This window comes from Arvicola amphibius, chromosome 6 (genome assembly GCF_903992535.2).
Source record: "Arvicola amphibius chromosome 6, mArvAmp1.2, whole genome shotgun sequence".
NCBI classification, from domain to species: domain Eukaryota; kingdom Metazoa; phylum Chordata; class Mammalia; order Rodentia; family Cricetidae; genus Arvicola; species Arvicola amphibius.
The window spans coordinates 48,320,763-48,464,941 of record NC_052052.2 but is presented as its reverse complement, the minus strand read 5'-3'; the positions used below and the strand labels follow the sequence as shown (position 1 = coordinate 48,464,941).

Here is a 144,179-nt window from a genome sequence, read left to right as displayed (position 1 = left end):
CTTATGCACAGGAGAGGTCTATTGACACTAGGCAGAAAATGACAGGGATGTAAGACCGTAAATTAGCAATGTGCTACTTACGACGGGGTAGTAAGTGAAACTCTCTCGGGCTGTGACATTTAAGCTGTCATCCAAAGGAGGAGTAAGAGCCAGTAATGTTGCAGAATAATCTTTTTGTACACTGTGAAGATGTGTCACTCGGATTGGTCTAATAAAAAGCTGAACAGTCAATAGCTAGCCAGGATTTCCAGGCACAGAGGACTCTGGGAGGAAAAAGGGAGGAGATGCTGAGAGACTGAGAACAAGCAAGACATACAGGAGGATTGGTAACAGCCATGAGCCACGTGACAGCACATAGATGAAAGGGTATGAGTTAATTTAAGTTATAAGAGCAAGTTAGAAACAAGCCTAAGTGATCAGCCAAGCCTTCTTCATTAATAATCATTTGGTTATTTGAGAGCCGGTGGGACAGAAAAAGACTCATTACACAGTAATGACTAGAGAATTTCACAAACGGGAAATGCTGGATGCACAGATGAGGGGCCGGAAGAAGTTTATTAGAAGAATATTGGGGAGGGGGTTGTATTAATTATTTGCTGCCCCATTAACTGATCACAGCAAACAAAACAGCACTCATCTCGTGACCTGGCAGATTGGTGTCTAGGTGGGCTTGGCTGAGCTCCCTTCTAGGATCACACAAGACTGGAATCAAGGACGGGGCTTTTATGTGGAGGCTAAGGGAGAACCCAGTTCCGTGTCACTGGGATCTTGGTAGAACTCAATTCCTTGTTGGTATAAGACGGGTGTTTTCACGACTTCACTATTTATCAGCTGGGGCATTTTCCTTGAAAACGGCCTCTCCTTTGGCTCATAGCCTTTCTTAAGGCAGGAAAAGAGGGCCAAATCTTTCTTGCCTTTTGAATCCTTCTGACTTCCCCTTCTTGCCTCTACTTTTAAGGGCTCAGATAATATCCCCTTTGCCATATAACATAACACAATCATGGGGAACTACAAACGTTAGAGCTGATGGGACCCAAAATTCTGCCTACCACATGGAGGAAATGTATTTGACGTGAACTTAAACCAAACACATAAGACATTATAGAATCAATAGGAAAATGTTGTTGGTACTCTGGGCAGCCAACAAACAAGCAAAATTTTAGTTGATGTCATGATCTGATTTATATTTCCAAAAGAAAACAGAAAACATGGTTCCATATTTTTTTCTGTTGGCATGAATGCATGAATCTACTGATTTTAATTATTGTCTGATGCCACATAACCCCTCGGCCAACTCCCCACCTGCCACTAAGGCCACAGCCTGATATGGCTTTCAGTTCCTTGACCATGGGCTATGACACAGCTGCGATATGTAGGTTTAAATTAAGTCTCTATTGTTCTATTTATCAATAAGATTCAGAAATCAAAGACTGGGGTGAAAACCTGCTAGCTGAGAGAGGCAACTTGCTGACCTTGGTTTTTTGGCTGGAAACACTGCAAGAGACACTGTCTCTTCCCTTATTCCAGAATGAAAAAAGCTCTGATTCTAGTCCTTTCCTTCCTGTGTGTCTTCTCTATCCAAATTGCTGGCTTCTCTATGGCCAGTTTGGTCAGCTAGTCACCAGCTTTGCCTTCTGACTCAAAGTATTGTTATGCCCAAATTGGCAACATCCCTCAAAAGCCAACAAGGAGACTGAGTCCCATATGTAAAAGCAAAGAGCCTTGATTTTATGCATCTTTGCAAACTCGGTCTCACCGCACGTCCAATGTATTGGAATAAACAGAGAGCCCTGAGCTCAGTTAGAGTTGGGCTTTTATAGTAGTAAAGGTGGGGGTGAGGGGTTTCTGAGGTTCTGGACCCCTGATTGGCTGACACTTGTCTAGGGATGTCCTGGTGAGTGTGTGCTGGCAGGTGATCCTATCTACAGTGGTTGGAACTTTAGGCATTTCCTTTGGATGGTCTAATCTTGGGTGGTGCTCGGGTAATCTCAGTTTGTGGTTCTTCCTGCAACCAGGTATTGCTTCAGGGTAAACTACTGAGACTCAGGCCTCCGTTAAACTTATCGATGCCAGAGTCCTACTCTGGCTGGTGATAATGGTTGGAAGTAAAGAACTTCCTTTGAGTGTTCTGTTCATATTTAGCTCATGGCTGGCTCCTACAGGTATAACTTTTTTTGGGCAGTCCTGGGAGTGTCAGAGTGTGATGAAAATATCCCACAACAGTTCCATGTTGAATAATGAATCAGGAGGTGGGAGGCAGCAGCAGAGAGGGGATGGCTATTCAGATGTGAGGCGGAAGTGCCTTGGAGGAGGATGACAGCAGCAGTAGGGGTGGAGAGAGAGCGTGGATTTGGACTTTCTTCCCATTAAACCAAGGGTATAGGAACTGGGGGGGGGAGAGAAGCTTAGAGAATAGCAGTGCCAGTAACTGGGATGGGGAAGAAAGGGCCGGTGTTCTAGGGTCAGGAGGGGGCTTGGAAATCCTAAGTTCTGGTTTAGTTTTGTTTTGTTTTCATTTTACATAACACAGTTCCCCCTCCCTCCCTCCTCCCACTGCCCCCCACCTCCGCCCTTAAGTTGTTTGATCACTGAGTATCCGTGTGAGAACATAGCTCTCATCTCAAAAGGAACAGGAGGTACTTTATTCTGGAGCCAATGTGGGTGACCATGACCCAGAAACAGATTCAGGTTACCCCAAATTCCATCTTCCAGTATGGTGCTCATCAGCTTCATGAAGTTTTTATAGTAACAGAACAAAGAAAGTCACAGATCAAGGCTGTTATGGTTTTGGTCCTTGGACCCTTTAAGAGACAAGCCACGCCCACTCCCTCCCCCATCTGCTGAGGCAGGCTGATCTTCAGCTTCCGCTCGCTCTCTTTTCCATCTTCCTCTTGGAGAGGCAGCTTCGCTTCTGCCTCTCTCCCTACTTCTCTGCCCCCTCTCCTCCTCCTCCTCCCTCTCTCTCTCCTCTCTTTCTCTCTCCTCTCTCTCTCTCCTCCCTCTCTCTCTCTCCTCTCTCTCTCTCTCTCTCTCTCTTTCTCTCTCTCTCTCTCTCCTCTCTCTCTCTCCTTCTCACTTCCCCCTTCATAACCCCCTGAATAAATATTCAACATCACTCTACATGTCATGTCTATCCATGTCTCTGTCTCCTGCCCGCCCACCATGTGTCTCCCTGCCTGGGACCAGCCACTGCTCTGGGACCGGCAGCCATCTCTGCCTGTGACTGGCTGTTCCCAGGGCCCCGCTGTCTGCCGCCACATCGCCCGCTACTACCATTTGGGACCTACAGCATTTCTGCTGCCTACTGCAGCCGGGGATCTTGTAGCATTTTTTAAAGAACAACAAAGGCACTTTTTCAAAAGACATCAGTGGCAACATTAAGTAGGTGGTTAGAACAAAGCAGAAAAACCTCAGCCTCAGCTTCCCTGTGACTCTTAGACAGTGGGTGGGTAGAAACTGGTTCTTCTCAATACATTTCAAGAGCTTTTCAATCCATTAGTCACAGGATGGTAGGTCTGACCCAGAGGTGGGCAAGCGATGTCTGTTTAGGGGTCTAAAAGATGTCCAATGCAAACTACAACCTCTCCAAGATCCAGTCAGCCAACCAGCCTTCCCGGAAAGCTTCTTCTGCAGGGATTCTCCTTCACAGTAGGCGTTCAGACTACTTCCTCTTTGTACCGTGCCCACCCCTCCCCCACAGCACAGCTGCCACAGAATTTGTTTTCAGACAAACCCTTCTTGTATCTCTTCCCCCAGTCTCACTCACAGATGACTTTGATACATAGATACACAGGATAGACTTTTCTCGGGGGAGATATTTGTGCAGAAACCTTTAAGAAGTGAAAGTAGGCCTTCAAATATCCAAAGTAAAGATTTTGCAGGAAAAAAAAAGCGCAAAAGCTCAGATAAGGGAATAGGTTTTCAAAGTGGGCATTAGGAGGCCGGTACACATTAGAAGGCTTACATACAGAAGACAAGGAGGGAAATGAAGGGAAATGAAGGTAGAGAGGTGGCCAGGGGCCCGGTGGCATAGGATCTGGTAGATTGTTTTACACAAAACAAAACAATTTCATTCTATGTCAGCCTGGTCTACAAAGCAGTTCCAGGACTCACTAGGTTAGGGCTGTTACCCAGAAAATCTTGTCTCAATAACAAAACAAAACAAAACAAAGTAGGGTACAAGCTTTCTGAGTGGGTACAGATGCCACCAAAGTTAATGACCTGAATTAGATTTCTGGAACCTATACATTGAAAGGAGTAGAAACTACTACTAGTTGTCCTCTAACTTCCAAACACACCGTGGCATGTGTATACATATCTCTCTGCAAATTAATTAATTAATTAAACATAATTTTAAGTAGATGGCACATGAGGAATGATGCTTGAGGCTGTCACTGATCTTCCCATGCAAGTGCACACAGTACACACAGTGCACCAGTGCTGGGCTTGCAAAGCAGTCACCTTAACTCTTTTTGTTTTGTTTTGTTTTTTTTTGAGACAGAGTTTCTGTGCGTAGCCCTGGTTGTCCTGGAATTCCCTCTGTAGACCAGGCTGGCCTCAGTCTCACAGAGAGAGTTCCACCTGCCTCTGCCTACATAGTGCTGGGATCAAAGGTGTGTAGCGACACCACCTGGCTGTCACTTCAGTTCTTCATCCTATTTTATTTATTTATTTATAATAGTTTTTATTGAGCTATATATTTTCCTCTGCTGCTCTCCCTTCCTCTCCCCTCCTCCATAACCCTCCTGCCAGGTCCCCATGCTCCCAATTTACTCAGGAGATCTTGTCTTTTTCTACTTCCCATGTAGATTAGATCCATGTATGTCTCTCTTAGGATCCTCTTTGTTGTCTAGGTTCTCTGGGATTGTGATTTGTAGGCTAGTTTTTCTTTGCTTTATGTCTAAAAGCCACTTATAAGTGAGTATATAAGATATTTGTCTTTCTGGGTCTGGGTTACCTCACTCAATATGATGTTTTCTAGATCTATCCAATTGCCTACAAATGTCAAGATGTCATTATTTTCTTTATCCCAATTTAGTTTTCTTCATAGCAGCTATCCATATCTCTCATATCATTATATTTATTAGTTTCCCCTGTTTTTTTTTTCACAAGCTTCACTAACAGAACTTTCAAATCTCTGTCACTATGACATGATATGTGCACATCAGGGTTTTAATTCACATTTTAATGAGCATATTAGTTACTTTTCTATCGCTGTGATAAAACCCCTTGACCAAAAGTGACTTAAGGAAGATGGGGTTTATTCGGCTTCCTGTTCCAAAGGGATAAGAGTCCATGATGGCGGAACAGAAGTACGGCAACACGTGTCAGGCTTGGCATCTGGAGCAGGATGCTGAGCGCTCCCATCCTTTACTAGAAGCACAAAACAGAGAAAGCAAGCAGGAAGCAAGCAGAGCTTCTTACGTTCAAAGCCCGCCTTCAGTTATGTACTTCCTCCTGCTAGGCCACACCTTCTATACTTCCTTCAATAGCACCTTCCACTGGGGACCATGTGTTCAAACACATGAGCCTGTGGGGGCCACCTCATTCAAACCGCCACACCGAGTAAAGTGAAATTCACATGCCAGTTTCCTATAGATGATTAGTAGAAATGTCTGTTTTCCTCATTTTAGTAAGGATAACATACATGTTTTAGATCCAATCTCCCCTTCAATAAAGTGATTACTTTTACAGTAAGTCTATCATTTATTCTATTTATTTATGTCTATTCCCTTACATGAAAAGCTCAAAAAAATTTGAAAAGCACGTATAATCAAGAGGCAAATTATAAGTAAATGTATGAATATTGAGTAAAAGAATGCTAATATGGGGGTTAGGTCCAATTCCCAGCATGTACCTGGTGACCCACAACTATCTGTAACTCCAGTTCCATGGGATCAGACACCCTCTTCTAGCCTCTGAGACCATCAGGTACACACGTGATGCACATACATACATACAGGCAAAACACCCACTAACGTCATAAAATAAAGTTTTAAAAAAGTAAGTAATATGACCATTGCTGCAAATGCTCTATTTGATTTTTTTCCCATGAACTTCTCAGTATTGTTAGAAAATTATTCTATAACAAATACCCTCTGTTTCTGGTATTCATGCCTTGGGTAAGCCCCTCTCCTTGAATGTAGGTGGGACCTGTGGCTTGCTTTAACCAGGAGCATAGATAGGCCAAAGACGATGAGATGCCACACATGAGCATAGAGCATGAAGCTGTAACTTTGAACCTGCCGGCTGGATTCCATTAACTTACTGGTTCTGATGAAGCAAGTTATTGCATGGAAAGACGTATATGACAAGAAGTTAAAGACGGTTTCCACTCAACAGGGTTCACAGTCTACCAGTCTGCAAGTCTGTGAATGCTATTAACAGCCATGTGAGTTTGGAAGAAGAGCCCAAACCACTGGAACCTTCCATAACACCTGATTGAAGCTGCTGAGACCACAGAACATGGAGGAGTGGCTGCAGCTACAGTTAATTCACAACTCAGGGAGACTAGAAGAGATAAATGAATGCTTTAAGTTTTAGCCAATGAGTGATGTTTGAAGCCGCTTGGTTTGTGGTAATATTGCTGTACTGTGAACAAAGATTTCTGGAAGGAAGCTGTGTCTGCAGAGGCTGACTGATAGGGGCTGATACTGTGGGAGATTGAAAGGTTGCAGATCCAGAGTTAGCTACCTTATCTTAGGCTAGTTCTAGCCCTCCAGAACAGCTGTTTCCTGAGCCCTCTGTATCAGAACCAGCATCTTCTGACTAATAGATGGAAACCTTTTTAGAATCTATTAGCTTAGCAGGCTACTAGGTTCCACCAACCCAGAAGTATCTTGGGCCTATAGGAAAGCTTCCTCCGTCTCATTGCACCTGCCTTTCTGATGTCCCCTCCCCTCCACTCTATTTTAAATGTGCCTTGATTCATGACTTTTGTCATAATTTACAGAACTAGAAAATCTGTAAAACTCCATGGAACTACTTTCATAATGGAACATGAGATTTGAGGCAACTTAAATTTTTGTTCCCAGGCTATGGTCACTGAAAATGTCTCCAGAATAAACTATCTCTTATTCCCCTTAGGATGAGAGCTCTATTTTTTTTTTTTTTGCGTTGACATTACTAATGCTACATCTTATTGTTTTCCAGGGTTAAATCAACCAAGTCTGTTAAGGTTGATAATTTAATCAACTTTTTTTTAGAAGGCCTCGCTTCATCTTTCATGAAAGAACATTAAGGCTTATATAATTAATTGAGAAGACCCATGGGGAAAAGGACCATGAGGAGAGCCTTCAATCCATTACTTCATTGATGGGGGGGGTATCCATCACCCAAATCACATGGTCTATCGAAAGGAGGCTACTCCAGTGAAGATACATTTACTCCTGCCAGATGTGGCAGCTGGAACCTTCACTCCACAGGGATACCTCTGCTTAGCTTCCCTACAAACTGTCCATCATGTCTGTCAAGATTCCTGTTCACTGTCAGAAGCGTAGCTCCATAGCTAGTGGACTTCCTATAGGTCTTCATACTCAAATCATCTCGACTCCAAGTCCTTCTCTCTTGCCCACGGATGTTCTTGTCTTGTAGGTCAATCTGTCAAATCCCTAACACCCTAGATTTCAAACACTGAACTTTTTTTTAAAAGAAGGTGAAGGTAGTGTACCAGCTAAAGTTCCCCTGTAAGTCTCATCTACCCAATGACAGATAACTTTCTGGAATCCTGGGGACTTTTGTTTATGTAAGATAATATGTCACGTGTTTTCACCTCAAGAAACAAGGTTGGTTGTTCCAACTGTGCAGGATGTGTTTGATCACGTGTAGGTGGGAGACATGCCGGGAGGAAGTTAGTCAGCATGTATGCCTGCCCCTGATTGATCAAAGGTGGAAAAAACATACATAGCCTTGTGAGTTTGGCTTTTATAGGCATCTGACTGACCTTATTCAGTGCCATTCTCTGGGAATCTTGGGTGTGAACCTAGTGTTGTAAAATGGCACAGGAGAGACCTTGGTGGGCCAAGGGACCATGTGGCGGGTGAGGGTGAGAGGATGGGAAACAAATACTCCATGCAGGCAGAGCTTAAGTGAGGAGTTTATTGAAAGAAGGGTAAAGGGGAGGGAAGAGGGAAAGAGAAATACAGAGGAAGAAGAATAAGTGGCAAGGACCAGCCTGCCTCTTCAGAAGAGGGGGGAGGATCGGGAGCCGGCAGAGTTTGTCTCTTAAAGGGACCTTTCACACCTGCCTACACACCTGCCTTTCACACCTGCCTACACACCTGCCTTAGCAGCTGTAAGATCCTGGGTTGGCTAGGGTACTGCCTGAGTTTATCTTGCCAGGTGACAGGGGCCAGCATAATGCCTGAATCCTAACACCTAGCTGTATCCATCGTTCTGGCCAGTATTAAATAAAGATTGTTTTATTTAGGCACTCGTAGATTTGGTTTCTCTCCTTGAAATCTGTAAGTTTAATAATAGCCTCAACCCACTAAATAGAGTGCAGTCTTAGTTATCTTACCCCAAGAAAGGGAGGGAGAATCAACTTCCATTCTTTTGTGATGACTTCACAGCAAGCAGAAGTCATTTAATCTGTTGCCTAGGTTACGAGCCACATACCCAGCCACAGCAAGATGAAAATAAGGACAGCCCCAAATTTCTGGCTAGTGTGAGAGATGCCACTTAGACGCTGTCTCCTCGAGATAAACAAGGCTTCGAGCTCAAAATCCTGCAGGGAACTTTTATTTGTGGAAATGAAAGGACAAGAGCATTACGGCTTGCTCATTCTAAGCCTAATTTAATTCTAACTTTAAGTCTAGATGGTGGCGAGATCTACATGCCAGTAAACCTGAGCCTGTACCAGTTACTACCCGAGTAGTAAGAGGAAGAGAGTATCAGCCGTGAAGACAAGATACAGAGATGTTAAAATGCAACCAAATATAGATATTAACATTTTTCTTTCCAGTGTTGGGGAATGGACTCAGGCCTTTGAGCATGCTGGGAAAGTGTTCTGCCGCTGTGCTACTCTTCTCAGCCCTATGTAGAAACTCATTTTTCACAGCTTATAGAAATTGTTAGTATTGTTTACCATTATGACCCTTGTCTTTATGGCTTCCTAATGCTTTCATTTTTTTTTTCCTTTTAAATGCACTGGGCCATATCCAAATTCCTAAACCAAATACAAGTTGTTTTTATTTTTCACAAAGATATGAATTTATTTTTACAGTGGTTACACCCTCCTCCTTTGCCCCCTTTCCATTTTCTGTAATAACCCCCCATTATTCCTCCCACTCAAAAGCAGAGAAAGACAGCCCAACGACTTCCTCCCCCAACATACTTACAGGAAAGAATAGAAACAATTCAACTCCAGCTGGGCCAGCACAAAAGCCAGGAAGCTTTTCTTGGACTCAGGAGTCCTGTGCAAGTGGTGTAGGTGCTTTCCAGCAATTTGGTTTTATTATTTTGGGTTCTGCTCTTGCTGCAGAAACCCTCGGATGTCTGACATTGGTGGTATTCCGTAATCGGTGCCAAGTTTAATGCCAGTTCAGTTGTTTGGAAGGTTTAAGTGACCATGGGAGAATGTTTTTATAAAACTCCTTATTTGGTGCATTGGCAATTTGCTCAGGAAATGTGAGTCAGGCTCCCTCCCTCCCTCTCAGGAAAATAGCTTGATTTATCTCCTCTAAACTGAAGGCAAGCCCACAAATACGACAGTCACACTTGGCCCTGTCTTGGTACAAGCTCCCCAGGCAGCACTGCAGGAAGAAGCAGTGTTTGCCTTGGAAGTACAAATGGGAGGACGGTAAGGGAATTTTTAAGTCTCAGACCCTGGGACAACTGGCTGAAGTGCCTGCTTAACACATTAAAGTGGACCTGGCTGCCAGGTACTGGGTTCTTCAGGCTGCTACAGCCAGGCTACCCTAAACCTCTCCACCCCAGGCCCTGGGCTGCTCTTCCCTATATAATCCAACCATTTTGGTTTGTGTTTTGTTGTTGTTTTGCTTTGCTTTTATCTACTCCTTTTTGTGCCAACTGGCTGTTGCACCTGGTTCTCCTGCTCTCCCCTTTCTGTTCCCTTCCCCCACGCTCCTCAATGGCTCAGGGTTGTGCCCACTCTGAACTCTCCCAGATGTCCCCTTCCCCTCCACCATACCTAGGAGCAGTTGTGTCCTTTCTATTTCTTTCTGTCATTCTATGTTAGGCAGTAAGCAGACACATTTTTAATATTAACCGTTATGCATCCATTTAAAACAAGCCCACGTATTCAGACAATGTAATATGTCAACCCATAATTTCATGGATGCTATTACTTAAGATTGGGTTAAATAAAAAGTTTAAAAGTCCAAGGAAAGCAGGAAGTCAGTGATAGTTTGATTGGCAGGCAGGCATGGCAGCTGGACAATGGTATGTTTCAGAAACAGTGTCCAACTATAACACCCTAGGGCTTGTCTCCCGCAGAACTCCTAATTTCAGTCTTGCTACTGAGCAGTTCAGTGCTTTAAGCAACTTCACAAGCCTCTGAATCGGCACCTTTATCTGTAGTAAAATTCCCATCGTAAAGCTCTTCACAGGAACTAAGATTCCAGATTTCAGTCCAGGATATTGTGAGTAGAGCATGTGCTCATTAAAAGGCACACCCTAAAAAACCAACCAACCAAACAAACAAACAAAAATACAAAAAAACAAAAAAACAGAAAGCCGAGCAGTGGTGGCTAATCCCAGCACTCAGGGAGTCAGAGGCAGGCGGAGCTCTGTGAGTTTGAGGCCAGTCTGATCTATAGAGCGAGTTCCAGGACAGCTAGAGATACAGAGAAACCCTGTCTCGAAAAACCAAAATGAAAAACAAAAAATGGCACACTTACCTGGATTCTTCCTTATCTGCGGATCCTGACTCTTATTGCCATTTATCTTACATAAAAATTTTGAAGCCAGAAAGCCAGCCATCAGTTCTCCTACCTAACACTAGATCAGAAAATGCTGGTACCTCAAAGATACAGGATGGGACTCTGTCATGGGGCGCACTGATTGAACTGTCTCCTTCGTCTGACTGCAACAGAGTCTTGATTTAAAAAGCAACCACAAAAACAAGTATGTGATTATTATCTGTTTTGGGTCGTGTCCATCCATCCCCATATCCCTCCACCCCCGTACTCCCACCTCCCTATTCCTCTACCCCCCAACCCTGTGCGACGCCAAATAAACCATGTCTCCTTTTTCTTGACACATGTTTGATTGTTGTGGGATTGTTTTCGGAATCAAGAGACTGTGATTCAAGTTCAACAGAGTTCAGCTTACTTTTTTTTTTTTTTCCCTTTTAGGACTTGATTTGTATGTGTTGGTTCTCAGGAATAAATATGAATGAAAAGTTTCTGCACCCCGATAAGTGTTAAGCCCAAATCCGCAATCTCCGCAAGCCAACAAGGAAACCAAGAGTCCCGTATGTAAAAGCAAGGAGCCTTTATTTTAATCAAGTTTGCAAACTCGGTCTCTCCACATGTCTAACATACTGGAATAACCGCAGAACCCCGAGCTCAATTAGAATAGGGTTTTATAGCAGTAAAGGTGGGGCGAGGGGGTTTCTGAGGTTTTAAGACCCCTGATTGGCTGACATTCGTCTAGTGTTTCCTGGTCGCTGGCAGGTGTTTCTATCTACAGAGCTTGGAATGCCAGGACTTTGCTTTGAATGGTCTGTTCTTGGGTGGGGGTCGGGTGATCTCAGCTTGTGGTTCCTCCTGCAGCCTGGCATCCTCTCAGGGTAAACAACTTAGACCCCAGCCTCCATTGAAATTCATCCATGGCCAGAGTTCCAGGTGATAATGGTTGGAAGAAGTAAAGAACTTCCTTTGGGTGACCTCCCAGACTTAGATTATCATAGCTGGCCCTCACAATAAGATAAACCTCTCTGTCAACACAGCAGTCAAAATCAGACCAAATCAAACCAAATTAGAAAAAGCCCAGGTTTAATGGGTAAAACACTTCCGGATGGTTTTCTGGCCCCCAAGAGAGGAGAAAGACCAAAAAACCACATGTCTGTTTTCTGGGGGACAGTTTAAATACCCTGTGGGAGTGGTCTTGAGCATCTCCCAGGGAGGAACCATGTTTGGCAGACTTTCTGAGAGATGAGGCAAGGTTTGGGGAGAGAAAGATGGGGAAGGGGGATTGAGGCAGAGCTTCCCCCAGAACATCCCAAACTCTTTAGATATATGGATGCCAGGGGCTAGGGTGGAGCTTCCGCCAGAACATCCCAAACTCTTTGAATATATGGACTCCCATTTACGTCTGGCTGCTTCCTGAGGGCACGGGACAATGCGGGGAGGGGATGTCAGGAGTTGGTGGGCTCGCACTCAGCAGGAGGTATGGGTAGAGAAGCATCCAGTTAACTGCCATCCTGGAGACCTCAGCATTCATTTCTTGAGGGAGCTGGGAAGGCGTTGCTAGGAGAAAAATAGACTGCTATCATCAGCCCTATGCATGGGGCTAGCCATGGGAAGGGTGCTAACTTCCAGAAAGAATGGAGAAGTGCTGTGGTTGTACGGAGCAGCAAGGGTGAATGAGTGAGACCGGGATATCATGGAAAACCAGGTTCCAGTTGCTGGGTAGGTGCCTGCTTGAGTCTGGAGGGGTGGTACCAGTGGTGAAGACCCAGGAGCTGGTGCAGTATCTGGAGTACCTTCTGTGGGCTGGCCTTGTCCCAGACAGAAGGAGTGAACCTGCAAAACATGCTCGGAAAGGAATGGGGTCAAAGATGGCCTCTGGAGACTTAGTTTTCAGCAAACCAGATTTCATTATACAGTAGCAGACCTTTTCCCAGGAAGTGAAACAGCTTTCCAGCTTCTGAGGCAGTCCTAGGTTTCTCTTAAACGGGGAGGTGGGGGTCCCATCCACCCTGTTACAGGAAATGGGAATTGTGGGACCCGAGTGAGATATTAAAACAAAATAGGTACCTCCCGAGTCCGATAGAAAGTCAAGGAACTTACCCGCTACCTGAAGAGTCACCCCAGGCTCAGAGCAGACAGTGGGAGCCACCAAGTCTAGGTGACTCTGCCGGGCTGAGGAATTCGAAGGCTGAAAGAGTCTCAGCTGCCTGTGTTGGTGAAGCTGGACCTCCGTGGAGTGGCATAGAGGATGAGCCCACAAGGAGATATTTCCATTTCCACTGTTCAGGCTAAGGGCAGATGGGACATGGTCTCACTGGGTCAGAGCTGTAAGGTTAATTTGGGAGCGTCACCCCAGGCCCTGGCATCCATTCCAGCCACCTGGGATGTTACGTTGGTCTAGACTTCAAATCCCAGCATGCCAGGTCTTGACCCCTCCCCGGGGAGGGTCAGGACCCATCCCACAGGATATTTAAGTGGGCGCCCAGAGGAGGAGCATGTGGTCCCGGGTTTTGCATGTGCTCCACAGTTTTCTGTTTCCCCTGCTATGCTCTTGGCCACCCGACATTGCTGTATTTAATAAAACATGGGCATTTTAATTTGGTTTAATTTAACGTGATTGGATTTCTTTGCCCCGGCAGAACGGCTAGTCTTAGGATTTTTCCTAACAAGAGCAATACCTTGACTAGCAGTCTCAGGCTGCATTTGAAGCCAGCTCCTGCCTGAACTGACTTGGGCAGGATGGAGCTTCATGATCGACCTCCTTCGTCCCCCTTGTGGGGGCCCTTGGTGGCCTCAGGGCAGCTGCTGAGGCTTGGCCTTGGAGCACAGCCTTTTGTTGCAGCCTTGTCTGTTGGGAGGACTCAGCTGCCTCTTCTCAGGAATTAAAAACTTTAAAAGCCATTTTCACCAATTCTTGTATGGGAGTTTGGGGACCCTCCTCGGCCCTTTTTTCAGTTTACCAATGTAAGTAAAAGCAAAAGGATTAGAAGGAATATTTCAGTCTCCTGTGTTTAGCTGTGGTCCTAAGACATAATGCAAAACCAGGTTTTAACAATGAACAAGGCAAAGTCTCTGAACTTTTATTTATTCATTCAAACTATTTAGTACTTAAATAGAAACTACGGAGAATCTTGGGAAATCAAACCGAAACTGTTACCGTCCACATTAAATGTACAGTATGAAGAGGATTGTGGCAGGCTTATACAGATAATTTTTTCGCTTTAAATAAAAGTGAGGTTTATTCAGTTCTCTTACGTGATAGGGGCTGGGTAAATCAACCATAGTTGCCTCTCACTAGAGAAGCAGCAAATTCGATTGTTGCCCAGTCAAGGAAGCTCAGCAGTCCCTGAAGGTCTGGAAAGTCTCCAAGAGAACTGAGTCCATGCTGGAATGCTGAAGAAGCTGGAATCTGGTGCCAGCAGAAGACCTTAGCAGCATGGTGAGTCGTGGCTGCTCAGAGGGCAGGTGTGTTCATGCAGGTTTTTTCTGTGCATTTCTTCTTCTTCATCTGGGCTAGCCTTTCTAAGCTGCCACCCATATTGAAGCAAGGGACAGAGATAAATGTTAAAGAGTTTAAAAAAAAAATCTGGGACTAGAGATGGCTTAGCAGTTAAGTGTAGCATGAATTCTAATTGTTCTTAATAATAAAAACCTGGAGTCAGATATTAGGGGGTGAAAGATGAGAGATCAGAGAAGCAGTGTAGTCAATCCCTAGAGAGACTTTTAACCTCTACCAAATCCTCAGACCAAAGGGGCAATACTGTTCTCAGGCGGCCGCCTCAAACTGCATCCTCTGACTGACTGCTTCAGACTGCATTTCAGACTGCACTGAGCTCCTGTCTCCTTCTGCCTTATATTCCCCTCTCTGCCCAGACATATCACTCTTGTCTCCACCTCCTAGTGTTGGGGTTAAAGGTGTGGGATCCCAAATGCTAGGATCACCTTTGTGTGAGTTATAGACTGGATCAATTTGTGTAGTCCAGGGTGGCCTTGAACTAACAGATCCGTCAGTCTCTGTCTCCTGAGTCCTGGAATTGAAGGTGTGCACCACCACTGCCTGACCTCTAGTGGCTTAGCTTTGTACTCTGATCTTTTTTTTAATTAAATATTTATTTATTATGTATACAGTTAGCCAGAAGAGGGCACCAGACCTCTTTACAGATGGTTGTGAGCCACCATGTGGTTTCTGGGAATTGAACTCAGGACCTTTGGAAGAGCAGGCAATGCTCTTAACCACTGAGCCAGCTCTCCAGCCCTGTACTCTGATCTTTAGGCAAGCTTTATTTGTTAGATCACAAACAAAATATCACTATAGTTAAGAGCCCTGGCTGCAATTCCAGAGAACCTGGGTTTGATTGATCCAGCTCACAGCTATCTGTAACTGCAGTTCCAAAGGATCCATCACACTTTCTGGTCTCTGAGGTCATCAGACATGCATGTGGTACACAGACAAACATGCAAACAAAACACTTATACATATAAAATAAAATAATTTAAAAAATCTAAAAGCTAATGCTTATGGCATGTGTACCATATTTTACTAATTTAAAGTAGGAGTAACCTACAAATTTACAAATAATTATGCAAATTACAAAATCATTATGGTTAATTGCTTTTACACAGTGATTTTATTTATTCTGGTTGAACTTTAGTATCCATGCACAAAAGCATGTGGTTTTTACCAGAATGCTGGCTGACATTTTTATTTAAGTTAAAGAGTAGAATGAAAGCAAAATAGAGAAAGAGGAAAGGGAGGCCTTCACAACTGTCCACGTGGCAATGATTCTTCACTGAATGCTGCAATTGGTTCATTTCCTTAATTCTGAAAGAATGTCTTCATTTGTCTTTGTTCTGTACACAATTTGATTGTCACACACACACACACACACACACACACACACACACGCACGCACGCACTTTTTAGATTATTGAAGAAGAAACTAAAGAAGGATGGAAGACAGAAAGATTGAGACTTGGTCTGACCTTAGGCAGGGCCATGCATCCCCTCACCATGAATAAACATGCCCGTTGTAAGGATGGAAACTGCTTCTGTAGTCTGCAAGTGAAGCTGGGAAGTGTAGTTTTTCAGCAGGAAGTTATGACTTTTAATTTACATTTTTAGCATTTTTTCTTTTTTTTAGATTTATGTATTTATTTTTTAAATTTTATGTGTATACAAGTTTTTCCTGAATGTTTGTCTGTGCACCATGTATGTGCATGTGTACGATTCCCTGGAACTGGAATTATAGGAGGTTGTTACCTGACATGTTGGTGCTGGGAACTGAACCTGGGTCCTCTGGAAGAGCAGTGCCTTAGTCAGGGTTTTCTTGCTGTGAAGACAGAACTGGCAACTCCTTTTTCCTCTGTTTGTTTGTTTATTTATTTATTTATTTACTTACTTACTTACTTATTTTGTTTTTACATCTCTCTTCTCTCTCTTCTCTTCCCCACCCCCATACACTCATACTCCTCTGCTTCTTTTCAAAAAAAGGGGCAGGCCTCCCATGGATATCAGCCAGTCATGGTATATCAAGTTGCATGAGACTAGGCACCTCCTCTTTTATTAAGGTTGGACAAGGCAATCTGGTAGGAGGAATAGGGTCCAAAAATTAGGCAACAAAGTCAAAGACAGACCCTGCTCCCTCTGTTAGGATCCTCAGTAGAAGACCAAGTTACACAGCTGTAACATATATGAGGAGCCTAGGTCAGTCTCATGCAGGCTCTCTGGTTGTCAGTTCAGTCTGTGTGCTGTTGCAGGATATTTGATCACAGTGTGAACCCTAAATTACTTACTGGAAAAACCTGTTTCAAGCTGTGGTGTGGCTCAGCCCTAGCACACACCTTTAATCCAAGAGCCTGCTTGAATATAGTAAACAGGATTAAATAAAATCAACCATAGGTCAAGATGCAGAGCAAGCAACCAGTTGATAGGACAGAGACAGACAGACAGACAGGAGGAACATCTAGTTGGAGGGGTTTCTGGTTGAGAAAGCTTTCTTTCTGGGATGACGGTGGAGGAGGAAGCAGCCCGGTGCTTTCTCTGCCTCTCTGACTTAGCAGGTTTTCACCCCGGCATCTGGCTCCTGGGTCTTTATTGATAAAATGGACCAATAGACAGTTAAAAAACAACGTTGAGCTGACCATGGCATCTCTTATAAAGGAAAGTATTCAGCTTAATCCAAGTTTCAGAGGTTGAGTCCATTACTGTCATTGCAAGAAGCATGGCAGTGTGCAGGCAGAAATAGTACTGGAGAAGGACCTGAGAGTTCTACATCTTGACCCTAAGGCAGAAGAAGGAGAAGCTGTGTACCGCACTGGGAGTATCTTGAGCAAAGAAGACAAAGCCCACCTCCAGGATGTCACACTTCCTCCAAAAGGCCACGCCTACTCCATCAAGGTCACACATCTCCCATTAGTGCCACACTCCCTATGGGTCAAACATTCAAACACATGAGTCTATGGAGACTATATGTATTCAAACTACCACAAGGGTAAGTGTCACAGCTCAGATGGAAAGGGATCCTGGCAGTCACGAGTCAAGGGATACTGAGTGTTACAGCTTGGGTGGAAGAGTGTTCTGCAGTTGGGAGCCAGGGAATAGCACAGGGCACAGTAAGCATAGCAACTCACAGCCCTGCTCTAGGAAAAGGCTTCCCCAATATAAAGGGCTTCCCCAGCAAAGTTGTTGCACTTGGGCTCTGGTGCTCAGAGTGTAATAACTCAGCTCTGCTAGGGGAAGGTTTCCCCAGGGAAAGTGTTACAGCTCTGTTCCCCTCCCCTCTGTCTCTGGCTTCCCCAGCGAAGCTGTAACAACTGAGCACTGCTAGGGGAAGACCTCCCCAGTGAAAGTGGTGTTTTTGTCCTGCTCTGCTCCATCTCTGCTCCAGCGAAAGAAGGTCATTCAAAAGCTTTATTGGGAGGGAAGAATCCAGGAGAGTGGCTGCCTCTACCAGGGTGAAAGAAGAGCAGCCCCAAACTGAACAGGCACAGGGCTTATATAGGGCATCTTTGGGGCACAGTTTTTCCAAGGAGATTTTCAGGGTGGGAATTAGTCGGATTTCAGTCCCTTGAGCCCAGATTGGCTAGATCTCTGCTCAGGGATTGGTTGGTTTTCTGCTCAGGAATTGGTTCATTTTTACCTGCAGAGGGATGGGTGGATTTTCAGTTTAGTTGATCAGGGGCAGATTTGGCTCTGGTTTCAGGGCCAAACTGCTGTGTTTCTTTCACTGATCTTTCTTTCCTTCCTTCTTTCTTTCTTTCTTTTCTTCTTTCACTGATATTTCTTCCTTTTCTTTTTCCTCTGATCTCTTCTTCTTCTTCTTCTTCTTCTTCTTCTTCTTCTTCTTCTTCTTCTTCTTCTTCTTCTTCTTCTTCTTCTTCTTCTTCTTCCTCTCCTCCTCCTCCTCCTCCTCCTCCTCCTCCTCCTCCTCCTCCTCCTCCTCCTCCTCCTCCTCCTCCTCCTCCTCCTCCTTCGGTCGCTGAGCCAGATTGTGTTTCTTTTACTGATATTGATTTCAGGGCCAGGGTGGGTTTCTTTGGCTGGCTCTTTTACCCTACAACAAGCAGCTAGTGCTCTTAGCTACTGAATCAATCTCTGTAGCCCATTTTAACATTTTCTTACTCAATTTAAGTCTAGATAATGAAAAATAGGATCAATCTATTTTTAGAGATTTGTTTCAGTTTCCATGGAATAAATCTTCCCACTCTGCTACTCTCTTTCTTTTTATTCTTTTTCTTCTTCCCTTCACTGTCCCTTCCTTCCTCCACTCCTGGGGAATGAACCCTCTGAGATATATGCCCAGCTTTTTTTTGAAAGTTTGTTTTGAGACAAAGTCTTACTAAGATACCCAGGCTAGCTTCAACAGTGACTCTCCTGCTGCATCCTCCCAAATTGCTGGGATTACAGGTGTGCACAGCTGTTCCAGGCACTACAATCACTTTCCTGCTGTTTATACAGCCTTGCTAAATGAGACCGTAAGGAAGTAGAAGGCAAAAGCTTACTGAAATGATTAGAAGTAATGAAGTTTAAATATTTACCTTTGTTTTAATATACTTACTTTCTAGGTTATAATGAATATTGTAAGTTTATTTACTTTTTAATTGTCCATTTAAAAAATCCTGAAAATAAAATAATCTATTTTTGTGAGTCAATATGAGCTGCCTGTAGCACTGCTGGAAACATCTGGACATACTAACATTTGTGCTCTTTCTTTTCTCTTCTTCCTTGTAACTGGTCTTTTTGTTAGGATTTATGCAGCAGAGTACCTGGTTAGGTACCAGGGTATGTCACAAAGATCACAGCATGCAATAGCCCTCACACAAGAAATTCATTAGGGTGGGGGAGCTAGGATGGGGAAGAAAGAAGACACAGAGTCAGAGCAGAGAGCAGGTATAATGGAGGGAACTTTTAAAGGGTACACGTGTTGCATTTGGTGGCTGATGATGGATGACACAGTCATTGGTGTTGAGTTGCTAAAGGCAGGCTGGGGCTAACACTCAGAGGTATTCATGCTGTCTTGAGAACTATGATAGTTACAAAGAGCCAACAGTAACAACTACACAAAAGAATCCTCATTATAAACAGCAGATTAAATGAATACAATCACCCAATCAGCACACATTTGTCCTAAAATTATAGAGTGACCCTCAGAAGTTCCAAGAAAAAAGCAAGAGACTAGGAGCTGAGTCTGCATAGTATGGTTTGGAATATAAGGCTGATGAATGAGAACAAATATGCCTATTTTGGGAAAAGTTAAAGCCAAGCTTGCTGAGAGGGCAGAGAACCACAAAGTGATTCACATTGTGAAATACCCCAATAATCCAGAACTGGAGAGGCAGAGGCAGCAGGAGAGCAAGGTCATCCTCACCTGTACAATACATTCTGGGCTAGGCTGAACTACAAAAGACCCTGTTACAAACAACCAAGCAGCCCCAAAGCATCAGAACTAGAAACATGTACAGCTAAAACTGGAAGAGAGCTCTAAAAGTAAATTAAAAAAAAAAAAAAAAACAAAGAAAACGGAAGACATGAAAAAAACCAGTTCGCTTCAGTTTGGGGTGGTCCTTTGACTGAAATGGCCTGCACTGCAGAATCCCCCTCTTCTAAAATGGAGAAGATTGGGGCAATGAGTCACGAGAAATCTTGTTACTATTGTTTCACTTAACCAGAGATTCAAGGTACCAGGCACCTCCATGAATTACAAGATTCCCCACAACCTTGGAGTTCTCAGACTTCATGCCCTTCAGGGATGCGGGAGAAGCAATTAACTCCAGTGGTCAATGTAACCTGGTACAGTAAGGCCAGTCTTTTAAAACAATGACCAGCCAGTCAAGCCTCAGAGTTGCATGAGCAAATGTCTGGTGGTGGTATGGAGGAACCCTATTTGAAGTGTTAAGAGGACAGTTCATAGAACTAAACCCCTACATAAGGAAGCTGGAAAAATCCCACACTAGTGAGTTAACAGAACATCTGAAAACTCTAGAATAAAAAGCAGCAAACTCACCAAGGAGGACTAGATGGCAGGAAATAATCAAATTGAGAGCTGAAATCAACAATATAGAAACAAAGAAAATGATACAAGGAATCAATGAGACAAAGAGTTGGTTCTTCAAGAAAATCAACAATATAAACAAATCTTTATCCAAACTAACCAAAAGACAGAGAGAGATTATCCAAATTAACAAAATCAGATATGAAAAGGGGTACATAACAATAGATATGGAGGAAATTCGGAGAATCATTAGGTCATATTTTGAAAACCTGTACTCCACAAAATTGGAAAACTTAAAGGAAATGGACAATTTTCTGGATAAATATCACTTACCAAAATTAAATAAAAACCAGATAAGCAAATTAAATAGACCTATAACTGCTAAAGAAAATAGAAACAGTCATCAAAAATCTCCCAACCGAAAAAATAAAAAGCCCAGGACCAGAAGGTTTAACCACAGAATTCTACAAGATTTTCAAAGAAGAACTAATATCAATACTCCTCAAATTGTTCCATACAATAGAAAGAGAAGGAACATTGCCAAACTCTTTATGACGCTACAATTTACCCTGATACCCAAGCCACACAAAGACATTGCTAAGAAAGAGAATTACAGACCAGTCTCACTCATGGACATTGGTATAAAAGTACTCAATAAAATACTTGCAAGCTGAATCCAAGAACACATCAGAACCATCATCCACCACGATCAAGTTGGCTTCATCTGAGAGATGCAGGGCTGGTTCAAGATACGAAAATCTGTCAATGTAATCCACCATGTAAACAAACTGAAAAAAAAAACCAACCACATGACCATCTTATTAGATGCTGAAAAAGCCTTCAACAAAATACAACATCCCTTCATGATAAAGGTCTTGGAGAGAGCAAGGGTACAAAGAACATACTCAAACATAATAAAGGCAATATACAGCAAGCCAACAGCCAACATTGAACTAAATGGAGAGAAACTCAAAGCAATCCCACTGAAATCAGGAACAAGACAAGGCTGTACACATCTCTGTCCATATATATTCAATATAGTTCTTGAGGTTCTAGATAGAGCAATAAGACAACAGAAGGAAATCAAGGGGATACAAATTGGAAAAAAGAAGTCAAACTCTTATTATTTGCTGATGATATGATAGTTTACATAAGTGACCTCAAAAATTCTACCAAAGAACTTCTACAACTCATAAACACTTTCAGTAATGTAGCAGGATACAAGATTAAGTAAAAAAAAAATTAGTAGCCCTCCTTTACACAGATGATAAATGGTCTGAGAAAGAAATCAGAGAAACATCACCCTTCACAATAGCCACAGATGCCTCAAAATATTTTGGAGTAACTCTAACCAAACAAGTGGAAGACCTGTATGACAAGAACTTTAAATCTTTAAGGAGAGAAATTAAAGAAGACACCAGAAAATGGAAAGCTCTCCCATGCTCTTGGGTAGGTAGAATTAACATAGTAAAAATGGCAATCTTACCAAAAGCAGCCTACAGATTCAATGTGATGTCCAGCAAAATTCTTCGCAGACCTCGAAAGAACAATACTCAACTTCATATGGAAGAGCAAAAAAAACCCAGAATAGCTGAAACGATCCTGTACAATAAAGGAACTTCTGGAGACATCACGATCCCTGACTTCAAACTACTACAAAGCTACAATATTGAAAACAGCCTGGTATTGGCATAAAAACAGACAGAAGGCCCAATGGAACTGAATCAAAGACCCAGATATCAATTCACACATGTACAAACACCTAATTTTTGACAAAGAAGCAAAAAATATAAAATGGAAAAAAGAAGGCATATTCAACAAATGGTGCTGGCATAACTGGATGTCAACATGTAGAAGAATGAAAATAGATCCATATCTATTGCCATGATCAAAACTCAAGTCCAAATGGATCAAAGACCTCTACATAAAGCCAGCCACACTGAACCTTATAGAAGAGAAAGTGGGAAGTACACTTGAATGCATTGGCACAGGGGACCACTTCCTAAATATAAACCCAGCAGCACAGACACTGAGAGAAACAATTAATAAATGGGACCTCCTGAAACTGAAAAGCTTCTGTATAGCAAAGGACATGGCAGCCTTTGGGAAAAGATCTTCACCAACCCCATGTCAGAATCAAGAAATTGGTCATCAAAAGAGCACATAATCCAATAAAAAAAATGGAGTACAGACCTAAAGAGAGAAATCTCAACAGAGGAATTTAAAATGGCTGAAAGACACTTAAGGAAATGCTCAACATCCTTACCCATCAGAGGAATGCAAATCAAAACAACTCTGAGATTCTGTCTTACACCTGTAAGAATGGCCAAAATCAAAAATACTGATGACAGTTTATGCTGGAGAGGATGTGGGGTAAAGGGAACACTTCTGCATTCCTGGTGGGAGTGCAAACTGGTACAGCCCCTTTGGATATCAGTATGGAGATTTCTCAAAGAATTAGGAAACAACCTATCTCAAGACCCAGAAATACCACTTTTGGGTATATACCCAAAGGATGCTCAATTGTGTCACAAAGATGTGTGCTCAACTATGTTCATAGCAGCTTTGTTTGTCTTAGCCCTAAATGCCCCTCAACCAAAGAATGGATAAGGAAAAGGGGTACATTTATACAATGGATACTACACAGCAGAAAAAAAATGATATCTTGAAATTTGTGGGCAAATGGATGGATCTAGAAAGCATCATATTGAGTGAGGTAACCCAAACCCAGAAACACAAATATCTTATTACTCACTCATAAGTGGCTGTTAGACATAAAACAAAGAAAAGCCAGCCTACAATTCACAATCCCAGACAACAACAAGAACCCTAAAAGGGACATACATGGATCTAATCTACACGGGAAGCAGAAAAAGATCTTCTGAGTAAATTTGGAGCATGGGGACCATGGGAGAGTGTAGAAGGGGGGCAAGAAGAAGGGAGTGGAGCATAGAAAAATATATAGCTCAATAAAAAGAATAAAAAAATTTAAACAAAATAAAAATAAACAAATTTACTGGTTGATTAGAGTGAGTGTGATATTTCAATGTCATTGGCCTCCATAATCTCATAGGGAGTGGCACTATTAGGAGGTGACGCTTTGTTGGAGTGGGTTTAGCCTTATTGGAGGAAGTGTGTCACTGTAGGGGTGGGCTTTGGGGTTTCCTATGCTCAGGAAACTGCCCAGTGACTCAGTTGACTTCCTGTTGACTGCAAGATGTAAGACTTTCAGCTACTCCAACAGCACATCTGCCTGTACACTGTCATGCTCCCTGTCATGATGATGATATACTGAACCTATGAAACTGTAAGTAAGCCACCCCAATCAAATGTTTTACATTATAAGAGTTGCTGTGGTGTTTTTCACAACAATAGAAACTCTAACCAAGACAGGGGAACTTGTGGTTTAGCCCAACTGGCTATCCCTTCTGTTCTGTCATTCTGACACCCCATCTTGTCTAGGGATTTCTCTCATAAAGAAATAGAACTCTCAGTACCAACAGGAGCATTGACCCTCATGTTTATTTAGATGCTGTTAGAGCACTCTGGGGAAGCTCAAATGAATCAGAATCAAACCTGAGTTCAGTCTTCTCTACTTTGGGGTCCACTGTTAATAGAAACATAGACTGGACTAGTTATATCTTCTATAACCAGTCAAGATTTGTTCATTATGCCCAAGAAACTGTAAGAAGAATCTCTGAGCAACTTGACCCCACCAGTTGAATAGCTTGAGAAAACAGAATAGTCACAAACATGATAGTAGCTGAAAAGGGTGTGGTTGTATGATGCTAGGATGGCAATGATGCATCTCCATTTTCAGCAACATGTCCCCGATGGGAGCATTATTGGAGCTCTCCAAGGCTTCCAAGCTCTTGGCAATGAATTGGAGAAAAATTCAGAAATAGGCAACTCTTCTTCAATGTCATGGAACAGTGGTTTAGCAAAAAGGAAGGACATGATGTTAATGCCTTAATATCATTAATAAAAATCTTTATCTTAATGAAATGTGGTATAAACAGTTATACCAAGGGCCTATTAATATGTGAGGGAGATGGCATTCCTAAATGTCTTACAGAGACAGCCACTGTTAGATGAGTTACAGAGACAACCATTGCCAAATAGCACCTACAACTATATCCCATATCCTCTTCCTTCTAGATATCCAGGAAACGGAAGCCCAATGCCTTTTTAATGGAATTTGAAGAATAAAAAAATAAAATATATATCAACGGAGGAGATTGTTAGAAACATTTTTTTGTTGTTTTCATTTTTTTGTTTGTTGTCTGTTTCAGATTTTTTTTAACTTTTTAATGCTTTGCCATCAAAGTGTTGATGCAAAACCCAGAGCTCTTCTCTGAAAGAGAACAAAAGATGGTTTATTCTGAAGCCATTTGAATGACCATGGCCTGGGAACACAGATCTAGGCTGCCCAAAATTCCACATTCCAACATGGAAGCATGGAAGTAGTTTAATAAAGAGTGGTTTTTAAAAAATAGCTTTACAGAACAAAGAGTCATGAATCAAGACAAGTTTAAAATATAGTACAAGGAACATCAGAGAGGCAGGTGAGTGAGATGGGAAATGCTTTCCTATGGCTTAAGATGCTTGTCTGAGCTTTTAGGTTGGTGGAAGTTAGCAGCCTGCTAAGTTAATAGATTCTAAAAGGTTCCATCTATTAGTCAGATGATGCTGGTTCTGATACAGAGTGAGCAGAAAATGGCTGTTCTGGAGGGCTAGAACTAGCCTATGATGAGGTAACTATCTCTGGACCTGCAACCTCCCAATCTCCCACAGTATCAGTCCCTATCAGTCAGCCTCTGCAGACACAGCTTCCTTCCAGCAGTTCTCTGTGCACAAAAGATAGTCAGGCCAACCAGGGCCTGCATTCCCAGAACCTTGCTCTGTCTCTTTGTGCCCATTAGCCAATCATGTCAGATGTGAGGTTGAATCCCCACCAGTGGGATGAAGTGCCAATCACTTCATTTTCACTTATGAAAGACAGATGCCATTTTGGCACCTGTTTTGGTTTCTGGTGCACACAATTTTTTTCAAAACATTTGTTATTTTTCATTGTTCAATGTTATTAACATTGTTCATTTGTGGTTTTTCAAGGTTATTCTTTTTCAACACTAAGGATGAAGGAGTTCTTTAATATTTCTAAAAAGAAAGAACAAAACAAAACAAAACCCCTGATAGTATAAACAGCTTCTGGTTTGCTGTAGCAAAGGCATAGTGGAGAATTATCTTCAGAATTCCATGGCAAAGGGTGCCTACATAGAATTCTATTTTTCATAAAGCTTTCTTCCAACTGAGGGTAAAGCATAGACAATACAGATGTTTGGGTTCTTAAAACTGTAGTGAACATCTGCCCTTTCTCAGGAATATAGCAAATGTGCACTATAATGTAAGGAAACAAGAAAGAAAGACTCTAAATCTTCCTTATGTTAGGTAAGAATCAATTTCAGTCATTTTAATATTTTTCATGATTAAAAAATTACCAAGAAAGTAAGAAAGGGAAAAACTCAAGATCCCGAAAACAGAGGGGATGCAAGCTGGGAAACTGAAGGGGTACCCCAGGAATTGTACACAAGCAATCCCAAAATGATATCCCAACTTACACAGTATTTCTACAGAGTGATCTGTCCTGGGACAGGAAACCAGGAACCTTGGGGAACTGTGTCAGAAAACCAAGAAAAATAACAAACTTCCTGATGCATTTGAAAATTATGGGAGATAACGTATTACTTTGGACAAATGATTGCCAGCGAATTAACTGTGAGTCCATAGAAACCCTAAGCAAACAATAGTGATGATTGTTACTAATCCTAGAAAAAGTGAAAAAAAATGTACAGTTGGGCATGGTGGTGCAAGCCTTTAATCCCAGCAGCTGGGGACAGATGTTGTGAGAAGCTTTCTGAAATAAGCACTCTAGTATCAATGACAGTGGAAGAGAGATAGCACCAGTGGGCGGAAGCCAGGAGAGCTCCTGGGAGGCCTCAGTCTTGTGTCCAGTTTGTAGTCTCACTTTTTACTCTAAAAGTCACAAGGTGGGGTGAACAAGCATGTGGGATTTTGCATCCATGGAAGTCAGTTTTTTTTTTTTTGTTTTAAAAGATTTATTTTTATGTGCATTGATATTTTGCCTCCATGTATGTATGTGCGAGGGTGCCAGATCCTCTGGAACTGGAGTTACAGACAGTTGTGAGCTGCCATGTGGGTGCTGGGAAATGAACCCAGCTCCTCTGGAAGAGCAGACAATGCTCTTAACTGCTGAATCATCTCTCCAGCCCCAGCTTTTTGTTTTTAAAGGCGTATACTATAGTTGACAGGTGTAAGCTTTGTAGTCAGGATGTTAAGGGCAATGGCCCGCTGTTTCAGCTATTTTTTTCAGGTCATTCTGTCCCAGTGGCAAGTAGGCAGTACAAGCAGGGCTTTAAGTAAATCTAATGATCGGCCTTTCTACCTTGTTTTCCTTACAGAGGCAGGCAGACCTCTGTGAGTTCCAGGCCAGCATGGTCTTAAGTTTTAGGCCAGCCAGAGTTATACAGTGAGACTCTGAAATGGTCTGTCCTGCCCCTTTAAGAGACAAGCCCCGCCCACTCCTACTCCCCCACAGGGGAGGCAGGCAGATCTTCCTGTCTGCCTACAGCCTGAGGCTCTTCCTTTTCAGTTTCTCTCCCAAAGAGGTAGCTGCTGCCATGGCTTCTCTCCTCCCCGTCCTCTGGTTCTCTCCCCCAACTCTCTCTGTTCCTTCTTTCTTTCCCCCTTTCCCCTCCATAACCCACTAAATAAATATCCAACCTCATTCTGCATGGTATGCCTATCCAAGTCTCAGTCTCTCACCTGCCATATGGCTCCCTGCCTAGGACCCACTGGCCCTCATGGCCCATGGGCCACTTGGGGGCTTCCTGCTTGGGACCTGGCTGCTTTCATGGTGGCCTGCCATGGTCTTGGGACCTGCTGCCTGGTGCTGCTTGGGGACCTGAGGTGTGGTCTCATGGCCCACTGCCCACTGCCGCTACTCAGGGACCTGCAGCGTTTCTGCCACTGCAGCCACTCAGGGAACACCACTGTTTTTACTTAAACCATAACACTGGTGCCGTGACTCAGATTTTATTTAAACCATATAGACCCTATCTCAAAAAAGAGAAAGAAATGCAATTATTATATGCTATGCTTATCTTGAATTAACTAAATGCTATAGAATAACATAACTGTTAGGTGGCATAGCAGGCACCAAAATGGCAGTGCTGCTGACATTCTAAAATGGCTGCTCAGATCCAACCAGGACAGAAAACAGAACCCTAAACTCATCATTCCTCAAAAACCTTGTGATGCAGCTTTCTGTTTATCTATTGACCCTGCCCCAATGGGTCAACAGAAGAGGGCAAAGTATGTTTGGTTCCCAATAACCTGGTAGACTTGGGAACACACACCCTGCTGACTATTGTCTAAAATCCAATTGTTTTCTGGTCAAGTTTCTGCTCTCTACCCATGTGAGGCAACCCGTCAATTTGTCCCCAATAAACTGCTCTGTCCACGGCATGGTCTCATTGGGTGGTGTTCCTGGACTCACTTGCAATAACCACATAGAGCGACATGGACTATAGAATTTATGCATGTGTGAGGGCTTTCATCTCTGTGTGTTTAACATAGGACATACGGTGGGAAAAGCAACTTAATCTTCTACAATAGAAAGCCAAAGATATGAAATTGAGAACACAGGCCAGAGAAATGGCTCAGCAGTAAAGAAAATTTGCTACTCTTGCAGAGGACTCAGGTTTAATTCCCATCCACTTGGTGGTTTACAACCATCCTTAATTCTAGACCTAGAGGACCTAACACCCTCTTTTGACCTCTGCCGACACCAAGCATGCACATGGAGCCCATAGAGCATGCAGGCAAAACACTTATGTACAAGAAAGAAAGAAAGAAAGAAAGAAAGAAAGAAAGAAAGAAGAGAGAGAGAGAGAGAGAAGAAATTGAGAACGCTTCGAATGGAAGCTGGTACAGAATGTCCTTTAAGAAGGACAAGGGCCAACAAGAACCACAAATGCAATGGAAAAATTGTTGCCTGTGAGTCATGAGGTTTAGGGGTAGAAAAGAAAAAAAACTGTATTCAGTTGGAGCCTCCAGCTCACCCCTGCACAATCCAGAAAGCACCATCCCTCCCCCATCTCTCAAAACCCTGTCTGCTCTGAGAGCCTCTGAATGAAGGAAAGGCACCCAAAAGCCCAGTTCTGCATTCTTGGCGACTATTGCCATTTCCACCCCTGAAGCCAGCTGTCCAAGTCTCAGCCTAAGCACTCAGCTTTTCACCATACTTGGGCAGAAACCCAGCTTGTGGCAAACATGTCATCATGTCTTCCCTACAGCCTATAAAGTCTCCCTGCTTTAGTTCAAGGATATAACTTCTCTGGCCTCAATCTCTGGAACCAGAGAACCCGCCTGTGAATTGCTCTCAATAAATCTATTGTTATACTTTTCCAGTTCAGCTTGAGCTGGCTTACTGCATCAACAGAGAAACTTATTATTGAGGAGTAGAAAACCTACTATCTTTGGTGATGAAAACCTGGGAGGAGTTGAGCTTCCTCCTAGCCCAGTGGACCAGGTCCTCCAGCTGCATGGTGGGGGGGGGCTGCTCCTTTCTCTCTATCTTTCTATCCACCAGATGTAATCAGCTTTCAAGCTGGGGTTAAGTCCATTTCCTAGATACCACTTACAGAGACACCAGGCATCTCTTACTGGTCCAGGACCCCCAGGATCCCCTGTCAAGCCACGGCCATGCCAGGACAAGCTCTTTCCATTCTAGAACAGAGACAGCCTCTAGTCCAGGGAGACTTTGGGCTTGGTGAGGTCCTTCTCAAAGGCTCTCTCCCCTCCACTTCTCAAACCCAGGCTACTTCATGGAACACCTCACCTTAGTCTTCTGTCTCCCACACAGGCTTGGAAATAGGTAACCCCTGATCTAACCCTGATCCCCAGTCAACCCTAGGGTGTCTGCTGTGAAATTTATCCAAATTGGAGTTGTCTTATACCGTATGCCCAAAATGTCTAGTTTGATTTGGTTGTGTTGTCTGGCCTCAGTACATTCTAGAGAACTAGCCAACATAGCCACCAGAGGGCACTCTTGACTCCACTGTGATCTTGAGAATTTCTGCCAGAGTATGAATGAGTAAGTGGTCTGAGCTCCTCACATTGAGGGTTCTGGGGTTGGGTGCTTCCATCCCTTTCTGTAGCCAGAGCTCTATGGTACAGGTCTTGTAGGCCAGTGTTGCATCACCTCCAGATGTCTGTTCATCCAGGGATTTGAACCCTCAGCCTCAGCCCTCAGCCCTGACCAAACCACTTGAGTCACTGGTAGCGCTTTCCCCTCCCCATCCTCTCCTCTCCTCGCTTCCCCAAACCACGCCTGCCCCTCCTTATCTGGCTTCACCACATGCTTCATCTAGGGGCCAACCTTTTTCCCTTTACCCACCCTTCCCTTCTTCTTCCCCCTCTGTGACAAAGGTCTAGGGATAACCTCCTCCCCCTTACCTCCATCCCTCTTTTTTTCTCCCTCCTCCTTCTGCTCTACCTTCTTCTCTGTCACCGCAGGCTCCAATTCTCCCTCCCCCTTTCAAAATGCCACAGCCTGAACACTGGTCCGTACCACACACTGGCGGGTGTACTCCACATAGATCCTCCCCAGTGGTGTAGATGGAATGGCAGGGCTGTGTCTCGCCACCTGGCTAGCTTTACCCAAAATAATTACACAGAAACTGTATTCTTTTAAATACTGTCTGGCCCATTAGTTTTAGCCTCTTATTATCTAATTCTCACATCTTGCTTTAACCCATATTTAGTAATCTGTGTAGCACCACGAGGTGGTCGCTTACCAGGAGAGATCTTAACCTGTGTCCATCTGGGAGAGGAGAGGCATGGCGACTCACTATGGCGACTGCCTGAAGCGTCCCCCCAACTCTGCTTCCTTTCTCCAACAATTCTGTTCTGTCTACTCCGCCTACCTAATTTGCTGTCTCTTAAAGGGCCAAGGCAGTTTCTTTATTAATAATAAAAGTAACACATAGACACTCCTCCATCATTTCCCCTTTTTCTGTTTAAACCAAAAAGAAAGGCTTTAACTTTAACATAGTAAAATTACATGTAACAAAACAGTTATCAAGCAAGAATTACAGTTACAATATTTAGATCTATTTTATCTTTTATCATAACTAAGGAGAGCTATAACTATCTATTTATTCTTTAACTCTATCAAAGACTCCAGAAGGATATAATATTACCTAAGTAAACAAGTCATATGTAACTTTTAAACTCTAGAAATGACAGAGACAACTTGCTGCCTGGACAGTCACCCAAAGTTCCTCTGTACCGTTGGGGCATCCATTTTCAGCCTTCAGGCCCATACTGTCCAGCAGACATTTCCATGAAGCAGGAAATTCCAAAGACAGTTCAGTCACTTTCTGCTGTGTCCTGCAGAACGTCTCGCAGACTCTTTCACGAATCAGGAACCCCGAAAGTCCATCTCACCTTTAGGCAAGTTTCAGCAGTCCTCTCTCTGTTTGAAACAATTGTTATATTGAGATATATACCATATTGCAATGTACATTTCTACCTCGGATATTATTTATGTAATTACCTTGTTTACATTTGGAAATCATTGTCTTCATTTATTGCACAGTTGTTTATTCTATTAGTTGTAAAGTTAGATAGGTATTGAGAATTATATGTTTGTCATATTTATATTTAGGATAATCATGTTTTTTAGATACATAGAGACTATATTTAGTATAGGTAGTATAATCTTCGACCTCTTCGAAGAGCTGTAGAACATGGCCTTTAATCTAATCTAGAGTTTTGTACTTATGAGACACCATTACTCCTGGCAACAATGCTCTACTCCCGAGAAAACGTTGAGCACCAAAAGGCACTCCACTGGGAGTTTGTCTTCTTTTTGGCAAAACTGGCCTTTGGGCAAAGAAAAGCCCATACCTCAACTACTGACAAAGATACAAAATATCCATAAGTGGATAAAACAAAATTGTCTTATCCTGCCAAGACAGGATAGGATAGTTCTACTAAAGGTTCCTTGCAGTTAAAAAATGGTATGTCAGGTTGTGTTAGGCCTTAGCCAAAGTTGGTTGCCTCAATATTGCTAACGAGACTTTGTGTGATTGCCCAGGTAGTCAGTTGTGTTGCACATTTTGGAAGTTTCTCGTTTTTACTTCCTGGTTGCTTAAGTAATATTACTTCCCTTCTCAGATCTTTGATGGGGTTGAAGATTAGATAATTGTAGCTACCCTCTACATTATTTAGACTCCTTGAAATAAAATGTTTAGTAAAACTTCTGTTATATGTTCCTTGCTTAATATTGTTTGCTTCTTGTAATTTTATATGATCTGTTCCCATTGTATATAGTTGTATTTGGTTTTTGAATCTGTCTTATTTAGACAAAAGGGGGAGATGTTGGGGTGGCTGACTAATCCCTTGTCTGAGAGGTGTGGCCGCTCCAGGGGCAAAACATACCTTTAAAAGAACCAGGTTTGGGTAGGCCCCTCCCTTCTTCTTCTGCTTGGTTCTCTGCTCTTCGCTGGAACCTTGGCTCTGTAAGTGTGCCCCACTTGCTCCCTTTATTAAAACTGATTCATTCGAAAAAGGCTATATTTGGTTATTTCCAATCTCCGCCCGACCACCACGCTTCACAGTGGCTTTTCATACACATCTTGGCAGACCCCTGCCCTCCTCTGCCTGCTCGGAGATCTGGCTGGGGCTGAGGGAATTGTGTCCACATCCCTTTCTCCCTTCAGGACCTCCCTCAGATCAAACAGCGGCTAGGCTCCTTCTCTGCTAATCTTTCCACCTACATTAAGCAGTTCTGTTGTCTTTCCCAACTATAACCTGACCTGGCTTGACCTTTATGTGATCCAGGCCTCCACTCTCAATCTCAAGGAGCAGGGATGGTTTCAGGCAGCAGCTAGGTGCTATGCAAACCAGACCCACAATGTGGTCGCTGTGGGTTGCCGGGTAGGGTCAGCTACAGAACCCAACTGGAACAACCAGCAGGGTTCACATGAACACGGGAAGATGGGCCTCAGGGCCTGCCTCTTTCAGGGTATGAATATGGTCTCAAACAAATGCTTACTTCCTAGTTCAGGACCTCGGCCTCATTAATGAGGCAGTTGTCCCAACTCACTCAGTGGTCATCAACCCCTTGCACCCTTCTCTCTAAAATTCCTCCTACAACTTCCTGCTTTACCGTCCTGGACATAAAAGATGCCTTTTTGACTGCCCCTCTACGCCCTGGCTCATATTTCCTCTTTGCCTTCACTTGGGAGGATCCTGACATGCAGTCTGAATGACAGCTCACTTGGACAATTCTCTCCTAGGACTTTTGGGATAGTCCCCATTTCTTTGGTCAAGCCTTGGCCCAGAATCTTTTCACCTTTGACCTCAGTCCTAGGACACTTCTCCAGTATGTAGATGACTTCCTACTTGGCAGTTCCTCCCTGTCTCTGTCCCAACAGGCCGCCTCTATGTTCCTAAACTACCTTGGCTCCCTAGGATACACATTTCCCCATCTAAGGCTCAGTTATGTTCTCCCACTATTGCATATTTGGGCATCCAACTCAGCCCAGGGTCTAAGACCCTCACCTCTGATCGAGTCTACGACCTGCATGACTTACAGCCCCCCGACCATGGTCAACCAGATTTTCTCATTTTGGGGCCTGATGTTGTTATGCCAAGTCCGTGGGGACCCCAAAAGACCACCAGGGAGACTGACTCACCAAAATGCAAAAGGAAGGTTTATTGGGTACACAATTACAAGCTGGCAGGGACCTTGTCAGCACAGCATCAAGAGGAGGTACCCCGCCCTTCTAGAGGGCACTATTTAAAGGCAAAAACCAGAAAAGTTACATTAGCAGGGTGTGGGGTGATGGGTTCAATCCTGGTTGGCTGACTTTTGTCTAGGGGTGTCCTGGTGAAAAGTGATGGGTGTGTGCTGGCAGGTGATCCTATCTACAAGGGTTGGAATGTTGGGATTTCCTTAGGATGGTCTGTTCCTGGGTGGGCCTGGGTAGTCTCTATTCGTGGGTTTGTGGTCTTTCTCAGAACCAGGTATTGCTTTAGGGTAAACTACTGAGACTCAGGCCTCTCTGTTGAGCTGTTCCTACAATGGGACTCCTCTGTCACTGGGCCCCTAACTCTGCCATCACAGCCAAGTCCCTGTACCAGATGGCCAGAGAGACCCTCATGGGGTCTCTCACCCACCCATCCACCACCACTTTTCTTTCCTGCAGAACGCCCTGCCCTGACTCTCTGGGATTTTACCTGCCCCTGCCCCCACTTTACAGATGAAAAGGTAGAAGTGGTCACAGGGGCTCTAACCCAACTTGTTGGGCTCTCACATCAGGCTGTTACTTCCCTGTCCAAACAGCTAGACCCTACCGTGTGAATGGCAGCCATGTTTAGAGCCCTGGCAGCAGCAGCTGAACTCACCCAGATCACCCCATTTCAGCCAAATACTGTGTACTCCACCACCTCTTGGACCTTCTGAGTCATTCTCCTCTTTCCCTCTTTGGGTCTTTACAGGTCCAGGTCTTTCATAGACTGTTTCTAGAAAACTCCCAAATTACCTTGGCCTCCAGCCCTGCCCCAAACTCTGCAACTCTCCTCTCTTTCCCTTCCTCCTCTTAGACCTTCTGGGTCTGGCAGCCGAAGGCCAATGCTGTCCTGTATGACAGCTGAAGACTGATAACTGCCCCCCAGCAAAGCCATTGAAACCACAGGAGCCTAGGGCAACCATCTAGGTGCCCGTTAAGTCTCTACCATTTTAATTGCTACTAAGGTCATTTGGTTCATATTTCCTGCTATAAATCCTAGTGCCTTAGTTAGGAATCCTATTGCTGTAAAGAGATACCATGGTCACAGCAGCTCTTATAAAGGACAACATTTAATTGGGTCTGACTTAACAGTTCACAGGTGTAGTTCATGATCCTCATGGTGGGAAGCATGGCGACACGCAGGCAGACATGGTGCTGGAGAACAAGCTGAGAGTTCTGTATCTAGATTGCCAGGCAGCAGGAAGAGAATGAGACATATTCAAAGTACCACACACCTGTTAGCTATTTTTTCTACAATGTGGATTTCAGTACAGATTATAAACAGTGGTAATGCTAGCGTATCTAAAACTCTTATTTCTTTTTGTAAATGAAAAAGGTTCATATAAACTTCAAAGAGTCAAAGGAGTTATAAGGCTTGGATCCATCTCTCACAGGTCAAATGAACTCCAGATAAGTACTCCTGCCCATCAACTGCTTAAATTTCCACATCTGTTTATTCCTGAGTGCAGAATCTCTCTTCTCCCGTCTTGGGACTCCTCCCCTCCCCCAACTACTAGGACTATGGGCCCGAATGTCCCAAACATAAGATTTTCCTTTAAGTTTCTATACTTTAACTTCTATCCCTAGTCTATATCTGTCCCAGCAGATTTCCATTGGGCTCACAGACACCACCCAGGAATCAGTTCTGGACTACAAACTGCTCCAAATGGCTGAAAGCCCTGGACTTGCTGAAAGCTGATCTGAACCAGTCCAACCAATATGGTTGTTCCCTGTCTCTCTTGAGCTAGTTCAACGAACCAGATGCTTCTGATGAGTGCCCCATTGCTTGAATCCCTTCATTCCAGCCTTCCTGGGCCCTGACGAGGACTTCCTAATTTCAATAGGAAGTAGTTACAGAAGAGAGTATGTTACCTCTTGTCTTCAAGAAAAGGCTAGAATATTAGGTTCAAAGGAAATTCCCTGGCAAAGGGAATAAAATGGCTACCTATAGAGCTTATTGATACCAGGAAGGGAACCTGTTAGAACCAAATAAACCAAGATTCATCAGCTGAAGTAGTTCTACAATATGATAGGATACTCAACCTGCTTTATGTAAAATTAAGAGGATTTGTATGAATTTAAGAGAAAACTGTTGCTCCTATAAAAACGACTTGGGAATTATTAGAGATAATCTGTCTCTACTCAAAAACCATTGCAAAAAAAGGGAACTTGAGATGAAATAAATGACTGTTCCCACTGTCATTTTCAGATCCCTTCTAGATAGTTAGTAACTCTGATGTCAGTCATCACAGGGCCTTTGGCCCTTGCATCATTAATACCTTAACCAGTCACAAAAAATTTTCACTTGGGTGCCATTAAGATGATGATGATTAGATCCCATTTTGAACAGATACCTACCATAGAGTAAAGGCTTTGATTCAGAACACAACTCAGGTGGGGAATGTGATTGTTAAAGCTTTGTTTTAAGTTTAAATCATTGTGCTTAAGAGATGTTTAAAAAAAATGCCTCTAACCTGTGTTGGCCGAGGCTGCTTGTTTGTTCCTGGATGCCCAGACCTGATATAATCACACAAATACTGTACTATTTGCAATCCTGTTTGGCCAGTAGCTTAAGTGTATTTCTGGCTTAGTCTTATATCTTAAACCATTTCTATTAATTTGTGTATCGCCACATGGCTGTGGCTTACCGGGTAAAGTTCTGTCTGGCATCCTGTCTCTGGTAGGGCTACATGGCTTCATCTCACTGACTCCACCTTCTTTCTCCCAGCATTCAGTTTATTTTTCCCACCTAGCTCTATTCTGCTAAGCCTCTGGCCGAAACAGATTTATTCGTTAACCAATAAAAGCAACACATAGACAGAGGGACTTCCCACAACACACCTGTAAATTCCACTAACCCAAGACAGAAAACTTCCTGGAGTGCTGGGGGCTGTTGTTCATGGAGCATAACCAGCCACGTTTCTGCCTCTCTACACATTCTCGGTTGCTGCAACTGCACAGGATGTACTTGATCACATGTAGGTGGGAGGCACATAGGCAGGAAGTACATCAGGATGCATGTTTGATCCATTGGATGAAGGCAGGAAGTTTATAGTCTTGTGGGTTTTGCATTTACAAGCCTCTGCTTAATGTAATTTGGTGCTATACTTTGGGAATGCCATGTTTGGGCCTGGCCAGTGTTCATTGTCCTAGCCAGTATTTAATAAAGCTTGCTTCAAATTTGACCCAAAAACTGTGGTAGTAGTCTTATTCTTGCCTGGTGGGATTTACAATAGCTCAATAGTAAACATTTTTAATAAAAATGCAGATAATGCTGGGTGGTGGCGGCACATGCCTTTAATTCCAGCATTGGGAGGAAGAGGCAAGTGGATCTCTGTGAGTTCGAGGCCAGCCTGGTCTACAGAGAAAGGCCAGGACAGCCAGGGCTATACAGAGAAACCCTGCCTCAAAAAATCAAAAAAGAAAAAGAAAAAAAGAAAGAAAGAAAATTCAGATAATAAAATAATTTTTAATAATTAAGATGATAAGTTTTAATAATAACTGTTCTCAGGATCTTAACAAAATACACACATTCTAAATTGAATTATTTTAGTAATTCTGTCTCTTTAAAGAACTCTGATTCTCAGAGTTGAGACCCAACAGATGCTACCAGTGAAGAAGACATCAGTCCTGTTGTGGCTGCTGTCACTCTCCAGGCTCCCTGGCTCCTCCACCGTTCCATATCTAAGAGCAGCAGACCTGGGCTTCTCTTTCCGGCCCTGTGCTTCACTGGCTCCTGGTGTGATAGTTTGTCCTCTCCACTCTGACGCTGACCTGTTTCTGACCTCTCTTAACCCGGCGCGAGGCTGGAAAGGGGATGTTACTGTGTGGATGTACTGAGACATTCGTCACAGTGTATGGGAGAATGGTCTGCTTGTCACAGTATGGCAAAACACAGTACACTCTGCTTTCTCCAGGGGAAAAAGGGCCTTTTCATATATTCCAGGCTGACCTAGAACTCACTTCTCAAGTGTTGAATTACACGTGTGCCTACCATACCAGCCTTCCAAGAGAAGTTCCTTTTACTGGGAAATTCTTAGCAACCTCCACCTTTTCTTTTTTTAATTTTCCGGCAAAAAAAAAAAAATAAAAAATAAATAAAAGCAAGACTAACAAATCAAATTTCTTTCTTTTTTCTTTCTTTCTTTCTTTTTTTTTTTTTTGGTTTTTCGAGACAGGGTTTCTCTGTGGCTTTGGAGCCTGTCCTGGAACTAGCTCTTGTAGACCAGGCTGGTCTCGAACTCACAGAGATCCGCCTGCCTCTGCCTCCCGAGTGCTGGGATTAGAATCAAATTTCTAAGACCTCTGCTTTTCATATCCTCTTTATGCAGTTTTCTTTATGCAGTTTTCTCTTTATGCAGTTTTCTGTAATTTTTTTTAAACTTACTTAGTAATGTATTTGTTACTAGCATGAAACAATTTTGATATTCCAACACATGTGTGTGGTATACTCTGACCCACTCAGAGCATTTAACACTTGCATCTCCTTATCTCTCCCGTTTTGGGAGCCCTCAAGATCCTTTCTTCTAGTTCTGCATATAATATATAATAGATTGTTATGAGCCATAGGCACCTGTTGTATTTTGAATCATAAATATTTATGATTTAAGCTGGGCTGTAGTGGCACACACCTTTAATCCCAGCACTTGGGAGACAGAGGCAGGCAGATCTCTGTGAGCTCGAGGCCAGCCTGGTCTACAGAGCAAGTTCCAGGACAGCCAAGTGTACAAAGAGAAACCCTGATTCAAAAAAAACCAAAAAAAAATGTGATTCATACTGAGAATTCAACATTGTAGTTTCTGATTGTTGCTGAACTTTAAGTACAAAGACTCTCACTTGGTAGTTCTGACTGGTCTGGAACTTACTGTGTAGAACAGTCTAGGCTGGGACTCAAGAGATCCTCCTGCCTCTGCCTCCAGAGGGCCACCACTCCTGGGCCCAAATGGATTTTAAAAAGTATTCATTTATTTTTGTTTATGTGTATGTGTCTATATTCGCATGTGTAAGGTTACTCCCAGAGGTCAGAAAATTTTCCTGGGGGCCTGGAGTTACAGGAGGTTGTGGGCCACCTGACATTGGTGCACAAAAGCTGCTCTTGTCTTCTGCAGAAGGATTCTGTTCTTAACCTGCAGAGCCATCTTTCCAGGCCCCTACCTGGATTTTTAATATCTAAAGCATTCACATCTTGTGTAAGTCTGCTTGCTTACCAGTATGAAATTACCCTGTTTGGGCATTAGTTGTTCCAGCCCTAATGCCTTGGTGATCATCTTTTTTAAAGTAAAAATTATAATTTGGGGGCTGGAGAGATGGTTCAGTGGTTAAGACTCTTCTCCTGTAGAGGAACTGGGTTCAGTTTCCAGCTCACAACTGTCTATAACTCCAATTCCAGGGAGTCTGACACCTCCCCTGTCCTCTGGGGACACCAGGCATGCACATGGTGCACTTAGATGCAGGCAGGCTAAACACTCATAAACATGAAATAAAAATGAATCTAAAAATTGCCTTTAAATTATAATTTGTAATATAGTCATAGATCTTTTATTCAAATACACCAATTTATTTACAGGGGAAAAAATAACCTTCCATGGCATGAAAGTCAAATGCTGACATAGGAATGACCTTAGCTATGGAAAAACAAAGAAAGGAAGAAACCAGGTCTATTCTGGTAAATCTGGGTCATCAGATTGTTAGCCCTCACATGTGTTCTTTCCCTCTGGCCATAGGTCACTGTCAGTGTTTGCCAAGGCATCGGATCAGCCAGACACTGCCAAAGCTGCTCCCGTGTAATTAGTGAACATAGAAAACTGTCCTGCTCCCATTTTATCAGGCATGTCATTGAAACTATGCAACATTTCTCCCTGAGAATGTTAGTGGGAAAGCAGTCATTTTCTTAGTGGTTATTATTGGTCAATGTGTACTAAATGACATTGGTTAGAGATCTAAGGACTGGGGAAACAGGAGTTTTATCTGAATAATAAATGAATTATGCAGCTGGTTGTAAATGTACCAGTTTCCTGGTTTATTTTATTTTTATTTTTTGATCTGGAGACTGGGGTACACACAGAGACACCACAGACAGACAGACACACGCAGACATGTGCATACATAAACATGCACACACTCGTACACACACACACACACACACACACACAATCTTCCTCTCTCCCTCTCTCCTGGAAATCTATCAACCATAAAAGAGAATTACTGGGATTTTGAGATACAGCTTTCCAGACTTCATACGTATGTTCTGTTTTAATTTAGAAATTCTACACAAATCTGCTTTGTAACCTGGCTTTAAAAATTCAGTATTCATGTGCATATTTCCATGTCAACAAGTGAAACACTAAGACATCCTGATAGTTATTACACAGTATTTTATAGAATGAATGTCATCATAATTTATAATTTACATAGAAATATCTTTATCTCATTTGTTTCTAACTTTTGTCATTTATACACATGAAAATTATAAACCCTCTCATAACCAAAAATTACTGGAAACCTTTTTAGATTTCTAATGATAAACCTATAAGGTGTATTGCTTAAGAGTCTTTGTTGACAACTGACAGACCCCTATGGAATGATCTTTGGGAGAAAAGATGGGATTCGAAAACCTTATGTATAACTTTTGGTGGTTTTGTTTATATTTCAAAAGAGAATATGAATATGCACAATGAAAATGATGGACATTTGGTTTTTTTCAAAGCTCTCATCTCAGTTATTTACACACATACACACACACACACACACACACACACACACACACACACACACACACACACACACACAGTGACTCAGACTCCCCTGAACCTCATAGGGGGAGGCATCTGTAAGTCTTAGGACAATCCCTCAAGGCAACAGTTTCCTCTTTGCTATGCTACACTGATTCTCATTGCCTAGGCCTCCCCAGACCCTGAGCTCAGCAAGAAACTGAGATTCACCCAAATTCCCAGTTGCTGAGTCATAGCAGAGACCTCTCTTCAGGCAGTGAAATGGGGTGATCATGGGGCTCACAAGCTGTTTGCTCTGCTGCAGAGATAGCTGTCCTCTCACCGATTCGTGATCAGAGTGAAAACCACTGTTTCTCATATTTTATCTGGTTTCAAAATGACTTCATGTCGGCAGGTAAAGCTGGCCTCTGTCATTGCACCTTGGAGTCAAGTGTCTAGCACAGCAATTAGCTGGGGCCTGGATGGCATGTGCCAGGTACCTGAGGTCTCAGCTTTCGTGGAGTGTGTGATCAGATTGCAGAAAGGTCGGCAATGGAGCCTGTGCCAGTGGTGGCAGGGTCCAGGGTAGAAACTACATCCCCCATCACCATTCCTGTGACTGTTCTTTTCTGGGGATTGTTATCCTTGTATCTTTCTTTGGTGATTCTTTTGAATTGTTTGAGAATTTCGCACATTCATACGCCGTATTTTGATTAAATCCACTTCCCTGTTGCCTCCCCTCTAATTTCTTTCCTAACCCCTCTCCCACTCTATTCCTCCCCAGCGTCATGTGCATGGTGGTAGGGCAACTTGCTAGAGCGTGTCTATCCTCCAGGCCGCAACCCTGAAGGAAACTGCCCAGCCCCATGTGGAATCAACTATCAAAGCTCCTCAGACTGGGATAGGGCTTCATAAGCTCCGCTTTTATCCCTGCTGGGTGTGGTGGCTTGAATAAGAAGGCCTCCCTAGGTCAGCAGGGAGGAGTACTATTAGGAGGTGTGGCCTTGTTGGAGGAAGTGCGTCACTAGGGGATGGGCTTTGAAGTCTCAGAAGCTCAAGCCAGGTCTACTGGCTCACTCACTCTCTCCCCCTGCTGCCTGCTGATCTGGATGCAGAACTCTCAGCTCCTTCTCTAGCACTATGTCTGCCTGCAGGCTGCCGTCTTTCCCACTGTGATGATAATAGACTAAACCTCTGAACTGTAAGCCAGCCTCAATGGAGTGTTTAAGAGTTACTGTGGTCATGGTGTCTCTTCCCAGCAATAGAACCCCTAACTGAGAAACTGGGATTTCAGCTGGCTTGAACAGGTGTTCTATTGCTAATTTATACCCCTAGCCTCAGTTTCAAATAAGGAAATGTTTAGAAAGAAACTGTATGTGCCCCCCCCCCCCCATAAAAAAGTATTAATGAACCACCGTCGCTAAAGGAGGGAGCTGTTTAAACTGACATCTGGGATTGCTGAGCCAAAAGAGCCCCAGGTGAATTGTCACTAGGGTAGCCATTCCATTTAGGTCTACAATTCTAAGTGGGCCAGTTTCCAAAATTTCAAAGCTACTTTGAAATGACTTCAAACTTAAATGGATTCACCAATGCTTTGTGCTAAGTCAAACAGCCAAGGGCAGAGGATGAAGATGCTAATGAAGAAATGAACTCGATGTTTAAAGGAGTGGGGCAGGGAAAAGCAGTGCATCATAGCAGGGCACCTAGGAGCTCCCAGAGGAACCAGAGTAAGCTCCTCAGGTTAGCTTACTTAACACTGTAAAAACCCAGGGCTAGTACATTTGAAAACATTTAGGCTAACCATGGCAGGCATCCTGGCAGAGAAAACTTCCGTTTTGGAGTCATTTGTGATTGGTCCCCACTTTTTTAAGCTTTCCAGGCATCAAGCACCATCCACCCACCATTTGGGCAGCATTTGAGTCTGTCCACGTCTCTGGGCTTCACTGTCTTCTTGCCCTCGGCAATCCCTTGCTGGACTTAGGTCAAAATCACTTGGCTTTGACTCCAGTGTTGATTTTGGTAGTGGGTGTTATGTTTGCTGTTCTGAATTTATATTTGATCCTCCTTATGTCAATTCCACAAATGCTCATTGTGAAGACTCACTTCCAGAGAGGTTCCTGGTGAGACTATCCTCAGTGGGCTCACTGATTTAGTCAATTTGCCAACTCATTTAGTGAATTTATCTCTTCTCTTGACCTTTTTAGTCATTTTAGATGAATTAGACACAAAAAAAGTAGATGCCGAGGACTTCTGGGAAGACCGCTTCATACTCCAGAAGGTGTTCTTCTTTTGTGTAATGAGAACAAAGGAGAATGGAAACGATGGGTGGCCGTGATGAGAGCCAGCTTTAGTGCTAACAGAAAAACCAAAGAAGAGAAACTGAGAAACAACAGGGCACTTTCTGCCTCTAAACTCACAGTCAGAGAGGGAGGGAGGAAAGGAGGGAGGGAGAGACAGAGAGAACCTCTAAACTCACAGTAAGACAGAGAGTGTGTGTAAGACCCTCATCCCTTATTCTCAAAGGAATTTCGTGGCAGAGTGTTTTAAAATCAAAACCTAGCCGGGCGGTGGTGGCGCACGCCTTTAATCCCAGCACTCGGGAGGCAGAGGCAGGAGGATCTCTGAGTTCGAGGCCAGCCTGGTCTACAAGAGCTAGTTCCAGGACAGGCTCTAAAGCTGCAGAGAAACCCTGTCTCGGAAAAAAAAAAAAACAACAAAAACAAAAAAAAAAAATAAAATCAAAACCCCCAGACAAGCTTCATGTTCCCAGAGATGATGGTGCCCCCCCCCCCCCCCCGCCTCTTCTCTGGAAATTCTAAAAGCACAAGAGTCAGGACGCCTGACCATCTGGTGGTGTCTGATAAACCACAAGATGCCCCAACTCAGGGACAGCGTAACCTGACTCTAAAGACAAAACAAGCTGACAAATCAGGATGGGAAAAGGCAAAGATCTTCAAGAAGTAAAAATAAAAATTGCTCCAAAAGCCCTGTCTGCCCTGAAGGGCTTGTAGTTTCTGCCTTTAAAAAGCTAACCCCACAGAAGAACTCCAACTCCTCCCTGCCTCGCTGTGACAGATGCTGGAGACGAGTTCTGTGCTAACTCACATTACTCTAACAATAACAATAAACCTGCTGTTGCAGTCTGGACTTCTCTGGATTCTGGTGGTCTCTCTGGGGGTTGTAATCTAGGCACAACGAGAGAGAGAGAGAATCTGAGTATGTTAGGTTGAATCACATTTTTTTTCTTTGAGACGGGGTTTCTTTGTATAGCCTTGGCTGTCCAGCTCTGTAGATCAGGCTGGCCTCGAACTCACAGAGATCTACCTGCCTCTACCTCCCAAGTGCTGGGTTTAAAGGTGTGAGCCACCACTGCCCAGCTTGAATTATAATTTTTATAGGACTAAGAGAATAAATGTGAAGTCTGAGGGACCAAACTACTGTGTCTGTGAAGTCAATTTTGGACTGTATTTTTCTGTTTCTGTAAACTTCACAGCTATGTCCATGCCCTGTTTATTGTTGTGGAATATTTAACTATGCAAAGATGTGTTACATTGTTTATGCTAAAGAGTATTACTTTAACTACATGAAGGTGTGTTACATTTGTTTATGCTGCAATTGTTTAATTATGAAAAGATGTGTTGCATTTGTTTCACCTTGCCTGCTTAAGGCACCTGATTGGTCTAGTAAAAAGCTGAATTGCCAATAGCTAGGCAGGAGAGAGATAGGTGGGGCTGGCAGGCAGAGAGAATAAACAGGAGGAGGAATCTAGGCTCAAGAGAGGGGAAGAAGGAGAAGAGAATGAGGGATAAAGAGAGCGACACTGTGTGTGCCCAGGGCCAGAAGCCAGACAGTTGTCAATCAGTCAGACACTGGAGGAAGCAGGAAAGTAAGACATACAGAAGGAAAGGAAGGAAAGAAGGAACGAAGGAAGGAGCGAGGGAGGAAGGGAGGGAGGGAGGGAAGGAAGGAAGGAAGAAAGGAAGGAAGGAAGGAAGGAAGGAAGGAAGGAAGGAAGGAAGGAAGGAAAAAAGCCCCAATGCAAAAAGTATATAAAGAGAAACAGGTTAATTTAAGTTAAAAGAGCTAGCCAGAAATGGCCCTAAACTAGGCCGAACATTCACAACTAATAAGTCTCCATGTCATAATTTGGGAGCTGGTTGGTAGTTCCAAAGAAGAAGCCTGGTACAGTTTATCAGTTTGCATTTTCTTACTAATTCAGCAAGTTCTTCCTTATTGTTTTTCTTGTTTCCACATTGCTATAGACATGAGATGGGATGGATGGAGTATGGTCGTTGAAGGGACTTACAATCTGCTCAGAGAGATGGATAAAACGCTAACATTTTGCTGAATGTTGAATCAGAAAACAATGGTTTTGCTTCTTCAGACAGTATGCATTGCTAGCCAGGAGTCTCAGCTGCAAGGGTCAGAAACCCAGTCTCAGACAGTCTAAGCAGAAAATGGAATCTACCGGCTCACGGGATTGAGAATTCCATGGTAGAACTAAGTAACAGGCTCCACTGATGTTGGTTTTGGCATTTCTTTCCAGTCTAATTCTACTTGGATCTCGTTTTCTTCTTTAAAAGCCAATGTGAAATGGATTTAGTGGTATACCAGCCAGTCGGCACCTTGAGTATCCGGCACGATTTCCTCAGCTCTTGGGATTGCTTACTGGCGCCAAGTCCAGACGCCCTGTGTGAATTGTCCTGGCACCTCACTCAGTGCTCTGCCGCCTCCTTGAAGGCAGCCTGCGTCCAAAGACTGAAGAAAGAGATACAAGGGCCTGAACACCTGTTGGGTGTTTGAAGGGACATACAAGATTTAGAGACTCCTGTGGAATACGTTGAGGGGTCCAAGGATTTAGCGGGTCTGATTCTTGGCAGAACTTTTATGGAAAAGATGATCAAAATCACCCCCAGCCTCCGTCTCAGTCCCCCATCCACCAGAAGAAATGGCGGTGGGAACAAAAGACTGTAGCAGACAGCGGAAGACCAAGTGATTTGCACTGTGCCCCGAGACCCTTTTCTGAGTGTGCACAAATGTGTGTAAAGTCAGTGAAAAGTCTGGTCTTCTCTGTGTACTGGCCTGGAACGGGATCCATCTGCAACGACAGTCATGCCTAGAGACTTAGAGACATCCATTTGAGAAAATAAATCCTAGAAGTTGTCTGAAACACGCTACGGTACAAATCGGCATATGTGGCTGTACCTGTTATAGCCACAGGTGTCTTGGTAAGTGGTGTATGATTCCCAATGACTGAGGAGTGAGCAGGAAAACCAATGAAGGCCTCAAAGGGCCATGTACTAAAATAAAGGCCAAGTGATGCAGGAGCAGAAAGTTGTCTGGAAGAATTAGTTAGGGTTTTCTTGGTTTTTGTTTTTAAGGTGGTGTGTACTAGTTTTATGCCAACTAGACACACGTTAGTCATCTGAGAGGAGTGAATCTTTTTTTTTTTTTTTTTTTTTTTTTTTTTTTTTGGTTTTTCGAGACAGGGTTTCTCTGTAGCTTTGGAGCCTGTCCTGGAACTAGCTCTTGTAGACCAGGCTGGTCTCGAACTCACAGAGATCCGCCTGCCTCTGCCTCCCGAGTGCTGGGATTAAAGGCGTGCGCCACCGCCTAGGAGTCTTAATTGAGGAAATGTCTCCGTAAGATTGGGCTGTAGGAAAGCCTACAGGGCATTTTCTTAATTAGTGATTGATGTGGAAGGGCTCAGCCCAGCGTGAGCAGTGCCAGCGCTGGGCTGGTGGTCCTGGGTTTTATAAGAAAGCACGCTGAACAAGCCATATGAGCAAGTCAGTGAGCAGCACCCTTCCATGGCTTCTGCAGCAGTTCCTGCCTCTAGGTTCCCCTGCCCTGTTTGAGTTTCTGCCTTGGTTTACTTCATTGGACTGTGATTCGGGATATATAAACCAAATAAACCTTTTTCTCCCCATGTTGCTTTTGGTTATGGTGTTTTATCACAGTCGTTTTTATTTTTGTAAATTATCACAGAGCTTTATAGAATAGAGAAAATGATAAGAATCAGCCAGGTCTAAAGTTATTATAAAGAAATCTGACGATAAAAAGAAAACCAAAAACCAAAACAAAACCCTAGAAATTATTGTCCATTAAACATTGAAAAATATTAGGTTTGGTGGCATACAGCTATAATTCCAGAGCTTGTGACTGGAACCAGGATGACCGAGGAAGTCTGAGGTTCTATGTAGCAAGTCCAAGGGTAACCTGAGCTACATAGTGAAAACCTGTCTCGAAACACAAAGAGCTGGATATGTAGCTGGGTGGTAGATTTGCTTGCTATGCACACACACACACACACACACACACACACACACTTCATTTATTTACAAAAGATGAAATAATTGAAATTCCAGGTTCCAGATAAAAATAGTCTCCGATATTTTATTTGCTATTAAAAATTAACAACTTTAAAAACCAGAACGTTCAACAGAACAGATACCTCAATAAGTGAATTTGTAACTGTGGATGTTAAAGTCTTACTAGAATATATGCCAACTCATTCCTTAATTCCTGCAGAAGTAGATCTACCCTTTATTACAAAATAGTGTTGATTTAACATGTAAAAGTGTGAGAAAGAACTGACAATCAGCTAGCAAGTCACGATCGCCATCTACTGGCCACTGGCTGAAATATGTTTAATTCATTATGTCCTTAAGCCTGCTGTAGCAATAAATGAGACTGAGCAAAACTACTGGAGAAGCTTGATCCTTGGAAGCATGGCACACGGTTTCATTATCAAAGAAGGTGTCATTACTATGTCAGACATGATGTATAACACGTAGACTCATTCTTGGGAGTGTCTCTTTGATAGAAAGATCTGCGAGAGAGTTAAAATTGGAACATCAGTTCGCTTTTATCCCCTTTGATGACTCGTGTCATCATTTTGGTCGCACTCAGTCCTCCCTCATCATCTGACGCTACCCAGTCCTGTTCTCCTTCCTAAGTGTTATACAGCACAGCAATTATATGTACATTATAGAGTAGGACCTGCATATGAAGAGCAGGTGACTTACCTCGCTTAATATTGTACAATCTCAGCCCATCCGTTATTCTGCAATCTTTTCTTAAATGCTAAATTATTTTTAATTTTTTATTAAACTTATCCACCTCCTATTTTATGTGTGAATGTTTTGATTATATTCATATACGTATACTATTTGATGCCTGGTGCTCACAGAGATCAGAAGAGGGTATTGGATCCCCTGGAACTGGAATTACAGATGGTTGTGAGCCACTATGTTGGTGCTAGAAATTGAACCCAGGTCCTCTGGGAGAGCAGCATGCACATGGGCTTTTAATTGTTGAGCTCTCTCTCTCTCTCTCTCTCTCTCTCTCTCTCTCTCTCTCTCTCTCTCTCTCTGTCCAGGGTCTCTATGCAGGTTTGCCTGGCCTGGAACACAGTGTGTGTTTCAAACTGGCTTCACTCGCTCACAGTGCTCTCCCTACCTCTGTTTGTTTCTCTGCAGAGATTCAAGGCATGGGCCATCATACCCAGATCATTTCTCTTGAGAGCTGAATGACGTGCTATTTTATAAATGTGGCATGTTTTCATTATCTATTCTGCTGATGGACATTTAATTCCTTCCACTTCCTTGCAATAATGAATAGAGCAATCATCAATCCCAGTGTGCGGATATCTCTATGGTAGGAGATGGAACTCTCTGGACACATGCCCAGCAGTGGGAAAACTGGGTCCCATGGTGGGTCTGGTTTCAACTTTCCGAGGACCATCCATGCCGATTTCCATCATGGCTGTGTTAATTTGCATCCCACAGCAGCGAATAAGGTTCCTTTGACCTCATGCCCTCTCTGACATTTGTTGTCAGATCTCTTGATGACAGCCTTTCTGACTGGGTTGAGGTGGGATCTCAGAGAAGTGTCAATTTTCATTTCCCTACTGACAAGGGATTTTTGAACCTTAAAAAAAAATTAGTTATCTGATATTTGTGTTTCTTCTTATGGAAACTGTATTTGGTCCAGTAGCCACTTGTTGATTGGCAATTTTATTTCCTTGGTATTTAATTTCTGACACTGTTTTTAGGTGCTATTTTGTGTTTATTGGTTTATGTCAAAATAGACTAAGTTCGAGAAGACTGATGATCAGATCATGATTTATTGACTGATTTAGCGATTTCCTTAAAGCAACTACTTACACTGCGTATTTGCCAAGCACAACTTCACTTGCCACTTATAACAGAATGACCTGGAAAAAAAACAGCAGAAACAATAGGTCAGTGCCCTTAACACCCTGCTGACTGTCACGTGCGCGTCCGTAAAATCTTGTTTGCTTGCCGGCCCCACCTTGTTGTTTTAGAGTGGAGAACGAGGAGGATGCAAACTGGGCCCGGTATCAAAGCCTTTCAGGAGCTCTCCTGGCTATGGTTCATCGTGTCACCTCCTCTCTCCCATCCTCACTGGCGTTGGAGTGCTTATTCCAGAAGGTTTCCTGTAGCAATGTCTTTAATGATTAGCAAGACGGAGCCTAGAAATCAGACGGCTGCAGCAGCAGTACCGTTAGAGATTTTTTTTCCCTGCTTCTGCGTCCCCAGATTTAGAAGACAAAATCTTTTGGTTCATTCTAGGTGATCTAGGTGGCTAGGGTCTTCGAGGTGCTTCAGGGGCATCCAGCTCCATGACGTGCTCCAAGTCTACAGAGAATCCCATCAGAAGAATGTACCCTGTTTCTGGGCTGGAAGGAACCCCAGCAGTCTGTCCAGAAAGAGCACGGACACCTTGTACACAGAGCCACATGGGACCCTACGGTGCTGCGACTTTTCTGAAACACGGAACATGGGTGTAGGGTCATTTTTCTGGGAAGGAATACCCGTCACGTAGCACACATTACTGACCTACACGGACCCTAGTACTGACTCTTGCTTCTGCCACCAGAATGAGCCTTTAACAAAAGGAATTTTAAAGCACCGGTGATGGGCTGGGGGTGTTGCTGAATCTCTTGCATGGTATAAATGAATTCCTAGGATTGATCCCAGAACGACATGAACTGGGTGCGGCAGAACATGCCTGTAGTCTCAGTATTTTGTGATGGAATGTAGAGTGTCACATACGCAAGGAGAGGACTCCACTCCTTTGTTAGACTGTCGACCTTTTATTATAACTAATGTCAAAACTCGTCTTATTGCCCATGTAAAGAACTGGTGTATTAATTCATGACCTAGTACACAGAAATCAATTTACATATGTATAGTGGTATATTATTTGTGTTTTTTTTCAGGATTGCATCCTTTTATTTTTTTGCAACATTACAAGCAAATCTTTTATTTTGTCTTTTTCTACTTCCCATGTAGATTAGATCCATCTATGTCTCTCTTAGGGTCCTCATTGTTGTCTAAGCTCCAACATTGTGATTTATAGACTGGTTTTCTTTGCTTCATGTTTAAAAACCACTTATGAGTGAGTACATGTGATAATTGTCTTTCTAGGTCTGGGTTACCTCACTCAATATGATGTTTTCTAGCTCCATCCACTTGCCTGCAAAATTCAAGATGCCATTATTTGTTTTCTGCTCTGTAGTACTCTGTTGTATAAATGTACATTTTCCTTATCCAGTGTTTTAATAAATAAAGCTTGCCTGAAGATCAGTACAAAACAACCATACCATTCATCCAAATAGGCCAGGTAGGGGTGGTGCACACCTTTAATCTCAGCACTACAGAGGAATATAAGGAGGGACAAGACAGGAATTTACTCTCTTTCAGTCTGAAAATTTCATAGAGGTAAGAACTCTCTAGTGGCTTAGCTGCTTTGCTTTTGTGACCTTCAGGTTGAACCCCAATATCTGTCTCTGGGTATTCATTATTTGTATTTGTGCTACATTTGGCACCCAATATTTGGGGTACAAATTCGTGAAAAAGTCATTTGCCGATAACTTTAGCCACTGCAGGTGGGGCTCCTGTACCCCGCCGGTGGGTCAGCTATTAGGACAATGGTCCCTGACAGGCTCCAGTCCCATCCAGCAAGGCTTTCTTTACTTTCACCCCCAAGCTTCTGAGTGAGTTTGAGATTTTCCTGTTGTAACCTCTTTGAAACAGTCTCCAGCTTCCACCCAAACTCCAGAAGCACCTGGGCTCCGAACACCATAGGACTCATCCACCCTAGACTGGCTGGTTATGCCTTCAGGTAGCACCCCCCTCCATGTGCTTTTTCTGAGCATTTCTGTGCATTTTCCAGACAGTCAGGTATCTCTCTCCACCATGGGTTGTGGCCTCTCCCTCAACCCCCTTCTTGGGCTGCTGCCAAACTTGGTAGCTGCCTTGAAATCCAGTCGGGCCATTACTAATCCACGCAGCAGCAATAAGCCTCACATCTTTATCACAATCATCAGCAGATTTGGAAGACAGTAGGGAATTCTTAAAGGGAGGAATTAGTTAAAAGAGAGTTTTTCCTACATTAAAAAAATGGGAAAAACCATTACAATGGAGGGATTTGGGTCTTTGTATGATAATGTGTTAGATGGTTTGAAAATGGAATGATTAAATGAGAGGCTATCTGATTTAGATGAGATTTATGTAATGTCAATTGTAAACATCATCAGCTTTATCATTTTGTCTTATCACTAAAAAAGTTAGTTAGTCTGAGTGCTAAGATACAGGACATAGGAAAACTTAATAAATTAGATCACATAGATACTCAAATCTAGACAGAGGAATTTAATGGAGAACCAATTTCAGCGTTGCTTTATAAGAAAAGAAAAGAACAGCCTAAGATTTTCAAACAACAAACCTTAATATATCCAGTAACCTTATAGGAATTGCCAAATGAGAGAGGCGCTATTACAGCTAACTGAACTCCTGTGCCACTGTTAGTTAGATTGAAGGAGATTTAAGGAAGCAATAGTCTCATATGGCATGCACACACCTTTTGTGAAGCAAATGTTAAACTCGTGGTCAGTTTGTAATAGAACTATTCCTAATGATTGGATAGAGTTGGTTAAAGCTGTTTTAGAGCCTGGTCCACAATTACAATGGAGTAGACAAGAGGCTAAGACTATTGAACCTTGGAGTAAAGCTAGAGGTAGGGAAATTTCCCAAGATCAAATTCTTGGAGAAGGAGACAATGCTGCTATAAAAAGGCAGGCTGTATATGATGACCACACCCTGAATTTATGCCACACAGCAGCTTTGAATGCTTGGGACAGAACTGGAGAAATAGGAAAGAAATTAAGTCATTTATTAAAGTCATACAGGGTCCAAAGGAAGACTCTATGGGTTTCTTACAAAGAATGACTTCAGCAGTAAATAGGATGATAACAAATTCAGAAGCTAGACAAATAATTGACTCTCTGGCTTTTATGAATGTCACTTTTGTATGCAAAACAATGATTAGGGCCGGGCGGTGGTGGCGCACGCCTTTAATCCCAGCACTCGGGAGGCAGAGGTGGGCGGATCTCTGTGAGTTCGAGACCAGCCTGGTCTACAAGAGCTAGTTCCAGGACAGGCTCCAAAGCTACAGAGAAACCCTGTCTCGAAAAACCAAAAAAAAAAAAAAAAAAAAAAAAACCAACCAAACAACAACAACAACAACAAAAAAACAATGATTAGGTCGTTAAAGGCAAGGTCAGCACCTCTGAAGGGATGGATTCGAGATACAATTAATATTGAATCTCATGACCATGATGATACATGGCTAGGAACTTTATCTCAGGTAAAATAGAGCATGAAATGGATTGAATGTATAGGGACTGAAGGACAGAGAGGAATATTAAAACCATACGTGGCTAACATAGCAATGAATTTGTGGGGATGTAATTTGTTACAGCAATGGAAAGCTCAGTTTAATATTCCCCTAATCTTAGAAACGAACCATATATTGCATATAGTTATTGTACTTATTATTTATAGTTTTTCTTATATTAGTTATAACCTTTTTTATTTTAGACAAAAAGGGGAAAATATAGTTTTATATTACTTGTGTTTTAATAAATATAGTTTGCCTGAAGATCAGTGCAAAACAGTCACACTAGTCAGCCACACAGGCCAGGCCGTGGTGGCATACACTTTTAATCCCAGCAGCCAAACTAGTTAGCCATAGTGGCTTGGTGCCCACCTTTAATCCTAGCACTAGAGAGGAATATAAGGCAGGTTGAGATAGGCACTCACTCATTTTCAGTATGAAAATTTCTTAGAGGTAAGAACTCTCCAGTGGCTTGGTTGCTTTGCTTTTCTGATCTTCAGATTGAACCTCAATATCTGTTTCTAGATTTTTATCATTCATGCTACCCATATATACATATATGTATATATTATGTATATGTACTACTTAGTATCATAAATATTTCAGTCACATTGCCGGTTATATATTCTGTATAGCAACTTCCTCAACTCTTTGTTATTTCATGGCTTTTTATTGTAATCTGGGTGTGGCCTCTGTTTTGTGGTTTTTGACAAGGCTAAGTCAATGTGTCGGCCAAGGCCTTTGCTCTCATCTAAAGGCATGGGCATGGGAAGGCTGCACCTCTATGCTATTCAGTTGTTTACCAGATTCAGTTCCTTGAGGTGGTTGGGCTGAGAGTTTTAGTTCCTCCTTTGCTATTGGCCATATCCACCCTCAGTTCATTGCTACAGGGCTTCTCCAACAATAGCAGCTTGCTCCATGGAAACATATGAGCCAAGAAGCTCACAAAGTTGGTCATCCAGATAGAAGTCATGGTTTTATGTAACCAGCACTTTTTCTATATCCTAGTAGCTGGACGTTATCCACAAGGCCCAAGTCATGTTCAAGGGGAAGTGACTGCACCTTGCAAGGACATGAGTATCACTGGAGCCATTTTTGAAGACTGCTTGCTATATCCATCTATTGTAAATGCACGGTAGCCCATGAATACCTCCCAGTCACAGATGGAAATACAAAAACCAAGAAAGCAGGTGATTGGCTCTACTGAGAAATGATTGCTTTATATGTATTAATTTTCATCTAGCTATTTTTTCATATCCTGACAATTTAAAGCACATTTCTATGTTATTATAGGCTATTTATAAACATTATTTTAAAAAAATTCATGCTACTTTAATACCTTACACTTAGTTTCCATGGAAAGCAAATCAGATACTTCCCATAAACAATCATTTATTTATTCTATATTCCAGTATACCCCCATTTCAGATTCCCCTGGGTCAAAAAACTGTTTGCCTGTTTCTTCCTGTGCTAGGGATTTTGCCCAGAACTGTGTACATGACAGGCAAGCGCTCTGCCACTGAGCCTCATCCTACTCTCCCTCTCCCTCTTCCAGCATCATTTTTTAAAGATTTATTTATTTATTAAGCATACAATGTACTGCTGGCAAGGAAGATACCAGGTCTCATTACAGATGGTTGTGAGCCACCATGTGGTTGCTGGGACTTGAACTCGGGACCTCTGGAAGAGCAGCCAGTGCTCTTACCCTCTGAGCCATCTCTCCAGCCCCTCCAGCATCATTTTTGATGTTTGAAGGTTCAGAATTCAGTGGGTTTGTAGGACAAGGAAAACACCTAATGTCGGTAGTGCATCAGTTGAACCCTAGGCTAGCCCCACTATAAGTTTGAGGAAAATTCCAAAGGGGCCACTTGTTGTTATTAATGTTGAGCCTTACTATGATGAAAGTTATATTTAAAAACATACAATTTTAGAGATGGTAATGTTAGTGCCTTTACTAAGCTTACTTCTGATCTTCAGCCTGGTAGGTTTGAAAGGGTGAATATCTTCTCTATAAACAACACCTCGATGTTAGGCACAGGAACTGAAAAGGCCATCCATGAATTTTAATGAGAAACCAAATTGTGAAGAAATATAGACGGTTGGGGGCTGGAGAGCTAGCTCAGCACTGGCTGCTCTTGCAGAGGACAGGGGTTGACATCCCAGCAGCCACATGGCAGCTCGGAGCATCTGTAACTCCAGCTCCATGGGCTCCAATTCCTTCCTCTGAGTGAGCTCTGCAGATACCAGGTACACATGTGGTGCATATGTACACTTGCAGACACAGCACTCATATCCGTGAAATAAAATGAATAAATCCTTTTAAAAAATTAAAAAATATACAGATAGAAGTAAAGGACAATGATTCATTTAAATATTTAATGTGATGGAAAGGAGAGAGCCAGGGTGATGCTAAAGGTTGAGAGAGCTGAAGGAAGCTGTTCTGGGGGATGTTATTTACTGTCTCAAGGAGCCCACTGTCAATCATCAGCATACTACTATAAATTAATATGAAAAAGCAACCTATGCGAATAAGTTTAATACTATTTAGTGTTACTGTCCATATCTGAAAATAGTGTTGGTATTATTTAACTAATGTTTTTTAACTAAGTTTAAAATGTTACTTAATTACAGTAATTTTAGTTCATAAGATTACCATAACAGTCTTGTCTATAGCAGATATCAAACATGGATTTATTTATTTTATCTTTGGTGTATGAGTGTTTTGCCTGTATGTGCATGCAGTGTCCAAAGAGTCCTGAAGGAGGGGTCTGATGTCCTAGACCTGGAGTCACAGAGGGTTGTGAGCTACAGTGTGGGTCCTTCGCAAGAGCAGCCAGTGCTCTTAGCTTCCGAGTTGCATGGAGCCGCGTCTTCAGCACCTAAAGTCAACTTTTACTCAGATGTAGAGAAAAGCGAAAGTATGCTATTTTTAGGAAAACGTATGGAACTAGAGGCCACAGTGTTAAGCAAAATAAGCCAGACTCAGAAATATAAATATTGCATGTTTCTTCTCTTGTGTGGAGCTTAGGTCAAAAAATACATAGAAATAGAAAGGTCAGTATTTGGGGTTTAGGAGGATAGTGGGAGTGAGGAACAAGGGAGAGTGAGTTAAAAGGAGACACATATTGTGTGATTTCTTTCAGAAATCGAAATGTATGTATATGTACACACATATATGTATGTATGCATAGATGTATACACACACATATATATATACATATACATATATACATATATGAGACATGAAAGCAGAAGTGGGACTCTCTGGAGAGAGGGCCAAGGGGAGTAAGACAACACAAGTAACATAGAGGGATATGAGCAAAGTACAGCAATATATGTATGAAAATGAAATTTTCAGATTTCTACATGTCACATCCCTACCCAAAATGATCAATGACAGATTTTTCTGCCAGTTATTAAAATAGCACACCAATTCTTTTGTATAGTAATTAAAATGGTAGCAAAAGGTTAAAGGGATAAAAACCATACTTTCAGAAATTATATTTGAAGTATTTTTTTATAATTCAATATAAATGGAAAGCCCTGTGATAACTTTTGTGAGACACATTAATAAATCAAGATCTTTGAAAGCCAGCCTTCTGTAAATGTATATGTGGGGATTCTTATGCCACTATCTCACTTAATTAAAAATGTATGTGTATGAATATTTATCTGCTTATATTTATGTGTGACATGTATGTTTGATGCATGAAGAAGTCAGAGGAGGCATCAGATCCTTGGGAACTAGAGTTACAGACTGTTGAAAACTGCCGTGTGAACGCTGAGAACCGGATCCAAGCCCTCCGCAGGAGCAGCCAGCACTCTTAACAGCCGAGCCTTCTCTCTACAGCCCCCATCTGTCTCATGGAAAATAAAATAATAAAATAAAAGCAGGTAGGTAAGTCCAGCATTTATGAGGCCGAGGCAGGAGGATCTTGCATTTGATGGCAGCCTGAGCTAGACAGCGAGACGAAGAAAGCAGACTCCACATGGAGGTTCTTCAATGCCCATCCTCCTTTTATGAAGTAGAGTGGTACTGCCAGGAGCAGGTGTGTCTCACTGTCATAAAAAGCCCTGTTATTAAAACATTAAAGAGCCATATTCTGTAAGTCTCTGAAGCATTTAAAAAATCACATATCTATCTATAATATATTTCTGTATGGCCTTGAAAACATTCCTAACAAGACCACAAGTTTGATTGTTATAAGATGACTATTAGCCTGTAATTTTTATTATCCTAAATAGCTCATAGGGACTAAAACTTTACATTTTTAAATGATCTGCATAGGTATAATACCTTAAATAAGAAATAAAAACATATAATACAGTATAACAAAAATAACCTTAAATTTGTATCACTATACAAAAAGCCATACCAAGTTGTTGCTTAAAAGTAGATTCAACAATTTACCCTTTTATCCCATCATTTCTACATTATATTCTCCTTTTTTTTCTGTCAGAAAGAGAACCTTAAATCTAATCTCCTTTGTTCAGGTGTTTTTGACCATGGCTAAGAACAGCTTGTAACCAACCCCCAAACAATGACAAAACATCCACAATACACCAAATGACCAAAACCAACTTACACCCCACTTCTTGGGAATGTGGTCACTGTGATTTCTAGACTACTTCCTGTTGTTTGGGGGCACTGGCATCTTTGGGGGACCCTGAACAAATTAGGATAATGGTCAAATCCTGGCTAGAATAGTCTATGAGGCTGGACCACCTCAGCTAGCAGCCTTGAAGCTGTTCTGAATGCAGAACTCTGAGGAAGCTGCAGCAGAGGCACTATGAGAGGCTGGATCACCTGGGCCACCCATTTTCATTGGAATGTGGTCCCCTTGCTCTGAAAACATAAACTTTCAAAGGTAACATACATATCTGCATTAACACAGGTATGGACTGTGCATTGTACACAAACCAGCCCACGATGATCTTTTTGTTGTTTTATGTTTGAGCAGGTAAAATATGTGCCACCTGTCTTGCTGTTCTTTTAGATTTATTTCTTTATGTCTGTAGTCAGCATTTTCAGGGGGTCTCCCCAAATCAAACTTGATCCTCTTTAACCTTGAATGAATTCACAGCCTTTTGTTTTCTGTGGGAAAAAAGCATAACTTTTCCCCCAACATAATATTCTTTTGACTTTCATTTTGAAGTTAAGACATTTTAAAAATATATAGGTTGGTTTAATTTAGTAATTTCCATAATATGATGTCTCTTAGCAGATATTGTTTGCTCATATGCAATTAGAAATTTTAAAGTCAATACAACACCATAAAGGATCCAGACCCCCTGTGCACTTATCATCGCTATATGACTTATTTTTATATCACTGTACTTCTCTCTTCAAATACTTCACTTTATTATTTTTAAACCATCCATTTTTCTATTACTGTCTATATCCTTTTTCTTTTTTTCTTAAGATTACACACATTTTCAAATACACAAGTGTTTAGAGTTTTTTTTTCCTGTTCGAACCTGCTTTGCTGCATATCTGTAGTCTTTCCTGTCTGCATGAGCAAAGTCTTAACTACTGTACAGCTTTTCTCATGTTGCGATGGCAGGGCTCATGCTGGCAGCTCAATGTCTCTCTACCATGGCCATGTTTGGCTCCATTTTTGTGTATTTGAAACTTTTAAAAAAGCTTTCTCAGATCTTAAATGGAAATATGTGCCCCATGTTGGGCACCATTTGTTGATGGATTTTTCTTTCAGCCGTCAGCTCACAAAAAACTACGCAGAGGCTTGATATTAATTATGAAAGCTCTGCTGATAACTTAGGCTTTTTTCCTAACTAGCTCTTTTTTTTTTTTTTTTTTTTTTGGTTTTTCGAGACAGGGTTTCCCTGTAGTTCCTAGAGCCTCTCCTGGAGCTAGCTCTTGTAGACCAGGCTGGCCTCGAACTCAGAGATCCGCCTGCCTCTGCCTCCCGAGTGCTGGGATTAAAGGCGTGCGCCACCACCGCCCGGCTCTAACTAGCTCTTATAAGTTAAATTAACCCATTTCTGGTAATTTATGTGCTGCCCCATGGTTCATGGCTTGTTACCTTTCCTGCATGTCGTGCTTCCTCTATGCCTGCTGGTGACTTCTGGCATCTCTGTCCTTCTTTCCAATGTTCTCTCTGCCCTGAAAATTCTATTTAGCTATTGACTATTTAGTTTTTTATTAACCAACCACAGAGACGTATATTCACTCAGTATATAGGAATATTCTATAACAGTATATAAAGAGAAACAGGTTAAAAGTTAAAAGAGCTAGTCAGAAATGAGCTAAGACCAAGCATTTAAAACTAGTAAGTCTCTATGTCATGGTTTGGGAGCTGGCTGGTAGCCCTGAAGAAAAAGCCACATACATCACTTGTAATTTTTTTACTACTACTTCCTGAACGACTAGAGTCCCACTTGTAGCTACATGGCTTTATTTGTGGGTCTCCTATTCTGCTGGTCTCTGCATCTGTTTTTATGCCAATATCATGCTGCTTTTGTTCCTGTGGCTCTATGGTATAATTTGAAATTTAGTATCACGATGACTCTGGGAATGCATATTTTTTCCTTAGGATTGTTTTGTCTACTTGGGGTCTTTGCACTTCCATGTCAATTTTAATTTGTTTCTAGTTTCGCAAAGAATATCAATGAGACATTGAATGGGATCATACTGAATCTGTAGATTGCTTTTGGTCATATGGATCTATTCACAATTTTCTATCTGTCCATAAATATGGGTGGTACTTTCACTTTCTAATGTCTTCTTCAACTTCTTTCTTCAGTATTCTAACATTTTCATTGTAGAAATATTTAACTTTTATGTTAGATCTTATTTATTATTTTGAGGTATGTATGTACGTGTACATGCCATGGAACACACATGGAGCTCAGAGGACAAGTTATGGACTAGTCCTAAGCTGATGCATTTTTATTCCTGAGTATTTCATTTTGTTCCTTGAGAGCTATTGTAAATGTGAGTGTTTTTCTGGTTACTTCCTTAGCATGCCTACTGCTGTAGAAACAGCAACTTATTTCTGCACATCAAGTTTGTACCCTTCTACGTTATTGAAAGCCATTACTAGACCTAGGCGCTTTCAGACAGAATCTTTAGGGGTTTAGATATATGATCACACTGTCTACAAATAGGAATAGCTTGCGTTCTTACTTTTTCGTTTGTAGCCCTTTCCTTTCTCTCTCTTGCCTTATTAGTCTGGCAGAGAATTAAAGTCCTGGGTTGATAAGAGTGGAGAGTGTGGGCACCCTTATCTCATTCCTCATTTTAGAAGAAACACTTAGTTTTTTTTTTCTAGTTGCTATTCTGTTGGCGATGCATTTGTTGCATGTAAACTATTATATTGAGGTCTGGTCCTTCTATTCTTTCTTTTCTTGAATGTATGCACATGTGTATGCATGTTTGCATGTGTGTGTGAGAGAATGTACCTGCTCATGTGTGCCCACATGTGTGGAGGCCTGAATTTGACATCTAGAATCTTCTCATCCGCTTTCCATTTTATTTATTTAGGCAGGGTCTTTCACCAATCCCAGAGCTATGACTAGTCTAGCTAGCCAGAGATGCTCGAAAGGCAGTTCTTGCCTTTTAGAAGGTAGATCAGCTAATAGTTACAATTTAACAGACGTTTAAGTGATTATTTGGTCAAAGTTATATACACTTTTTGTTTAACTTTCTAAAAGAAGAAGCTCTCATCTTTGTTCTTTCCCCTTGAAATTTCTCCTAGTTATCAAAACTACCCCTGCTTCAGGAACAGCTAATGGTGCTTTGTCCCTAATCTGTTGAACTGAAACCAACAGTCTGTCCAGTTTTAACTCTTGTGTATATGGCAACTGGATGAATTAGATAAAGACATTTGCAGGAGACTTCTGAATGCTGCAGCTCTCGGAACCTCTAAAAAGCAGTCTGTTACATAAATTATGTCCCTTTAAACCTCTGCGCTGTGTTCATTTACACAACTGATCATGGAAACTGCTTTAGAAATGTGACTTCCAGAAATGCCACGTATTTACAAAGCTTCCTTAACTAATCACTGCTAAGTGGGAGCAACTTAGTGTTTATTTCCTACAAATACCAACGAATCCCACTTCTCCCAACTATAGTTCATCAGCCTTCCCATCAGATCACTGCTGGGAATGTTCTCTCCCACTGCAGTCCCCGTTTGGTGCATGAGTATGAAAAGCAGCAGACTGTTTTCCGTGATCATAGATTTTAAATATTTACTTGCTTGTGCTGCATAATTTAGCACACCAGAGTTGGAGAGCAGTTTCTATGGCAGCTGATTCCATGCCAGTGTTGGAGACTATAAGGCTCCTCTGTAGCTCCCATGTGGGATTGTAAAAGCGAAAGGCATTCTCATTTCCTTTTCTAACCAATTAGTTTGTTTTACTATAAATCTGCAGAAAACCTATGCTTGCAGTATACACATAATATATCATTGTTCTGTATAGCTACCATACAAATCCAAGCATTGATCCTAATGGCTTGTTAATATAGTATTCAGAAAAATTAAAATACAGTCATTCTGGTAATACAAATTGATGGCCAATCTTGGTGGTCAATTTGACTACATCTGGAATTAATTCAGACTAAAGCTGCTGGGCACTCTAGTGAGGAATTTCCTTAATCAGATTATTTGAAGCAGGAAGACCCACTCACTGGATCTCACAATTTCTGGTGGCAGCCCAGATCAAAAGACACGGAAAAAGGAACTGCTTCATGCCCATTTGGCCTGACTTTCTCTGGCACATTCTTTTGTCCTGTTGCTGCCACTACTGAATCCAGCCTCTTTGGGATTCAAATGAAGACAGCCCTCCAAGAATCTCCCAGGACTTCAGTGTTAGACTGGGGTTGCTGAGACCTTCAGCTTCACGGATTTAGCAACTACCAGAGTCTTTGCCTTTCCAGCATGAGACTACCATTGCTGCCCGGACCTCATTCAGTCTAATAAATCCCCTTCCTATATGAATCATTCTATCAGTTCTGCTCCTTTAGAGAACCCTCACACAAGTCCCTACAGAGTTATAAAAGGCCTCGGGATAGCTTGTGAGATACATACATGCTACTACCTCCTCTAAGTCATCAGAAAGTGTTCTGCATCTCAAAATAGAAATACACTATCCAAGTAGATAAGGGGGCAGATACTTTGTTATCTAAGCTAGTAAATCTTCCATTTGTTGTCTTGCCATACTCCTCCACTGTCCCATGTAAATGGTGAATAAATCAATCTAATAACTCCAGGTAGCTGTTTTCATGAGAATAACATTTAAAATGATTTCCCCGTGTCATAGTACAGGTCTCTTATTCCAGCACTAGAGAGCTGAGAAAAGGTCACAAGTTCTGGGCCAGCCTGGCTGAATTGCGAGAGTCTGTCTTAAAACCAAACACCACCGAATTATCATCGTGAAACACAGTTAAAAATAGAACATATTTTGTATGCTTGCCCTCCATTCTCTCGCGGTCCAGCTATCGGCTGGCAAAGACTGCTGCCCCCTCCCTTCTACTCTTATTTCTTATGCATTGCTCCAACAGCCTGCATTACTGAAAACGATATATTAGTAGAATTACATTTTGTCATTATTTGGTATTTCTCTCGACATTTCTTAAGAGGCAGGTCTTGTATTTCAATCCTTGACAGGAATCCGAACGTGAAAACAATGCACACGTCCCTAGATGTTCCACCAGGATGTAATCTGCACCTCTAACCACAATTTGCCTTGGTGTAGAGATCTGAGTATTTTTATTCAAGGTTTGGTCATAAGGACTTAGAGCTCTATGCATGCTGGATCTTGTAGTCCCGAGGCCGCAGACTCTCGCGGTGCGTGGCAGCTGGTAGCTTAAATACAGCAGTTACAGCTGCGGGGGACAGCTGTAGATCCTAACACGGGGCTGCCGCTCACAGATGCACTACTCTGAGTTCTAAGCTTGCAGCCCGGGCACTTAGAGCCTGGGACAAGGCTGCCCGCAGAATCGCGGCCTGCGGAGGGATAGGCGTCCCGTGCTACGGTGGCCGCACAGGGCCCTGCCCGGTATGTCCCGCGGTGCATACGCGCTGCTCGCCGTGGCTGCTGGAGCCGGAGCGTGCCCTGGTGTGGGAACTCCTGTGCAGCTGTACTGTTATCCAGTCCTGTGTCGCCGAGGGGTCGGCTTGAGTCTGGCGGAGTGAAGAAGGTTGGAGCTTGGTGTTTGTAGTCTCCGAGTGGCCGGTTCTCCGGGGCCCTGCCCATGGTGCAGACCCTGGCCAACTGTCTGGGTTTCTGGCGGGTGTCGGAGCTTCTTTCGATTTTTCTTTCTCGTGCGGGTCATCTCCCAGTTTCCCCTCGCTCTTTGAACTGTAAGCCTTCCACTGGCCAGCTGTTCTATCCTTCTTGACCAGACCAGGAGCTGTTTTATTCCCTAGCCACCTCATCCCATTGACCCTTCCTTGTGCTACTGGTCTTCCCCAGTTTCTTTCCATTTAAAACAAAAAAGTGCGAGTGTGAGATGTTAGGTCTCAGTCTGCTCGTCTATAGTCCCGTTACCCCTTTGGGAGTGTTTGTAACTCCGATCTGTACCACTCTCTCAGGCTGTACTAATAATGCTCACTTCACTTGGCGTTTCTCACTCTCACATGAGGCTTTCTGAAGTTGGTAACTCAGTATACCAATCTTCTATGTGATGACTCGCTCAGCATGACTTTGCTTGAGTTTATGTTTCTCGGGGTTTCTTTGTCTTACATTTTTGTTTTTTAGTGATTGCTTTCCCACATGGAGTTCAGTGCTTCCTCGGAGTTAAGAATATATTGTCTTATGGCTTTTTAATATTTGAATTACTTAGGTGGGGATTTTTTTCTGTTTGTTTACCGTTTCTGACCCGACATTCCCGTGTGGTTTTGGATTGATTTTGTGTCACCTGACGTAAAGGAGTGGTATTTCCTGCTTACTGCTTGTAATTTATAGATTATGAGTCTTTGGAAGTACCCAGAGGGGCTGGAAAGACTTTTGAAATGTATAGTCTCTGTATTTTCTGAGTTTCAAATTACAAAGCCCAAACAGGGAAGAGTCCTAATTAGTCCAATGTCAGTAGCTAATTGACTGGTTCACCTGCCATAAGAATTTGAGAGCTGAAGTTAGTTAAAAATTGGGCAATGTGAGGGACTGTATAATTTAGTAAAAAGAGGTTAGAGGCCACTAAATTGACGCTGTTTCTATAAAATGGGATGCATACATATTTAAAAAAATATTTTTTATTTCTTTTTGTGTTTTTCTACATGTGTCTGTTCACCGTGTGTATGCCTGGTGCCCCCTGAAGTCAGAAGAGGGTGTCAGAACCCTTGGAACTGGAGTTACAGATGGTTGTGAGCCACCATGTGGGTGCTGGGAATCCAACTGAGGTCCTCTACAAGAATAGCCAGTGCTCTTAGCCACTGAGCCAACTCTCTAGCTTGGATGAAGATGTACTGAAAACTGTTTGGAAGCTTTGCTTGTTCTGTGTAGTCTGATAGCTTTGGTCAACATTTTTGTATTGCTATTTGCTAATGTTACCCAGATATTTTGTCTCTTGTTTTCTGGGAACCCTGTAATTTAAGTGACTTTTGCGGCTCCCCTTATAATTATTGTGTTACAGTGTTTCTGATAGTTTCTTTCTTTTTGAAAAACAGTCTCACCATGCTTCCTGGGCTGGCTCCTCCATCTGTCTTCCCATCTCAGGGTTCAGAGTGCTGGGTTTAGAGGCGTATGTCCAGTGTCATTCTTTAAGGGATACAATCTAACTATCAGTAAAATTAAAACATACCCTTCCAGGCTGGGAATATTCCTAATTAATCTGAAATGTTTTCGGCTATGGTTAAGACTATTAATGTATAATATTTTAGAATTGGTGCATGCCTATAATTCCAGTACTCAGGAGGCTGATGCAGAAGGAGTTCTATGATTTTGAGGCCAGGCTAGGGTGCCTAAGTTTGTTCTAGGCCAGCTTGGGCCATACAGTGAGACTGTCTCAAAAGACATAACAAAACAAACAAAAAAATCCTAAACCATTCAACAAAAATATGACCTCTTCAAACAAACAAAACCCAACATTTTTATTTTCAGAATTAATTATTCTTGGAATTCTTTATTGGAAAAAAGATAAGAAGTTACATAACTATATATATATTTTTTTTCTGAGAGTTTTGAGTTTCAAGTTGACCTTTTCCTGAATTTTAGTCATTTACTAAGCATTTATTGGATTCTTCCTGTTTAAAGGAATCATGGCATTTGTTGATCAGAACTCCCTGCTTCCAGGACTCATCTCTGTACTATATAATTTCAAAACATCGTCTCCACATTATATGAACTCAGTGAACAATTATTATCGATATTTTGCAAATGAAGACACTAATGCTCGGAGAGTTTAAGTCCAGTTCTTTTTGATGCTTCCTAATGCACTAAAGGGGCAAAGATTTGTTCTTTATCTTGGAATGCATAAAGAGCGATCATTAACTCAGTAAATATGTGCAAAGCAGCCATTTTATATCTGTCCATATCTACCTGTTTTATACCTATTCATCTGTATTTATCATCTGTCTGTACCTATTTTATATGTATTTATCGTCTGCCTATCAACTATCACCGCCTGATGAGATTTCCTCTGTACCTTATATGGTGTGAGGAAAGCAATTCCAGAGGGAAGCACAAAGTGAACCACAGGTTCCTGAAGCTGAACTGTGGAGGCTCGAGATTAGGAAGGCACTCGTGGACGGTTCTGTGTGGCCAGTGTAGTGCACTTAGCAGGTATACAATGCCTGCATTTGAAGACAAATTTTTGACTGAACTGATGGCCGCTTCGGACTGAAGCGACTGAGTTTCGTAGATCCTGAGTGATTGTCTTCAGAATGGAAGGGATTTGAGAGCAATTAGTGAAGGAACCCTTGGCAGGTTTTTGCTGTTGATCTGTGGCATGGGCTCGCAGCTTACAGAGGAGGATGGCTAGCTGTTAGCTTTGAAGGAAGCAGAGCAGGTAGATGACCTGTAGATTTACCTGTCTTTTTTTTTTTAATCAAATCATAGGATTAAAAAACTTTCAAAAATTACTACAATCTTATGAGTTAATGCCAGTTAAACAGGCCAAGATTGCCAACTATATGATGTATTTCCGTTTCAGAGTTAAGTTGCAAAATTCTGTTACCAGAATTTATGTATTTATAAATTTATGAAATTTATAAATTCCAGTAGGTACTCCTCATGTTGCCAGTTGAGTCTTATAACTACTTAATTTCTATTTTTAGGACTGTTTATGAATCCATTTGTAATCTTTACCTCACATGTAACTTATTTGTTAACTAGGGATTCCTGTAGGTCACACAGATAAAGTAGCGAGTGTCCTAGTCAGGGTTTCTGAAACACCATGACCAAAAGCAGTTTTGGAGGAAAGGGTTTGCGTGGCTTACACGTCTACATTGTAGTTCATCATTAAAGGAAGTCGGGACAGGGACTCAAACAGGGCAGGAACCTAAAGGCAGGAACAGATACAGATGCAGAAGGGTGCTGGTTCCTGGCTTGCTCATCATGACTTGCTCATCCTGCTCTCTTTTAAATTTTAAAACCCAGGACGACAACTCAGGGGTGGCACAACCCGCAAAGGTCTGGGCCCTCCTCCCTTGATCTCTAATTAAGAAATGACCTACAGCTGGATTTTATGGAGGGCTTTTTCTCAATTGAGATTCCCTCTTCTCAGATAGCTCTAGCTTGTATCAAGTTGTCATAAAACTAGCAAGCACAGTGAGTAAAATAGTCTATCACAGTAGACTTTTCTGTGTACTGGAGAGGGCAGATCTATACCAAGTAGTTAAATTTGAAGTCAGCTGTGTCAAATGCTATTACAAAAGGACTTGATGCTCTTTTTTTTTTTTTTTTTTCCCGGGGAAGAGTGAAGCCAGGAGAGTGGTAGAACCCAACATGTGGGGTGAGACTGTCTGGAGGAGGTGGTGGTAAAGGCAGAACTGGACGGACGTGAGAGGCGAGGGAGAAGATGTAACCACCCCAGGTAGTTAGAGACAAAGGTCTTATAGCTGGACGGGTTGTGCTGCATTCTTTGAGACAGAGAATATTTAAAGATCAGGTTTCCAGGGCTAAACCTTTTTATTACAATTTTTATTGTGGCGGTGCTAGTAAAGATGAATTTTCATTATTAATTATGTTATTAATTTATAATTAATTTATATTAATATATAAAATTTATATTTTTCTTGTGTGTCATTACTTTTATGTGTGTGTGTGTTTGTATATAAGACAGTATGTCATTATGTAGTCAGGCCTGGAACTCACTTTGTAGACTAGAATGGCCTCAAACCCATGGAGATCTACCTGCTTCTGCCTCTTGAGTTCCTTATATTTGAATAATGGACTATCACTCAGATTCTTTCTGTAGTTTTTTATCCTTGAATGCAGAGAGGTGGAGCTGTAAGTGAGAGCATCTGAAAATGTATTAGCATCTCTTCTGAGTCTACATGGGACCTATGAAACCCTTCACGACAGTGTAGCTGAGTGTGGTGGTGTGAATGGAAATGATCTCTCCCATAGGCAAATAGAAAGTGCCGTGCTTCCCACCATGATGATAATGGACTAAACCTCTAAATTTAAGCTGGCCCCGATTAAATGTTTCCCTTTACAAAAGTTGCGTGGTCATGGTGTTTCTTTATAACAATAAAACCCTAATTAAGACACTGAGTGATACGTTATTAAATAACATTTTAGTTTTTTTTTTTTTTTGGCTTGAGATTTGGCAGTAAATAGGGCATCTGGCTAAATTCTAACTTTGCTTACTTGGTTTCTGTATTAATACAAATGTACGTAGAGGAATGCAGACATTCTACTTTCCTTTGGCATCCCTCACTTGTGTGATTTTTGGCAGGTACTGAGTCAGTACAGTCAGTTTAGATTTCGTATTTCACAGTGGTAATAATTAGAGTCTATGACAAAGTAGCTGGACTCTGGAGTCAGGACATCTGAATTCGTGGTGTCTCGTTACTTTCTGGAATACAGACACAGAGTTGTGCAAAGCAGCGTAGACACTGAGAATGGGAGAGCTTACTTTATCCTTGTCATGAGGATCAGAAGAGACAGTGCCTGTGCGCAGGCTACCCAGTGTCCCTCCCTGGTGCGGAGTTCCCGTGACTGTAAATAGGAAGTGAACTCTGAGGTCATCTGACTTGGGTAACAGTGTTTTGGTTGTATTGCCTGATGGTTGTGTTTGGTTTTGGAGAAAACATCATCTAACTTAGCTTGTTGTGGTCGTTGTGGTCCCGGGATGAGTTAGCACAGAGTCCTCAGGCGAGTCTGGGAGACTCCAGGTTATCAGAACACACACACACACACACACACACACACACACACACACACACACACACACAGAGCTGGCTTGTGATTACTTATCAGTCGTTAGAATTATCACTTCTTTCTTTAATCTTAGTGAACTTTAGAACGTTGCATTCCTGTTAGTCCTTATGGGTAGAGGAGGAAGTAGTTAAGCTGCTCTGAGGTCAACTGCTCTCAGGTCAGTTTCCACCTTTCCTTCCAGCCAAATTTAGCTCGCTAGCCCTCAGCACTAGCCCTCATTGGAGCTTCTGTTGGTTGCTGTGGATGCGCTCTCTGTTTAAACGCACACAGACACCTTTTTCTTACAGAGCTAGTTGAAGGTAAGATGAAGCCATTGTGAAGCATCGCTCCCAAGTACTTCCTCATGCAGGCTTTAATCATCAGCTCATTTTCCCACAACCACGCCACCATTAGTATACTATAGTACTTTAACTTTCCTGTTCACATTTAATAATTACTCTGTGAGGTGGTACTTTGAAATCGTGTGGCTGTTCTATTTCCTGGCTGTTTAGGATGGTTTGGTGGCCATTCACAGTTCTTGCCCGAGTCAGTCTTTGTGCTGCTGTCTGTCTCAGCAGTATTTCTGTCTGTCAGTCCCTTTCATTCTCTGGCATCCTCTTAAAGGAGACATTTCTCCATCCTGGTGACAGCCTGTCTTTCCCTCACTGTCCTTTAGCATGTAGTCTTCAGCCACAGCAGTCTACTGAATGCTGGGATTGTAGTCATGGGATACCACACTCTGTGTTCTTCCTTTTTTTCCCTCAGTACTATGTACCTGAGAATTCTTATTTTTTTTTTGTTGTGTGTTATAATATGCTACCATTATTCTCCTTTTAGATGAACTTATTTTTAATTTTATGTGTATGAGTGTTTCTCTTGCATGTACATCTTTGCCCGTGTGCATGCAGTGTCCTTCAAGGCCAGAAGAGAGTGTCAGGTCCTGACAGTGGAGTCACAGACGGTTTAATTTTTTTAACCATAGGGTGAATTGAGGTTCTCAACTATATCGACATATCTTCTTACCCATTCTATCCTATAACACACACAAGCTTTTAAGATTACTAGTTCATAATTGTGCCCAACAACAAATCTACCAAATAAAAATTACTTGGCTATTTTATGGCCTTAGACTATATTTCGCTAAAGGTTTTGTATTCAAAGTTATTTGAAATACTTTTTTTTCCCCATTTGGTTATGTTATCAATTTAGTAAACTACTTTTTAATAGATTATAAAATCAGCCAGCCATAAAACTACTATAGTAGACATGATAATGTAAACCTTGTCATAGCGTGTAGTTACAGAGAACTCGGGCTTACGTCTGCTGAAGAAAGTGTAGTTTACATTAAAGGTTTTTTTCTTTTTAACCTTTGTAAGGGTTAAAGGTTGTGGGTGTATTTTCCAATTGCTGTAATAGTATTTAAAATTAAGAAATGACTAAAAAATAAACCAAAACCCAAAAAACCCAGACAGTTTCTATTTGTAAGTCAGAGTGATTGTTTGTGAATGTTGTAAACAGCGCTCTTCTTTGGGGTGATGACCTAACTTAGGCATTACTCTTTCAACAATAGATATAATTGTTGAGAGCACTAACGAGTTTCTGAGTCTTCTCTGTAGTGTTTCCCTGCATTATGTTCAGAATAGAAAGATGCATTTGTGTGTGTTGTTCTTTTACTAAATGCTATAAAGTCCCAGGCGGCAGCTGTAGGCAGGCAGTGGACTCTGTGAGCCGCCAGTCCCAAGGCAGAGACGGCTGCCGGTCCCAGAGCGGGTCACCCAAGATCCCCCAGGCTGGTTGCAGTGGGTCCCAAGCGGGCGAGCTGGTCCCGCCGTGTGGCGAGTGGGAGAGCCAGCAGCGGACGTGCAGAGGGTAAAAGGCACATAGACACAGTAGGCAGACATAAAAGTAGACATTTTTTACTTGAGGGAGAGGGAGAGGGGAGGGAGAGGGGGAGGGGGAGGGAAGCGGAGAAGTGGGGAGAGAGGCAGAAGCAAAGCTGCCTCTCCGAGAGGAAGATGGAAAAGAGAGCGAGCTCAGGCGGGAAGCTGAAGATCAGCCTGCCTCAGCGGATAGGGAGGGAGTGGGCGTGGCTTGTCTCTTAAAGGGACCAGGGACCAAAACCATAACAGTGTGTCCTTGGTCTTTTGTGTCTGAACAGCACAGTTGTAACTGTGTTGGCCTTGTAATACCGTTTGTGTGTAACGCCCGCACCGGGAAGGGGAACTAATTTTCGCCTGTCACACTTTGTATCTGTGTTGTGATGCATGACTGTTCAGTGGTGTGCTGTTAGCATATAAGGTGGATGAAGGCAGGGACTGAGTTTCATGGCTTGCTTTAGCTCTCTTTTTAGGTCTTCATTATTACTCATCTATAGTCCTCCAACCCATTAATGGGACTGGTGCTAGTTTATATGGAAAAGAGAAGATTGGAGGGGATTAGAAAGCTGTTTTAAAATATCTTCTGGGGGCCATGTGTGGAGACCTACACTATTAATTCTAGCACTGGGAGGCAGAGGCAGGTGCAAATCTTGTGAGTTGGAGGCCAGTCTGGTCTGCATATCGAGTTCCAGGACAGCCAGGATTACATAGAGAGACCCTATCTCAAAAAACCACCACCACCACCACCACCACCACCAGTAAAAAAGCCCAAACCAAACAAAAACAACCCAAAACATGTACACACATGCACACACGCACGCACGCACACACACACACACACACACACACACATGCTCTCACACACGCACGCATGCACACACACCAGATGGCATTTAAAATTAAAGGATTAATTTCTAAGCACCCAAGCGCGTCTGGTTACTGGAAATCATAGGGAAGAATTTCGGTTCCATATCACAGGGCTTCTGGAGGTTGAATGGAAGTTCTCTTCCTTGCCAGGCTTTATGGATGGAACCATCTCCCTAGCCCATCATATACCATCTTTTCAAGGAAATGTAGTTGTTAAAATGAGCACATACCCTGAAGGTAAGATGGATTCTCCAGAACAGTTCCCCGGAGAATGAACAGTTTAGAACATTATTAGGCTTTTACAGTTATAACTGTACTTTGGGCTTAGCACAGTATTGATACCCTTGTTCTGGAAGTGTCCAGCTAGAGGCTAAGAAGTGTGGTTGCCAAGAGTGTTGCAAAAGAGGTCTCATTCCTGTGGGTTCAGGCTGGGGTCTTGATTAGGGTAATGGTTTGTGATGGGTGTGTGTGAACCAGAACGCAGATTGGGGTTTTTGCAATTTGAATGGAATCTATTTAAAACCCTTTTTACTTCCACATTTTCTTCTATGACTCCTCTCTACCAAGCATTGTTGGTTAAGAGAAATCACTGATGGATTGGAGTAGTACATACAGGATATACAGGTCCAGTGATCAAGAGCTACTCATGATTTTAATGCCGCCTGGTTAGTAGATGTTCTGTAATTCCTTTTCAGTCTGGAGATTCAAGTAAGCTTCAGTTCTTACAGTGTCAATTTTTATGTATAGATATGTATGTATCAATATTTAACAGCTTGGCACATTTCACTTAAAAGTATGAAATCTCTAAATATTTGTGGTTGACTTGAATTCATCAGAAGCTGCTGAGATATAACATTTATCAAAATGTGGTAAATATATATTATATATTAAAGTATTATATATATATGAGATAAAATCAAGGCAATACAGATGCTATCTAGATAGTCCAGATATTAACTCCTTTAAAAATTTTCATTTTTATTTTATGTGTATATGTGTGTCTGCTTGTTTGTATGTGCACCACATGCATGTGCCTATAGAAGCCAGGAGAGGGTGTTGGATCCTCTGGAACTTGAGTGACAGGTGGTTGTGAGCTTCCCAGTGTGGGTGCTGGGAGCTAAACGTGGGTCCTCTGCAAGAGCATCAAGTACTCTTAAACCACCGAGTTATCTCTTCAGCCTCCTCAATAGTAATTCTTACAACAATCGTCAAATAAGCCATGAGGTTTATTTAACCCTTGAGGCCCATGAAGGGTGGTTATGGTGATGGTTTACACAGCCTGTGAGATGTAATGTACCATGCAACACAGCTGTGCACTTGGGTCACAAGGCAGGTATGAGGGAAATGTGTGTCTGCTCGGTACTTAGACTCCTCTCTACTCTCTAGCTTTTGGTTTTAAGATAATGTTTGAGTGTTCCATTTCATTTAGGTCATCATTATGAAATAACTCTGTATCAACGTACTGTTTTTAAGTGGAGAATGTGGCCCTGAGGAGCCTTCAAAATGTTTAGATGCATTCTTGGGGCAAAACTATTACACCATTCTTTTTGCTCTTGGACCTCCATTGTTTTCTAGCCTTGTTCAGAGAACACATGTCCTTCCGACTTGTGTCGCTGTTAGTGTTGGAATTTTTTTTTTCTTTGTCTTAGTGCCATCAGCTTGACCATGAGCTCTAAGAGGAGACAGCCAGTGTAACTATTGGCACTCAAGTGTGCTGGATTCCTGGATGGCATTTAAGGAGGATTTGCATTTTCTAGAGTATAAGTTTAGTGCATGAAAATAAATGAGTGGCAGGCAAAGGAGGGAGCAGAAGTGAGTACAGAGCATGAATGACATGGAGAGATATTAGAAAGCATGGATTGTAGCTGATAGGGGACTGATATTTCTTAATTAAAAATATAGGCGTGTAGGGTCTAAAGAGATGGCTCAAGAGGTAAAAGTATGTATTGATCTCTCAGAGGACTCACGTACAGTCCCACCGCCTACACTGGAGAGCTCACAATTGCCTGTAACCCCAGCTGCAGGAGGATCTGATGCCTCTGGCCTCCGCAGGCTCTCACACTGCATATATGTGTGTGCACACTCTCCCATCCCCTGTAGAATAATCAAAATAAAACAGCTTTAAGTGCAAGCATACAAAGGGTGATAATGAATGAAAAACTTAGAGTAGACTTTACTATTTATTTTATTTAATGGTGTAGCGAAAAGCATGTAAAATTCAAACTGAGAGCTGGTGAGGGGGAAAGCCTGATCTGAGTGTGATCCCAGAGCCCACCGAGAACTGACTCCTGACAGTCGTCCTGGGACCTCTCCCTCCATACTTGCTCTGTAGCACGAGTGCATCCCCTCACCTCTCCCTCTCTCCCTCTCCTTGTTTCCTTCCCCACAATATTAATAAGTAAAATTTAAGAATTCTGAAGCAACTTTTATATTTCATTTTGCTACAGAATACCAGTTGAGGAAGGAACCCAGGCATATGCATTTGCACATCCTGACCAAGATCTTTTTTGTGTTGTCGTTCTCTATGGTTCTGTCTGCAGCTTTCTGGCTTTAAATCCTCAGTGGATAAAATATTCCGTCTATTGCTGGATGGGAGAGTCTGAACACCTTCACCTGGTCTTCAAGGACCTTGGCTTGAATAACCCCTTTACTTATTAGTTTGTAATTTATAACTATCCTAATTCGTAGTTACGGACAGAAAGATTCCTCTGAAAAAGACCATTTTCCAGAAGAACTCTGCTTAGTCATCACTCCGCTTTGCACATCGTTAACAGTACCGTTTAAGAGTGAACTCCATCTTGCTCGCCCCTTAATCTGTATTCATTGAAGTACAACTGGAGTTCTCTCCTTTTTCATGTAATTATCCTCTAATTGAAAATGGAATTGTCACCGGGTGTGGTGGCATGTTTTTCATCCCAGTACTGGGAAGCAGGACAGGTAGACCTCTAAGAGTTTGAGGATAGCCTGGCTACATAGAGAGACTCTGCTTCCAAACAAACAAACACCCCTAAAAAACAACAAAAGGATCTGTCAGAATGTAAATAGTGAGCAGATATGTGGAGAGGATAGTTAGATCAGTTGTAGCAGGTATTCAAGATATCTATTTGAAAAAGGATTTACTGATAACCATACCATTTAAACTCTAAAAAACAAACAAACAAAAAACAAAAAATTAAGAAACAAACCATGGATACCTTTGAAGAAGAAATCTGATAGTTGTGAGGTTGGTTATGTTGATGTTTTTTCCATGCTGAATTTACATAAAACAAAAATCAGTCTGATCACAGGGCCAGTCAGGTCAGGTGGTTTAGATACTAAGGGGATTGAAATACACTGGAAAATGGCTATTACCTAGACCCTCTAAGCTAATGAAATAATTTTCCTCTTCTTTAAATCAAGGTTTGCTGAGTAGTCCAGTGCAGCAGGTTTTCCCAGATGACCAGGCCCAAATTATGGCATGGAGGCTTCTTTCTTACTGATTATGATTGCTCAACCTTAGCTTAGGTTTGTCCCACTAACTCCTAGAAATTATTTTAACCTGTTTCTCTTCATCTGTGTTCCACCTTGGGCTTTTCACCTTTCTTTCCTTCTGTACGTCCTACTGCCCTGCTTACTGCATATCTGTCTGTCTGGCGGCTGCTTGGTTGGCTGGTCCCCCGGGCGTCTCCCTCTATTTCTCTCTTGTTTTTTGCTAGAGCCTAGATTCCTCCTCCTACTTATTCTTTCTGCCTGCCAGCCCTGCCTATCTCTCTACTGCCTAGCTATTGGCTGTTTAGCTTTTTTTAGACCAATCAGGTACCTTAGGCAGGCAAGGTAAAACAGCAACATATCTTTATATAGGTAAACAAATATTCCACGCCATGGTTATTATTAATAAAACTGGTATGAACTCAATTGAGCAAGTGTCCTTGTGGTATGATTGAGCATCCTTTGTGGATATGCCCAAGAGTGGTTATAGCTGGGTTCTGAAATAGATCAATTCCCAATTTCCTGAGAAACCAGGTCAGGTTCTTTTTAAAGTAGTTGTCGATCTAATATTGATCTTGAGTTTTGTACATCCTGAAGGCAGGGATGGGTGAGGCAGTATGGGTCCGGAAGTGATGTGATCGTGGCTAACCCCACATTTTTTGCTCTAGCAAAAAACGAGGGAGAAATAGAGGGAGACGCCTGGGGGACCAGCCAGCCAAGCAGCTGCCAGACAGACAGATATGGAGTAAGCAGGGCAGTAGGACGTACAGAAGGAAAGAAAGGTGAAAAGCCCAAGGTGGAACACAGATGAAGAGAAACAGGTTAAAATAATTTCTAGGAGTTAGTGGGACAAACCTAAGCTAAGGTTGAGCAATCATAATCAGTTCGTTGCCCACATCAGCTGCCTCGCCACCTGTGACTGGAGTAAGCTGAGGACAAGTTTGGTAAAGTAGCCGTCTGTCTCTGATACAAGTAGGAAGACTGAGCAAACGAAAACTGTAAAATCAAGTGGATGGCTGCTTTCCATTGCGTCCCCAGTAGAAACCCTCCTGTCTGGAAATGCCTGTCCACAGTCATGTGGTCTCAGCCTTTCCATACTGCTGCTTGACCTTCATCACAGTGGCTCCACTTTAAACTATAGCAGCCCAGCTGCTGGGACTATAGCCTGGGGATTCTGATCCCCAGACAATGGCTCTGTTGCTGCACTAAAGGTAGCTTTAACTAATTCTTTCATTCTAATAAAGCTCAAGATTCAAAGGCTAGGGTAAAAATCTGGGAGCTCAGAGAGTTAGAGCAGGAATCTAGGCTCTAGAGAGAATGAGGGAGAAAGAGAAGGGAGCTGCCTGGGGCCATTCAGCCAGACACAGAGGAAGCAGGAAAGTAGGGCATAAGAATGAAAGGAAGGTAAAAGACCCTGAGGCAAAGTGTAGATGAAGAGAAACTGGTTAATGTAAGTTATAAGAGCTAGTGGGACGATGTAAGATAAGGCTGAGCATTCATAGCTAATAATAAGTCTCTGTGTCTTGGTCTCGGGACTAGGGTCTGAGATAGCCTGCTGCATTTGGCACCCAATGCGGGGTACCATTTGCATTTGGAATTTTTATTTGGGAGCTGGTTGGCTGCTCAAAGAGAGACAGTTGGCTAGCCTCTGTCTACTAGCCCAGGTGGCCCTTTCTGTCTCAACCTCCAGAGAGGCAGAAGCTATAGCTGCATGTAACTTGCCTTGAAGCTTACACAAATTTGCTGTAATTAATTAACTTTTAAAACCCTGGCTGGGAAAGGTGGCACAGGCCTGTCCTCACGGTACTCAGGAGGTTGAAGAAGGAGGGTGGCAAGTCTCTGGCTAGTCTGGGTTCTGTATTGTGACTGGGTTCCATATTGTGACTGTCTTGAAGCAAATAAGGCCTATGGATGTTTCCAGAAAGAGAAATGGAAATAGTGAGGGGAGTTCAGAATTTTATAGTGAGACAAATACTCAGTACTTCTCTTTAAAAATTATATAATACATATTATGTAACATAAACATCATATATTTATATGTTGTTATTTTATGTGTGTGCACTCATGTGTATGACATGGATGTATTAAGAGACTGGGTGTGTGTGTATGTGGCATGTGTGTATGAAATGTATGTATTGAGAGACCAGGTGTGTGTGAGTGTGTATGTGTTTGTGTGTGTCTGTGTGTGTGTGTGTCTATGTGTATGTGAGAGAGAGGGGGGGTATGTTTTGAGAGTGCACGTGTGTGTGTGCGTGTGTGTGTGTGCGTGTGTGTGTGTGCGCTGTGATTTGTTTGTAGAGGTCAGAAGAAAGCTTAGAGAAGTTGGCCATGGGGCTGGGGATCAAACTCAGGCCTACAGGTTTGCCCAGCAAGCGCTTGTACTCAGCTACCTCGCTGGCCTCACCCACTCTTATATTTAAGGGGAAACTAAGTTAGTGAATTAACAAAAGAGATCTCTGTGTAATTTTCTTTAGTCAAAGCTGTCATGGGAGTTTAATTAAGGAGGTGGTGTCTACATGACTGAGTAGCTGAATCTGACTGACTGTCTAGAAACTCGGTAGTGTCTTCGCTGTAAAGCCATGAAGGCGCTTCTGGAGAAACAGTGGCCACAAAAGCTGGATTTCGTCGTCTCCTTCTGTGTGAGTGCCTGGTGACGGAATCTCTAGAAGGTAACCACTGCTGTGACCCCAGGTAAACCAGGATTGAAACTGCCTAAATGAGAGAGAGAGAGGGAGACAGAGAGACAGAGCATGAAACAGAGCACAAGAGAAAGAGAGAGAGTGAGACAGAGAGACAGAGACAGAGTGAGACAGAGAGACAGAGCATGAGAGAGAGACAGAGAGAGACAAAGCATGAAACAGAGCATGAGAGAGACAAGAGACAGAGAGAGACAGAGCACGAGACAGAGAGAGACAGTGAGAGAGACAGTACGAGAGAGAGACAAAGAGTGAGAGAGACAGAGCACGAGAGAGAGAGAGAGAGAGAGAGAGAGAGAGAGAGAGAGAGAGCACGAGAGAGAGAGAGAGACAGAGCACAAGAAAGAGGCCTTCCCAGAGACTGGGCTATTAAACTTTTGGTTTTTGTTTAAGATTTATTTATTTTTAATTATGTGTATGAGTGTTTTGCCTGCGTGTATGGAAGGTACCATATGGAGGCCAGGAGATGGTGTTAGATCCCCTGGAACCAGAGTTACAGACAGTTGTGAGTTACACTGTGTGGGTTCTGGGAATTGCTCAATAAGAGCAGACAGTGCTCTTAACTGCTGAGCCAGCTCTGCAACTCCTGACTGGACTATTTTAAGAAAAATAATCAAATAAAATGCTGAGAAAGAAAAAGAGAGTAGCTGTCAAGTCTTGTACTTCATAAGAGGGGATTAGGAGAATGTTTTTGGAGGTGACAGACACATTTATTACCTTGATTTTGGTCTCACGAAACTATTACATATGTGCATATTTTGATGTATAAGAAAATAACAGAAAAATAGTCTTGATCTCAGGTCACACAGGGGCCGACCCATGGTTAGGTACATTCTGCAGATCAGGGACCAGGCCTGCTGGGATGGATAGGTACACTCTGCACATCCGGGACCAGGCCTGCTGGATGGCAGTGGTGGACCTTTGAGGCTAAGTGACACAGAGAGGTTAGATTTAGAAATTGGGACTTTTTCTGCATATGAAAATAAACTATTTGTTCAGTTAGTCTTAGCAGGAGCATATTAAGAATGAAGCACATTTAAATGTTTTTACTTTAAAAATGATTTGTGTTCAACTATAATATTTTCTTATGCTCTGACCATATTCTATTTTATTTGGGAAGACAAAGTTATTTCTAATGGTATGAAATGCAATTTTTTTTTTTTTTTGGTTTTTTCGAGACAGGGTTTCCCTGTAGTTTCTAGAGCCTGTCCTGGAACTAGCTCTTGTAGACCAGGCTGGCCTCGAACTCAGAGATCCGCCTGCCTCTGCCTCCTGAGTGCTGGGATTAAAGGCGTGCGCCACCACCACCCGGCTGAAATGCAATTTTTTTGAGGGGGGCTTTGGAGCCTGTCCTGGAACTCTGTAAACCAGGCTGGCCTCGAACTCATAGAGATCCGCCTGTGTCCCCCCCCCGTGCCCCCCCCCCCCCCCGTGCTTGGATTAAAGGTGTGCGCCACCACTGCCTGACTTTTTTTTCTTTGTGTGTGTGTGGGGAAGGGGGGAATGCAAGATTTAAAAAGTGCTAGTGCAGACTTAAGAACAGCTAGTGAGAAGTCAATGAAGGTCCTTAAGTACAGAATGCTAGTTATGGGTCAGCTTCTGCTCTTCTGGTTCTTCCAAGGAAAACGTGGGAAATTTTCAGCAGGATGACTTGTAAATACACTTCTGAGCAAAACACAACCTTTATGTACATAGTGTTTAGGTTTGATTGTTCTTGATTTTCTTTGGAGCCCAGATTCTCCCCAATCTGTTATTACTATTTTCACTTTTATTTTTTTTTTGAGACGGCCTATGTAAGTCCTAGTTACTCTAGACGTCACTATGTTGATCAAGCTAGCTTTGAACTCACAGAGATCTGCCTGCGTCTGCCTCCCGTGTGCGATCACGCACACTATCACATGCCCAGCTCATATTCGTTTTGTTATCACAATTTCATAAAGTAGTAGTATACCACCAGGCCCTGTTCTCCCGAGTGCAGGAAACCGCGGCTGGTCACATCTACTTGACGACAGACTCTGGCACACTATGTGCCACGCGTGGCTCCAGCCTAGGCCCCAATCATGGAATGTGTGGACATGTCTTCAGAGGTTCCTTCACACCTTGCCTTTGTTTGTTTGAAGCTGAAGATTTTGTAATTTTACTGCCAGGCTCATGTTTTTTAGTTTCAAAGATGACTAATTCATTTTACCAGGTTTCAAAGTCAGCAAGGTGCTATGTGTGTGTGTGTGTGTGTGTGTGTGTGTGTGTGTGAGAGAGAGAGAGAGAGAGAGAGAGAGAGAGAGAGAGAGAGAGAGAGAGAAACTTTCAGAAGTTATTTTTATTCACCAACCATGGGGATTCTGGGAATCCAAGTCAGGTTGTCAGGCTTGGTAGCAAACACCTTTTACCTGTGGAGCCTCCTCACTGGCCCTAATTTTGTGTTTTAAGAGACTTAGCTAAAGGTTTCAGCTTGTGCCTGTAATCCCAGACGAAGCTGAAACAAGAGGATTATGAGTTTTAAGAAGTCATATGGGTATCAACATTTTTTTTTTTTTTTTCTGAGACAGGGTTTCTATGTGTAATAGCTCTGGTTGTCCTGAAACTCGCTTTGTAGACCAGACCGGGCTCAGACTTACAGAGATCCTTTTGCCTCTGCCTCCTGAGTTCTGGAATTAAAGGCATGTGCCACCACTGCCTGGCTAGGTATCAATAATTTAAATAATAAAAATGAATTGCTAAGGTAGAAGTTTATTTTTAGAGATTTCCAAGTAAAGTATTATTGACATGTTATGTTGTGCTGACTTCCACCATTGGAATATATGATGAGTACGGTTTTCTTCTCCTTTCTGAGAAGCTGTAGCAGCCTTTTCCCAGTCTCTCCTCCAGGTACTGTTAGAATTAAACTAACCAAACCCCACAGAATGGTGGTCTTCAGGACCTGTGCACCCCACTCCTTTAACCCTTTAGCTTCACTGCAGAGTATCACACTCTGGGAGTTCTTGTTCTGTTGACACATTCACTTTTAAAATGTTTCCTTCTACCCTAGAGCTATGATGTGTAATTAGTAGCTTTTATTTACTATAAATAGAATATATACTATAAATAGAATGTCGATGGCCATTCTGAAAACAGCCAACGTTTTCGTAAGGTTTTTAATGAGCCTGTCTAAGTGTTCTTGCAAGCACTAAAGCTGAGCTATGCTTTTCAGCTACTTTGTTATATTCAGTTGTGAGCTATTGAGGATTATTATTTAGTTATGTGATAATTTTGTTTTGTATAGTTAATGTTATATGCTTTATGTAGTTAATTATTTATAGACTATCATATCTAGAAAAGTTCTGTAAATGAAAAAAATATTTTTCTTTTTTTTTTTTTTTTAAGACAAGGCTGTTGTAGCTCAGACTAGCCTCAGATTTGAGCTCACTGTGCAGCTAAAGATGAAGTTGAACCTCTGATCCTCTTGCCTCTTCCTCCAGAACGCTAGGATTACAGACATGGGCCACAGTGCCTAGTTTATGTGGTGCCTGGAATTGTACCCAGTGATTTGTGCCTGCGAGGCAGACACTCTACCAACCGAGCCTACAGCCTCAGCTTGTTTTGCTTATTTTCAGTTTAAATTACATTAATAATTTAAGTAACTTTAGCAATATGGCACCATATAATATGTGTTGATTACTTATTTGCCTTATTTTTTTTTCTTTTAGGGCATTGAATTTTATATCAGAATGGAATTGAGTGATGGCTTTTTCTTTAGAATTTGAATATGGAGGCTTCAGGAACAGATGAAGTTGACAAGCTAAAATCTAAATTTATGTCTGCTTGGAACAACATGAAGTACAGTAAGTAGTGTGGTTTAAGGATGGTGTGAGCCTGCTAGGGAATAAACACTTTACTGTGGCTGGAGTGGTCATGAGATGTGAGTGGAATGTGAGCCGTGCTGATGAGGCTTCCTGGAAGACAGTAGAACACGATCGTGAACATCGCTTAGAGAATCAAATGCCCTGTACTGAAATGTGGGCGTGATCTGTAATCCCAGTGTTCTGGATAGCCTAGTCTACATAGTGAGTTCAGCCCAGTGAGGACTGTATATGAGACGCTGTATATGACTGTATATGAGAGAGAGAGAGAGAGACAGAGAGTCAGACAGACAGACAGACAGACAGACAGGGAAACTGAAGTGAATGTGTGTCATGAAACTCACTTTTTTTCTAATTTGGTAGACTACTTTGATATTCTTGTGGCTATATGCATATAAATTTGCCCAGGTTATAAAAATTCTAAAGTTCTTTGAATTCAATTTCAGGTAGTTTGATATGTAGACTAGGAAATAAACAGAATTGGTAAATAGATTGTGTCAAGTTCATTCACCAAGGTGTGTACCTTTCTTCTCGGTGAAGCCCCTGGACTCGACTTTTAGCATTTTCTTGGCAAGCAAAATCCAAACAATCCAATCCAGTCAGGATTGTTGGGGATGATGAAGCCCCAGGGAGGGAGAACCCTTAGACTGAACTTGTGTTTTAGTGCATGCCTAGTTGATTTGAACAATGCCTGACAAGAGGACCGTGGATAAGGAGGGGATTAGTCAGGCTCACGGCCTAGAGTACACTCCAGAAAGTGTGACTTGGCAGCAGTCACACTGCACCTGTGTCAGGGAATAGAGAGAGACCAGTGTGTGCTTGGTGTGATCTGTGTCGGAGGCAGAGAGAGACCAGTGTGTGCTTGGTGTGATCTGTGTCGGAGGCAGAGTGATACCAGTGTGTGCTTGATGTGATCTGTGTCAGGGAGCAGAGTGAGACCAGTGTGTGCTTGGTGTGATCTGTGTCAGGGGGCAGAGTGAGACCAGTGTGTGCTTGGTGTGTCCCTTTGGTTAAGTCTGGGGCTGCATCTCAAAACAGTGTTACCAACGTTTAGGGTACCTCCTCCCCCTCAGTGAAATGTTTCTGGGCACACACACACACACACACACACACACACACACACACACACACGTGTTTGCATGGTTATTCTACATTTAGTCAAGTTGACATTAAAAATTAGCCATCACAATTCCCCCTCTTGTCAACTTGACACCCAAACAAATCCATTTAAATCATAATATTCCACCCCTGACCCCTAACGTCTCATTTTCTCATTAATGCAAAATGCATTTAAGACTGTCTCTAGATGTACCCGCAGTCTTTGACAGTCCCAACACCATTCAAAGTTCCAAAGTCTGTTTTGAGATTCAAGGCAATCTTTTAACTGTGAACTTGTAAACAAAACAGAGCCTACAAACAAGTTACATAGTTCTAATGCACGATGACACAAAATGACATTATATTCCAGAAGGGAGGCATGTAGGCATACAAGGAACCATCAGATCTAAGCCACGCCGAAGCCCAGCAGGGCAGATGCCAAATCCTGCAGCGCCTATGATGGTATCATCTGGGTTCTAAAGTGCTTGGTTCCACTCCTCTAGCTCCACCTCCTGCAGCACGCTTAGCTTCTCTCCGCAGCTGGCTCCACCCCACACCAATAGCTTTTCTTGATGGAAGTGGTCCTGGCTCCCAGCATCCTGGGATCTCTATTGCAACTGAGGCTTCATCATCACAGTTTCCTGTAATGGCCTCCCTGGGCCTTCGGTCAGGGACTCTGACCCGGACATACATTACCGGGCTTCCATGACTTTCTGCGACCTGCTACAAGTTTCTGTAGTGTCCTCATTCTTGCATCGTTCTTGCCTGAAAAGTCAGTACCACATGGGTGATTCTGCCAGGTTCTTCTGCCAGTTTGAGATGCAGCCTAGCCCACTTGGACTGAAGCTGTAGTGGCTGCCGCGTGCCGTGATGCCTGCTTTCGAGAAGGGGATCCCTTTTAGTGGCGTTCTCAATTTAGGTTCTTTCCTTTCAAATGGGTTTCTTTTTTTCAAATGGTGGAGCCCTTGATGGGTGGTGTCATGCCTTTGGGGCTCTTTCCTAGATGTTCTCTTGGCAATCATGGCTGCTCTCTCAGTACCTACCTTATCTGCAGCTATAAGCCCCATATTCACCCTCAAAATGACACTTTATTTTGTGTTTCATGTACACATGCTTTTGTGTGTGTATGTGTGTGTGTGTGTGTGTGTGCGCCTGCACACGTGTGTGGACAGAGGCCAGATATCAGTGCCTTCTTCAGTCACTTTCTGCCTTCATTTTTAACAGAGGGTCTGACACTGAACTGGAGCGCAGCAGTTGCAGTTGCTGAGACTGCCGGGGCAGCCCTGGTGACCCCGTTTCCACCTCCCATCTCTGGGATATAGATACACGTCTCTGCACTGGCTTTCTGTGTGGGAGCTGGAGATCCAAATTGAGGGCTTTGTGCCAGCCCTTTACTGCCGATCCGTCTCCCTAGCCCCACAGCATCCTCTTATGGCTTTGTACTGTCTTGTTATTCCTTCTCCGTGTTTACCCATGTAAGATGTGAGCCTTCTGGGTTTTACATTTCCTCTGCCAAACAAATTAGTTTTGACTTCTGAATTTATTCTTACCCAGGTTCTCAAGACACAAGTGCGATGCAGCTAGAGTCTTTGCCAGAACGTAACACAAATGCCTGTACCCCTGCTCCCATTAGAGTCCTTGTTCCCTTCAAACTGTACATGCTGACTTCCCCTGCTTACATTTCTTTCAGTGCTCTGGTCTTCCGAAGTCTTACAAGAGTGGTCTGTTATGCTCTGCTTATTGTACTCAGGGCTAGCCGTATTCCTTCCACACACCCAATTCCAAAGGCCTGAGAAACGCATGGTTCAGGTTCATTACAGGAGCAGGGAATTTTTGCTCCCAATTTTTTTGTATGCTGTAGAAAGGTATTTCTTACAGTGGCTTCCAGGATAGGACCTGAGTGGTCCAGCAACAGCTGCCTGCCTGCTGGAGGGGCTGAGAACCTGGTCAATATTCAGCCCAAGAAGCTGGATGCCCCAGCAGGCCTGGTCTGGTTCTGAAGGTAGAGTTTCTGGTCTTCTGTCCATGTTGGACGGCTGAAGAAGTGGGAGTCTGATGTTAGTGGAAGATGATGTGGCTGTGGTGGTGGCAGCTGTGGCAAGAACGGACAAGAGCAAACATGCCGACCAGCATGAAGCAAAGGCGGCCAAGCAACACACTGGTTTCTCCTTGACCTCCCTGTACCTGGATGTCTGTTAGGGGATGCTGCCCACTCTGGGGGAGGGCCTTTCCCCTCATTAATCCTTTCTGGAAATGCCGTTAAAGACCTCCCCCAGAGTGTTGTCTGGGTTGACTCTGGATCTCATGAGGTTGGCAATCAAGATTAACCTCACAGCTAGTTTCTGAGAGATACTCAAACCCATAAAATAAGAACGTAACAGATTTTAGTCAAAGCCCTTGATGTAAAATCAGGTTACACGTAATGGATGTATTCAACTTCTGTCCCACTGTGGGTGATGTTAGCTAGCTTTATAGACAACTGTAACTTGGTATAGGTGACATCAAATTAAAATGTCTTGAACTTTAAGAAAATTGGCACGTATTTACATAAAATATACATGTTAAAGTGTATAACTAAAAAAAAATGGCTCAGTACAAAAGACCTGGATTTAATTGGTAGGGTTCACATGGTGGGTACAACTGTTTGTAATTCCAGTTCCAGGGATCTTATACCTTCTCCAGGCTCTGAGGACAGCCAGGTATACACATGGTGCATGGGGAATACAAGCAGACAAAACACCCATACACATAAACAAAGGTTAAAAATATTTTTTTTCTTGGTGTTGGGTGTTGAGCTCATGGCTTTACATATAGTTAACATGATTCCAGACGTATAACCCAGGAGATGTGGAACTAGGGCTCTGACTTGTATCACTTTATGCAAAATCTTAAGTGAGTCCGAGAAGTTCGCGTGCATGCTAAATCTGCTAATAGGGTGTTTTAAAATTGTTATTTATTTTTAACTTGTGTATTTTTAATTATGTGTACACATGTGTGTCTGAGTGCGGTTCTGTGCATGTGAAGGCCGGAAGAGGGCAATGGACCCCAGGAATTGGGGTAACAGGCAGTTGAGAGCCACCTGACATGGGATCAAGAAACTAAACTTGTGCCCTCCGGAGGAACAGCAGCTGCTCTTAACCTCTGAGCTGTTTCTCTCACCACTATTTGATTTTTTTATTTGTGTGTGTGTGTGTATGTGTCTGTGTGTGTATGTGTCTGTGTGTGTATGTGTGTGTGTGTGTGTGTGTGCGTGTCTGTGTGTGTGTGTGTCTGTGTGTGTGTGCATGTGTCATGATGCACATGTGAAGTCAGAGGACAGCTGTAGACTTGGTTGTCTCCTTTTACCATGTGGGTCTGGGCTTGAACTCAGGCTTCTCACTGGCCCGTCTCACTGGCCCGTCTCACTGGCCCCTCTCACTGGCCCATCCCACTGGCCCATCAGAAGGATGCTTTTGAACAGAAAAATTGTCTATCCAAGGCTGAGTCATTGTGAGTTTCAGTTGGCAGTGACATTTTGAGAATTGGGAAAGACCATGAGCAGGGAAGCTATTTTTGACACCTCACAGTAACCCAAGTGAAGCCCAATGAAGGCCAGTTAGTTTGTCTGATGTCCCATTCTATCTTGTCCAGCTTAGAGCCTTTCTTGCATCATCATGATTTTAATACATATTTTTCTTTATTTGTATAAAGTGCTTTAAGGGAGCACTCCCATAAAAACCACTAGTTTTAAACTTTTGTTATTAACTGTTAAATGTAAAGTCAGATAGCATATTAGACCCCCACATCTGTCAACTTTAATTGTCTATTTATGCTCTTGTGTTTAAAAAACCATTCCCTCTGCTTTCTTTCTGGAGAGGGTCTCTCTGTGTAGACCAAGATGGCCTCAAATTTGTTTCTCTTGCCTCAGCGTCCCGAGTCCAGCAGTTCCTGGCACATGCCACTGTGGCATGTTCAAGCCCAACCCTTAGTTTCATACCCTTGGCAATGCTCTACACTGTAGAGGACCGCTGCTTTCCGTGGGAGATTCAGGGTGGTGAATGCCACCGTGGATGCCAGTGGGAACACCCCTCTCCCACTGCTGACAGACAAGGAGGAGAGCGCCCGAGAGTTAGAGTTCCTGACTCCAGGTGGGGCTTAAGACAGGAGATTGAGCTCAGATGAGGATGCCTGAGCTCTCATGTACATCTAGACGGCGATATCAGAGAGCGGTTCTACCAGGCATGCTAGCCTACTATGTGCTTTCCTTAAGTTTCTCTCCAGGAATTTTCGAGTACTTCACACCTTTAAGATATCTGAGCTAAGGACCGGAGGGATGGCTTAGCAGGTTAGAGCCCTGGCTGCTCTTAGAGATCCTGAGTTCGAGTCCAGCAACCATATGATGGTTCACAATCATCTCACAGGGATCTGATGCCCTCTTCTGGCCTAAAGGCATATATACAGATAGAGCACTCATACATAAAATAAGCAAATAAATACATATTTAAAGAGTATCTAAGATGGAAGACAATTTAAAAAGTTGATAATCTTTGCTTACTTGAGGAACAGAAGCCATGTGAGGGAAACCAGAGTTCCCACCTTTTCAGTTTGTGCCAGAGGAGCACTGGGACCCTTTTCTTTGTCTTCTGTGTTTCTTAAGTGGTAGATTTTGGTTAAAAGATACCACAGTCTATTAAAACTAGCAAAAATAGCCTCTAATTTTAGTTCATCGTCTTAAATACTTGTAACTTCTAAAAATGTATATTCATAGTATAACCATGACTTGAAGTCAATTAGGAGGAAAGAAACACTGTAGGGTTGTTTCCTTGAAACCTTAACGCCAGAGCCTTCTTTCTCTCCATGCAGGTTGGGTGCTGAAAACAAAGACGTATTTTAGTAGAAACTCACCTGTTTTATTACTTGGAAAATGTTATCATTTTAAATACGAAGGTAAGTGATAAACATGTAAAGCACTAAAACAATCTTTGAAGAATTTCATCGCTAAATTTCCGGATTAAGCTGATTTAACCTGTTAACCACCTACACCTTGTATGACATAATGTGTTACTGTATGGTGTGGTCTCTGTACATCCCCTGAGGATAAGGAGCGAGCATCTCCTCACTGCAGCCCTCGTGTTTGGACTTTGATTCTTTAAGTACTAAATATTACTGTGTTGATGTGCTTGTGTTCTTTGTTAAGTTCTGTGGTAACTCTAGCGTGTGATAATAAAGAAAAATGGTCACCTCGGTGACATCCCCAAGGGTCTGTCCGATCGTCACATCCCACCTCTCTACGATACTGAAATTCACGTGAATCAATCAGGCCTTGTTGGTGCCGCCTCCTTCCAGAACTTTCTTCCCTGCCTGCCTTTCTGCATCCTTCATTTCCCCCTCTTGTGGGTGGGCTTCATTCTCCCTGCTGCTTTCATGGCTCATATTTCCCGTTCCCTGCTTGTTCCCCCCTCTTCCCCCTCTAGACTTCCCCCCCCACACACATAATTCCCCTTCTGCTTTCTTCTTAAATTGTGTTGCAGTGGAGTGACCCTCTGGTGTGTTCTTCAGTCTCCATCTATTTATGTAGGTTTTGTAGCTCTTGTATTTCTTAGCATTGTGTAATCAGTTCGGCCAAACCTCCAGCATTACTAACTATTTTATTTAATTTGTTTGCTTCCTTCCTCCACCTTTTATTGTATGGTTTTTGAAGCATTTCTCCTTCTTCAAGCTCGTGGGGCTGTTTATTTAGTACTGACGTTTCTCCGTAGTGTTTAGTGTTGACTAGTTCTGAAGAAGGTTCAGGTGAGAAATGAGTTACTTCTTCAGAGGAGATTGGAGCTCTTATGTTTGTAGGATGAGGCATGAGAGTCAGGAACTACCGTGTCATATTTAAAACAAATCTGAATGTCAAAAGTGGCATATTTAGACATATTGTAGTGCCATGTTTAATTTCCAGGCACTTTTATTTGTAACTAACTTCAAGTTCTATATAATATTGAGAGAGAATCATGTCAACAGAGGCTTGGCATTCATTGTTTATTATCATCTGCTGAATATGTATGATGTTAAAGTGATGGGAATTTTTCACAATGAACCGAAGGAAAGGGATGGGTGAAGGAAGAATGAAGAGAGAGTGCATTGCGAAACTCTCAGCCTTTAGCATCCTACTTTGGATGTTGAATTTGGAATTGAGAGGTGTAGCTTGTACACATCCAAGCCAGCCAGCACTAATACCTATCAGAATCTACTAATGCTGAGCAGTGTCTCCAGCTGCAGGTAAAAGGTAAGGTTGATGCCAGTTCATTTCAAGTACAGAGTTTTGTTAAGTATTGGGCAAACAATGGCTTTTCATAGTAATTCTGCTAAAGACAATCAGTCTGTCAAGACCTTTAAAATGATATATGTGGGAGGCAACAAATTCTGAAAAACTATATATGAACCTAAAAGGACATTTGTGGTTTTAGAATTTTATATTCTTACTCCATAGCTTATTAGTTTTGACTTTATAATTTGAGTATAAATATTCATGACAATACAATGCACACTTTATAATCACATGTTAACTCATGTGACTACATAGTTTTCACATATTGACAAGCCATGACTTGTTATTTTCAAATCACATTTCCCAGAGCTGTAATATGTGTGTCTTGGGCCATCGGAGGTAAAAAGAAAGATATTTTACATTGCCCTCTCATCCAAGAGTGGCTTTACGTGGGTGTCAGAGGTCACTGTTAAGAGCAGCATCTCTGTTAATCCTTGGATTGCTTTCCCTCAGTGCACAAACACCTCAGGGTTTATTCTCATTTGATTAGACTGTGTAAAGCTTGTATTCCTTTTAAATGAACAGAAAAGATCAGAAAGATTGTTCTGTGATTCATAACATAACTGACGATATGCTTGCTTCTTTAACTATCTTTATACTATATAACTTACGTTTTTAAAAATTCTGTAGATGAAAACAAGATGTTGCCTTCAAGATCAGGATGTACCATTGAAGATCATGTGATTGCGGGAAATGTGGAGGAATTCCGTAAGGATTTCATTTCTAGAATTTGGCTTACCTACAGGGAAGAATTTCCTCAAATAGAAGCTTCAGCCTTGACGACAGACTGTGGCTGGGGCTGTACACTGAGAACTGGCCAGATGCTCTTGGCTCAAGGGCTCATACTACACTTTCTCGGGAGAGGTAAATCAAGTCTATTTCCGGATGCTGCTGTCCTGACTGTGATCATCAGCTTGTGTAGAACATGCTGAGGTTAATCCTAAGAGCTGACCATCTTACACGCATGCTCCTGACTCTCCTTTCAGAACCGTGCATGCACCATGGCCATCTGTCTACCACAGTGAATTGAATTCATATTTTGTTGTTTTAGTTGAATTCTCTGGAGTGTCTCCAGCTCATTCAGTCCTGAGCAGAAGAATTTTTATTCTGGTTTATTTTCTCTGTACATGTCAGTAGTATTTTTAAAATTTTATCTTTATAAATAATCTATAATTCTCCGTATTATTTTAATTATTACTAGTTTTGGGGACAGGGTCTCACTGTTTAGCACTAACTGACCTGGAATTCACTATGAGGAGTAGGCTGACCTTGGATTCACAGAGATCCGTCTGCCTCTGTGTCTCAAGGGTTGGGCATAGTTTTAATAAGAACATTATGTTTAGAGCTTTAAAACGATCTATTAAGGTAAATAAACGTGTGGAGGCCAGAAGAAGATGGCAGACCCTCTGGAGCTGGAGGTACAGGCGCTTCTGAGCCGGCTCTGGAGCTGGAGGTACAGGTGCTTCTGAGCCGGCTCTGGAGCTGGAGGTACAGGCGCTTCTGAGCCGGCTCTGCAGCTGGAGGTACAGGCGCTTCTGAGCCGGCTCTGCAGCTGGAGGTACAGGCGCTTCTGAGCCGGCCAGCATAGGTGCCGGGGACAGAGCCTTCGTCCTCCGCAGGGGCAGCAACACTCTTTTTTTTTTTTTTGATTTAATAAAGATTTATTTTTCCAAATGTACAACTGATTGAACCTGTTCGTGCATCTTCACCAGCAGCTGGGGCATCTCCACCCTTTGTGTTTCTCGTGTAAATTACTCGGGCTCTGTGCTTTGAAACCAGCCTGATAAGCCCTTCACTAAGGAGCTCCCTGGGCTGCCCTGGCCAAGGAACCGCGAGTCTTCAGCCTCTCAGGGACCACAGCTGGAGTAATAAGTTTATAGTTGGGAACTTCCTTACAGAGTTTGTCGTGTGTAACCTTGTCAAACAGGACTAGGTTGAGCTTGTCCTGAACTTTGCCTTTGGACAACTTCTTCTTTTTGGCCTTGCCACGGGACTTATTTACTGGGTCTTTGTCTTTTTTGGCCGACTTTCTGCCATCTTTCTTCTTCTTGTCATCCTTGGGCGGCATGAAGAGAGCAGCAACACTCTTGACTGCTGATCCGTCCTCCAGCCCCCGATCTTAGACTTTTCAACCCTCAGAATCTCATTGATATTCTTTGACATTGACAACTTTCTTGTATTTACTTTCTAATGTCATTTTTCCTATCAGTTTTTTTTCAAACAATGTATACATTTGTAAGAGGGTTTTGTTTTTACCACTTTAGGCTGTTATCTCTAGACACTACTAACTATCGGATTTCTTTAAATTGTTAGACAGTATCCCTGTGCTAGTAACTCTTCTGTAGATGATTGAAGTCATTTAGCAAAAAAGTTAATGAGTAGTGTGACAGATATGAGGAATTTTTTTAAAAAATTTTTTTAAATGTTTATATGTTGGAGATTGAACTCAGGGTCCTGGTCATGTGCCAGAAGTGTGCCCTAAACACAGCTAAGTAAGACTCAGTTCAGACCAGTTTTCTGGGGCCGATTTGTTTGTGGTCCTGTGTACTCATGAGTAGGGATAGGAATGTTTGTTTTTGAACAGATCTCTGAACCTGTGACTTAATCTAGATTCAAAATGATCAGTTTCATTAACTTAGAAATAACGTTTGAAGATTGCTGTGTTATTAAGAACAGTAAAATAATGGTTATATTTGCTGTGTTTAGATCTTATAGCTTTCCTGGATTTATTCATTAGCTTTTAATTTACTAGAAAACTATTATTCTCTAACAGAAGCTATTCTGTAACAAAGCATCATGGTGTTCTGAAGGAAGGGACCAGGGAAATAGCTTAAAGAAAAGTAAGAATTTCAATCTTCTTCTTTTTCTTCTTCCTCTTCCTTTCCTCTTCCTCCTCCTCTTCCTCTCCTTCCTCTGCCTCCTCCTCTTCTTTAAAACAGGTAATCAAAACCTTTCTTAAGAAATCTCCTTTCTTAAGATAACTACTCAGAGTACTGTAAACGTTAATAAGTGTTTTCTTTCTTTCTTGTGCCTTTGAGAAGCCCAGTCTAGACATGTGTCAGTGGAGTACAGGTGTCTTTGTTATTGAAAGAGTGCCCGTTTGTACCCGAGTTCAGCAGCTCGCCATTTTCAGCCTTTCTTTTTGTGGTTTTCCCTTAATTATATGTAGTGTGTCCCCAGTTTAGAACATTTAGACGTTACAGAGTCGTTTAAATATATCATCGACGTCACCATATTCTTGTTGCTCATATGTTTATTCTTTTGTTTTATAAGCTCATCTTGCTGTTTGGCTCAGTCTGGTTCAAAATGCCTTCCTGCCCCTCCTCGCCTAGGCCTCCTGAGTACTGCTGCCGCCACCCTTCCCATTCTTTCTCTTTTCTTCCTCCTTCCTCTTTTTTTTTTCCTGCTGTCCTTTTATTTTTTCTTCAGTACTGGGGATGAATTCCAGGGCTTTGAGCATGTTAGGCAAACACAAAGCTCTACCTCCATCCCACTGTTTCTGTTTTTTTCTCAAAGCAGGTTCTCCCTGTGTAGGCGAGGCTGGCTTCAAATGCCCACTTGTCCTGCCTCAGCCTAGCAAGTCCTGGAGTTACCATGCTTTTCTTTTCTTTTCTTTTCTTTTCTTTTCTTTTCTTTTCTTTTCTTTTCTTTTCTTTTCTTTTTTCCTTTCCTTTCCTTTCCTTTCCTTTCCTTTCCTTTCCTTTCCTTTCCTTCCCTTCCCTTCCCTTCCCTTCCCTTCCCTTCCCTTCCCTCCTCCCTCCCTCCCTCCCTCCCTCCCTCCCTCCCTCCCTCCCTTCTTTCTTTCTTTCTTTTTCTTTCTTTCTTTCTCCCTTCCTTCCCCCTTACCCCATCTCTTCCCTCCCTTCCTTCCTTCTTCTTTTCTTTCTTTTCTTGAAACAGGATCTCACTGTGTATATCAGGTTGGCCTTGAACTTATGGAGGTCAGCTTTTCTTAGCCTTCTAAGTGCTGTGATTAAAGGTGTGCACCTTTGTGTCTGACATACTTTTTTTCCTCTTTCAAGGCAGCTTACCAAGTGGTCATATACATACAAGTGGCACTACATGCAGTGAACAGGTTATATTTACATACTTGCCTATTTAGGAATATGTGCTGTGCGTGTTGTTATATATGTGCATATGTATATTTTTGATGCTATAGCTTGGACCTGGCCCGATGCACTGCATATTGAGAACTCAGACTCTGACTCGTGGACTTCCAACACCGTCAAAAAGTTTACTGCATCACTTGAAGCCTCGCTTTCAGGGGAAAGGGAGCTCAGAACTCCAGCAGTTTCTCTGAAGGAAACGATCAGGAAGCATCCTGACGACCTTGAAGCGCAGAACGAGATTTGCCACAGGAAAATTGTCTCTTGGTTTGGAGACTCCCCTGTGTCTGTCTTCGGCTTACATCGACTGATAGAGTTCGGGAAGAAGTCTGGGAAAAAGGCTGGAGATTGGTACGGGCCAGCCGTGGTTGCTCACATTTTAAGGTATCGTTGTTTCTATCCCTTCTGTCTTAGAAATACCAACTTTGACAGTGAGTGTAGACAGCTGAAGCCCTTAAAGACCAGCTGCATGAGAACCCTCTGCTAGCCTTTGCTAATGGGGAGTCAAGAGGTGGGACTACAGTTGCATTTACTATGGATGGAGTTTTCTTCTCTTGCTTATAGGTGCCGACATACAGGATCTCGTTCTAACTAGGTTCTCATTAGATTATTTGGTGCATGTTCTAAAAGCTTGGTAGCTCTTTCAACCTGGAGGCAGGCTGTATTATTATTATTATTTTGTAATATTTGTTTATTGATGGCTAGTGAGATGTCTAGAGCTAAAATTATTGTTTCAACATTTCCATGCACATTTCAGATTCATAGGAGTGACAACCAGTGAAGCCGACATTTATGAGAGCACATTGTCTCCAGCCTGTCAGAGGTCCCCAGGCTCTGTGTGTCCTTCCTCCAGTGGCAGATGGCAAACATCTGGAGCTATGCAGGCCCTGCGGCTTCTGTTTTCCATTCTTCTTTCTCTTTCTGTATTTGAAATTGTCAAAACCGTTCTTAGCTTACAGTCTAAAAATCCAGGCTACAGGTTGAGTTTGGCCATCGTTATCTGGTGTTTCTTCTTCACTCGTATACAGGAGCCTACAGAGTGGAACATTTAAGGTTATGCAGAAGTAAGGAGATAGGCAAATAAAATATCTTACTTGCCACATCTGTGTGAGTCCTCTTTGCGGATGTTGGGGTTTCGTCACAGCACCTGCCATTGAGAGCACTCTTGCCCACAAGGGCTTTCCAGTTTGCAGTTTTGCTTACAGAATTCCGACACTTTAAATTAGGAGATTCATTTGCTCGGGTCAAATAGTTGTTTTTTCTTCCTTCCCTGCCCCGTGATGCTGGGTATGAAATCCAGGCCCTCAGGATACTGTGCAAGCGCTCTGACACCGAGCTCCATTCCAGCCCCTCAGCTGAGTTCTGATTGGTGTGAGGAAGCCAAGCTGTTGTTTAAAGAAAGAAGAAGAAGAAAAAAAAAAAAACGTGGACAGTTGTAGTTGGGGACCAGTGCAATATGCGTTCTTTGTACTGGCTGTCTGACTGTGAAGCAAACCTTGAGTATATGTGACTCCCTGCTTAGAAAGCCTTGGGTAGCCAGGGAGCTGATGAAGAAGGAAGTCTGTATAGGGCTGGGAGATACGTTTCATAGCACAGGTTCTGAAGGCATGGTTTATAACTTCATTTAGAGTGTCCAGGTAATTCAGTGTGATGTTCGCCTTGAAAAACGCAGCCGATTTCTGGCCCCATTCAGATGATAGCTTGGACAGTAGACATACAGGTCACATAGGAAGGGCTGGGAAAGCAATGGATTGTTTTTTTTTTTTTTTTGTTTTTTTTTTTAAACTAAATCCTTGGGTGCCATCAGGAAATTCTGGTTAGAATTTTAAGGATGTTTATCATTTTCCTAGAAAAGCAGTAGAAGAAGCAAGACACCCTGACTTACAAGGACTAACTATTTATGTTGCGCAGGATTGTACAGGTATGGAGTGTGGAATTATAGCTTTATGTATGCATTGCTCATCTCTTCCTGGTTTATATTGTATGGTTTTTTGTTTGTTTGTTTTTGAGACAGGGTTTCTCTGTAGCTTTGGGACCTGTTCTGTTCCTAGCTCTTGTAGACCAGGCTGGCCTCAAACTCACAGAGATGTGCCTGTCTCTGCCTCCCGAGTGCTGGGATTAAAGGTGTGCGCCACCACCGCCCAGCCTGGTTTATACTGTGAGTGATTATGAAGATGGCAGTTATGGCTAATTCATTTTTTATTCCTATAAAGCACCCTTCATGGAACAGGAATTTAGTTATTTTTTTTATGAATAAGTACCATTAGTTACTTATTGAAATATATTTGCCAAGGAAATTTGAGCATTTAAAATGATTCTTTTGTTATCTTTTTTTCACCACCGAGACAGGCTTTTACTGTGTAGCCTGAGCTGGTCTTGAATTTATAATGCTACTTCAGCCTATTCCGTCACCCCTGCGGCCAGTGCTGCGGGTGCATCAACACACCTGATCTAACAACCACTTCTTTTTAGTCAGTCAGGTTAAGCCAGCTATGATGACTCATGCTGATAATTTTGGCCCAGGGAGGCCAGGGCAGAGGGGGTCATACATCCGAGAAGAGAAAATTCTGAGTTTCCTTTAGAAGTATGTTTCCCATGAGTGTGCCCATAAGTCATCTCTCACGGGGGTCTTCTGTTGATGGCCAGTATATGTAGTCGCCTTGAAACTCTGTTGGAAATAGAAATAGAGGCTTAAACTTCCTGAAATAAAATAATCCACCCCATGCAATAATTTTTTTTTCTTTTTTCTTTTTTTGGTTTTTCGAGACAGGGTTTCTCTGCAGCTTTTTTAGAGCCTGTCCTGGAACTAGTTCTTGTAGATCAGGCTGGCCTCGAACTCACAGAGATCCGCCTGCCTCTGCCTCCCGAGTGCTGGGATTAAAGGTGTGCGCCACCACTGCCCGGCTAATCAATTTTTACAGAAAAGCTATTAAGAAGGTAAAATTAATGCTTTAGGAATTAAGGAATATGTATGTCAGTTTTAACATAAAGATATCTACAAACCTGGCAAGCCAGCAAGGGCCCATAGTGGAAAGAGTGTTTTGTATGTGGTGTTTTATACTTCTTAAAACATTTATTTATTCCATGTGTGAGTTGTGAGCATGTGGAAGTCAGAAGACAACTTGCAGGAATTGCTTCTCACCTCCCATCATGTGGGATCTGGGCGTGGAGCTCCGGTTGCCAGACTTAGGGGCAAAGCACCTTCCTTTTTTTTAAAAAAATTAATTTTAATATCTATCTATCTATCTATCTATCTATCTATCTATCTATCTATCTATCTATCTATCTATTTGGTTTTTTGAGACAGGGTTTCTCTATAGCTTTGGAGCCTGTTCTGGAACTAGCTCTTGTAGACCAGGCTGGCCTCGAACTCACAGAGATCCTCCTGCCTCTGCCTCCCGAGTGCTGGGATTAAAGGCATGCGCCACCACCGCCCGGCTCAAAGTGCCTTCTTGCTTAGCCATCCCACTGGCCTGTATTTGTCATCTAATTAAGTCAAATACTTTATGCCTTAATGCTTTTCCTTTTTGTTGTTAGTTTTCCTGATAGAACATATGCTCAGGGAGATCAATACTTGTATTTTATTACTGTTGAATTTCTAGGGGCCACGTACTTGGCGTTTGGAGCTTGTTGGTCCTTTGGTGGTGACACCAGACACCAGATGAGCAGCCAGTGGGGGAGGGGCCAGAGTAGGCGTGTTGATACAGATGCTTTTGGAATGCGGAATACATCCATGTTCGTTATGTTTCTGCCAGTTTACAATGCTGACGTAATCGATAAACAGACCGACTCTGTGACCTCTGGGGACGCCAGGGACAAGGCTGTTATTATCTTAGTTCCTGTTAGACTTGGTGGCGAGAGAACCAACACTGATTATCTGGAGTTTGTGAAGGTAAGAAGTGCTCTTTTCTTTGCGCTTTTATTCTCAAGGCGGTAGTAGTACTTGACATAAAAACACAGAAAAGTCTCCGTCTCTCCTCCACGAGGAAGTCATGATGACCCTACACTTAGACATTGTGAAGTTTGGCGCCAGGGGCTGTAAATTTCAGCCCTGGGACAGCACACGAGTCTGAAGAATAGCATCCTTCTGTGACAGAGTGAGCACCCTGTGAGTCTTGGTGCGGCGTGCAAGTGAGGTTCGTAATGCGGCTGCTACTCCAGTACCCTTTTCTTATTCAAAGATATTTGCCTAGTTATTCGTGAAGCTAACATGTCAGCTTAACTATTAAAACAGACTTTTAAAATGACCGCCGCATTTCATCGTTTGTTATCATGGCAACGATGCCAGTGAGGAGTTCCTTAAATAGACAGAAGCAACTTCCCTTTCTTATGAACCAGTTAAAAGTCTGTTTGATTCCACAGCACATAGTTATGTTTCTTGAACCAAAAGAAACTGTATGGTTAAATGCATTGTCTTGTTTTAGGCACTAAGACATTTAGTTTTGAAGTAACACGATATTTAGTAGCTAGTTACATCTGTAGTTTTAACAATACTTTCAGTGTTAGTAAAGTGACCTTCTTTCTTGCTGTGATTAAATTCTTGTCAGAATGAACTTTGGGGATGAATGAATTTGTTTTGACTCACAGTGCAGAGTTGTTCAGTCCTTAGCCTGCAGAAGACGTGTAGCCCAGGATAGCTATGAATGCTAATCTTCACAAAACTGTGCGCTTACTTAAGACATTATATGATTTTTCTTTGTGTGTGTGTGTGTGTGTGTGTGTGTGTGTGTGTGTGTATGTGCCTTTTCTTGTTGCTTTAGTAACTATATTGCATGGTCTATAGTGTGAACTTTGGTGATCACAGTGTTGTGTTGCCCTGTAATGCAGAACAGATATGTATATGCTCTTCTACTTGTATGCATATGTGCCTTCCAGTGTGTTATCTTCCAAGCACAGAGAGTCCATATATAGCACCAGACCTCACATGTGGTCATGGTAGCTGGAAGAGTGAAACGCAGCAATCACCACCATTGCAGATGGTAGGCGTTTGATGCTGTTTTGAAGATAGAATAGTATTCTTACTTGATCATTAGGGTCGCGTCCACACCTCAACTGTGTTTCCTGTGTTGCCTACCGTGCTTTGCAATTGGCTTCCCATTTGTACTACATCAGCAACTAGGATCCAGAAAGACCCAACCCCGCTTTCCTCTTTCCTATTAGTTAATTTTCACGGTGAAAGTAAATGTAGTCCCTTATGCATTACTGTGTTTTAATCCTAGCATGGGTCTTATGCAGGGTCTCAGAGGAAAACAGAACTGGGCCTAAGAGATGACTTAGCTGGTAAAGTCCCACGAGGACCTGGATCTGAGCCCCACTTGCCCACAGCAGGTGGGCATGGTAGCATGTTCCCGAATCCCAGTGCTGGGGATGTGGAGGCAGGAGGATAAGGTCTCTAGGGCTTGTTGGCCAGCCGGGCCAGCCAGTGAGTAGAAGGTCTAGCTAGAGACCCCGTCTCAAGAAATAGGGTGGAGAGCAACTTAGGAAGATACTATCATTCATTGGCTTCCACATGCATGCGCGCACACACATGCACACACACACACATGCACACACACTCACACACTCATGTACTTCTGGAGTGAGGGAGGAGAAGAGAAGCCCCAGAGAAGAAAAATTATGGCTGGCGGAAGATGGTTCAATGCAAAATGGCCAGATGGCTAGTTTTCTGTTGAGGTAAATAGTAAGGCAGTCTGCCTACCTTGTAAGGAATTGGTGTAGGTTTCCAAAGACTGTAATTTAAAAAGTCATTATATGTAATACATGCTGTCAGATCCGATGTGTATCGGCATTGTGTCGGAAGGACAAAATAGTGGAGCTGAACAAAAGACTGCACTCAACAAAATTGTTTCTGAAAGTTACGATTTGGACAGATCCTATTGTAAAAGCTAGTTATGTGGCAGCATATTTAATAGCAAAAAATCAAAACCATTTACTGGTGGCGAGTTTATTAAGTGAGGCATGTAGAGTGTGGCAGGTATAACATTTTATGCTTTGAGAAAAGGGGTATTTCTAAAGTCAGGTTGTCTCGCCTGACTATAACCACGTAAAGTGGAGAAATTGGTAAAACCCACTGAAAGAAGGTTGAAGAGTAGAGCCCCTAATTTTAAGTTTCCTATATTGGTACTAGGCAACAGCTCAGCTGCAGGTACAGCCTAGCTTGCCGCTCTTAGTAGTGTTGGTGATGAATTAAAGTCACTGAAGACATGGCTTCTTTAGTACCATTAAAAGGCACAACTAAATCAAGAGGTTTCTATAAAGCAGTAAAAAACAAAGCCGTTTCTTTGCCACTGTATTTATGGCCTTTACCAGAGGTGCTCATAATGGTAGGTAGAAGACAGGGGTTTGTACAGTTCACAGGAGATGATGGCGCCACTGCCCAGAATTTGTGCTGAATGAAGTATCACACAATACGGCAAGAAAATATGTGTGCACACCATTAAGATTGAATAACATCATGAAAATCTTCATTTGGACTGAATTTCACTAAGGACCAAGGAGTTTAATCCTCACCAGCTGCACGAATTCCTTACAAATGTTGATGCTAACTGGAGCCACATCAGTAACCGTTTTGGAAGTAAGAGGCTAAATCAAGGCCAGACGTTGAGAAGATTTTATGGTTTACAACATGTATCACCTCCTTTCTGATAGCAAAACAAAATTTGTATTGAAATTTGACAGTGAAAACTGGCTTACAGATGTAGCATTATTCTTTTTTTTTTTTTTTTTTAGTGGATTTAACCACTCCTTTAAATCATTAAACATGTGTCTTCTTAAAACCAGTTTATCAACACAGTGTTTCACATCATCTCATTTTAAGTGCAACTAAAATTATAGTAGTTTACTGGGCAGTGGTGGCGCACACCTTTAATCCCAACACTCAGGAGGCATAGGCAGGCGGATCTCTGTGAGTTTGAGGCCAGCCTGGTCTACAAAGCAAGTTCCAGGAAGCCCATGTTGGAAGAAGGCCTCTTAGCTCTGAAATAATCACAAAGAAACTGTAGTATTTAAATCACTGCTCGGCCCATTAGCTCTAGCTTCTTATTGACTAACTCTTACATATTAATTTAACCCATTTCTATTAATCCATATATTGCTATGTGGCTGTGGCTTACCAGCAAGATTGCAACTGGCATCTGTCTCCAGCGCCTCCATGGCTTCTCTCTGATTCCACCTTCTGTCTCCCAGCATTCAGCTTAGTTTTTTCCCCCTACCTCTACTCCCCGCACAGGTCCAAGACAGTTTCTTTATTAACCAATGGTACTCACAGCATACAGAGGGCAACCCCACATTAAGCCCAAGCCACAGAAAAACCTTGTCTTGAAAAAATAGAAAACAACAACCATAAAAAAAGTGTGGTAGTTCAAACTCAGGCTCTTTAAACACTGTCACACATTTCAACACACCAGCTAAACCACAATCTGGTGGAGACCGAGCAGTATGTGATATAAGAACTTGAAAACACATTTCAAGAATTTTGGGAAAATAATGTTCGTGTTTTCAATTCTAGTTGCCATAAATACGTTACCTGCCTATTTCCAGATGGGACAACTGGCGCTGCACCCTGGCATTCACCTTAAAGAGGTTGATGCCTCTCGACTAGACCTCCAGAGGTCTTTGTCTTCCGGAGACAGACATCGCCGGCTTTGCCTCACACCTATTCATTCCATCACTTTTTGCATCACACACATTTGTGAGCAGCTGGAGTCAGGCTAGGATCAAAACCCCCAGCGAGCCACAGAGAAGCGCCATTACCTCCATCCACCAGCTACCAACACATTAGTTTTGCAAACACAACACCAAGGACCCTGCTAGTTTTATGTTGCCACCTTTTCTTTCTATATATAAATGTATTTTAGAAAATCCATGAAGTTGTATTGCTTTCGTATGTTCATTTTCTTGACCCACGACTGCACACTTCACAGCTGTTCAGTGATTGTTAGAGACCATCCCAGTGGAGTGCTACACACTCGGGGTTGTAGCGTGAGGACCCTGCGGGTAGACGGTGTGAAAGTCACATGCAGACCTTCTTTTGCTCTCCAGCTATTGTTAGTGTTTGTGTAGTGAATGCATGAGCCGTGACTGTTCTTCACCTGTGTGGTCCTGAGAAGTCAACAGGCTGGGTGCCCCTGGTGGGGAGGTTAAGGCAAGGAAGGCACGGTGTTGAGATTGGCTGCTGCCCATTGTGGTAGGGGCATGAGGAGGCTTGTTTGCATCTTGGAGGAACAGGGAACAGACTGTTCAAAATGGAAATGAGGCCAGGCTGTAACCCTCAGAGGCCTGCGGCTAGGTTCCCCACTTCTAGCAGCCATTCCTTCTCCCCAAAGCTTCCAGTGCTTTCCCTAACAAACTGGCCGAGAACCAAGCATTTAAACATTTGGGCCTGTGAGGACATTTCACATTCAAACGATACCGGCTCCTTGAGCCTAAACTTTTTTCTTGGTGGAAGAAGCAGCCAGGGCCTTCCAGGTGTGTTTTGTCTGGCAGAGGTCTCTGCTGCTGGTAGTGCTAATGGCACGCAGCACTGCCCTGGAGTCTGAACGGGTGAAAACACCAGTAGTTGAGTCTTTCTTACTGTGACCTCCTCTGTACCTGGCATGTGTGAGTTTGTGACCAGTATTTGCTAACTCATTTGTGTTGTCTTTCCAGTGTGATCCATCTCCTTTGCCCTCACAGTAGGCAGGCACTTTATCTTTGTAAACTGGAAAGGGCCCAGGGAAATCAAGTGGTATGTTCAAGTTCAAATATTGAACTGGAGAGAAGACCATCATTTTGTTACTGTAAAATCCCCCAATAAAGAGTTTCGAACCATAGCGTTTCCTTGAATGTCTGCTAGTTGGGTTTACATTGTAGTCCCCTAAAATGAGAGCCCTTTTGAGGGTTGAAACATTATCAGATAAAAATACCTGAAGTTTTGTGTGAGGATTGTATGACGGCTGTTATACTCGGCCAGAGGGGGGCTTGTAAAGGTCTCCCCACCTGAAAGTGAAGGGTCAGTGTGTCTGGAAGCCCCCCGAGAAAGGCCACTCCTGAGCCTCCTCCTGCTCTCTCCGTCTTCTCCGCCCCTCTTTTTGTATATGTGGTTAGCAGTCTAGTCTAACATGCAGCATATAGCTATGTGTTTTCAATGTATTATTCAAGTTCCTTCCACAGTGTCTTAGAGGTGGCACTGTCCCAGAGTCTTAGCACATTCCTGAGAAAGACGTTTGCTGTGTTCTTCATCATCCCTCGCCACAGGAAACTCACTCAGTTTTATTTCTGTAAGGAGCTGAAATGAGAACTCGAAGCTCTTTCTTCCACGGGATGCAGTGGATCAGCTTCAGTTTCATTGATTGCTTTGTGGATACAACTTGGTAAATCCTCACACTAGCAAACGCGTAAAGCACTCTGAGGAGCTGTGGGGTATTTAAAGTTTCTAAAGATGCAGCTCCTTTCTCACACATGGTGGTGTTCCAGCCCCCAGGCCTAGGTGTGTATTGTGGGGTCTAGTCTGAGGCAGAGGAAATACAGACACCCGAACTGAGTCTCCTTGCTGTGGCCACACTCTTGGGGTGTGTGTATACATACATACATACATACATACATACATACATACGTACACACACACACACACACACACACACACACACACACATATATGTCTTTCTTTTCTCAGCTGGGGGAGACTTAGGACTTTCACTTCCTCATTTGTCCACAGGACATGCACATTTCGTTCCTCTGACTGGGTTGCCTTGTGAAGCTGAGTTTTTATTTAAAGAGAAAGGAACAGAAACCTCACTGTTAAGAAACCCTATTACTGTTAAATGCTTATTTTTTGTAGGGTAAGCATTATCTCTATTTGTTAGTTGGTTCAAGGAAACTAAGGTTAACAAAGAGTTTAATGTTTGTTTTATTTGTTCTTTATCAGTTTGCTGCTTTTCTTAATAAACCACCTCTGATATTTCTGCAAGATTGTAATTATTTAAGGCTTTCTTTTTTTAAAGATTTAATTATTTTTATTTTTATCTCTATGCTGGTATGTATGTATGTGCACTGTATGTGTGTGTGGTGCCCAAGGAGGGTGGCAGAACCCATGGAATTGGAGTTAAAGAGAGTTGTGAGCCACCACATGGGTGCTGGAAACTGAACCTGGATCCTCTGCAAGAGCAGCAAATGCCCTTAACCGTTAAGCCATTTCTCCAGCCCTTAACTGCTGAGCCATCTCTCCAGCCCTTAACTGCTGAGCCCTCTCTCCAGCCCTTAACCGCTGAGCCCTCTCTCCAGCCCTTAACCACTGAGCCTTCTCTCCAGCCCTTAACTGCTTTGAGCCCTCTCTCCAGCCCTTAACTGTTGAGCCCTCTCTCTAGCCTCACGAGTTTGTTCTTCAGAGGCTGGTTTAGTCTGCGTTGTGCTCCTGTAGTGAAACACTTGAGACTGGATGATTTATAAAGAACAGAGATTCATTCTCTTATATTCTGGATACCTCATCCAGGGTCAGGGGACTACTGGCTGCTGCTGAAGGGTCTCCTGTTGTATCTATTCCCTCAGGCCCATTTTAGAGGACTATTAATCCATTGAAAAGGGTGGAGCCATCAGGGTCCAAATGTTCCCCAAAGAGCTCACCTTTTACCATTGTTTTGCTGTGGATTAAGTTTCTAGCATGTGGATTTTAGAGGAAATGAACACATTCAAATTGTAATAAAGGGGTTATTTATAACGCAAAGAACTTAGAACAATTCAAATATTCCTGAGGTTTATGAGCATAGAACACAACCATTAGTTAATATCAAAGTGATATATGTATTTACTGATACGAAAAATTGTTCCTGGCAAAGTGAGCACCAAAAGTAACATGGGGCTGGGAAGATGGCTCAGTGGTTAAGAACACTTACTATTCTTGCAGGGGACCCAGGTTCAATCCCCAGCATACACATTAGGTGCTCACACCCTCTGTAGCCCCATGGGATCATTGCCCTCTGGCTTTTGTAGATACCTACATCCATATAGTATCTATAAACTTACACACAAATGCTCTCTCTCTCTCTCTCTCTCTCTCTCTCTCTCTCACACACACACACACACACACAAACACACAGAGATTGTAAAAAAAATCCCAAAGAAGGAAAAGGTAGTATATACACATATAAAATTGTGCTAGTAAATTTGTATATGACAATGTATATATTGTCAGATGTCAAGAAGATATTCCCCCAAATTTTAATAATCATGAGCTCTAAGCTAGATGTGGTGGCACACACCTGTAATACCAGCCTGTGGGAGGTTAGTTCAGGGTCATTCTCAGCTACTTAGTAAGCTGAGGCTGTCCTGGACAGTATGAGACACTGTCTCAAAAATGAAAAAAAAAATTAGAAATGATCTTTGGGTATTCTCTCTCTCTCTCTCTCTCTCTCTCTCTCTCTCTGTGTGTGTGTGTGTGTGTTTGTGTACATTATTCAGTTGGGGCCCCCAGCCCATTGAATGGTACTGCCTGTATTCAGGATTGTCTTCCCACGCCAGTTAAGCCTCTCTGGAGAGGTCCTCACAGATATGCCCAGAACTCTGTCTCCTAGGTGATTTAAGTTCTGTCAGGTTGACAGTTGTCTTAGGATTGTTGTAGCCGTGATGAAGCAGCATGACCAAGAGCCACTTGGGGAAGAAAGGGTTTATTCGGCTAAAACAAAACTACAAACAAATCCCAACCAGGATAACAGTTGGGATTAACTATTCCAACAGGTGCTCCTTAGTCTACAATCTCAACGGTCTGGTGAAACCTTTGCAAGTTATTATTGCTTCAAAATACACTTTAGTTCCCCCCCCCCCCCCCGGTCCTCAGGATTTATTTTCTCTGTGAGATACATTCTTCACTAAAAGCGTTATCATCAGTGCTTTGAATATCAGGACTCACGTATACATATACGTGATGATGCCTGTGAATCTGCAATTGCTTTGTGGAATCTAATCCACTCTGTGTATGCACACATTCTGAAGTGTTTGAGATTGAGAGAGATGGATATGTCTACCTACCACATACCGTGACTGTTGGCAGCAGAGTGTACTCCTCACATCTTCCCAAGACCCGTTAGGCATTTCCAAACTTACAGACAAGAGTGTATAGAAATGAGAAATGCCACCAAAGAGCCTACACTCAGAACACAAGGGAATGTGCCAGGGCACAGACACCTCCAACCCCCTAGCCTCCTTGGTTCTCTGCTTTTATTTACTTTTTTGACCTTCACGAGGACAGACTGCCCAGGGAACCTTCCTTCCCCCGACCTCTGTAATAGCCCCACCACACACATGATCGACGGAAGCACCTCTGTCTTGTTCTTTGCAGCATTGACCCGTGTCTGCTCGCAGACAGTGTCCACAGTTCATCCAGGGTGACAGCTGGGCAGCAGTGCTGGCTCCTCTTTAAGTGGTAATGCCTCATCCCAGCTCTCCCAAAGTCCCCTGGATGGTGCTTGTGGAAGCTGACCCTGTGGGGATATGTGCCTCCAGCATGGCCCTGGCCTCCTGGCTGCTTGCTGCTTCCCAATGAGGCAGTGACTGAGTGGCCCCTGAGTATCCAGGTCTTCCTCATTCTGGATGGCATGGCATGACCTCAAGCCTAAATACCTGTCAGGCATTATAGCAATACAGCTTTAGCAACATTGCACACTTTCTTGAGGACATGTGCAGTAGACACTGGCAGACCAAAGAAACCATTCCATCTGAAGTGCAGTGGGTGAGGGGAAGAGACTGCTTGGGTTCCTTACAGGAGCATGTGAGTTGGGCAGCTTAGTCATCGCCGATCCTTACCCTAGCATGCCCGGTGACTTACAAATCTGTGCCACCAGAGTCTACCTCTAGCCAGCTTTCCACTTCCTGTGCACTCACAGCTGGGACGTGGGCCTGGAGGGGACAGGAAGGAAAACCGGCTGGAATCTCCAGTTAGAGTCTGCTGCCCTTCCCTCTGCCTTCTGCTAAGGAGTGTGAAGAGGAGGAGGAGCTCGTGAAGGTGGCATTCGAGCGATCACAGCTGGTCTACAAGGCTGTGACACGCTCAGAGGAAAGAGCCTCACAACTATAGACTGTCAGTTGTTTACCCTTGCAGTTGGCTGATGGGAAGCTGTGGGTTACTCCCTGCTACTGCTTCACCTCAGAAGACAATACTGTGTTTTTATTTTATTAGCTCAGGGAAGATCAAAATCCAAAATCCATATTAGGGTTTTTTTGTTGCTGTTGTTGTTGTTTGAGACAAAAGTTTTGCACTGTAGCCCAGGCTAGCTTTGAACTGGCAATCCTGCCTCAGCCTCTTGACTACTAGGACTGTGTACATCGGCCACTGCATTCACCTCCAGGTGTGGTTTCCGATGAACGTGAACAGCTTTCACATTGTAATAAACAGTCGTGAGCTGTACACTGTTAACATGGGGGCTCTCTGAGTTGTTCTTCTTCTTTTTAATTCTCTAGATCTTTAGGAAGATTTAATTCTCAATCTTCCTAATGCTGAGACCCTTTAATAAAGTTCCACATGTGGCGACCCTCAACCATAAAATTATTTTCGTTGCTACTTCATAACTGTAATTTTGCTACTGCTGTGAACCGTAATGTAGATATCTGATATGCAGGATGGCCTTAGATGAAGGTGAAAGAGTCGTTTGATTCCCAGGAGTCTCAGCCCACAAGTTGAGAACCACAGGTCTAGATCGAAGAGAATGCTCTCACTAAGAGAAGCTCACTTTGGCAGGACCTTTTTGCTTTGTGATGTTATTTATTTTCCCTGTAGTACATTGTAGCCTGTCTGTATTGTTGAGCAGCATGCTGTGAATTAATATTGAGTGGTTTAAAGGAAAGGGGAGCCAGTTTTGGAAGACAAGGACTCCGGGACACAGAGCAAATGTAAAAAAGTAGTAACTGTTGGTGAGAAGTTGGGGTGCTTCTAACATGGGCAGTACAGACTCGGCTGCTTCCAACCGTCAGCACTTCTCACCTGACCTAAATCTCTTCATTTCCTCTGACAGGGTGTTTTAAGCCTTGAATACTGCGTAGGTATTATTGGCGGCAAACCTAAACAGTCGTATTACTTTGCTGGATTTCAAGGTTAGTGACTAAGCATGATGTTTCTTTATTGTTTTCTTTTAAGAGTGGAAAGTTAATACGAGATCGTTTGGAAACGTGATGGTTAACAGAGCCCAGTGGGGACCTCCTTTGGCTGTCAGTCCTTCCTCAGCTGCTGCCTTGTCATTTGGTCCACGACGTAATTGGATTCCTTAAGATGTGTGGTTAATTTCTGGTACTGCATAAACAAAGCATAATTTATCGGTCTCCCCGAATTCCAGAAGACACCGCTGCCGTGTTCTGGCGGTTGCTATTTACATATTTACTTTTTTCCGTTTCTTTAGTGGTGCTCGCTGGTAATGAAATGACAAGCAATATGTTCTTGCTGTCAGAACAAAGACGGCGATGCATTTTTCATATGCAAACTGTAGAATATAATTGTGTGTTTGTGAAAGTAATTTTATCACCAAAAATTAAATGACAGTCTCATCGCTTTATAAAATTCTGCTTATACAAGCATATTTGATTATGCAAAGTTAATCTATGCTGCGCAGCCCCGTGTTTCTGTCAGTGAGTGGCAGGCCGGCAGGCTGTTACACCTCGACTTTTTTCAGCTGCTCTACATAGAAATTGGATTGTAAGCAGTGTCATAATAAGGTGTTTTGTGAATTACTTGTCTTCTGTTTTGTCCTTGTAGATGACAGTTTGATTTACATGGATCCTCATTACTGCCAGCCTTTTGTAGATGTCAGCATAAAGGATTTCCCTCTCGAGGTACTGTACGTGGAGAGTCGGTATTGTTTCCTCCTGTGTGAAGCGGGCTCATCTTTAGGGGTGTGCGAGGTGGCCGAGCTTTTCTAGAATCACAGTCACATTGCCGGCTTATAAAACCCGTCAGCTTCGGTCAAGAGCTCAGTGCTTGGCAGATGATTTTTAATTTGTGGTTTGCTGTCTTCACTTATGTCCGTCTCCAGCTTGTTAGATGCCTTGATTGTACTGAAACGAACGCCCGATAACTAAGCAGTGTATCAACAGAAGAATTCATAGCGTTAGGTCTGTCCTGGAGGGAGACAAAAGGACGGTTTCTCAAAGGAAAGCCTGGCTCCGTGAACCTCCATCCTGCTTAGATTTTCAGGGGCTCATTTCCTAGCCATCGCTGAAGCCCATTTTCATAGGTTCTGCTTTCCCTATAGGTGGTCATTTTGTCATCCAGTATTTTAAGTCAGAAAAGTTTGAGTTCCTAAGTGAGACGGATAACTATTATATCATCTTACTTAGCTTTTCTTAATTGATGCTTTTACGGATTGGAATGGTTTGATCCGGATGGCAAGGGCACTGATAGTAAAGGAAGGGTCAGTGGGAAGTGTGCTAAGTGCTGTGTTTTAGAAATGCCTTTTGAGCTAATATTAATGCCTAACAGTTTTCAAAGAGGTGTAGATATGAAAACATACTGCAAGATTAAAGTGTGGATTAGAAAAATATATTGTCAAGCAACCTAGCCTCTTTTGTAAGTTAATGTCTCAGCTGTGTTCCTCCCTTCATAGGATGCTGTGTATGGATGGTAGTAAAGAGGTCTGCTGGGCAGCTGGGCTTAAGATGGCTGGGGCCTCACCATTGCTAGGCAAGAGCTCTACCCCTGCCTAAATCTCTAAAGCTGCAGAGGAGACTGTGCCTGTGTTCCGCCCTGCCATAGGCCAAAGCAGAGCCTTTATTAGCCAGTGGTGATAAAAGCTATCACAGCATGCAGAGGGGAACCCACATCATAAAGCCTCTTTTATACTTTGTTAGAATCACTTTTGCAGACTCTTTTTTTATGGATGAGGAAATTAAAATCGCAAACCTTTTCATCTAGCTCCATGTAAATAATTGTAGCCGTGAGATTTTAAATGAGTGATCTAAATCTAACAGGATTGTGAAATTTTAAATAGGATATCTGCACCTTAAGATTAAAGAAGATATTTAAATATATCCTTTGCTATTATTCTTACATGTTGATTTCTTATGTTTTTAGAGTTGAACTTTGAACGTTTTGAAACTAAACTTTTTTCTGAACTATCATTTATTGAGTTTCTAGATGAAACTCTGTAGGCCTCTCTTGAACTTTTTCATGTATCTCTAAATGCTTTTGTTATGTCTTTATATTAATTTTCATCTTCGTGATATTATCTCACAAATATGTCAGGATATATTGTTGGTTTAGTATGTGCGATTGAGTAGAATTCTATACTGGGGGAAGATCATCTTCCTCCTCTTGGGTCATCTTCGTTAAGATTTTTGTTTGTCTTTTGAGTCAAGGTTGGTAGCCCTGGCTGGCCCAGAACTTGCTCTGTACATCAGATTGTGCTTAGACTCATGGAGATCCACTTGCCTCTGCCCCCCATCAGGGACCAGATTAAAGGTGTGCATCACCACACCTAGCTGAGCGCAGCTTTTAATGTATAAAGCGCCACTGTGTGCTTTTCAGGGAGAGAGTGGGGTTCAGAGGAGCAGTTTAGCAGCCTTAGAGGGAAGGTTGTGAAAAGTCAGTGAGAAACTAGAAGAGAATGAGAGGAACGCGGGACCTCAGAAGTGAGCACAGGTTCAGTTGCAGGTTTCCAACGTCAGTTACCTGAATAAGACAGAATTTTAGTTGTTGAAATGGAAGGAGTATGATATGTGTGTATTCATGTATTTATACATATGTGCATATGCATATCTTATAGATGTAATTTTATGTGCCCATATGTATCTGCGTACACACATGAAATGTGTATACAATGTCTCTCCTAGTCCTTTCAGCTCAGAGTTACCCGAAGGAGTCAAGTTGGGGGGATTGCCTCATTCAGTTGCCTTGCCAGCATGGCTGTGGGTATTTTCCTGATTGCTGATTGCTGTAGGAGGGCCCTGCCCACTGTGGGTGGTACCATCCCTAGGCAGGGGTCCTGGGCAGTAAGGAAAGTTAGCAGCAGAAGCTGGGGAATGAGGCAGTAGCAGCACTCCTCCGTGGTTTCGTCTTTAAGTTCCTGCCTTGAGCTCATGCCCTGGCTTCCGTCATGTATGGACTGTGACCTGTGAGCTGAAATCAACGCCTTTCCAAGTTATGTTTGGTCCTGCTGATGTCAGGCAACAGAAAGCATATCAGGACAATAGTACATATGTATTATTAATGAATTGAAGTTTCTTACTTTAGACATTGTGAATCCTTATTTCATATACTTTCAGAATTATAGAACACAGTATATATTTCTTAAAAATACTATTCTGTTTATTAAAAATACTGTTTTTATTTTATTTTTTATTATTTTTTGAGATGGGGGGGTCTCACTATATAACTATGACTGGTCTAAAACTCACTTTGTAGACCAGGCTGGCCTTGAACTCAGAGATCCACTGTCTGCCAAGGGTTGGGATTAGAGGCGTGTGTCTCCACCCCTGGCAAATACTACATTCTTAAAGGTCAGAAAAGCCCTGTTCCTGGGCATGTGAGTCTGTTCCAACTCAAGATTTCAGACCCTGGAAGTATCATGCAGTGATAACTGTTTCAGCCACCACCAATAAGTTAAGAAAGATGTTGGATAGATGGACAAGGGCGTGGGTGAATCTGCCAGGGAAGGGCTTTCTTCATGACTCGCGCATGCCAACTGTAGCCAGTGGAAAGCTTGTTCTCTGACTGCTCAGGAAGCTTCATCTCAAGGTCCGGAATCGTGTAGGCAAGCCTGAAAACAGCTGTCCCAGTATTGTTCCTATACTTAGGCAATAAACTGCATTATGCCAAATAATTACCATTCTTAATGCATATATAAAGAGTACGAAGCCACAGTGTCTCCCTTAAGAAATGAATTACATAATTAAACATCTAATCATGTCTTGCATTTAATAGGTGCCTAATAATTATTTGTTCAGGCAATGAACAAATGATGCATTAAAAAAATGAAATAAATAGGAGTTGACTCTTTTTTTTCCCCAGAAATATATTTCATTGCCACAGAAGAAACTATCCATAGTTATTATTCCCTAAAATGTGTATATGAGGTAGAGGCTTCTATTACCAAACACTAGAATTTTAATATTAAGTCATACATGCATAGCTTAAAGAATTACCATAAAAGGAGCATGGCCTAGCAATACCACTTCAGAAAATATTTAAAAGGTGAACTTTCTTTGCAATAAATAGAAAAGATTCATAATTTAAGTTAATGTTATGACCTCAGAACCTGGGGAGAACAAAGCAACATTGCCTCAGCTTAGGGACAGCGCTAGCGCTAGCGTGCCTTCCTGGGTCCTGCTCCTCTAGCAATGGCTTCCCTACTGGGTGAAATCACAGATCTGTATCTGTGCTCTGTGGGTAATTAGCAAGTTCTTTGTAGATAGCAAGATAGCCACAAGTTACAGTTTAGCACTGTGGTTCTTATGTGTGGGGACTGCGGTGGAACAGGCACACACTGCCACAGTTGCAGGTGCTGGAAACGCGGTAGTCACCGCTTTGTACAGAGGAGAGCACATTCGCAGGCGAGCTAGACGTGTGTGGTTGCACCTCGCACAGTCTTTCTGACTCTCTTCCCATCAGGTAGGAAACCCTGAAAAATCAGTGCTGGTTACTGATTTTCAAATAATTAATTTTAGACATTGTATGTAAAAGATCTTCTCATAAGTAGGACCTAGAGCTGTGCCTTGCACCCCGCCCACTCCTCCATATCGCAGCTGACAGTTTGCCAAGCCTTCCTGTCTCTTTAAAATAAAATAGTTGTAACTATATTAGCGGAAGTCCAATGTGACAGTGCTTGTATTGGCTAGTACCTGAGAGATCTGGTGTAGCTAGGTTAGACTCCACTAACTGAAAGAGTGTTAGCTAAGCATTCTGTGCAAATCAAGGGTTGGTGTATGTTTACTGACATGTTGGATTTGAATCTAACGCACATTTGTCCTGCTCAGAATGTCCATTTTTTTTAGAGCCCTTCATGAGTGAATTTCACCCACATTTTATCATGTTCTATAGGGGAATGAACAAGACTATAAAATAGTAGAAAAGAAAATTGGAAGGCTATTCAATTATGTGCCAATAATTTCACACTCAGGAGGCAGAGGCAGGTGGGTTCCTGGTGAGGAGGAGGCCAGCTTGGCCTACATAGGCCAGCCAGAGTGACACGCTGAAAGCCTGTCTCAACAACCAAATGAGCAAAACAACAACAACAACGAAATCAAACAAAACCTCTGAAGTTGACTGTATCAGTATAGGACATTTACTACGAGTCTGTGTGTTAGATTGTAAGAATAATAAAGGAGTTTTGAGCTTTAGAGAGAACCTTCATATATCCATGTGTACATGCAAGATTAAAAAGGAACTTCATTCACCCATGGCCACATGCATGGTATTTGTTTCATTTTAATTTGAAGTAAATTTTTTTACATTTTAAAAAGACTTATATTAGGTATTTGAGTGTGTGCATCATGTGTGCAGTGCCCATGGAGGACAGAAGGGGCAGTTGTGAGCCTTCTTGTAGGTGCTGGTTCCTCTGCAACAGTAGCTAATGTTTGTAACACTACCAAACCATCTCCCCAGCCCCTGCAGCTAGAAATTTTAATTCAGTCCCTGTTTATGGATATTTGGCTCATTTTTAGCTTTGGCTAAATGGCTAAAACTGCTATGAATATTTACTTATAAACAGTAAATAGCTCAGTCTCACAAAGATGCCGGCTGACAGGGTTCTAGACTAGACTATGCACGCCAACTCTGGTGACTTGTGTTTCTTCTTTTCTTCAAGTGTCAGAAATGAATCCCACGCTTGATAAACAATGTAGGTCACATAGGGTGAAGGTTTGGTTAAATATGCACAATCCTGGTTCTTGTGTTTTACATCCTAAGAGAATGGGATGTAAGCTGCTCCTTGGAAAATATATTTATAGTTTACTTCAGTCCATCAAGTAAGGATAAATTAATCCCAAACTATTCTAAAAATTACAGACATTCCACTGTCCTTCTCCTAAGAAGATGTCATTTCGGAAGATGGATCCTAGTTGTACGATAGGATTTTATTGTCAAAACGTCCAGGACTTTGAACGAGCATCTGAAGAAATCACCAAGGTACCGTATTAAAAGCACGGCGTTTAGTGCCTGTAAATTACCTGATTTATATTCTATAACAATAAATGTGTAAACTGTTTTATGTTTGTAAAATCCTCTTTGAATGTTGCTAACTTTGGGGAGCCAGCATTTGAGACAAGGTTCCAGCGACTAGTTGAAAGTGTTGTCCACTAGGTGGCAATGTTGAAACAAAAATCCTGCCAGCTCTGGCCCAGGGCAAGCAATTAGGTTACATCCTATTTGAAGAGGGTTTTAAAGGGCACTCCCTTAGGGGTAGAAGAAAAAAATTAATGAAGTATTTGATCAAGTCAAATTTCATTTCTCTCTAGTCCAAGTGCTCCTTTTATTTATTTATTTTTAAAGAGAAATGATATTTTTGCGTTTCCTAGAACTGCTTTATCAAACAAAGTGTGTTGTTACCTTTTCATAGCTGCGTCTTGTCTGGTCTGTCTACTTAATGGCTCTTTGAAGTAGTTACACAGCTGCTTTTTGCATTTAAACTGGTGCCTGTTTTAGGTGCGTGAGCACTCCTGAAACACAGACACAGCTTTGATGCCCCCCATATTTGGTACTCTGGGAAAGAGAAAAGATTAGCTGCCCAAGAAGCCAGAGTAGCCGGCCGGGTGTCTTCATCAGCAGCTGTGTAGCCAGTACTTTCGTGGTAGGTCAGAGCAGCACTGGACTCACTGCGAGGCGCTCAGAACGTGTGCCCAGATGGACTAGGGGTTTGAGTACTGTTTAGTCGAGTTGAATTTATTCCTTCAGGAAAGTAGGTATTTTACTTCCACAGTGTAAAAATAGCATTAAGTACAAAGTCTCAAATGAGAATTTTAGTTTACTCGACCTGCCAAGAAGAACGGGAAATTGAACAGGAATGTGAGAGAAAAACGAGCAAGGAGATATTGAGATCCGGAGCCCTGCCTCCGTCTGCCCACAGTCCTCACCTGCTCACTCTCCTTGGCAACAGGAGGCCAGTGAACAGAGCAGAACGTGGGGTTCCCATCGCCTCCTTCCTGGAAGTCAGGGTTCACACTGTATATTCTGGTTTGATAGTCCTTTGTCTTTATAAAATACTATGCATGTGCTAAAATATATAAATCTAGGCAATCCAGTGATAGATGTTGATATTGATGAATAGTTCCTACACCAAGGTGTATTTCTCTGTTTTCATTGGCTTACTTTCTGTTTGGATCAGAATAAGTGTGTTTGAAAGAGGAGCACGGTCTACTCCTGTGGCAAAACGAAGCATTTACAGAGGAGTTGTGTTTTGACCTTTCTGATTAAAAATAGTAATTATGGTTTCCTTTACCAGAAAAGTGATTAGAATTATCACTTTTATTAGCTGATGTATCGGAGAGTGTGCAGTGCTAAGGCAAAGGGGGAGCGTGCTGCCGTGCTTTCTCGTTGTACCGAGAGTTTTTAAGACCCAGTTCCCTGCTTTCTTAAGAGGATGTTTCTCAGTAGTGCCCAAACCTCACTTTGTCTGTTACCGTTAGTTGGGCAGTTCTAAGTTAAGCACACACATTCCCAAGCCAGAATTTGGCATTTTTAGTCAATGTAATTATTTTCCATATTTCTTTTCTAATAGGATTTATTTTCTGTTTTCTCACTTTGAAAATTAAGCTAGGCAGTCTAGAATGTCACGTTTAATTTGTCATGTTCTGTGGGCGAATAGTCTCCTTATGCTATGTGATTGAAAAATGTTAATAAAAATTGTTAAGCTAATTATTGGATGGAGTTCATTTTGTCCAGTACGTATGCAGCTACTGTATACAAAGCATAATGGGACCAAGATGGAATTCCTGCTTTGAGTGAGACATAAAGCTTCTAGCCTCAAGTAACATTTATGCTTAAGGAGGGGGAAATATGACAAGCAGACATATATTACATTGAATATGATAAGCGTCCATACGAAACTAGAAATAAATTGATGAGGAAGGAAGCAAGTTGAGCCCAGAGAGATGGCACATCCAAGTCAAAGTATTTTATTGTGATGGTGATATTTAAGCTGAACCTGAAAGTGTATGCATAATTTCCATTGCTTAGTGAAAGGCACAGTACTTAAAGGGACTAGTCAGAGGGAAGGCCAAGAGAAGCGGTTGTGGTGCGCACCCAGAGAGGGTCCACTCTGGTGGATTTCTAGCACTTAAAGGACAGGATGTCTGTCGACCTGAGCCAGAACCCCGAAGGGTGTGGCCTGGAGATTTTAGTTTCTAACAAAGCAATCTTTACACCAGAGTTGGAGAACTGCTTGTGAGTTAAGCCAGGGCATGATACTTGGTATCTTCAGGTGTCACTAGACATTTAATACATATCTTTATTTTTCTTCATAGTGGAAAACATAGGGGTAGAGTAAACATATGACTTTCCATTTTCATTTATTTTACAAAGCTGTTTAAGTTATAAATGATGAAAAGTGTTCATCAGTCACACTGAGGTAACACAGAAAAGCAGCGAAGGCCGTGTAGACTGCCTGTGGCCTAGGAATCAGTGCAGGCTGAGCGACACTGGAAAGTACATTGACACAACATTGCAGAGAGGCATGAATCCCAGGCCGAAGCAGCACATTAATAATGAACTTTGTGACATTAAAATTTAAACTTCAGGCATATAGACATATGAAGAAAAATGCCTTTATTCTACCACTGTGAAAAATTACACATATAATATAATTGGCTATGAATCCAATGGATGTGGCTCTTTCCCCAGTTGGTTACTGGTAACGTCATCCTGGATCAGCCCATCACACCCATGCTCCACACATCTGCAGACATCATATACTACTCTGTATGCTGTCAAACCTCTCAGTCTTTCTTTCATTGATAGTCATTTAGCTTGTTTCTAAGATCCTAAAATTGCTTATTTCAGTTTTTGTTTTGTTTTGTTTTGTTTGTTTGTTTTTGAGACAACATTTTCTTGTGTAGTCCTGGCTATCCTGGAACTTGCTTTTGAGACCAGGCTGGCCTTGAACTCACAGAGATCTGCCTGCCTCTGCTTTCCAAATCCTAGGATTAAAGGTGTGCATCACCTCCGCCTGGCGCTAGAGAACATTCTTGTGCCCATCTGATCCTTTAGGATTGCATTAGACATACTGTGTACATCAGAATCGAAACACTGGGCACAGGGATGCATGGTTCCATGTTTGCCACATGCTGTCCAATGGAATCTGAAGGAACTGAATGAAAGAATTCCCAGCGCCTTGCATGATGATGCGTGAAACTATCTGACCCATAATTTTAGTCAGTCTATTGGGTAGAAGTGGTATCTGTTTGGAGTTTTAGTCCGTGTTTCTCTGATTGATAGTGAGGTTAAACATCCTGTCAAGGTTGGTTCGGAACCAAAAGATTTGGTTCCGAATCTTTTGTACATTTATGGCTCCTTTTCTTTCCCCATTCTTCATTAGGGCTGCTTATGAGGGAAGGCTTTGTAAATTTGGACATGACTGCTTTGATGGCTTTATATTTGGTAAATAATTCTGCTAGGCTACTATTTTACTTGTTAATGCTATCTTTAATTTTAAGATACCAAATAACTGTTTTTTTTGTTTTTTAAATTTTGTATCAACAGAACGTTTACTAACCAAAGATTATAAACATACTGACTTCTTCCAGAACTTTCCTGCTTCTGCTCTAAACTTAGGAACTTCCATGTTGTCCCTACACAGATAAATGGTTGGCCTGGCGTCATTTGTCAAGTGTAGCCTTTCTTCATTGATTTGTAATGCCCCTTTCAAGGATTCCTGGCTGAGAACCAAAGCGTGAGGTTGGAGAGGAAGGACTTGGTGTGAGGACGTCTCTGAAGAATCAGCAATATCAAGCAGGCACTTGGACTTAGATGAAGGGAAAGAGAGAACAGAAGCAGGCCTAGAGGACTAGGCGAGAAAGCGGGTCATTCATACAGTCGGCCACCTACTCAAGAAATATTCCAGTGCTTTACGCCTCCCATTCCTGCAGAACTCAGAGCTACTGAGCCCATGTAGTCACACCCACTGATATAACCTGTCTTCTCCTCTTCATGTCCTAACAGGAATTAAACACCCGGTCCCTTTGCACAGTCAGGTTCTCTGGAATGTGTACACAGCAGCTGCCGGCTTCCTAAGACTTGTGGAGTCCCTGTCTCTAGCTGTCTCTGGTCTTCCTGTCATTATCCCTTCCTCCCACCCATTGTTCCTCCTCCTTTCCCTCCCTTGCATTTTTTTATGCCCTTCATTTTTCCTACATGCTTTTTAATTTATGGAAAGATAAGTGATTGTCATGGTTCTAATCCAAGATGTTCCCCACAGGCTCATGTGTTTGAACACTTGATCCTCAGCTGATGACATCATTAGTGGCAGAGGCTGGAGAAGCTTTAGGACGTGAGACCCTGCTAGTGAGGAGGCTTCTCTGGGGGCTATAGTCTGGACCTGTTTCTGGGCCCATTCCTTCTCACACCTGTGCCACCAGGAGCAGAGCTGCTCCTCCCTCCTGGTTCCCTGCCACGATGGGCCGAATCCTGAAACCACGAGCCCAGATCAGTCCTACACGGCTTCTGCCAGATGTTTGCCACAGCACTGAGTCGTGTGGGTGTAGGAGCAAGAGGATCAGTGGGCAAGGGGGCCACTGCTGGGCCTCACAGCCTGAATTAGATGGTGGGATAACTTTCTACCTGGGGTATATAATTCTCTGTTTCTTCTTTTTATTTGGTTCCTCATTATTTAATATATTTTGTGGCAATATCATTAATTATGTACAAATTTATGATTAATAGGCCTTATTCTTCAATGGAATCTACTGATTGATTAAAAGTTTTCTATTAGTTGGGGGGTGGTGATGGCTCACACCTTTAATCCCAGCACTTGGGAGGCAGAGGCAGGTGGATCTCTGTGAGTTCAAGGCCAGCCTGGTCAACAAGAGCTAGTTCCAGGACAGGCTCCAAAGCTACAGAGAAACCCTGTTTTGAAAAACCAAAAGAAAACATCTATTGATTTATTTAAGAGTTTTATTAGATTTATTTGACCTATTCTATGTGTGGATGTTTTGCCTGCATGGTGTCTGTGCCCCATAGATGTGCATAGTACCCATGGCAGTCTGAAGAGGGGCATCAGATCCTCTGGAACTGGAGTTACAGACGGTTGTGAACCACCATGTGGGTGTTGGGAATCAAACCTAGGTTCTCTGGAAGAGCAATTAGTGCTCTAAACACCAAGCCACCTCTTTAGCCCCTGGATTGATTTTTTTTTTTTTTGAGATAAAACAAAACCTGTGGTCTTGAAAACTATGTAGCTGAGGATAGACTTATTCTTTCTATTTTTTTAAAAAATATCATTTGTATGTGTGTGTGAGTGTGTGTGTGTGTGTGAGTGTGTGTGTGTGTGTACACGTGTAGATCAATAGACAGCTTGTGTGAGTCAGCCCTCCTTCCGCCATGTGGATCCCCACAGTCTTGCTCAGGCTGCCAGACATGGCAGCAGCCCCCTTTACCCACCAGCCATCTTGATGGCCCAAATTCCAGATCCTCTTGTTTCTGCATCGCAAGTGTTGGGATAACAGGCCTGCACCACCTCACCTGGCCCAACTGGATCATCTACCATGATATAATTGCTTCCCCTGTCTCTGTAACACTTCCTGCCTCATGCTCTGTTTCTGGGCTTTGCTGTCCATAGTTTGCTGTCCATGGAGGGTGCTGGATTCCTTGTGTTGTAATGAGTGTCACCCTTCCGATGCCCTTATTCCTTCCTGTCTCATGCTGCTTTCTTCTGGGGTCTTTCTTAATTGCTTTCATGGTTATTTCTTTCCGTGCTGTTTGTTGATGAAAAAGAAATACTGCTTTTGTTTACGTCTTTATTTTGCCTCCATTTAACAGAAACAATTTGAAATCTTAAAGAAGAGTTGAAAATTATTATATTTTCAACTAACTTCGTGCCGGAACCGTTTGAGAGTAATTGCTAGCATAATGCCCCATTATGCTTGAATACTTGAGTGTGCAGTTCTTACAAACAAGGACATTCTCCTGCATCAGCTCAGTTCAGCTGTCACAGTCAGGGAAGTGACACTGATATCATGTTAGCGCCTGAGCTCTAGAAGGCACGGGTTACCAGTTACCCTGCGAGGGCCTGGGGTGGCTGAGGGACCGGTTGACGGCCCTGCGTGGCAGTTGTGTGTTCTCCAATCCCCTTAATCTAGAGAAGTTCACCGTCCTCCTTGGCTCTCACATGAGCATGTAGTTTTAAAGATGACTAGACCTGCTTAAAACAAAAACAAAAAAAATGGGACATCTTTGATAATTTTTCAGCTTGCGCCCATGGGGCAGGTTTGCCTCCTGTTTCCTCAGAATTTTGAGGTCCCCCACATTTGTCAGGTGTCTTACAGCAGGTGATATTCTTATTGAATTTCAGTGGCTGGCACGTGGTTTCAATTTGTCCCTTTGCTGGCATCTAACTCCCATCACTTATGGTGATATCTACTGCATCCCTGTACTAAGTAGGCCAGAGAGATTTCTCCCACCCTGGCATGGAAGCCTGCTGTGCCCGGCCCCACCTAGTGGCCTTGGAAATGAATTGTCTTGGAGGTATTTTGCTCCCCTTGTCTCCTGGCCTCTGGCTTCTCCTGACTGATCCCCTCCCCTCGTCAGGGTTCTCACTCCATAGATGCACTCATTTCATTGCTTTCAAAGCTTTTCAACAATCTACGTATTAATTCCTTATGATTGTTCTTAGTGGTAGAGTTATTTTGACACACACTGTTTCATCAGGTTCTCCTAACAATGATATTTATAAAGTGGCTTTTAGCTATTTTTTTAAAGCTATACGACTTGACTATAAAATGAAAAGATCGATTTTAAAAATCATAAAATTATTTTTTTTCACTAGAATTTTGCCACAGGTACTATGTATAGAAAAAGACCTGTTGCATTTTATTTAATATCCATCCCAAGGCGTGTGGCCGCTAAAGTAAGCTGTAAAAGCGCGATAGTAGAGCACAGCAAATGGAAAAGAAGTGGGTGACTGTGTACATCAGCAGTGCTGTTCCGTGGGCCCTGCCTCAAGCTGGGTCTTTCTCCACCGCACGCCGTCTACGTCTGCAGCATAGGGAACTCCTCTCATGTCTCTCATCATGCTGGCCCATCGTGACATCTTCCTGTTCACCGTGCCACACCTCCAGTCTGCTGCAGCGTAGGTGCCACAGTCATTGTATTTAAAATGGAGAGAATTTAAATACAGCTCAGTGGTTAAGAGCACTGGCTGCTCTTATAGGGGCCCCGGGTTTGATTCCTCGCATCCCTGTGGTAGCTCACAACCCAGTTGTGGTAACTCCAGTCCCCCGGGATCCGATGCCGTGTTCTGGCCGCCATGGCTATTGCACGAATGTAGTGCACAGATAGACAAACAGGCAAAATACCCATACTCATAAAGGAATAAAATAAGTTACATTAAAAATGTGACTAAGCTTGTGCTAATAACATCTCATTCATACCTTTATGGTTTCTTTCCAACCCACTCGGTGTCAAAGCCCAACGCGTACTAACCCATGTGGCTTCATGGGGCCCGAGAGCAATCCTGCTTCCTCCCCCAGCAGGCCCGACCTCACCTTGTACCCTCTTCCAGCTCTTTTCCAGCCACAGCTGACTGACCTCTGCTTGTTCATGGAGTTCACTCTGTGTGTGGAATTCTCTTCTGACAGATACACCTGTGTGCCCCCCTTTATGTCTTCCAGGTCTGCGTTCACGTTCCCTGCTTAGACTTCCAGCCATCTGCCTGTAGCTGCCCCTCCCTGTTTTGTCTCCTTAGCACAACATTTGCTATCGTTCATTTTACACGTGTGTAACGCGTCTGTGTGTGTCTGCTGCTTCAGGCACGCACGTGTCTTTTCCACAGCAATGCCACCTTGGCCACAATAAGGAAATGGGCTGAGTTCACTGTTGGATCACTGGTGCTAGACTTGCCCGTCCCGTTCTACAGGCCAGTAGTTGTTTGTTGAGAGGAAGAGACCTCGTTGAAAGCTTTTCTTAGCCGTTCTCAACGAGTTCCGTGGTCGAGCTATATAGAAAGTCTGGTATATGTTCACCTACTCCTTACATCGCTGGGCCTTTATCTTAATATGTACAGCAGTCTGCTTACTCAGCACTGTTAGCGCGCGCAACTCAAAATACACTTCTTCAGAAAGCTGATTTGTAAATGTGCCGAGGAAACATGCACATATATCTTAAAAATCTGTCGGTTGAGTCCAGGTTTCTCTGTTTAGGAACAGAAACCAGCTTGAGTGAGTCTTGCCTTTCACACCTGCTCCCTGGCTCTCCCTCCCTCCCCGCTCTCCTCTGTGTTTCCTGTTCCTTCCTGGGAATGATGAGCCCAACCCCAGATGATCTCTCTTCTGTTCTACAGACCTGCAGCTCTGTGTCCTGTAGGGAACTGCTGCTGACATGTTTGATTGTCCCCTCAATAAGAACATCTTTCTTCGGAAAGCTCTCAGTTTTGAATTCTAATTGCTACAGCCTAACTGCTCTGACATGCTGTGTTCCCGTGGACAGGCTTTTTCCCTCTCCGATGTGCTGTGCACCGTAGATACACTCTTTCCCTCATTTTATCTTGTTTGTTCTGCTCTCCATGATGTTTCTTTGTATCTGTATCCTGCTTCTCTCCAAGTTCTGCCAGCAGGCCTGCTTGACCTGTGGGTGGGGCTTGCATGCCCTCTGTCCCAGTGTCCTGTACTCGGTGTAACGGGGGAATATTGTATTTTCTCTCTATTGTTCCCAACCTGGTGATTATCATATAAGACATTCCTTTTACTGGCAAGCATATTACCTGACAGTGCTACTGTTTGAGACCAGAAAATGGCACCAAAATGAGAGTATTAAGAAATTAATCATTGGAGCTAACAAGATGGTTCAGTGGTTAAGAGCACGGGCCGAACTTCAGAGGACCTGGGATCAATTCCAGAACCCACATTGCAACTTACAACTGTCTGTAACTCTGCTTCCAGGGGATCCGACACCCTCTTCTGTGCCAAGGGATCCTGAGTGCCCACGAGGCACATTACACATGCACACACACATGCACACACACATACACAAGTACACATAGACACACATACACACGCACACATGTACACCACGTATACATGTACACACATGCACACACACAAAGATAAATCAACAAAATTAAAAAAGAAATAATTTCATTTTAGAATAGAGGTTAGCACAAGAAAATTTATCTGGCTGGTTATCCTCTAGCTACAGAAGAAAACTGGTATGACGTACGCTGACTTTCAAGATCATGAAGGTACTTCCATGCAAATCTGACTTTTGTTAAATCAAGTCCTTTTCTAAGCACTCTGCATATTTCTCACTTACTGAGTTTAATGCTGTTTTGTTCTTTATACAGCGAAGGAAGTCTTAGAAAGGGCAACAACTTTCACAATCCCATAATTATTGGAGCTGGAGCTGGAGCTGGAGAGATGGCTCAGTGGTGAAGAGCCCTGGCTGCTCTTCCAGAGGACTCAAGTTGGGTTCCCAGCACCCACGTGATGGCTCACGTCTGTAGCTCCAGTTTCAGGGTTTCTGATGCCCTCTACTGCCCTCGTGGGCACCGGGTATGCATGCAGGGTGCAGCCTTACACGCAGGCCAAGCCTCATACACATAAAGTGAAGACATAGGGGTAACCACTAAGTGGCAGTGCCGAGCCATGCCCCTTGCCGCACCTCAAGATTGTGCTCATCCTCACAGCCTCCCGCTTACACGTGAACCCACCTTCCCGTGGCGGACCAGCTCTGTTCCCAGCTGCACAGAGAACACACATTCCCGAAAGTCTTTTCGGTTGTCAGGTAGATCCTGCAGTTGAAAAGCTGCTTGCTTTTTGTTGTTTGTCTTATGTTGGGATGGACCTTGCCTCTGTAGGCCTTGTCCTCAGTAGTCACAGAGGGAGAGAGTTAGTTTGCTTTCTTGTCTCCGATCAAGACTCCTGTTACGGTTTCCTGAGTCCATTGGTTTCACCTCTGTGAAATCGCTCTTGTGTTTTAGGCACATGTTTACAATGTTTCCCAAAGATGCTCTTTCTAGCTCCACATTCTCCAACTACACCCTTTTCCTTCTGGAATCTAGTGATAAGGACTTTTGATTTCTTATGTAATCTTCAGTGGTTTTGAGTTTCATTAGGAAGACAAGAATAGACATTAACAATAAATGACTCTGTATGTTTAATAAATGCCAGAAGATTAATATTATGATAACAGCAATATCAGTGATAAAACCAATCAGACAGTCTTGTAAGAACTTTAAATACATTAACTGTCAGTCTGTACAGCAACTCTGTGGGGTAGATGCTAGCCTCTCTGGCATTTACCTGTCTCTAGCTAAGTGAGGCAAGGCAGTCTGGTCAGGTAACTCTCTTAGGCCCACATAATTCACTGGCTCTGAACAGAGTCTTCCCAGTGCCACAGTTAATGTTGGTCACCTGTACACCGTAATGGACAAGTCTGTAGGCCCGAGAGGAGCTGTCAGTGTGGTCTGAGGTAGCGTCAGGAGAATCTGGGCTAGAACTGGGCAGACTGATCCCGTGCAATCAGGAAAGAAGTGTGAAGAAGGACTAGCCAGCACTGTGGGTGGAAGCTCTCTGAAGAACGTTGTGAGACATTTGTGGTAGAGTGGTTATCAATTGAGTGTTTAAGCAAGCAATGAAACCCAAACCACCTTTCATCCGACTCGTCAGGACCTGAGATCTGCCCTCGAGGACCATGCTTTCCCGTCTTCTCTCATCTGTCTGCTCAGATGTGCTGAGGATGCGGGCATCAACAGTCTTCAATCCCTCCGGCTCCTCTGCCAACAGTGCTTGCTTCGTGTCATTCGGGTCTCAGCCTCAGCCTGGCCGCTTCTGCCACAGAGCCCGAAGACATCATTAGCACATGGCCTTGCTTATTTTTACCACTCTCCTCATTTGTGAATGGCACACAAATACCACTGGGTACTTCTTTTTTTTTTTTTTTTTTGGTTTTTCGAGACAGGGTTTCTCTGCAGCTTTTTTAGAGCCTCTCCTGGAACTAGCTCTTGTAGACCAGGCTGGCCTCGAACTCACAGAGATCCGCCTGCCTCTGCCTCCCGAGTGCTGGGATTAAAGGCGTGCGCCACCACCGCCCGGCCACTGGGTACTTCTTTAATCCCCATTTCTCTGCCCTTTTTCCCCCCAAGGAGAATCCTGATTGTATCCGTGATGATAATGTGCCCTTCCACTCATGTTCCTAGGGTCTCAAGTCTGGATATAGTTTGAGCAGTGAAGCATGGGTGGGTGTTAGGGGGAAGTTTTGCTGATGAAATGGGATCTGTGTGTAACGTTGTCACCCTCACATCCACCTGCCCCTCCCTCACATCCACCTGCCCCTCCCTCACATCCACCTGCCCCTCCCTCACATCCACCTGCCCCTCCCTTGAAGGCAAACTAATCCTGTGGGATGTTAGTAATCTTCTGTAATTGGGAGAGCAAGGTCAGGGAATTATAGAAACTGCCTTTAGATGTCAGCTAAACAATGCAAGCTTAAAAATAAGGACTTCCGGTTACCTTTATTAATTGTCTTTGTTTTGTTTTGTTTTATATTTGTTGCTTGCATCAGCTCAACCACTAATTCATATAAAGGTCTCACTGTTGATAGGAAATTCTGGAAGGGAACAATCTGGGGAGGAAGAACTTGTTCTATTTTGTTAGGATTGATTTGATCCGATGTTGCAGTGAGCCCTCGTTGTTGTATGCTGTGTAGCATAGTAGCCATGTTAGAATTAAGCTGCCGGCGATCAAAACCTGGCTTTGTCTGTCCCTTCTAGCCATGCAGCCTTAAAGGAGTCAGCTGATCCTGGAGTATTCACTCTCCTTGGCTGCATACGATCGGGTGACGATAATGCTTAGCAGAGAAATAGTTGAAGCTGAGAGCAGGTAATACTTTAAGGGGGCGAATATAGGATGAGCTAATATGTAGGCGAGGTGAAGGGTTTATTTTATATCTGTATTTGGGTATGTGGAAATACTTAGAGACAGTGAGTAAAGGAAGGGATGAAGGACCATTCCGAAAACACTGGGAAGCTAAACATTACAAAACCAAAAGAAGTACCATTTAAGAAAGAAATACTCAGTGTTGGTCATCATAGAAACAAGGCAAGAATAAGAAATAATCAGGGTTTTTATCTGAGAGGGAGAAGTGCGGCTGGATTTAAGGGTGAGCATCAAGGGGACAGGCATAAGGGGGCTGACAGCATCAGCATCCTTAGTTCCACCACACGGCTCTATAGTAACAAAGGGACGTCTCCATGCGTGCATTTGATTTCATGTGTGTGGGCTTGTCACCTGTGTTTGTCTGTGTATCATGTGTGTGCCTGCTGCCCATAGCAGCCGGAAGAGGGTGTCAGGAATTACAGATGGTTATGAGTCACCATGTGGGTGCTGGGAATCAAACCTGGGTCCTCTGTAAGAGCAGCTGGTGCTCTTAACCACTGAACCATCTTCTCGGCACTCTTTAATGTGTGTGTGTGTTTGTGTGTGTGTGTGTGTATATATACACTTAGTTTTAGTGTTGGTATTTTATGACAGTATCCTTATAGAGTTAGTCTAGGCTGGCATCTAACTCTTGATCATCCCAAGTACTTGGGAGTGTGCCACACTTATGGGTGTGTGCTATCATTTCTGACTTATAGTATACGTTAGTCTATATTGTACATTTGCACATGTCACCAAACAAGTGTGTATATAAGATTATGACTGCCATGCTTTAAACAATTGGAAGGCCTTTCAAGGTGATTTTGACAATTCTTTTATTGCTCATGCTTTTGGCCGACTTTGGAATGTGGCCAGCACACAGGCTGTAGCCCAGTGCAGCTATTACGGACAGTCTCAGCAGACTGCTACCGACTGCAGTGATTGCATGTTTGCTGGGAGGCCATAGTGGAATGGACTTAGGCATGAGGAAAGAGATCATCCCTTGTTTTACCTCTGTTCTTCTAACTAGCTTTATGATGAAATAAATTACTCCACCCCTGTCTTCTAGATTTTTTTCTTTTCCAAATTCTGAAGCCTGTCAACCCAGTGCATAGATAAAGTATGATCATATTTCTTTCCTGTAAAGAAATCTATGACTTGCTTTTCAGGTAATAAAGCAGCTTCAGCATGTATTTGGCTATGCTATAAAAACAGAATAGAATTTAGACTTGTCTAAAGTTGATGAGCAACCATCTTAGCCCCTTTTGGAAATCAATTATGCTATAGTAAATTAATTTATCTTAAAAATTTAAAAATGCTATTTTCTTAATTTATGAAAAATGTGTTTAAAAGTTTAGGAAATTATAAATATAATATATATAATTTATATATATAATATATAAATGTTATATATTTATATAAATATATTTATATATATAAATATGCTGTCGTATATATACATATATTCATATAAACATATATAAATATATTTATATATTTATATATGAATATATGGATATATATTCATATATAAATATATATTCATATTCATATATGTTTATATAAATATATTTATATATATTAAATATATAATATACATATATGTTAATATTTTCAATGTATTTCTTCCAGCCTTCAAAAGGCATACAATTATTTTAATGTGCTTTAGGTTAAGTTTTAAAAATAGCTTTATATTCTGTTTAAAGATATACAGTAGGGCAGGGAGATGGCTCAGCAGGTGAGGGCATCTCCAAGAAGCCCTGGTGATGTCGATTCCATTCTTGGCACCACACAGCTGAAGGAAAGAATCCACTTCAGAAAACTGTCCTCCAGCCCCACAGGTGCCAGTTCCCAGAACCCACATCAGGCAGCTCACAACTACTGGTAACTCCAGCTCTGGGGATCCAATGCCCGCTCCTGCCTGTCAGCAGCACTTGAACACACGTGGCATATGCATGTGCGTGTGCAAGCACACACATACAAATACAAATCTAAAAAAAGATATACAGTAAACAATTCCCTAAATAATTAAATAATTGACGTTGTATTTAACTTGGAATAGTATTAAATTAGTGATATGTTGTCTCACATAGATAACCTAATTTGGAATTTTTAAATGTAGATTTTGTATTATCTACTTTTGAAAATCCAAAAATTTTGACAAAATTGTCATTGTTCTAATTAAAAAAGAATATCAGACTTTTTTTTTAAAAAAAAAAAACAATTTCAGGATCAATACATCATAAGATGTATTTCTATTTTTATTTATGTACCTGTGTTTGTCTGTGTGGGTATACACTGAGACCAGAAGAGGACATTGGCTCCCCTGGAGCTGGAGTTACCTGCGGTTGTGAGCCACCTGATGTGGGTGCCGGGAACCAAACTTGGGTCTCTGGAGGAGCAGCAAGTGTTCTTCCCCACTGAGCCATCTGCCCAGCCCTCAGTTTTTCAAATCAGTACTTCTTTGTATTTTTAAAGCTGTCTTGCTGCGTTGCTCTTAGCTATGGGAAGTATTTGGAAAGTGTGTGGACAGGTGTTTGGAGCTGCATGTATCCATGATGAACTGCTCATGCGGTAGTCATCTTCTCTGGCCGCGTGATCATTTGAGTGCTTGAATTCGTCTGTTTAGAAGCGAGAATGAACTAGACAATTTACAGGGCCTCCTTTGGTTTTCATTTCCAGTTTTCATTTGTCTTGAAATCATGACTCACTTTCTATATCATGTTGTCGATCGGGTTTCATTTAGCTTCATCTTCTAGCTAACTGTCCGGTATAGTGCATAGTTTTCTTTTTTATTAATTAAATTTATTCATTTTGTTTTGCATCCCAATTGCAGTTTTCCCTTCCTTCCTCTCCCCCCATTCCCTCCTGCCTCCTCCCCTCTACTCCCCCATAGAGTATCTTAATAGGCTGAGTAATCTTCAGTGTTTACCTTTAGCTGCACCACAAAACTGAGTGGGAAAGTTCCCCCAGACCTTCCTCCCCATGATCAGTCTGCCACGGCACGGTAGCGTGTCTGTTACAGCCGAGGCATTCAGATTGACACGTTGCTATTGTCCCAAATCCAGAGTCTTAAGATTTACACTGTGCGCTGTATATTCTGTGGCTTTTGACAGACATATTGAGACACATGTCATTATAATATCATAAACAATAGCTTAACTGTCAGAAACCCTCTCTGCTATGGCTGATCAGCCTCTGTCCTCCTAGACACCGAGCTTTTTACCGTGCCCATCATTTGCCTTTTTCAAAATGCCCTCCAGCCGAGGCCATGCAGTATGCAGTCCCTCGGACTGACCTTCTCCGCGTGGTGATAGGCACCTGAAGTTTTCACATGTGTTTTGAAAGCTTACTTCTTTCCAGCACAGACTGGCATTCCATTTTTTTGATTACCACAATTTATTTGTTCTCTCATTAAAAAACAACAACAGCATCGTGATTACCTTAAGTTTTGACAGTACAAAGAAAACTCTTGTAGACATATAGATGCAGGGTTTACATAAGTGTATTTTTTTATGTATATGAGTGTTCGCCTGCAGGAATGTATGTGCATTCCATGTGTTCCTGGTACCTATGGAGGTGAAAGGGCGTTGGATCCTGTGATAGTGGAGTTACATAGGCTGTTGAAGATGCCATGTGGGCGCTGAGTCTGATCTCCGCCCTCTACAAGAGCAGCCAGTGCTCCTAACTGCTGAGTCACCTCTCCAGCCCTCTGCTAACGGTTTTATGTGGACACTGCATTTTAACTAACTTGGATAAACCTTTATTCTTAATTTTATGTATGGGCGTTTCCCACATGTGTGTCCCCGGAAGGCAGAAAGAAGGCATCAGATCTCCTGGACCTGGAGTTTGAGATGGTCACGAGCTACCATGTGGGTGCTAGGAATTGGATCCTGGTCCTCTGGAAAAGCAGTCAATGTTCTTAACCCTGAGCTGTTTCCCCAGCTCCCTGGATAAACCTTTAATATATTTCTCATTTGAGAGCCTTTCATCTTACTTTAAATAAACTCAGAGAGATTGTGCCATTGGTAGTTCTCAAAGCTGGAATCGACACTTTTGTGTGTGTGTAGGAGGCCTTAGATTGCAGGAGGGTAAACACACTTTATAAAGGGGAAAAGTTTTCTTTCTGACGTTTTCCCTGCAGTGCAGATTTAAATCTGATGATCGGTGAGCATCTTGGCCATAGCCAACAAACCCAAAAGTCTCCTTTCTGACCTTGGAAGGAAAGGTGACGGTTCTAAGGTTGGTCGTGCTGTGTTGATCTGAGAACAATGTAATATGGACGCTTGCCCATCAGATACCAGACTTCACAAGTGACACGGAATGGATATAAAGTGACAGGCAGGTCTGGCGTGTTTCCCAGCTGTTGGCTGGTGGAGGATGGTTCCTCAGATGCCAATCCTTTCCGCCTCTTGTTCTTTATTTTCCATATTTTTGCCCTTCTCCTCTTTTATTTTTTTGTAGAATGCAAATCAAATAAACTAGAGCAAAGTATAAATTAAAGCCTGCTATGAATTACAGGATCACCTCTGTGTTTAGTACTTGGCTGTTTTAACAGGGTTTGTTTCCTTGCAACAAAAATGTGTTTTATGTTAAATGTCTCATTGAAATGTTTTTTACGTTGTCTCTTTTGCCAGAGCTCCCTATTTAAGCCATGTTTTGAGAGATCCTACAAATGTAATGTGTGTGTGTGTGTGTGTGTGTGTGTGTGTGTGTGAGTGATAAACCTACAGGTGATAACAAAGCGTATTTAACTGACGATTAGTGATGTATCTATGTACAGTTGGTATTCTCTCAGCCTTTGCTGTGTAACTTGAACTTTTCAGAGTTTTAATGGCATTTATTGGTAACAAAATTTGGTTTCTTCTGGGCCTGTTGGTACATGCCTATAATCCCAGTATTCTGGACACAGGGCTGTTGTGAGGTTGAGGCCAGTGTGGGCCATCTTATCTCAAGAGCAACAAAAGAGAAAGAAAATTTTCTATTCCAATATTCTTCAGAGAAAGTTTTCTATTCATTTTTATGAACATTATTTACATTTTACTAGAATTTGTTTAACAGAAAGATTTAAAATTGTTCAAAGTGTACTTGAATCTGCAATGCACAAACAATTATTTTGTAATACTTGCACATTTCCCACAAGATTGTAGGGGTTGCTTTTTTCTTTTGCTTGTAAGGAGGCAATGTGTTATTGCTGTACAAGAGGTCACTGTTCCATGTTGACTGTATCAAAGGCAGAAACATTTCAGTCACAATTGTTGGTATAGGAATCTTTGAAAAGACCAAACCTATTTCTTTATTACATTTTAAAATGTGTGCCATTTTTTTACATGTAGAAGTCAGAGGACATCTTGTGGGAATTAATTCTCCCCACCCTGTGAGTGCCGGCCATTGATGAGCTCAGATTGTCAGGCTTGGTGCGAGCATCTTTACCCACTGAGCCATCTCATTGTCCCTCAAACTGAGTTTTTAAAAGAGCTTCATATTCTTGCCCTCATTCTTTTAAAAAACAGTTCTCGCCTAGGGAAGTTGACTGGCTTAGGCTGTCTTATAGATGATGAGGGTGAGTGATTTGCCTAAGGCCACCTTGAGGTAGTGGCAGAATTGAGCCTGTACTGTGCCATCTGACTTGGTGTCGCATTGTTTTTGTGTGCGTTGCCTCAGCAAACCTCGTTCACAACATTTCACCCCATTTTGTCACGTTCTGCCTGCTAAAAGAAGATAAATTTGAGCTAGTTCTTCGGCATAACTACAAAATAAAGGGACTAGAAGACTGTGGGAGACCTTGGGGTGGAAGGGCCCGGCGGTCTAGCTTGTATTTTTATGGGTAAACTGATCCTCTTTAACCCTGTAGGCAGGACGGTTAATAGCACTGGGTAAATGTAAGTGAGAGACATGTACAAGACAAAGTCGGGGCTAAAATGTTTAGTTAAAATGCTTAGTCGTGTGGCCCTACTATGCGCAGTTGCATCCAGTGTGTGATTCATTGTGCTGTCTCTTACAGATGTTGAAAATTTCCTCTAAGGAGAAATATCCATTATTTACTTTTGTAAACGGCCATTCCAGAGACTTTGATTTTACTTCTACTGCAGCCAGTGAAGAAGACCTTTTCTCAGAGGACGAAAAGAAAAAATTCAAAAGATTTAGCACAGAAGAGTTTGTCCTACTTTAAAGATGAGTGCATTCGTGTTTCCGAGAAGCGCTTGACCACAGGAGGGCCACAGAGAGTATCAAGCAGGCACGAGATCCTCTGCGATCCAGTCCGAACTGTGCATGTCCTTCTAACAGTGTGCATTTGAAAACACCCAAACTTGAAAGGATTTTTCTGAAAGAAATGACTTGATGGCCCTTGCTTTCGAGTGATAAAGAACAGTGGCTCCGGTTGCATTCCTGCTTCCCAAAGACATGCTGACGAAACGCTACCTTAACCATAAGCCTTTTGGTCCCCAGCATCTTCTACCTGAGCCCGTTGGTCCGCTGGAGGTTTTGTGATACAGGTTCCCTCAAAGATTGGGATCACCAAATTAATTTTCAAAGCCTTGATTGGTATTAATGACAGGAGATCAGAGACTGGATCTTCAGAACTACGCAGGCTCCTGCTGTTAACGGAACCAGAGGATGCTTTGGTTGTGTGTATCTGGATAACTAAATGGACACATCAAATCATGTAAGCAGGAGTTGATGGCAATACTTAATAACATGGTTTTATAGTAGCTACTCATTATGCTTGTGCAGAGCAGTGAAGAATGAATATAAAGCCTTGTGATTTCTTTTCTTTCTTCCTTTCTTTCTTTGCTTTTTTTCCCCCCAATCCTGGGGATCGAACCCAGGGCCTTGTACATGCTAGGCAGATGTTCTACCTCTGAGCTGTCCTAAAGTGTAGATTTTCCCCATGTATTTAAAAGTTAAGTTGTCGGTAGTATCTATATTTATTTTAATCAGATAAAGAAAGTTGTTTCCTACCTTAAAAGTGAACTTTTATGGAAATCTAATGTATTACCCAATTTTTAAGTCTAAAGATGAATAGCAAGAAAGATATGGATGTTTTTGATTTTGCTGTTTGTTTAAAGTGTTGCCATGGTGTTTAGAGGTTAAGACTGTTTACAGGTTAAATCTGCCTTAAGTGTGTTGTGAGTTTACTTAAAGACAAATTTGTGATATAAAAATATGCCAGGATTATAAAACAAATACTTTAATAAACATGTGAGAACATAAAGTGCTTTTGTTTTGGTTTTAATGTTTGGATTATTTTAATTCTCTTATTGAAAAAAATCATTACTTCAAATGAATTCTCTTTGTTTCTGATGAATGGAGATAATGTGGCTCGGGAAGCAGAGCATTAGCTGTTTTATGAAGCTTCTGTGTTTCCTTGTGGATTGGTGACCTATAACAATGTAACAGTTTGTATCCTGTGGTCATTGCTCATCTTTACCAGAGAACCCCTGTGTTTACAGCTGCATGAAAAGCCAAAAAGAGGGCGGAGCACAGCTTCAGTAAGCCTGAAGAATAAAACCAGGTTTGACATTTCCCATTGAGAATGGTTTATTGAATTGAAGCAGTCTAAAATCTAAATTTTCCCTTTGCCCTAGATAAATCTGGACAAATTAAGTTCAATACTAATTTTCTTAGAATGTCAAGGCAGTATAAGAATGAGAAACCAAGAATATGCCAGGTTTTATGTGCTGCATATTGCCTGCGTCTCAGACACGGTAGGATTGGATGGTAGATGCAGCTCATGCGTGCCCTTAGACCATCCTGTGGATCAGTACTGACTCTAAGTGTTCCTGTGTAAGAACTCTATAAAAGCCTGTAGTTACAGAAGAACCTCTGTACTTCCCTAACTCTTCAAAAGATAATATTAAAGGAGAATCTCGGAGCGAGACAACGTTCTACCTAGACAGTGGTAAGAGAGGAGGTAGCAGCTCTACATTAAGTCTATTTAAAATGCTGCTTCAGAATAGTGTGTATTCACAGCGAATCTACCTGATTGGCAATAACTATCTAGAATCAGGAACTTTTAGCATAATGATATGCATCTAGAACATATTTAGTAACGCGTAGGGGTGAATGAATGTATGGGTGGAAGTAAGAGTGATGGGCTTATCTCGGTTATTCAGCTGAGGACCAGCTGAGGCTAGGTTACTCTCTCACTAGGGAAGCAGTAATTGGACTCTACCATTAGGTCAGGAGAGAAGCATTTTGCTTCGAACACAGACTTTAAGTTCTGTGAGCTGAAACAGGATCAGGGACGCTTTAGAATGCTCCCTTCCAGCCCCAAAGCCTGGAAGCAAGGTCAGGGATGCTTCAGAGTGCTCCCTCCAAAGGCAGGTTCTAAGATGAGTGCTCTTTAGAAAAATCCTGTTGGAGGGGAGTCTCCTATTAAAGATACTAGACCTTACCAGGAATGTTGCAGAAATGGCTTCGTACAAGTTTTGATAGAACTTTTAAACAAGGTCCTTTGTCTTCTTTATAAGGCTTGATGTTGTAAATTGATTTTTTTTGCTACCAGCAGGCAAGTTTAAAAGTCATTCTTTACTGAATAAATGGATGAATAAATGAAAAGATCCTTTATAGTGTGGCTATTTTCAAAAATTTCCCAGAGGTATTCATTTCTCTGATATTACATCAAACCAACCCCATTAACCTGTATTAATGAGGAGATATTCTTAGAAATTTACTAACCCAGATCATTCTGGCATCTGTCTACCTTAGAAGCTGGCGCTGTATGCGGCAAACACAACTTTATATGCTAATTCTAACCCCAGAGAAGCTGACATTAAAACAGAAAGCAACAAAGTTACTTCCCTGTGTAATCCATCCTATTTGGGGTCAGAAACCTACTTTTTGGTGATCTCTAGTTAGTCTCTATTCATCTGTGCCAGAAAGCGCTGTGTTCCAGTCTGCACGTGGCAGCCCAGCTTTCCCGTTTGTTAGAGATCACCTTCAATAGCTGTATTTGACGTATAAGTGTTTTTGACTATATATGTTCAGGTACAAGCATTAAAGGAAAAAGAAACAGCCATAAAGGATTTTCCAAAACCAGGAAACAAGAGGAAGGGCAGGTAAATAACGAAGAAACAATTTATAAAAATAAAATCACTAAGTGTGTTATTATTGAAGCAGACATGAGAAGAAGAAACTATGTTTAAAGTATTGGTGAGAGACACTAAACATCAAGATGTCATGATAGAAGATGCGGGGAGCTGGCTCAGTGGGCCACAGTGCTTGTACAATCATGGGGACCAGAGTTTGCACCCCAGAACCTGTGAAAAGAGCGTGTTTCTGTGTACTTCTGTAACCCTTGCACTGCTGGAGGCGGAGAAAGGATTGTTGGGACTTGCTGGCTTGCCAAGATGGCAAGTTCCAGGTTTAGTGAGAGACCCAGTCTCAAGAGAATACGGCTGAGAGTGATAGAGAAGAACACCTAAGGTCCTCCTGTGGCCTTTGCACGTGAGTACATGGGTGTGTGCAATCCCACATACCGCATGAGTGTAAGCATTCCCCATACCACATGGATGTAGGCAATCTGCATACTTCATGGGTGTAGGCAGTCTCACATACTTCATGTGTGTAGGCAATCCCTCATACTGCATGGGTATAGGCAGTCCCCCACACTACATGGTGTCAGCATCCTCCATACTACATGGGTATAGGCATCCCCCATACCACGTGGATGTAGGCATCCCCCACACCGCATGGGTGTAGGCAGTCTCCCATACTGCATGGGTGTAGGCAGTCCCCCGTACCACGTGGGTGTAAGCATCCCCCATACAGCTTGGGTGTAGGCAGTCCCCCATACTGACACACCCTCTCCCCCAACAAAGAATACACGAGAAAAACAGTTTCCTAGAAACAGGGATTCTTGTTTTTCCTTATAGTAAAAGCATATCTCTTTCCCCTCAAAGCCACATTGGGTAGCTCCAGAGGCACTAGGTAGAGGATCCCCACTCCCCACTCCCCGACTTGTGCAGTGTGTTTACATACAGCTTTTCATTTGGTGATGTTCCCATCAGCTTGCTTGCTTTAAAATACAGCAAATGAATGCAGGGAGATTAGGTCTGGTTAGGAAATCCCGCTGTCAGGAGTAATTAGAACGGGCTTTAGTGTGAAGATGCTACACATGTACATTTAAATTATTTACTGTATTTAATAGATATCACAAGAAATAATACACCCACCCCTTGTTGCTTTAAAATGTTGCTTTTACCTTTCTGTAGGTCATGTCTATAGAGTCCTTGAAGCATGTTCAATTGGTTGAATTTGGATTTTTATTTGATTAATCTGTTTCTTCTTGGTGAAGAGGGCCACCACAATTCAGCATTGTATGTTTTTATTTATGAAGCAGTGTTATCTTAGCCTCTAGCTTATGTGGTGTTCATTCTTGTGACCTGTGACCTATGGCCTGGGACTGCTTTTTAGCTATAACCCTTATGGCTACTTGCTCAAGTCTACACCAAGAGACATAACTTGTTCCTATAAAGACTTTACACAGTTGAATCTGAAGGGACTGAATAATACATGTTTTAAAATAATAGTTTAAGAAGATTTAAAATATTATAAAAGGGAATTAAAAATATTTAAAAATATTTAAAGCTCAAATTATTTTTAATCATATAGGCTTGACATGATCTTGCTATAGCTGTAACTCATTTTCTTATTCTTTTGTACAATAGAACGTATACTTGTCTACCTTAAAATAGATAGACATTTGCCTGAGGATTTCACAGAGGCTGATTATTTCTGTCTGTATATTAATTAAATTTATGAGATCTGGCCGGGCGGTGGTGGCGCACGCCTTTAATCCCAGCACTCGGGAGGCAGAGGCAGGCGGATCTCTGTGAGTTCGAGACCAGCCTGGTCTACAAGAGCTAGTTCCAGGACAGGCTCCAAAGCCACAGAGAAACCCTGTCTCGAAAAACCAAAAAAAAAAAAAAAAAAAAAAAATTATGAGATCTGCATTTCTTACCAGTAGCTTTATCACTTTTATTTTTCTGCCTTCATGACATAGTTACAAAATAACTGGTAGTAAAATCCAAAAATGGTGTAGTCTGTTATTTAAGGTAATCGAGGGGTGCAGGATTATGTATCTATTGTGCATCTAAGTCCCAGACAAGTCTATTTATTGTAGTCATTTAAGTTAGTAATTTATTGCTGCAGCAAAATACCTGTATAATTCACTTAAAAAATGGGAAGGCCTATTTTAGCTCATAGTTTGGGAGGTTTCTATCCGTGGTCAGTTGACCTGTGTAAGCATGTCAGCATGGTGGGAGCAGAGAGGAGGGAGGGTCAGGTCACAATATCCCCTTTGAGGGTACTTTCTCTTCACTAGACCTCACCTCTTCAAGATTCCGCTATCTCCCAGTGGTGGCTAGGGCCTAGCCTTTAATTAACCCTTGGCTATGGGGCCACTTACCCAACTAGAGGTGATCACAATGATGTGAAATACACCTCATGGCTCACAGTTGGGTTTCTTTTTTAAACAGCAGCCGCCGTCCCCATCCCTGCCTGCTTGCTTCTAAGGCAGGTTCTCACTATGTAGCCCTGACTGACTTGGAACTGATTGTGTAGGGTAGGTCAGCCTACAGTGCTCACAGATCTGCCTGTCTCTGCCTCCTATGTGGCTGGAATTAAAGGCATGAGACATCATGCATGCTTTAAACTACAGCATTGTTGAGATTCGTGTTTTGACACTCATCCTTTTCCTAAGTGTACAGTTCTATGGTTTAAAGTTTTTTTCTTATGTTTATTTGTGTGTGTGCACACATCTACCTGTTTTTGTGATCGTGTGAGTAACACCGTACATGTGTGGAAGTCAGAGGACAACTTGAAAGAGTTAGTTCTTTCCTTCCATCTTGTGAGTTCTAGGGATCAAACTCAGGTAGTCAGCCTTGGTGGCCACTGAGCCGTCTGCCCATCCCCTGGCTTTTTACAGTCGTCATAGAGATGTGTAAGGATTAGCATTGTGACATGCCAGAGCATGTTCATTATCCTGAAAAGATGCTCTGTGCTTGCTAACCGTACTCTGGTCTCTGTGCCTTTGCTTCTCACTTCCAGCCCTTGATTTACATTATATGATTCGCCTCTTCTGGGCTTTGCTTCTGACTTCTTTATTTATCATGACCTCTTTTTAAAGGTGTTCTGTTTGTTTTTGTTTGTTTTTCTCAGGACAGGGTTCCTCTGTGTAACATCCCTAGCTCTCCTGGAACTCTCTCTGTAGACCAGGCTGGCCTTAAACTCTTGGAGATCCACCTGCCTCTGCCTCCCAAGTGCTGGGATTAAAGATGTGTGCCACTACCACCCAGCCTTGCATGACTTTTTTTTACATGGCTGTGTACTTCGCTCTTTTTGTGACTGAATAATATTCTAGTAGATTGAGAAACCACATTTCATTTGTTCATAAATTGATGGGCATTTGTATTATTTATATGTTTCGGCCTCTATGAAAAAGGTGCTGTTCCCAGCCATGTCCATAATTTTATATGGGTGTGTATTTTTGATTCTCCTGGTTATGTGCTTAGGAGTCAAACTTGCTAGTTATATGGGAAACTTTCTGTTTAACTATTTGAAGAACTACCATACTGTTGTTCAACCAAGGTGGCTACACCTTTTTATAGCTCTATAGCAGTGCTGAGGGAGGGGTGCTTCTAGCTTTTCTTCTTCCTTGCTCACCGTGATTTTCCCAGTTAGTAACAGCATTGGGGTTTTTGCCATATGCTTTTCAGCTTCCATCCTCCACTGTACTGGCTGGTCTTATGTGTCAACTTGATACAAACTAGAGTCATCAGAGAGGAAGAAACCCCAGTTGAGGAAAAGCCTCCATGAGATCCAACTGTAAGACATTTTCTCAAATAGTGGTCAGTGAGAGAGAGCCCAGCCCATGGTGGGTGGTGTCATCCCTGGGCTGGTGGTCCTGGGTTCTATAAGAAAACAGGCTGAGCAAGCCATGATGAACAAACCAGTAAGCAACACTCTTCCATGGCTTCTGCATCAGAACCTGAGTCTAGGATCCTGCCCTGCTTGAGTTCCTGTCCTGACTTCTTTGGTGATGAACAGCAGTGTGGAAGTGTGAGCTGAAAAACAAACCCTTTCCTCCCCAGTCTGCTTTGTGGTCATGGTGTTTCATCACAGCGACAGAAACCCTACCTAAGATACTCCAGAAGCTGGGACATTTGTCTTTATATTGTTGAGTTGTAAGCACTCTTTCCATGTTCTGGATCTAAGGTATTTGTCAGTCATATGATTTCTTAGCATTTCCCCCATCTGTGGATTGTCTTATTTTTGTGACGAAGCTTTCTGTTCATAGACAGTTGGCCCCATTGTTTCGGGTCCTGTGTCAAAGGACCAAATGGAGGGAGGGCATGGTGGAGGAAGAGCCCAAAGTGGTTCTAATTTTAACCCAAGTCGAATTTCTGTTTTCTGTCTTCCCCTCTGGTTGTTTGTGCTCTTGGTGTCATATTTAAGAAACCATTGCTTGATATATGATAAAAGAATGGATCCTATACTTCTTTCTAAGAGTTTTCTAACTTTAGTTCTTATGTTTTATTCATTTCGAGCTGATTTCTGTCTATGCTGTGAAATAGATAATCTGGATTCATCCTGGTGCCTGCGGCTATCCAGCTGTCTGAGCGCCAGTGTTGAGAAGACTGCTCCTTCTCCTGTTGATGGCATTGGCATTCCTGCCGAAAATCAGCTGACCATGAATGTCAGGATTTGGTTCTTGACCCTCAGCTGAGTTCTGGAGGATGATGGGAGTAGGGGAGGGGTTAGGGTCGGAGGAGGCTCTGGACCCAGGGCCTTGACTGTGCTAAGCACAGAGGGCGTCGCTGATCTGCACTCTGGTACTGTATTCTCAAGCCCATTCTCTGTTCTTTGCTGTAACTTTGCTAGAAAATTTGAGAGGAGAAAGTCAGTTCTCCAGCTTCATTCTCTTTCAAGATTGCCATGTTCTCTCTTGCTTCCTCTACTGTTTGAATCTCTTCCTCCCCTTGCGGTCTCTCTTTCTTCTTCTCCTCTGCCCTGTCTGTCTCTTGTCTCGCCGTGTAACTTATGATGGTCTAGAACATGCTAAGGGAATATATGGTGTCTCTGTTTTAGTGGTGTGCCATGATTATAGGGTTTCCCCACCACACCCAGCTGCCTTGACAATTCTTGATCCTTGTATCTTCATAGTTTAGGATTTTGTCAATTTCTGCCAAAATTTCCTCATTTTTTTCAGTATTCATTTTAAAACATGTGGTATTGCTAAACTTTTTCATGACATAAAATTGATCCCCAGAGTGGAAGGTAGATGCTTAGAAAGCAAAATGGTCTGCAAAAGGACCCCACATTCTGGTAGCTTACGCTGCCTTTTGTGATGCTGTTTTGTTCGTTTACTTAGCGCTATTGGTTTGATTTATTTTTCAAAAAGGTAATCTTCATGTTTAGGGGAAAAATGCATTTGATTTTTTTTTTTTTGGCCAAACTTTGAGCATTCCACAATAGAGATGACAGAGTGACCTGATGTCACACTGGCTCCTTCATCAGTCACTTCATCCTTAGTAGAAACATGGCTGTGAGGAATAATACCAACTACAGAAGTAGGAATAGTTACAGCAAGGGGTGTGTGGGCTTTCAGTGGGGAACGTGCCTGGCCACACTGATCAATAAGCGCTAATCACGCTGTCGACGTTCGTTAATGTCTGTCTTAAGTGGGAAAAGGCTCTAAGAGATTTGTTTGAACTGGTGTTGGACTACAAACATTAGAAATTTACTTAAGGGTGGAGAATAGACACAGAAAACTTTAACACACGATTGCCCCCCCCACCAAAGGCACATTAGAAATTCTACAAGGGAAGATGATGTTTTGTCCCAAACAAGCTAACATGTGTTACAGGAGTAGATGGGAGGGGTGCATTTGAGATGAAGAATCTGGGAATCTGATATAGTTATATGTATGCAGAGATGAGTTAGTTATCAGCTCATGGCTAGAGACCATGGCTCTGCAGTTAAGAGCTCCCAACACTCTCCCCTAGGACCAGAGTCTGGCTCCCAGCACCCACACTGACAGGTCGTTCACAACAGCTTGTAACTCTGGCTCTGGGATCCGATGCCCTCTTTTGGCCTCCATGATCACTGCACCCACATGCACAAACCCTTCCCCCCAAAAATACACACAATTAAACAGAAATAAAATCTTTTTAAAAAAAAGTAGTATCAATACTCAGAGTTGGGGTCCAGAGGCATGTGTTCTAACTGAAAGTTCTTGAGGTGCATGTGGCTGGCTTTGACACTGTCTAGGAGGACCACTGCAGGCATTAAGTGAGATGCTTGGAACATGGCAGTGGTATGCAGAGGAGAGCAAGTAAGAGGATTAAAGTGTGTTGAAGCCAGATGGCTGAGGCCTGGGAGGCTTGGGCTGTATCCATGCACTTACGTGGGTGTCTGGAAGAAGACAAAAGGAGGACATTGTGAAAGAAGAACATGATAGAAATCAGAACGAAGGTTTAGTCTTTACACTTGATGGTGAAACGCTGCAGTGCAGTGCCCCAAGAGGCTGCAGTGAGCCACTGTGGGTGGTTTAGGGCAGCGGTAGGTGGGAGACCACTGCAGGCCATGAGGGCAGCTGGTCTCCCACTATCCAAGGCCTCTGTGGGTCCCAGGCGGGTGGGAGGTGGCGGGTGAGAGACCGGTTCCACGATGAGCCACAGTGGATGAGAGACAGAGACAGGGAGGCATGTCGTGCAGAGAAAGTGGGCATTTATTTAGTGGGTTATGGAGGGAAAAGGGAAAGGGGAAGGGGAGAAGGTAGATGAGGAATGGGGGAAACAGGAACAAGAAGAGAGAAGGGGAGAAGAGGAGGGGGAGAGGAGAGGAGAAGCTACCTCTTTGGGAGAGAGATGGAAAAGAGAGAGCTCAGGCTGGAAGTGGAAGGAAGATCCTCTTGCCTCAGTGGATGGGGGAGGGAGTGGGCAGGGCTTATCTCTTAAAGGGACAAGGCAGACCATTACATTTTAATCCATGAAAGCTTAAAACCAGAAGATTCCTCAAGCCCTTCTCTATGGGGTCTGTTTTACTGAGGAATACATCTGCAGCTTCTATGCAGGTATGTACTGAATTTATACAGGGCTAAGAAAGAACAGGCAGACCACTTACTGCGTTCCATTCTTAACCTGATGAACCTCTGAATAGAACCCAGAGATCTGTGAACTTGGACAAGGAAGCTTGGATCTATTTTCCACTAACATGTAATTTAAGCATAGAATTAGTTTTATTTTTATCTTGTGAAGTAGGAAGCAAAGTACTGTGTTATCAGTCATGATAATAACCTTGTCATAGATGGGAACCTGTTGGGGGCCAGTCCCTTACAAAAATACCATTCTCCAGAGTGGAGGTGTGGAAATTTAGAAATATAGTAAAGAATGTGAAGGTGCAAATGGAAATAATAAAACAGAGAAACATATAGGATAGTACTGGGAGGGAGTTCCACTGAGTACTGAAAATTCATCCACATTTAATTTCCAATTGCTTAAAATACCCTTTACCCCAAAAGGTAGGAGTAAGACAAAAGACTGCATTAACATGATACAAGAAAATTAACATCAACTGAAAGTAATGGGCTACATCCATAGTTAAACCTTCTGTTGCTAGGACAAAACAAGTCAGGCTTACACCCTAGACTAAAATGTTCTGTAGGCAAACCACTCCTTGGGTGGAATCCCAAGTTATCTCCATAAAGGGAGCCGGAACTTAATTGGATCCTTAGACTTTTGTTTGAGGTAGGAACAGATCTACTTCTCTATTCCTGGAGCACAAGGTCTGGCTATTAGCCACAGCTGTTGACAACAAACTTGAGAGAGCAGAACTCTCTGATTTACAACTAGATGGAACCTTTGTCTTGAGGTAGAAGCACAATAACCTTGAAGGAACTAGAAACAAGTTCCAGCTCTCTGAACTTTGGCCTTTGGGGGTCTCCACGATTTCCAACCTCCCTTTTTTTATTAATTTTAATAAAACCTGTGCTTCTGCAACAAGACAGATGATCGCGTCTGCCTTGGGTTGAACACTTTTCCATCTCCCAGATTTACTCATCTTCGGAACGTGTATTCTAACCATGCAAGTCCTGGCCTTAGGTGCCTGGCGGGGAAAGGATCAAAACCTGTCCTTGACTGCCAACTTCTATAAACAAAGGGTTAAAGGAGAAAATACTGGACTCTGTGTCTCTGAGCCAAGTTTCTGTCAAGAAAGTTCATCAGCAATTAGCTAACGGTAAGCAAGCAGATAACACTTTGTGCTATGCATACTTCAGTGGCTAATATATCTCCTTATTAAAGGAGTGGAGGATCACCAGGGTTGGGAATGCTCACTTTTGAATTGGTCTAGAATATTCAGCTGTTTCAAACTCTAAACTTGTCTTATCAAACATGTAAAACTCAGGAATTCCTTGCTAGTGTCAAACTTTTCTTAGACAAGTTCTTATCATTTTCTAATCATTAACATCTTATAGTGAACTAAAGCATTAACAGGTCAACACCATAACATGATTTAACCAGTCAATACCATAAACACGACTTAGCAAATCATGATTATCTTAAATCCATTCTAACCAAAAGATAAGAAAAGATTTTGTAATGAATGATAGTCCAAATGCAATGCTGCTGTTTAAGCAACTGTCCCAGCCTCTGAGCAGCAGAAAAAAACATTAGGCTACCCTCTCATATCTGAAGAGGGGCTTTAGTCACTCTTTGAAAAGAGTCTTTCCCCCGAGGGGAAAATCGAGGTCTCAGTTCTCGGGGCCTCTCAACATTTCAACAGCAGACTGAATACCTCACTGGAAATCTGAGTTCTGTCCAAAAACAGTCAAATGTTCAGTGGTTTGCCTACAGAATGTTTTGGTCTAGGGTATAAGGGTGACTTGTTTTGTCCTAGCAACAGAATGTTTAACTATGAACGTAGCCTGCGACTTTCACCTGCTATGTTCACTTCCTTGTATCATGTTAATGCAGTCTTTTGTCTTACTCCTACCTTTTGGGGTCAGGGGTATTTCAAGCAGTTGGAAGTTAAACGTGGGCAAATTTTCAGTACCCACTGAAAAATTCCCTCCCAATACTATCCTATATATTTCTCTGTTTTATTATTTTCATTCGTGTCTTCATATTCTTTACTATATTTCTAAATTTCAACACCTCTGCTCTGGAGAAAGGTATTTTTGTTGAGGCTGGACCTCGACAAAATGAAGCCCAATGTGGGGCCGACAGCCAACAGGAACCAGATGTTTTCATATCATAGTTAATACAGATGTCATGAAATAATTACAGATCTTTGAAATTATGGTAGGGTTTGCTGCTTGGGCTTATTCATGTGTTGATAAAGAAGCAGATATTTTACTATAAATCACATTTCAAAAATATTTTAGTAGCTTCCTCTTAATCATTCATTTATTTTTCATTTGAACTTAAATGTTTCCTGGGGCATCCCATAGGTTTTACCACACTTGCAAAGGATTTACTATAAGGAAATTTTGAGAAGTAGAAGCCATTGAAAATGATAGGAAGAGCAGAATTCAGGCTGGAGTCTAGAGCTGGGGGTTGTGGTAGACGATCCAGATGGCATGAGCTCCATGGGAAAGGGCACAGCGTGATGGTGGAGCCAGTATCTGGAAATGGACGTGCAAAGCTGTGCTCAGCAGAGGAATGCAAACACAAGAGGAGTCCGTTGGATGCATTAGAGAGAGAGTTAGTATCCTCAGACGAAAGAAAACTGGAGTCAGCACGAAGAGGTAGAGAGTGTGAGGACCCCGTGCATGGTGTGCATGGTGGTGGCTGCTGCGTACCGCATGTTATAAAACACACACAGAGTTCATTCGTCACAAAACCCCTGGGAAGAAGAGCTCTTCATCATCTCCCATTTTTACAGACAAAAAAAAAAAACTGAGGGTCAAATGCCTGGTTATTTGCAGATCTGGGATTTAACCCACTCCAGATTCCACAACTGATTCTAGGTGTTCCTGCACCATACTGAGAGTTAGGTGTTCGGAAGGACAGAGGGGAAATCTAGAGAAAGTGGCATATAGGTAGTGGAGGAGGGCGGGGCCAGATAGGGCAAAGAGAGGATGGGGGTGGAGGAAAGAACGTCTCGGATGTAAGCTCAGGAAGAATTCTGGGTTAAAGACGCAGGTGGTGTGAAGGGCATGGTGGAGGGGATGAGGTGCACCTGACGGAATTGCTTCTCTTTAGGGAACACTGAGAATCCAGTTCCTCTTCTGAGAAAGCAAACTATGTGCTAAGGGGGACATTTATGTTACATATTCCTTTCTTTCTTCCCTTTTCCATGGCTCATCTTGCCCACCCTGAGGTGAGGAGCCTGGTCCTAGCAGCCTTATGAGGAAACATTTGTGCTTTCTCTTCTTTGGCTGCCTCTCAGACCCCAATTTTCCAGACACAGTGAATTGCAAAGACCTTTTGTTACTGTACAAAGTGGGGGAAACACCCAGTGGCACAAAACAGACCCAGGGCTTTGCAAAATATAGCAAGTTCATGTCTGCTAATATGTTAAGTTATTTAGCCTTCCTAGTTTAAGGAGCAATTTGTTGTTTTCATGCTAATACAAATTCTTGTATTAATAGGAGCATGGCCCTGGGTTTCTTCATCCGCCTGGGAAAAAATTACTTGTTTGATGGTAAACAAAGAACAGAGGGACCATTCACTGTCCTTGTTTAAAAAAAGATGTTATGAAGCAATAGTGGAGTCATTTTAATTGTGACCGTCTAACACTTGCAATGAGTAAGAGCATTTGTGTTCTGTTTTTAGGAAATGAAGTATTGAAGAGTACATAGTACATTAGAAATGCAAAACATGACCACATGTTCTCAGGATTTTGTCAGTGGTACATGAAAGAGCACTTGTGTTGGGATGCCCGGCTCTGAGTGTATTCTCTGTTTCAGCTTGTATTTACAGAGATGTATGAATATTTGATTAATGAGTCATGGTCTCTGGAGAAATTTAATAACTGTATTGCTGTACAAAGCCAGGCCCTTAACTGTTAACGCAGATGCCGATAGTGTCATCAGCACTGCGGCTCTGAACAGTCTGTGCTGTGCATTCCTTGCTTAAAGAAAGGATCTGTGCAAGTCAACCCGTTGTCTGTTTTGGACTTGTTTAATGCACAGGCAAAGGTTTGTAAAGATTTTCCCAGTGAATACAAGCAGCACTAGGAAAACTTTGAAATGAAGTTTGTGTTTTAATAGTTATTTTATCCAAAAATCAGTTGGTAAAATCACTAATAAATAAAAGAAAATCTCTTCAAGATTATTTGTTAGAGATTCAGTTGTCATTTTTGCCTTTCTCTTTCAAAAATACCCACAAGAAGAAGGGACATGAGGCACAGGTCTGCTTTAGGTATGTAGATTAGATGTCTATTTGAATGACACCATCTGAACTCATCATTAAAATAATAGAACGATTTTTAGGTAATAAGTAATGGCTAATTGATCCTTTCTCCATGTCTTTCTCTCTCCCTCCCCTTCCCTCTCTGTTTTGTTTTAAATGGCTGTGGAGAAATCAATTCTAACTTTCAAAGTTTGGTGGATGTTTTAGTGATGTTACCTCTGTTTAACTGCTGGAGTAACAGGAAGAAATGTCAAAAAAAGATAAATTCAGTGTGGGAGCTTTTGCTGGAAGCTGCAACCTCGGGTTAGAATTATCCATGCTTTGCAGAATTTCCTGCGACACCTCTCCTTAGGGCCACAATGCATTATAGCAGACGTGTAATGAAGCCGCTATAAAGTCTCTGGTAATTAAGGGGGATTTGACAGTAATTGCAACAGTGAATCAACTTAATTATTACCTGCTTCAAAGAGAGCTAACCTGATGTTATAATCTAACCTTTTCTACTTTTAAAATGGGAGATTAGACAAGTATATGTAGCATTTAAGAATTAAATGTGTTGAAATAGAGTTGTATTAAT

At 42.5% G+C, this 144,179-nt stretch overlaps 1 protein-coding gene and 1 pseudogene across 2 annotated transcripts; one reads left to right on the top strand and one right to left on the bottom strand.

The window, feature by feature from the left end:
- Positions 1-61,469: 61,469 nt before the first annotated feature.
- On the top strand, positions 61,470-130,455 carry Atg4c (autophagy related 4C cysteine peptidase). 2 transcript variants are annotated; one of them, XM_038333618.1, is made up of 11 exons: positions 61,470-61,682; positions 79,581-79,715; positions 85,674-85,757; positions 87,757-87,990; positions 91,286-91,616; positions 93,083-93,153; positions 94,988-95,124; positions 105,212-105,290; positions 105,946-106,022; positions 111,190-111,309; positions 129,244-130,455. In XM_038333618.1, the coding sequence occupies exons 2-11, from the start codon at positions 79,640-79,642 to the stop codon at positions 129,409-129,411; spliced, it is 1,377 nt and encodes a 458-aa protein (XP_038189546.1). In that variant the 5' UTR covers positions 61,470-61,682; positions 79,581-79,639; the 3' UTR covers positions 129,412-130,455. The 2 variants fall into 2 exon arrangements, with proteins under 2 accessions (XP_038189546.1, XP_038189545.1); XM_038333617.1 differs by lacking the exon at positions 61,470-61,682 and adding an exon at positions 61,689-61,824.
- Positions 88,002-89,194, bottom strand: LOC119816311 (annotated as a pseudogene).
- Positions 130,456-144,179: the final 13,724 nt, after the last annotated feature.

Excerpts from the sequence above, each read along its gene's own strand:
- Atg4c (XM_038333618.1), top strand. The coding sequence starts at position 79,640 with ATGGAGGCTTCAGGAACAGATGAAGTTGACAAGCTAAAATCTAAATTT. Across the intron at positions 79,716-85,673 it reads TTGGAACAACATGAAGTACA|GTTGGGTGCTGAAAACAAAG; the intron begins GTAAGTAGTGTG and ends CTCTCCATGCAG. Across the intron at positions 105,291-105,945 it reads TTACTTTGCTGGATTTCAAG|ATGACAGTTTGATTTACATG; the intron begins GTTAGTGACTAA and ends TTGTCCTTGTAG.